Raw genomic sequence first — 144,179 nt, 5'->3', positions numbered from 1 at the left:
ACGGTCCAGCAGGGCGTCTCGTTGAACTCGACACAGGCTAGAGAATATGGAAATCCCATTGCAGGCTCTGTGTGTCTTTAAGCACGACACTTTGTCACTCCATCCTTGCTGTGTGTGTGTGTGTGTGTGTGTGTGTGTGTGTGTGTGTGTGTGTGTGTGTGTGTGTGTGTGTGTGTGTGTGTGTGTGTGTGTGTGTGTGTGAGAGCTTTTCTTTGACATCTGTTGGAGAAATGACTGACTTACTGTTCATGGGGGGTTGCCTAATCACACATATGAAGTTTTGAAAAGATCCGACTTTTTTAACCCTTGGAAACAGCACCTATGACACCATTTTAAGGCTTTTCCGGTTTACACAGGAAGCTGAAAGTGAACACATATCCTCCTTGGGGTAGGCAATTATATAATTCTGAGTTTTAAGACTTTATGTTAAGAACTGACTTATTTACGGAGGGTTTAGTGAGTGTGTGTTATTTCAGAATATCACAGAAAATCACAGAAATCTCGCAGAGCTCCGAAGCACACTTTAAAAAGATTTGTATGAACACGCTGCAACTGGATCTGTAACTGTTTTTTTAAAACTATTTTTGAACATCACCAATTTGACATTGTACGATTTCTCTTAAATGACGATAGATAAATGGCTGGTTCTTTTTTTATTGACACCGGAGGCTCCTTGACTTTGACGTGAAGCAGAAAAATTATTGCTCTATTTTCATTTTGGACCTTTAATCCCAGAAAAATGGCCATAACTCAAAAACCGTTGAGGCCTAGACGCCATCTTGTTCGGGGCCAACTGCCCATTATGCCAAACCTACGCTCACCAAGTTTTGTCTGCGAAGTCTTTTCCGTTTTGGAGATAAGGCCACGTCGTGATTCGTGATGTTTTGTACATTTGCAATATGATACCATTCGCCCTCTTGTGGGATTTATCGGGACAGCGGAAAAATGACCAAAATTTGATTATTTTATAAAACGGAAACCGAATGTCCGAGAGAGTTCGTGACTTCCCGGTAGATCCGGCCCTGCCGCACGGCCCGACGCCGTCTGCAAATTTTTCAAACGTTTTCGGACGTCTGGTAAGGGACTGTACATTTGCAATATGGACTTTCTCACTAACCATATGGCGATTGTCAAAATGTTCCCTTAAGGTATGCTAATGACATGTATGTGACCAATAACATTTGATTTGATGAGACCTTTCAGCCTTTACACAAAGCAAGTAAAAGTCTAAACAAAGATGTCAAGCAATAGTGACATTGAGATTTAACCTATTATACTCAGTGGTGTACTGCTATTTTTTGAGATGCCCGAAAATGATGTCATGAATTCTCAATCAACGTTTGCACACTAGCCTGTTGAATAATATTATTTTATGTGCATAAAACGCATCATCCAAATGCAATGTCTGCCCATGCTTAAACACCAAATTAGGCCTACCTAATTTCAAAATAGTGCCAATTGCAAATTACAATTATTCTCGTTTTATGAAACGTCCAAGCTGCATCTGAATGCCAATCATAACCATTTGATCTCACTCAGTTTCATGAGAATATGCATTTAGATCTTCTTGAGTGATGTGAGTAATGTGAGTTATGTCTCTACTTTGTTGAAGAACCACACACAAATCCAACTTTACCATGTCCAACCACAAGTCCTCAATAAATATGTGAACTTTGACACTGTCTCTGTTATCTTCTTACTCTCTGACTGGAGAAAAGTACCCCTGGTGACATTTATCCAACCAGTTACCTAGCTTGGGTTTCTTAACCTATGCTTAAAATGCTTCTTAACCTATGCTTAAAAACCTCAATATGAACCTTATTAAGGTCTTAAGAGTACTTTATGGTCAGAATTGTCTATATTGTCTGTGGGTTTTTTTAGTGGGTAGATAACATTACAAACTCTTTTTTTATTGTTTGGAATGATTTTACCCAATTTTCGTCTAACAGGAAATTTGGATGACCTGGTTGACTGGGAGGCTTCCTAGGCTGCCTCCAATCTTTAAAATGTTCCTTAAGGTACCTAGTATTAGTGTACCAAGTTTGATGCTTGTATCATAAACTGGAACAATTATTTCATCTATCTGCTGGACAATATCAGCACATTGGCTAAATTTCACACATTACGCCCCTGCTCCACACCTCATCTCACATTGGTTTGGTATGTTCTCCATTTCATTTAGAATAACTCACTTATAGTGTATGAATCATACATTAAAACCTAATTAGGTGCTGTTTAAACAGCTGCCACATCTATAGCTCCTAAATGTTAGCATAACCTAGGTTACTGTTCTGTCTTTCACACTTTGAGACAAGAGATGACCCAGGTGTATGTCTCTCTCTGGGATCGCAGCTGGACCCTACTCCCTCTTCTGGCCAAAGAAACTCACTACAAGACCCTAAAACAAAACACACACACACACAAAACTACCCAGCTAGTGTTTACTGAGCCAAGGGATGGTTGAGGTTGTGTTTTCTATTAAGTCCAATCAGGCGAAAATGTGCTGAATCGCAGTAAAAAACATTTTCTTTTAAGTGTATTCTCTCCTGTGAATTACTGTGACAGCAGCTGACTTGTGGTCGAGTGTTCTTAAGTTGTCTCTATGGTGCCTCGGCAGGAAGGACGTCCCTGTACTGTATTATTTTAAGCAGAGTAAACCTAAACAGACCATCACAATTCCAGGACCGTTCACCATAATGAAGGAGCCAGACCACAGCTTTTGAAATGTTTTGACATTTAAGCCGCGACACACTTCCTTGGCGGGAGGTGAGGATGAACATTGGAGTATAGAAGTGCTGGCTAATTTGCTTTGAAAACAGAGCCCAGTTTGGGGAGGTGCAAGAACCCTTCTAATGGGAGCCCCGCAGATGCCAGCTATTACACTCCAGGACCTCCCGCGAAGCAAACGAGACAGAGGCTCATTCTCCCTCCACAGCTCAGCGGCCCCAGCTGCCACCGCCATAGATGCTCTACTTAAAGTGACACACACACCAAAGCTAATGGGCCCCGCAGGCTTACACATTCATGAAGGGCATTGTTACACAAACATACTTACATATGCTCTACAGTATAGATTACAACACCACACAGACATAGATACATACTGTACATAAATAATACAGTAAATGGCAACTAGCCTACATAAAGGATACCATAAGCACTACATTGGAAACACATGGGAGGTTCACACACTGGGAACTCATGGAGTCTGGCTTAAGCCTTTCCCCGTCAGCAGGGCACATGGTACAGTATGTGTGTGTGTGTGTGTGTGTGTGTGTGTGTGTGTGTGTGTGTGTGTGTGTGTGTGTGTGTGTGATTCCCTCCTGCTTTCTGGCTGGCCTGGGACCTCAGCCGGGGAAACTGCTCAGCCAACCTTTCAGGACTCAGTCCCTGGGATCCGGCTCAGAGACACATGCTCATACAAGGTCAACACTCACTGCCTCTGTGCCGCGCTCTCTCACCCTCACCCCGCCCTGACTGGACCTTATGTGTCAGGCTCCCTCTCTGCCTTCCATCATACATTCCAAATGAAGACCATGAGCATGGTTGCTGTTAGGTTTGACATTATCAAACAGGATATCATTTAGAATAAATTAGTGGTTCAAGTTGTGGTACAGTAGTAGTGCAGTAGTAGAGGTATTAGTTTTACTAGTGCCAGTGCTAGGAGAGGTAGCTAGTACTTTTGTGTATACATGTTCTGTGTGATTTTGTCTCAGATTTGTGCCACATCTCCAAGGACATAAACCACTTTAGAGGAGGTGGTGAAATATTTTATATCTAAGCTATCACAGAGGGCAGGTGGAACTGATTGAAAAGAAATTATGAAACACCGTCTGCAGTGCTTCAGTCACAACATTTCCCAATAGATTGAATACAGGGTATCAGATCTGGACCAAAATAAATCACTTTCATCTCCCGGCCAGGACTCAAAGATAATTAAATAATGCTTTTAAATTAACCTCGGTTCCCCCCGTTTGAGTCACGATGTTGTGTTGTTGTGGTGGAGGTGGTGGCCAGTAAACTCCAAGTCTGAGCAGGCCTAACCATGTCTCATGATGAGATACCCTGCAGGCTCACACAATTAAGCCCACACCTCTTTCTGAAGGAGCAGGGATGGTAATTGTTGGAGCCATTTGACAGCCATCCTAATGAGATAACGAGAGACGGTGAGCAAATTAAAGCGCCACCCGTGATAGGAAGGGACAGACAAGGGAATGAACAGAGAGCAAGCTGCTGGGCATGTTTACCTCTGGGCGAGGAAGAGAGAGGCACGGGCTGCAAGACCCAGAACATGTGGAGATGATGTTTAGAGTTAGGTCCAGGATTGTGATTTCGTGGCCAAGAACCCCCTTTGTTCCGCTACAGTTCATGTCAAGCCTAACGTCAGATTATTCTATTGCATATCACATTTACTCACAGTGTATATTCAAATGTGGACTGATATACTACTGTGCTATGACCACTCACAATTAAAGAGTCATCCCAAATAACATGCTTATGACCTAAATGTGTTCTGGGCCAATGGCCAGCTCCACTGACAACATTGAGAGTTTAAGAGATCAGACTTTAGTTGACCAGGTGCTTGGAGCTCTCTTCTCTAAATAAGACTGTTAAGTAAAAGACTGGGCCAGGGGGCAGTCATTTTTGAAACGCGGCTACTACAGATGGAGCAGAGATGTTTTTTTCTTCCCATTTCATTTTGCCCTAAAACTCTTAGCGATGTAAAGGGGTGACATGGTGAAATGGTCCTGAAGTGAACTAGAACTCGCTGTACATTCACACTAAAACACAGATGGTGCTCTATGACCAAGGGACAACGACTGCCCTCTCTCATTGAAGCCACCGAAGTTCAAGGTCGACTGCTTTTGCAGAAAACAAAATAGAAATCAAAACTGGATGGTGTTCAGAGATAGATGGGTTGAGTGGAGCTGAAGGAAGGGACTAAAAACTAACAAAAAAAACTATTGTAAAACATAAAATGTATATAGTATGAAGAAGCTGGTAGTAGAAGCATAAGTGGTGTTGTCCATTAGTTTACTCCAATTCGGGGAGGGATGGTCAGTTTAGGGGAAATAATAAAGGAAATATATATTTAATATATACATATATTTTATGCATTTACTAAAAATATATATATGGGGATTGGAAATTAGCAGACAATATCATTGATGGCAGCCACAATCTATCTGCAATATTAAAGCTAATCTAACACCTAAAAAAATATAAAGAAAACAGGATGCCCCATTATAGTGAATGGAAATATTGCAATCTTCATGTAAGTACAAAAAACATTTAGAAGAAAATCATGGTACCATTAATACTCAACGTATGTCCTTGAATTGTTTTTTTTTTAATCACACACAGAAGAAGTGATAAGGATAGGATAATTTAGTTGCTAGTAGATTCCTGCAGTATACCGGTTGGCCTTCAATTTGAGTTACGCATGAAAGGGTGCAGCACTGAGCTAGCCTGCAATGTAACTTCCAGGAGTAGTTCAAACTCTGCACGTTACAATATTTTCTCCATGAGACGCCATCTTAACCGACTTAATTTGTCTTCCATGCACTATTGAGTCTTGAATGGTGTCACGTGACGGATGGTTTTGTCCATTCATATATAAAATTGTCTCTGACCAACAGCTATAGCAAAAGCTGGTCAGGTCTTTAGGTTTTAGTTTGTGTATCATCACTTCACCATTGAAATATTATTCATTTCAAAGTGCAGTTCACATTTTAATGACTCCAGTTCAAGGTCCAAGACATTTGTATCATAAAGACTTGAAAAGCATGAAAGTCAACAGAAACATGCTGCCAATATAATTATCCTAAGAATGTCCTTTACCCTGCACTAACCAACAAGGGAATTTGACAGAGATTAGACAGAGAATTAAGAAATATGTCAAATATGTAAGAAATAAATGTCTGTGCGCATATTACTCCATTCACCCAGAGATGAGACATACAATTATGACAATGTGAAAAAAGTATGATATATCCCCTTTGCCAGGAGTAGAGGCGATGGCCTTCCTACTACCGAGTCAGTCAGCCATTTTCTCATATCTTTCCCCTCCTCTGCTAACGTCCACTCACACAGCACAGGCCAAAACTACCGCAATCCATATTGATGGCTCGGCCAGGGCAGCAAATTCCTTGTTTCAGATTTCATCCTCGAACAGAAGCGAGATGGTGTATTACTTTAATCATAAAAATGTATATTCCGATAATTCAAAGAGGTTTCCAAAGCCTGATCCCACTTTTCCCCGGTGAGGAATAATGATGCTATTCGATCCCAGTCTCCCCCCCGTAGCCGAGGATTCTGTCAATAACACCAACCGGCCCTCACATTTATGGACACCAGCGGGAACTTAATATCATTAGCATATCTGTAGGGTTGCGGCTGATGCATTGTGTCCAATATTGCTGATTAGAGTCCCTGTCAGTCCAGCTCTGATCAAAGCACTCATAATGATTTATTATGGCCACCATATTCTTCATGGAGATGGATGCAGCACTCCTGGTATTTTAATTTATCCTCATTCCCCTCTGAGGCTGACCCACATATTAATAACCAGCAGTGAGAAACAGAGGAAGGAGGGAAGTGGAAAATAAAGAGAGAGAAGAGATGAAGCATGGTTAAGAAAGATAAATAATATTTTATAACCACTCCACATCAACTGACAAAGGGGGTGGTGTGCTAAAAATGAAACAATCATTTTTTCCTTATTCCTATTCATGCATATATGTGCATTTTTCATTCCTATTTCGATCTCCCAGGTGCACTTTTCGCCCTCTTTGCTCAGATGATATAACAAACAGTATATCAGTACTGTTGTGTTTTCAATAAGTGCTTTATTTTCTACCCCGAACAGAGATTGGATCTCATTGTTCATCATCTGGTGTTTTCACTGGTATTACAATCTCCAGTGACAACAGGCAGGTAAACAGTTTAGTGCTCCAATACAATAAAAGAGGTCTCCAGCCTACCACAGTCAAACTTCACTAATGTAAAAATGAATGACAATTTAAAGGGAAGATACATCATGTACTTAAAAAAAATGTAATTAAGCACCAAGGTGTTTTGGGACTAAATTAAAAACATTGGTTGACATCTGAAGTCGCAAGTATCACATATATGTACAGTGCCTTCAGGAAGTATTCACACCCCTTGACTTATTCTACATTTTGTTGTGTTACAAAGTGGGATTCAAATTGATTTAATTGTCATTTTTTGTCAAAGTAATATGTAATGTCAAAGTAAGTGAATAAACACTCACATCTTGATTAGATTATTCAACTCCCTGAATCAATCCATGTTAGAATCACCTTTGGCAGTGATTACAGCTGTCAGTGTTTCTGGGTAAGTCTTCAATACCTTGCCATACCTGGATTGTGCAACATTTACCCATATTTATTTTCCAATTTCTTCAAGCTCTGTCAAATTGGTTGTTGACCATTGCTAGACAACCATTTTCAGGTCTTGCCATAGATTTTCAAGTAGATTTAGGTTAAAACTGTCCACTCAGGAACATTCATTGTCTTCTTGGTAAGCAACTCCAGTGTATATTTGGCCTTGTATTTTAGGTTATAGTCCTGCTGAAAGGTCAATTATTCTCCCAATGTCTGGTGTAAAGCAAACAACCAGGTTTTCCCCTAGGATTTTGCCTGTGCTTGAAAAACTCCCCAGTCCTTAACGATTACAAGCATACACTTAACATGATGCAGCCACCACTATGCTTGAAAATATGGAGAGTGGTACTCAGTAATGAGTTTTGCCCCAAACATAATACTTTGTATTCACGACAAAAAGTGTCACAATTTGTCACAATTTTTGCAGTATTACAATAGCTCCTTTTTACAAACAGGATGCATGTTATGGAATATTTTTAGTCTGTAAAGGCTTCTTTCTTTTCACTCTATCAATTAGGTTAGTATTGTGGAGTAACTGCAATGTTGTTGATCCATCCTCAGTTTTCTCCTATCACAGCCATTCAACTCTATAACTGTTTTAAAGTCACCATTGCTCTCATGGTGAAATATCTGAGCGGTTTCCTTCCTCTTCGGCAACAGAGTTAGGAGAAATACCTGTATCTTTGTAGTGACTGGGTGTATTGATACACCATCCAAAGTGTAATTAATAACTTTAGCAGACTCAAACGGATATTTAATGTCTGCTTTTTTTTAAATTTTCACCCATCTTCCAATAGGTGCCCTGCTTTGTGAGACATGGAAAACCTCCCAGGTCTTTGCGGTTGAACCTGTGTTTGAAATTCGCTGCTCGACTGAGGGACCTTTGTAACGGCGTTCCTCGTTTGTTGAATGAGAGTCGGACCGAAATGCAGCGTGTTGGTTACTTATGTTTTAATGAAACAATCGTGGTACATGAAATAACTGAATATAAATACAAAAACAACAAAACGGAACGTGAAACCTAATTACAGCCTATCTGGTGAAACTACACAGAGACAGGAACAATCACCCACAAAATACACAGCGAAACCCAGGCTACCTAAATACGGTTCCCAATCAGAGACAACGAGAATCACCTGACTCTGATTGAGAATCGCCTCAGGCAGCCAAGCCTAAACAACACCCCTACTCAGCCGTAATGCCAATAATACAAAAACCCCAATACGAAATACAACAACATAAACCCATGTCACACCCTGGCCTGACCAAAATTATAACGAAAACACAAAATACAATGACCAAGGTGTGACAACCTTACAGATAATTGTATGTGTTAAGAACTAAACTCATCAAAAAAAGAAATGTCCTCTCACTGTCAACTGCATTATTTTCAGCAAACTTAACATGTGTAAATATTTGTATGAACATACAAATATTCAACAACTGAGACATAAACTGAACAAGTTCCACAGACATGTGACTAACAGAAATTGAATAATGTGTCCCTGAACAAAGGGGGGGTCAACAACAAAAGTAACAGTCAGTATCTGGTGTGGCTACCAGCTGCATTATGTACTGCAGTGCATCTCCTCCTCATGGATTGCACCAGATTTGCCAGTTATTGCTGTGAGATGTTACCCCACACTTTCACCAATGCACCTGCAAGCTCCCAGACATTTCTGGGGGGAATGGCCCTAGCCCTCACACTCCGATCCAACAGGTCCCAGACATGCTCAATGGGATTGAGATCCGGGCTCTTCGCTTCATTTTTTATTAATTTGTTTAAAAAAATGTAAAACATAATTCCACTTTTACATTACAGGATATTATTGTGTGTTGGCCAGTGACAAACAAATCTAACAACACAGTGTGGAAAATGTCAAGGGGTGTGAATAGTTTCTGAAGACACTAACTGTTTTTGATACCCAATTATAAACTTGGTGGTTCAAGCCCTAAATGACGGTTGGCTGAAGGCTGTGGTATTTCAGACCGTATTCCATAGGTATGACAAAACATTTATTTTTACTGTTCTAATTACATTGGTAACAAGTTTATAATAGCAATAAGGCACCTCGGGGGTTTGTGATATTTGGCCAATATACCACGGCTAAGGGCCGTGTCTCCTTGCACTCCGCGTTGCGTCGTGCGTAAGAACAGCCCTTAGTCAAATACCATACCACCTCAAGCCTTATTGACTAAGTATAAAACATCTTGAATCAACTTGCTGGCCTGTAACCATGTCATGCAATTGAAATTACCAGTAAAAATTCTGTAGGTTATCCAAAACAGACTGGACATTCAGTCATCTCGTAAGACTATGAGATAACTAAAGCAATAGTTGTTGCCAAGTTCACAAACTTTTACTCCTTTACACGCGAATTCCACAAAATGTGAGACACGTGCTTTCATGGACACAGATTAACGAGCTATTTCACAGCTAGTTTCTCAGCCCATTTTAACATTCTGGAGATAAAACAAAATCATCAAAAAGATGATGTCCAATATTCTTTGACAGTAGGGGTTCTCAATTTATGAGTCACTTCCCTGGACCGCCTCCCAGGTTGAGTAATTGATATGCCATTCAAAGAAGGGATCTTAATGTCAGCACCGAGGCAGGGATGAACCTCATTAAGAGATAGGAGGAATTGGCATAGGAGGAAGCGGAATTCTAAGAAAAAACAAAGGACAGTCCATTATTGTCCCCCCACAGTTCAAAAGATGAAAAGTAGCAATAAAGTCCTATGTCACAAAGATAACGTACAAAACTGGCTCAAAATACCAGCAGCAGTTAATTCAAGATATAGGGAGCTGGTTGGTTGGTTAGCCCTTGTATTTATGTCTATGAAGGGCAGCTGATTTTCTTTATCATTCTGATATGGATACCATCAAATAGTATATTATCATATTGATATGGAGATCATCAAATAGTATTTTATCATATTGATATGGATACCATCATATAGTATATTATCATATTGATATGGATACCATCAAATAGTATATTATCATACTGATATGGATACCATGAAAGCTTTCCATTGTTCTGTGAGGGATGCCTACTAAGCTACTCTGTGAATGAGGATTGTCTAATTGCTTTGTCAGAGTGATACTACCACTGATACGTACCGTGTAGCTCAGTTTGTAGAGCAAGGCGGCCATGTTTATGGGTTTGATTTCCACGGGGGACCAATACGAAAAAAAGTATTAAAATGTATGCACTCACTACTGTAAGTGGCTCTGGATAAGAGCGTCTGCTAAATGACTCAAATGTAAATGTAAAATAATAGGGTTAGGGTATTCCTACACCTTGGCTAGGTAGCAGTAACTCTGATCCACTCCAATCAGCTATGGTACAAGGCTGCAGTTGTAAATGTCATCCCCATCATATCTGAGACCCCAATCCCCACAGCGATTGTCTCTCTGCCTTTAAAAATAGTACTTAATGAATATGAAAATGTCTCTTGCTCATCCATATTGATTGGCTTCTTCTTTAAATCCATCGCGGTCGGAGTCAGATTTGTTTTACCAATTTTGCGTTAGATCACTTATTACCCCAATTAACGTTGCTGTGGCTCACAGCTCACACCTGTTCTGATCAGGGATAACCACTTGGCTAAGTGTGCTGTTATCCCCTGGTCCTAGAGAGACACTGAACCACAACCTCTCAGCATTATTAGCTTTTGAGTGAAAATCTTAATGGGCATATCCAGAGTTAATGTAGGGTTACCCCGAGCCATGTGTTCTACGAAATTGGAGAAGGTGCACGTCAGCCTTCATCTTGTTGTTAATCTATTTGGAGAAACTCTGCATTACCTTAGACCACTGGCATCCTTTAGCTTAAATGAACTGCGGTGTGAAGGCACTGCTGCTGGTGTAACTGGCAACAAATTATTGAAACTTCAGCTCATTGTAAGAAGCTCCCTTTGTGATTTCATTTCAGCAAAGCCATGGTCCCTCCATCCTCCCCTCCTCCCCCACGCCAGCCCCTTATCTTCAATATGTTTGGGGACAGCTTGTCTGGTAGCATTTAGCATGCTGATTTTGCATGGTGATATCAATGAAACCTTTTATTGTGACCCACCATCCAGCTTCCTGGACTTCATTTCCATTGAATATGATTAGGGCTTCTGTCACTCAGAGCCACAAAAGATGCCAGAGAGCCAATTTAGCCGTACGGAGCCCGGCTCCTTGTTTCTCTGCAGACAAAAGCGTTTGTCTCTTTGATAAGGGCCTATGTGCTAAACAGGTCTGAAATGAATTCTTAATTTCTTGTCCGTGTGTTTTTTTCTAGGTTTGAGTGAAATGTCACATGGCGTGGTGGAGTACACAGGCACACACCACCACCCTCCGCCGCCTAATTGGACAGGGTCCCTGACGAGTTGACCAATAAAACCCGGTTGATTTTCCTTTTGCTGGACTTTTAATGATACGAGGAAGCAACTAGACAAATGTCATCACAAAGGGATTCAGCAGAGGAAAATGCCAATTTCAAGACAATGGGTGGTTCTAAACAGCTACAGTAAAAGCTACAGTGTGGTGTCTCGTCTTTGAATTAATTTCCCTGACCATGACATTGAGGAATCTCATTAATTTATATAATTAAGGATCTCTAAAAGGGGACTCACAATAAAATGTTGACAGAAATAAATAAAAGCACCTAATTAATTAAGTAATGAACTATGTTTCCAAGGTCAACAACACTCCAGTCAGTGTATGCAGGCTTTTGCTAGATTCTGTGTGAGTACCAGAAGACTTGTACTGGTGCCATAGTAGCCAATCTACTTCTCCCCCATCATGGACTACAGGAAGAGTCACTCTCCTCTCCTCTCCCCTGTTGGGTTGGCAGTGCTGAGCAGAGCACGCCTTTCCTGAATGGACATGTAAAACTGATTAATGCTGGGCCAGTGTAAACCCAGATTACAGCTCCAGCTTAGGGTGCCTGTTATACAGCCTAACCCAATTAAAGCATCCTATTACATCCAGCATCCAGAGAAATTCACATGCCTCTCCTCTCCACCACGGAGTCTAACCACATCACCATAAACATGAAAAAGGATACTTCAAAGTGGTAATAAATTCAAGGATGACAGTTCTTTCCATATGTTATCCCTTGAAATGTATACTCTCTATGCTCAGGATGAGTGTTTGATTTGATATCAAGGGGTGGAAAATATTTATAGTGTGATTATCTGACACAAGGATAAGCTGTGCAGTAAAGGAGGATACATCATGGAATAATATACAGTTATGAGTGAGAGAGTGTGGTCTGTAGTCAACCACAATCAATTAAGCATGAACAAGTGTGGCCTCGCAGTGAACCTCAGAATGCATTGTGCTACAGTATATGAGTGTTCTAGTTTCTCAAGTGTCTGACTTTCAGCGGTAATGAAAATGAGTTTAAAATAGCTGCCCTACTTTCCGTTAAATAACTTGAACCTTTTAAATAACTTGGATCTTCAACTGCTATATTTCTGCTAAATGTGCTATATGAATGGATGTCTTTGACTATGGTAGGGTAAAGTTAGGCTAAATGTTGTTTGGTAAAGGAAATTGGTGATATGTTGACTTATGACCCCTAAATGACCCTCTCAATCCTCATCCCTATCACCAACGGATGTATTCAGGATATTTGAATTCATCAATGCATCTGGTCCTAGTAATTAGCCCATTTAATAATGTTCTTTGAAAATGAGCAAACAGAGGCAAGTCTAACATCAATCCAACCCAGAATGCCAAGTCAAACATAATGACATTGATAATGTAGTGCTTATCACTGCGATCATTAAGCATCAACAATGTTTGAGAGATTTCCTCTTAGAGAGCTTTTTGCTGTCCATATTCTCAAGAGCTCAACAAGTCTCTCTATCCTGCAGGCAAAGCCGATAAATAACACCACCACTACTGCTCAGAGTCTCATTTAGTCAAACCTAGAATGTAAACACCAAATGAATAATTCTCTTTGAGCCTCCTCCACACCCCATAGGAGTCTCTAAGCTTTTGAAGAAAGAGATAATTTGGACTATTCCATAAACTCCAGTCATGTTTAGCTTCACGTTAAAATGGGTTCCCAACTCATTACCTGGCACCAAGACAGAGATTGAAGTGAAAGTCTGAGTACATACTGGCACTCAGGGGGATGAATATTTGCTCTTAACATGTGCTCTAGTTCAATTTAGACCCAGTGGTACATTACTGTATGTATCTCTGTACTAAACTACCTATTTTATCCTCAAATTAATCCTAAGGTTTGTAGTAGGCCAATTTCGGGCTGCAGTGTAGCTGATTTGGCAATAGCATTAATGATCACGGCCAGTACCCACCGAAAGGAGAACAAACGCTGCTCACAAATACGACCATAATACCGCACAGTGAATGTGCACAGCAGCAGGAAGAGGAAGGCCAAAAGCAGACATTGGACAAATATTAGCCAGCAGTGACACTTCCCCCACCACCACCACCACCACAACCACCTCCCGACGCCAATGCCGCATGCCGCGATGAAGCCATTCTGTTATATAAGCCGGGCAAACTCAAAGCAAATGAGCTGAGACAATTGCATAAGGGCTTTCTGCTGTGTACCAGAGATCCTGCAGCAAAAATCTGCTGGAATTCTGGCTGCTGCCCCTGTTTTAAACTAACCCATGGATAGAGAGACAGAGCCCCTAAGCATGTGAGGGGCAATGAGCCAGTTTGTCACAAAGAGAAAGTGTTGCGCAGTGCCCAGTGCTGTGATTTAAATTAATCTGCTGCTGACACACAGACGTGCGCACACACACACACAACATGAGACTCCGTAAACACCACATACTTTTGAAATGTTCAATTAAGGAGAAGTGTGGGCATTTTCCAAAGCAATCAAAACAAATCTAAAGACAAAGATATGATCTCTTTTATTGCGACTGGCTTCACCCTCGTGTTTGGGAAAATGTCAGTCTTTCGTCCTCTTTTCCCCTCCTTGCTGGCAGAAACACAGGAGCCCCTCTCTTAAGAAGACAGTCACCCACTGCCTGGGATCACATGATTCCCAAGAACTCCCGTTGCCCTAGCAACGGGACTATGATAAACGAGGCTGTCGGTGCTAAGCATTCTGCTCACACAGTTGTCCTGCATGAAGCTTTTTCCCCCTCTTTTTCTACTTCAATATGTAACTTTTTGGGCGACCTGACCAAATTCACATAGAAATGATGTTATAGATCTGTAATTCTCATTGAAGCAAGTCTAAGAAGCTGTTATATCGGGTAGATCTGTTCTATTGAGAATGTGCTACTTTTTGCATCTTTTACTTTCTTCTTTTTTTACACCAGCTCAAACAGCTGAAAATACAATATTTTTTAAGGAAAATATATTTCACAGCAGTTTAGATGGTACAATGATTCTCTACCATATACTTGCTTGTTTTGTCACAAACGGAAATCAGGCTAACTATTAGAACTTGCAACCAGCAAATGGCTGGTGATTTCTGCATAGTGCATCTTTAATTAATGATTTTCTACTTGTCTGCAGGCATTTGTGGTTATTTCCAACAGGTTTCTAATTAGAGCAACACATTTGCCATTGACCAAAAGAGGAATTAGGTTCCTATTGTTATCACTATTAGTCACACCTGTCATTCGCTAAGAGGTCTCTCTCTCTCTCTCTCTCTCTCTTCACAGGGCTAATTCTGGGCTTCCGATTTGTCCTCTCAGCTAACTTCCATTCTCCCATTTTGTCAAATGATCGGTAGAGAAAAAGCTAATATTGGTCCAGGGGTCACGAGCCAGATGGCCAGCTTATAAACAAGTCAGATCCCTTGGTGGAACTGTGCTGACACAGGTGGATGATGCTTTTTATAAGTCATAACCATCTTATAGCTATATTATAGACAATATACTGCACACAGCAATATGCAGTGCTGAAGATGGAAAATGGAGAAGCGACAGCTTTAAATGATAAGAATACATGATGTCATGTTATTCTAATATATTGCACCCACACAATATACCATTGTTGGTACAACAATATTCATGTGGTCTGACAATGGCAGACAGGCAAATGATGAGGCAATATTATACTAAACAAAAATATAAACAAAGATTTGAATGAGTTACAGTTCATATAAGGAAATTAGTCAATTGAAATAAATGAATTAGGCCCTAATCTATGGATTTCACGACTGGGAATACAGATATGCATCTGATGGTGACAGAAACCTTAAGAAAAAGGGAGGGGCGTGGATCAGAAAACCAGTCAGTATCTGGTGTGACCACCATTTGCCTCATGCAGCACAACACATCTCCTTTGCATGGAGTTGATCAGGCTATTGATTGTGGCCTGTGGAGTGTTGTCCCATGCATCTTCAATGTCTGTGCGAAGTTGCTGGATATTGGAGGGAACTGGAGCACACTGTCACACATGTCGATCCAGAGCATCCCAAACATGCTCAATGGGTGACATGTCTGGTGAGAATGCAGGCCATGGAAGAACTGGGACATTTTCAGCTTCCAAGAATTGTGTACAGATCCTTGAGATGTGGGGCCGTGCATTATCATGCTGAGACATGAGGTGATGGAGGCGGATGAACGGCACAGCAATGGGCCTCAGGGTCTCGCCACGGTATCTCTGTGCATCAAATTGCCATCGATAAAACGCAATTGTGTTCGTTGTCCATAGGTTATGCCTGCCAATACCATAACCCCACCGCCACCATGGGGCACGCTGTTCACAAAGTTGACATCAGCAAACTGCTCGTCCACATGACGCCATACTCGTGGTCTGTGGTTGTGAGGCCAGTTGGATGTACTGCCAAATTCTCTTAAACAACGTTGTAGGTGGCTTATGGTAGAGAAATTAACATTAAATGATCTGGCCACAGCTCTGGTGGAAATTCCTGCAGTCAGCATTCCAATTGCGCTCTCCCTCAAAACTTGGGACATCTGTGTCATTGTGTTGTGTGACAAAACGGCACAATTTAGAGTGGCCTTTTATTGTCCCCAGCACAAGGTGCACCTGTGTAATGATCATGCTGTTTAAATCAGCTTCTTGATATGCCACACCTTACATGTTGCATATATATTTTTGTTTTGTGTAGATCTTATATCAGGAAAAAGTGAAATATGACAAGACAAGCTCGGTAAGTCTTTGGGAGATTTGAATGCTATACCAAATTATGTGTCTCTTCAATTCTCCTATAATGTCATGAGTTTTACCCAAATTCCTCAAATTTCACTGTGTAATGCTAATAACAACATCAGGCATAATATCTTGCTTGCAGTGTGTGTCCACCACATAAAAGGTGAAACGCTAAAACAAATAATGAATAATGACTAGTTAAAATTAATGTGCAAATATCAGCAGGTGCTTCTGATTAGGGTTCATTATTCCAGGCATGTTCCACTGACAAGGCTATGTCCAATAAATGCCAGCTCAATGCAGTGACTCATTGAAGTACAACAATAGCTCACCAGAGACAAAAACAATATGCTGCTGACACTCCAACTAAAAAGTATGCTCTAAAGACCAGTATCCTTGTATCATGTAAATTCACTTTTTTATAGAATTACTCACCTTTTGTCAAGTGTTATGACTGCACCGTTATAATGCTCACAGCACAGTAAGTGCATAACCTCAATTAACATACACAGCGAGTGCCTGGAACCACATGAGCCTCTCAGACTCTCTCTCTGTGTCTCTCTCCAGAGCCTCACCTCCATCCCCTCCTACCACAGCCCAAATCCCAGGCCTAACTGGGATCTATTTAAAAACAAAAGGCAACCCCATAAAGCCTCTCCCCCCAACCTCCCACGTCTCCTATCGATTACTGGGTGTTTATAACCCGAGCGGGGAGAACAAGCGACGGATGGAAAATAAAGAGGGCCTGCTTTTAATAAACAACGTGACGAGGTAAAGTCCTGCCTTATTAATTCCTGGAGCATGGAGTGCAGTGAAGCCGGGCGGGGCTCTAAATCCCGCCAGGCCCTGGGCTGCTCAGCCCCTTAAACCCTCCTATCTGTCTTGTGTCTCTCTAGCTGTTAACGCAGGTCCTGACAGCAACAATGCACCACAAGGACCCTCTTTAAACACCTTTAAATGCATTTAGAGGATCTGCTTGGATGGACTGGAGCTGGAAAGGAACCTTCTCCAAGGGAAGTTCAGAGGAGAAGAGAGAGAACGTGTCACTCATTTCAAATAGAAACACAACTCATTGGTGGTTATGGGATCAGGTTTTATGAACGTCTGAATAGGAATTTCAATTCCGACAATGTAATACATTTTGATTTGTTATGTGTTTTAATAGGAGGCAGCAGAGCGGTGTTGGATCAGCACCTAGCGTGTAGAATTGACCTTGAAGGGAAATTAAGCAAATGCTATACGATTATGCTAGGTCATGTTTTTGACCCAGAGCTCTGTCACTCATTCCTATGGCCTTAGGGAGAGCTCAGGTGTGTGTCTGCTCACGGCTACTGATCCATGGAGAAGGGTCACAGGACAAATATGGCTGCTTGGCTAGGTGAAGGACCTGAGCGATTCAAATGCTTTCCTTATCCACCATCCTGTGAATGCACCCACCCACACGGATGCCTGCGCATACACACCCAGTGTCTGAGTGAAAGTCCTTGGCACTGTAAATTACCAGGCCCATTATGTCCCTGTCTGCCCCACCCTCCCTGCTCTTCCCCTTGGCCTAGTTGTAGCCTATACTGGTAACTAATGACACACACAAGGAGGGAGGAAAACTATATTTTTCTTTCTTCTCCCTGTCTTCCTCTCTCATCCTTTCTCTCTCTCTCTCTCTCTCTCTCTCTCTCTCTCTCTCTCTTTCTCTCTCTCTCTCACTCTCTCTCTCACTTTCTCTCTCATGCAGCAGTGAAGAGATGAGTCATGAACAACTGCCCCCTGTTCTCCCAGCACTGCTTTGCTAATTCATCCCTAATCCTGGCGACACACATGTCAACACTGCAGATCTTTAGTCTGTGCCCACCAAGGGCCTCGGACGCCACGGCCACAGCAACCACGCTGCGGATGACAGAGGGAATTACACAATGACATTTGTGACATGCCAAATTCACACAGAGCCACTGTGGCACACTGAGTGAGAAATAAGAGCGGGAGCTAGCTCTCTGTAAAGAGTATCCAATGGTTACTCAACAGCCAGTGCACATACATCTGTAAAGAGCATTGAGGAGCACTGAGACTCCCTGCTGTGACCTCAGGCATTGCAAATTGTACTTTTTTCAAGCTTTCAAGTCAGAATTATGATTCTTCGCAGTTCTCTATTGCTATTATAGAATTTACAAGAATAATTAGAGCATTTGATTGTATTATAATAGGTCACGTGTCCTTGTCCTTCGCCCATGCCTCATCCGTAATGCTCAGGGGTGTTGTGTACAATTGTGTAAACTGTAGTATTGTGCTGCAGAGCAGGTTAACGCTGGGTTGTTAACTCATCTGCTGTCTCCATTCATCAACACAATGAGTCAATAACATTAATTGCAGCACGCAACTAGTGCATGATGGGATGGCAAGTGACGGGTCATAAACTGCAAATCTGTTTATTTCTCTCTCTTCCTTCTGCACAACAATAACACAGAGATGCCTGAGGGCACGGATTATCATATTGGTGGGCAGTCGGCCATGTATGTGTAAAACTGTTGAAGCATCTCCGGAACAATCAGCCAAAGTCCCTGAACTCGCCCTCCCTATCGTGTTTCATGGCCGTCGGGCTACATCTGATAACTCATGGTTGGAAAGATTTCCCCCTTTAAAGGGCTGGTCTCCTAAACAAGAACACCATGCAGGCAGGCAGAGCTCTTTATGCTGGATTCATTTAGCATATTCATTCACAAGGGGTTTTTCAAATGCTGATAAACAAGGAGGGTACAGATGGAGGGGGTTGTACTAATGGCCAAACGGACATAACTCTTCCTGGCAACACATGGAGGGTAAATGTTCCTACATGACTAGTAATGCCCTTGTATATTGAAATGATCGACATCCGGTCCCAAAAAACAGTCAGAGGTCTGCAATTCAATTAGTTCACCAAGGGCGACGTTGAAAATGCCTGCTGGAATGCTGGCCATACACAGGGCGAATGTGTTCTTTGTTATAATTCCAGAGTTAATGACGGCGTACGAGCTGTGGGTGTATTAACACAGGGGCCTATCTAATTGTACGATAATGGCAGGGCACACTAATGGCATTAAAAACACATTTGAGAAGAGGAAGGATACCTATTATAGTTGTTCTGTGGCCCTGCAGGGAGCCCGGCCATACCTGTGGGGTTAGGTCTTATTCAGAGCTGCTTTTACCTTCCACACTGCTGGGAGTACAATTCATTCCCAAATGACCATATCCCAATAAAATAGACTGTGATGCAGTTTGGAGAGGGTGGGTTATTATGAAAGGGGGGGGGGGTTCATTCTCTCAGACTGACTAGAATTCAAATGGTGGTTATAGGGTGGTGTCACAGTGAGGGTTGGATTGTCTTTCTCCTTTACAAAGCCTGGAGGCCATGAGGAGTGACTGTGCAGGTGACTATTGAACACCATGACAATAGCTAAAGGCTTCCTGTCAGAATTGAAAGGTAACATACAAATCACTAGGGGTTGAAGTTGATTGTTTAACCCATTCAGACTGCAAATGCCCCTCCATCAGTCCACCACAAAAATGTTCATAGCACACCGCGATGCCACCAATTTCCTCAATGATTCATATTTCAACAGTGTGTTTGAAACAATTTTCTTTTTTGGCTTGTTTCTGAGCCCATACAGAAAGCAAGATAAAAAAAGAGCATCTGTCCACAATGTGTACAACTTGTAACATTATTTACTGTAAGAGCTTGAAATACAATTGTGGCTATGAAAAAGAATACCATGGCATTGAAACTGTGGGTGCATACAAAGAAGGTCAGCGTGGGTTAAAAACAAAAGTGTGACTTAATGAAGATGGATACTGCTGCTTCCCTGTGGCTGAAGGCACTTTCATTAGCAGCTTGGCTTAAACACCCAGCACCTCCCCACAGGGATAGGGCTGAGCCTGGGTAGAAAACTCACACAAACACTCATGTGCTATCTCTGGGTCTATCTGAGATCACCCTGATAATATCCCCTTAAGGCGATTATCAGGGATATGTTTAGAAAGAGCCTGTTTAAGGCATCGCTGGCCCTCGGCCAAATAACCTACATAATGTGAGGGTACAGTCCATTCGCTACAAGCTTGGCACACCTGTATTTGGAGAGTTTCTCCCATTCTTCTCTGCAAATACAGGTCTGCCAAGCGTGTAACATCATAACCAAGTAGACTATAAGCTGTAATCGTTGCCAAAGGTGCTTCAATAAAGTACTGAGTAAATGGTCTGAATACTTATATAAATGTCATATTTCAGTTATTTTTCTTTTTATAAATTAGCAAGAATTTCTAAAAAAACTGTTTTAGCTTTGTCATTATGGGGTATTGTGTGTAGATTGGTGAGGGGAAAAAACGATTTAATACATTTTAGTATAAGGCTATAACGTGACAAAATGTGAAAAAGTCAAGGGGTCTGAATACTTCCCTGGATGCACTGTAAATGTCACGCCCTGACCTTAGAGATCCTTTTAATTCCCTATTTGGTCAGCTCAGGGTGTGACTAGGGTGGGCAATCCATGTTTTCTATTTCTTTGTTGGCCTGGTATAGTTCCAAATCAGAGGCAGCTGTCTGTCGTTGTCTCTGATTGGGGATCATATTTAGGCAGCCTTTTGCCACCTGTTGTTTGTGGGATCTTGTTTTTGTGTAGCTGCCTGTGAGCAGCCCAAAACATCACATTTCGTTTTCTTCTGTATTGTTTTTGGTGAGTTTCATATTTATTAAACATGTGTAACTCTAAGTATGCTGTGCCTTGGTCCATTCATTCAGACGATCGTGACAGTAAATGCACGTATTCATAAACAAATCAGCAGCTTCAAACATATGGAAGCATTGTGCCAAATTTGAGCATCTACTCTAAATGTTTATGTTTCACACATTTCTCAGAACAATCCGGTTTACATGGTGTCTTGTGAATTGCATGCAGCTACAGAACAGCAAACGTTGATTCACTGCAGTACCACCATGTGCATTTCATCGTTCATGTGGACATAATCAAGAAGCTATCAAGCACACAGATAGTGACATGACAAAACGTAACCACATTAAACTGCTAGCATGATAATTACATCAACAGGAACAGCAACCACCTTGGAGGAAAGCAGGATGTGGTATCATGAAAACAACTACAGAAGGCCAATTGATTTCCATTGCAGCTAAAAACAGCCTTGAAGATCTGTTTAAGATCCGTCATTTGAAATCATGCTGATGTACTGTACATGGGTGCATCATACTGTGTGTGTGCGTGTATGTGTACACACAACGGGTCTCACAGAACCCCAAACATACAGTATACTGTGCTAATGAAGACCGTGCTAATGAAAACTGTATCCTCCTAGTCCAATGAAACAAACTGCTCTCCAGGGACTAAATCAGTATCTTCCCAGACCCTAAGGTATATCAATAATTCAAGATGAAATCATTATTACGACAAAGTACATATTAGAAAAAGGACATTTTCAGTATACTTTTCAGTATAGTCCCCCCCCCCCCCCCCAAAAAAACCGGACACTTTCAACCCGACAAACGGGCAGCCCATTCCGTGTCACACCTCTGTCCTCAACTCCATCCCTTTGGTTCTGTCAGCTGACACATGCATGCGTTGATTATTAAAGGAGTGTTATCTCCACACTGATAGGGTAATCTAACTACAGTCATAATGCCAAAAGCTTTGTGTTTCAGCAGTTAATTCCAGGTGGATAGAGGGAGCCAGGCCTGAGAGAGCCATCAGCAATGATTTCGGTGAGTGAGGAGCGACGATCCCCAGCCGACTCGGGGGAAATCAAAAGCCCTTCATTATTTTGAGCAGATCAATCTGCAAGTAAATCCAATCCACGTAAACGATGCTGTGTACCACACAAGGGAACTGGGAGTGATGTGGAGGGATTCTCTGTGACAGGTAACATAGGAGATAAAAGAAATGTTCTCATGCAGCCATGTTGCTGTGCATAACCTGCTTTACCACAACATTGGACTGGGAGACAGATTGTGATCGCTATATTGAACTTGTTTTACGACGACATAAAATGTGTCCCTTTTTCATCACACTAAGGGTCACATTTACTAAGCTGTTGTACAAGGGCAAATGTTTAGCTGGAGCTAGCCAATTCAATACAACTATTCATGGCTCTGGAATAATAAAATAATAAATGGCTTTTATTCGCTAATTATTATTGATTTGACACCAAGTGTTGTACTAATGTTTCAGCATTACACTGTGCTGATAACAGCCTGCTGAGCTACTTTAGAAGTTATTAGGATCAAAGCGTGCCAATATGAATAATTGAAACATGACCAAACATGAATTTGTGTTAGCGCTGTTTAAAATGGAGTGCCATGAGTTGCAATGATTGTCTGCCAATAAATTGCCATGCAGCGTATTACAGTAATAACATCAAATAACAGAGCCCACTAATGACAGGAAATAAATAAAGTGTTGTACTTTCATGGTCAAGTCTAAATCTTTGGACTAAAGGGGCTGAATATGTCTTGCCTAATAAAAACTCAACAACATTGTGGACTACTTCACTTCGGAAAGGAAAGGGCATTGTGCATCATGATGGGTTTCAAACAGTTTTCCAACAAGGCCCATTTCAGACAATACATCTTCTGTAAAGGTCAAATAGAATCAGTTTAATATTCTAAGTGTTATTCTGATGTACGTTGCAAAAATGTCAGTAACTCACAATGAAGGAGAACAAATGCAACAATCTCATTATATCAAATGCTTACATGTGATTTTGCACACAATTTGACCATTATCATATGGAACAAGGAGGAGAACAAGCCTAAATTCCCACTATTGAGGCTGGACATCATTTCCCAAAACCACTCACTCAGGCTCTTGAGGACTGAGTACTCCAGCAAACAGGATTGGCACATTAAACTAGGGCTTTCAGTTATGCACATCTGTGTTGCCAGCTGCAAATTTCCATTACAATTTGCTCACAGTTTGGACAATCGGAGTGTTGGACTCCCCCCCCCCCCTCTGTTCTACTATAAAAGATTTGGTTTGGGTGGCAGAAGCACAACGATGGGAGCAAGAGCTTATCTGACCCACACCAACGCTACTATGTTAGATGACAGCATGGACTTTAGGGCAGATCCCTTAAAGGATTCCACACGGCAGCAATCCCCCAGTCAGGATTAACCATCATAACGTGTTGTTAACCCCAAAAAATAAAGTATAAACATTGTGGCTTCTTTTTTATTCAACATGATAACTCGCCTTCAGAACGATAGCCTAATCTGTTTCAGAAAATAATTCTACTGCTTTCACAGAACACAAAAAGGGGATTTGTCACCGAAGCCACAGTCTGATAGTGTCTGGGGGAAGAGAGAGATAGAGGGTCCCGTTCCTCGTCTCGGTTAGTAAGGCTTAGTGAGCACTAGCACCATCCCCCAGGTGACTCTATCCAGCAGACAACCTAACTGATCCCTTCTTGTTAAGATGGATCCAGGCACAGGGACTATTAGAGCCTATTACCCAGAAAGGTCTCTTCACAGGCTATAGCGGCACAGGGATCTAGCATGACAACCATTTATTTGTCATAGGGAATTGATGTCCACATGTCGGGTGCAGGAGGTTACACTGAGAAGCAGACCCTGAGAAGAGCACACAGGCTCATGCAACAAAGCAGATAAAGGCACAGGAAAGGTCATGTGCTGTGAAAAGCTTGTGTATCAGAGCCTAAAAAAAACAGAACAATAAATCTTGCTATAGTAGCTTAATTTACTGTAACATTTTAGAAATAGAGCAAGCTCACTGACTGGAGTGTTCTCATCATAGCAGCAATCCTGTTTCACTGGAAACAAAGGGGATGTAAATGCCTTGTCTTCTACTGTATCATTTAGCACAGAGTCATGTTTTCACACTAAAAGGGGATTTGAGACACTGTCTTGTTTAGTGAACAGCATGAAGAGAGATCTGAGCGCTGGTCTTAAAATGGGGATGGTTTCCCTGAGAGGCGGCTATATATTTAGCAGTTGTCTGAAGTCCTCTCTGTTGCAGTTGAATGAGAATAAGCGGTCGCAAGGCAGGCCAAGGGACATACAGGCAGTGCAAACACACAACTGTGCCCCTACCCACCCAGAACCTAGACAGACCGCCCAATGGGTCTGTGGTCAGAGCTCTCTCTCTCTCTCTCTCTCTCTCTCTGAATTAGCTCATATTTAGCTGTTAATACAACTCTATTTTTGGCATTGGAAATTACATTTTAGACCAAGACATTTTCAAACAACCTATTAATGCATTGGAGACACCACTATGTCATACAAGTACAGAATGACTCTTCTGGCTGCAGAACAGAAGAACAGAGAGGGTGACGTGGTTGAGTGTAAACAAGAGTGGTGACTGTGCACTGGGATGAGAGGGAAGGAGGGATGAGATGATTGGCAGGAATGCAATGCTTGCTTGCTTGCTAATACAATGGGTTATTAAAAAAACAATATCCTCGACGGCCCGTAAGGAATGAGTGACCGTTGGGTGGCTGGCTAGCAGAACATTACAAAAAAGCAGCAATCAATCTGATGTGAAAAAAATACAACTAGCCCACCAACATACTAGCCTATACTTCCAGGCTTGTGTTTTTATAGATTGTCATAAATATGGTCCTGCCTTGTGAACTTCGATTGACCTCCAGGCGCATTCCAGTCAATATTCCCCCAGTGTGGAATCATTGGAGCTGTTACAACAGGACCAATCTCTGTCCCCTCTGCCTCTCCTTTCTCCTCTCACTTTAATCCACGGGCTTTACTACACAAAGGTGATGGTTTACATCCTGCCTGATGCCTATAGGATGGCAAGGTTTCCCAGCTCCATGGGACTAATGTTTGGAGTTGAGAAGGTGATGGATGCTTTGAGATAGGGGGGTCGTAGAGGGTCGGTCAATGGCCAAAACGATTGGAGTCAGAGAAGAGAGGAGTTAAGGAAGATGAGAGTGCATGGTGGCCCTATAGATGGATTGTATTCAGACAGTGGTAGGGAACAAACACAGGAGTCTTAATCAAAGTGAGTGCCCCTGTCATGGACGTGCTCTCCCATGCTCAAGCCCCCTCTGAAGTAGAGTCCAGGGTGATAAAATAGCACATCTGACATCACTCTCCAGAGAATGGAGTGATCGTCACTCCAACGCCCACAGAGTCTGTGATACAGCAGAGACAGGTAGGTAGGAACCACCACCTCAACTCTGGCCAGATACTAGCCAGGTCTCTCAACATCCTGCTGTGTGTACCAGTGAGTCGTTATATGCATACACTCAACGATGCTGTGGAAGAAGAGCTCTTGTGGATGATTTGTTCTTCACTAATGATAGTTGACAGTCTATATATATATATATAGACACACATAAGCACACACACACACCCTCGCACACACACAAACATTTAGATATACATTTATGCAGCAAGTCTTTGAGATGGTGGACAGCTCTACTGCAGCTTTGGCCTTGAGACCTTGTTGTGATGCCTCCCAAGAGCCAGGAAGTTGAAAGACCCCTGGATGCATGCACATACAGGTGCTGCTCTCAACGCCAGCACAATGGCAATTAGCATGCGCTTGGATCAATGTCATTCACCAGTACGCCCAAAGCCTTCAAACCCACTTGTCTGACCAAAGCACTCACAGAGAATACTATTATGTTACTGCATCATCCACCCGAATCAAGCAAATATTTTCGCTACACTGTAGAATGCATTTTACACCGGTAGAGAACATCATTTTTCCCAAATGCTTTTTTGTTCTGGTTTTGTGTTTTCCATAGTGAAATGATTCCTCTGTGGAATAACAACCCACCAGAGTACAGCTGCCCCAGCGGACGAGAATACACAGTGATTTAGCGGAGCCTTTTCTCTTCAATCCATACACAACCAGATTCCCTCTCGCACACAGAGGGCCGCTGTGAATGCTAAACAGACAGACAATTAAGAGGTATCTATCTGCTTGTTTGCCGTTTTGGGGGTCTGGATCGGCGGGGTTAACAGAGGGGTCCTCTCTACCCATCTAATGAGCAATCCTAGCCTGCCGCCTCCTCCATCTCCACTCCACTCTCCCTCATGTAAACATTTCATTTGCAGGCCGGAGAGATGAATGCTAAGGGTCACCCATCACTGTTGCCATCTGTTGCTGCTGCAGCTTCTTCTTCTTTATGTGATTGGCTTATGCTTGTCATCTCCGAAATGCTAATAAATCTGCAATCCATTTTCCTTTGGTTCACAACTTATTTTCATTTTACCTCCAGGTTATTACCATTCAGGGCCACAGGAGGCCCTATAACAGTCCAGTGCTGCGTGACGCTACGAGATGTCACAATATGAGGCTGTTTCTATGACTTGCAGAGTAAAGCCCCATGTTTAAAGAAACAACATGTGAAGTGAGGAAACGTGAACTGGAATCATAAAGCAGGCATGCTGGAATAGCTTGTAATAAACATCAGTCCAGCTCACTCTAATCGCTGGGTACTGGGAGCCGTGCAGGAGCCAGGAACAGCCAGGGGCTCATATCAGCAGAACAGTGATTGGGTTAGAGGGCACAGCCAAGAGACTGTTACTACATTAACGGTAGTGTGTGGGCACACTTCAATCAATGTAATGCACCCTAGTCCATCCATGACCTCTGCTGGATCTGGGCTCCAGCTGGAAATTGTATATCAGCCTGTTCAGAATTCAGCAGGCACCCCCTCGTTTTTTGTCAACCTCACCGATGACGACGAGCTGGAGCAAAAAAGGGAGTTAAAACTCTACCCATCAAGATAACAGTGTGTGTATTCTGTACTTTAACCGAGATGTATGCAGTGCCTAACAGGCCCTGGGATGGATCATCTGTATGATGATCAAATGTTATTTGTCACATGCTTCTTAACCAACAGGTGTAGACTAACAGTGAAATGTTTACTTACAGGCCCTTACCAACAATGCAGAGAGAGAAAAATATATAAATTATAGAATAATTATTTAATGACGAGAAAATACAGAATGAGTAACGATAACTTGGCTATATACACTGGGTACCCGTACAGAGTCGATGTGCAGGGGTACGAGTACTAGGGAAGCACCATGGTAGAGTACACAGCATAACGACACAATTGGATTTACCAGTGGCTGTGGTAGGAACCTGGGAGCCTTGTGCAAACTGTGTGATCCGTCTCATAGTGAGAATTATGTCTGGGAGAAAGGGCCATGCATGCATTCTCTCCACTACCACCCCCCCCCCATCCCAGGGCCCTGTCGCACTATAACAGGATTCACCCAGCCACAATGAGGAAACTCGGTGGTTACGAGAAAGGGTGGGAATGAGAGAGATGAGAGAGGGAGAGGGGGGAGAGATGGAGGGAGACAGAGAGTAAAGAGAGGAAGAGGGGGAGAGATGCAGGGAGAGAGAGTAGAGGGGAGGAGAGATGGAGGGAGAGAGAGAGTAAAGAGGGGGAGAGATGCAGGGAGAGAGATTAGAGGGGAGGAGAGATGGAGGGAGAGAGAGTAAAGAGAGGAAGAGGGGGAGAGATGCAGGGAGAGAGTAAAGAGAGGAAGAGGGGGAGAGATGCAGGGAGAGAGATTAGAGGGGAGGAGAGATGGAGGGAGAGAGAGAGTAAAGAGAGGAAGAGGGGGAGAGATGCAGGGAGAGAGTAAAGAGAGGAAGAGGGGAGAGATGCAGGGAGAGAGATTAGAGGGGAGGAGAGATGGAGGGAGAGGGAGAGATGGAGGGCGTGAGAAAGAGAGAGGGGGAGATGGAAGGACAGAGATGGAGGGAGAGAGAGAGATGGAGGGCGAGAGAGAGAGAGAGGGGGGAGATGGAAGGACAGAGATGGAGGGAGCGAGAGAGATGGAGGGCGAGAGAGAGAGAGAGGGGGGAGATGGAAGGACAGAGATGGAGGAAGAGAGAGAGATGGAGGGCGAGAGAGAGAGAGGGGGGAGATGGAAGGACAGAGACGGAGGGAGAGAGAAAGTAGAGAGTGTGGGAGACACGGAAGGAGAGAGAGTGGAGAGAAGGGGAGGGAGGGAGAGATGGAGAGAGAGAGATCAGAGAGAAGGGCAGGGAGCGAGAGATGTAGAGAGAGAGAGTAGATAGAAGGGGAAGGAGGAAGAGTGAGAAAGAGAGAGAAAGAGAGAGGAAGAGGGAAATTGAAGGGAGACAGGGAGGGAGGAAGTGAGGGAGAGAGAAAGAGAAGGAGAAGGTGCTATCTGAGACAGGGCTCTTCTAATCCCCGGGCACATTTGTCACCATCACAGAAGAAGTCTGGATTCAGGAAAGAAAATTACATTTTATAGGCAACTTTGAAAGATACATTTTTTGATAAATTGCAGCACACTGTGTAATCATAATGGGAAAATAATTAGCACGCACAATTACGCTAAGTAATGGAAAATATACAGCGCTAAGCTTCAATGGGAGATGGGGAGGGCTATTGGTTTACAGTGCAGACACTCAACATGCATATGTGACGGAAAATGTTATGTTTGTGCTCTTCTATTTACCAATTTCTATGTTCTATGTTGGTGCATTTCTATAAACCAATTTCTGTGTTCATGCAAGTGACTGATTGAAAAAATCCTCCCTATCAGTGTCTGCAATTTGGCAGTATGCCCAGAATCTTGTTTAGAGAAAGGGATATCTCAGTTTCAAGGTCTCAGCTTAGAGAAAAGAAGCCTCGTGAGGTATTGGTCTGTCACATGTTATGAACCAGTATTGGTCGGTCACATGAATGAAGCAAACTTTAATGATTAATTAATTATGAATAAGCTTAATCATGCAAATATGACTTGTCTGCAGTATATACTGGAACTAATGGGACTGCCCCGTTAGAGCTCCTGACAGAAATTCACTATGGTGCATCAAGTTTATTGGAACCTTTCCAGCGCGCTGACAATAAACAATGAGTCATTTAAGATTGACTTCGAGTGTCCCTGAGCAAGAATTTCCACAACACATATTAAGATAGATAATCTATATTCATTTGGAGGATAGGTTGGAGAAGCTTATCTTGACTCTGATTTGGTACCGTGTCCTCACCACGTTGTTGTCGGTCTGCTATGAGAAAGGAACAATATTTACCCTCCATTGGGCTGGAGTCAGATATGAACATAAAGCAAACACAGTAGTGACAGGCACTGAGTAAAATAAAGAAATCCTGACTGATTTAGAAGGAAGCTCCACATCCAGAAAGCACTGAGGAGACTCCAGCCCATCTAATGGTGTCCTATAAAAACAGGCCTAGGCTCAGTGAAATCAAGCACAGCACTTTCACGTTCAGTAAATCCACGGCTTATAAAAACATCGGGAGGATAGTGAACTAGGGTCCATTTTAGGTGAGTATCCATGCCATGTGGTTCCCCATAAACAATTCCATTACAAATTGGAAATATATGATCACTCATAAGGGTAGTGGGCGTTTTACCTAGTGGATCTACGCCAGAGAACTGGGCATGTCTGTTCATAAGCAGGAGAGAGAGGAGAGAAAGAGAAATACATACATAAACTCAGCAAAATAAGAAACTTCCTCTCACTGTCAACTGCGTTTATTTTCAGCAAATTTAAGATGTGTAAATATTTGTATGAAGATAACAAGATTCAACAACTGAGACATAAACGGAACAAGTTCCACAGACATGTGACTAACAGAAATGGAATAATGTGTCCTGAACAGAGGGGGGGTCAAAATCAAAAGTAACAGCCAGTATCTGGTGTGGTCACCAGCTGCATTAAGTACTGCAGTGCATCTCCTCCTCATGGACTGCACCAGATTTGCCAGTTCTTGCTGTGAGATGTTACCCCACTCTTCCACCAAGGCATCTGCAAGTTCCCAGACATTTCTGGGGGGGAATGGCCCTAGCCCTCACCCTCCGATCCAACAGGTCCCATATGTGCTCAATGGGATTGAGATCCGGGCTCTTTGCTGGCCATGGCAGAACACTGACATTCCTGTCTTGGAGGAAATCACTCACAGAATGGGCAGTATGGCTGGTGGCATTGTCATGCTGGAGGGTCATGTCAGGATGAGCCTGCAGGAAGGGTACCACTTCAGGGCATAGGATGTCTTCCCTGTAATACACAGCATTGAGAATGTCTTGAATGACAACAAGCTGACTCTGATGATGCTGTGACACACCACCCCAGACCATGACGGACCCTCCACCTCCAAATCGATCTTGCTCCAAAGTACAGGCCTCGGTGTAACGCTCATTCCTTCGACGATAAAAGCGAATCCGACCGTCACCCCTGGTGAGACAAAACCGTGATGCGACGTGGTTGCTGGTGATGTCTGGTGAGGGCCTGCCTTACAACAGGCCTACAAGCCCTCAGTCCAGCCTCTCTCAGCCTGTTGCGGACAGTCTGAGCACTGATGGAGGGATTGTGCGTTCCTGGTGTAACTTGGGCAGTTGCTGTTGCCATTCTGTACCTGTCCCGCAGGTGTGATGTTCGAATGTACCGATCCTGTGCAGGTGTTGTTACAGGTGGTCTACCACTGCGAGGACGATCAGCTGTTCGTCTTGTCTCCCTGTAGCGCTGTCTTACGCGTCTCACAGTACTGACATTGCAATGTATTGCCCTGGCCACATCTGCAGTCCTCATGCCTCCTTGCAGCATGCCTAAGGCACGTTCACGCAGATGAGCAGGGATCCTGGGCATCTTTCTTTTGGTGTTTTTCAGAGTCAGTAGAAAGGCCTCTTCTGTGTCCTAAGTCTTCATAACTGTGACCTTAATTGCCTACCGTCTGTAAGCTGTTAGTGTCTTAACGACCGTTCCACACAGGTGCATGTTCATTAATCGTTTATGGTTCATTGAACAAGCATGGGAATCAGTGTTTAAACCCTTTACAACGAAGATCTGTCTAGTTATATGGATTTTTATGAATTATCTTTGAAAGACAGGGTCCTGAAAAAGAGACGTTTCTTTTTTTGCTGAGTTTATATAAAAAGAGAGCTAGATAGAGAGAGGGAGAGAAGAAATAAAGAGAGAGAAAAGAAATAGACTAGAGCCATCAGTCAAGTAGTGTCAAGCAATCTAAGATTGTTACATTGTATTGATTTACTCAGGGAAAGATCCTCAAATAATTGCAAGAACAATCTCTTCAAGTCAAGAGGACAAATGTAGTGTCCTCCCTCCCCTTCCTCCATGCTCGGCGCACTACAGCCAACTTAGGGAGACATTAATGGGCATGCTGGCGTCATGGGCAGAGAGGCAGCCCAATAAAGACTGTAGAGCAAGCAGTACAACAGCCATTGTGACATTATAGAAACCAAATGAACTAAGATAGGGGAGTGTGGGGTAAGTTGAGCCATTTTTATATTCAGCATCACTCCATCAAGGGAAATAAAGTATTCTTTCTAACAAAGATGTCTACATCAGTGGCGATCGGTGCCGTTTCAGATGAGGGAGGACAATTATTTTATGAACATGGCCTTATTTCTATTACAGCATATTGGATGACTGTCATTCATATTCTATTCACCCAGCTCAATGCAACATCGATAGCTTGTTAAAAAAAATGTGGTCTCTTGGCAGAATTTACAGTATAAGTTAAGCTGCCTAAAACTGTTCGTACTGAATGAAATATTGCCACTATCTTTTTAAAACCATGTCAATCTTTAGTTCCCAAACAATTCAACCCAATAGCTTTTTTGCATTTGAATAATTTTAAGCATAATTTATAACACAATACACACTTTGTACTGTTACCTATATCTATCTAAACTTACCCCATGTACATTGGCTCAATTTACCCAACGGCAAACATTTTGACTATATTAGCCCAGACAGTTACAAGGATGCATTTTCATGTTAGGTTTAGGACCTCATATTGTAGCTTATAGAGGCCTGATGTATAGAACAATCTTAGAATGATCTACTTTGGTTTAGACGCAAGCTTGAATTAGCAACAATTCATTTTAATTGGACCTAACTTGCTTAACACTTTTTTCATGTGGTTTCTTCCTTCACAGACTTCCTTTATGAAATGATTACCTCTTATTAAACATTTGGTAAAATTACAAACTTTATGTATGGTTTCCTAGAAACAAGGGTGGCTCAACTTACCCCACTCTCCTCTACTGGATGAAAAGCCATGTGTACGTATCTGTGTCTGGCCCTGTGCAATACTAACCAGCTCGATGTACACACTAATCAAATTAGTGGATGTGATTTCACAATAAAAAGACAAGACAACTATCTATCAGTCGTATAAGTCCAGCTCATTCACCCAAATCAGATCAGTTTGGTTTAAGACGGAGAGAGGGGGGAAGGCTGGAAGCTTTCTGTCTCCAGTGGATTTCTCCATTGAGAGTCTGGCTGGCTGCTGGTGCCAGTGAGAGGGTAAAACATCTCCCCACTCCCTGCTCTGCCAGATGTCCGGTCGGCCGGTCGGCCGGTTGAACGGTGAGCCCAGCAGTTATAGGGGAGAGGAGAGAGAGGTCTGCTCTGCTGTGCCCTGCCTGCCTCTGAATCGTATGATCCACTTCCTGAAACCAGACAGCTTGCCCTCTTCTGCAAAAACATTTAAGCAACAATATGGCGCAGGCTGAACTGACGAGAGATTATGGAGCACAGAAGCCGGTGGGCTCTGCCTCCACCGCTCAACTGCTCCAGCCCCTCAAATGCAGCACGCTGTTCACTCAGGCTCTAGAGATTCCCCCGGAATTAAGCTCCGCCACTCACCTATCACTCACACTGCCGTACTCACCACACCCCACCACTTTTATCCCAGGCCTTAAACTCTGTGATGTGATGCTGCTACCTCTGGAATGACACAGCCACTCCTCAGATAGACAGAGAGCATGTGAGCACAGTCACTCCCACCCCCTTCCCCTCCCATCATCCCCTTGTGTAGGACAAGAGACCCTTCTTCAGGATTCAGGATGTTCCTGTACTGTCCCTCCCCCTCCATCCAGCCCAATCTCCCCCTGACGCTGACTCATGCCAAATATGATGGATGCGTGCAGCCCAAACTGAGGGGGAAATGACTACCTCTTCATAATAGACCAGTCTTGTCATGTCTCTATCAGCCCAACGCTCACAGCTTACAGTACATCTCCACAAAGTTACCATCCAACATATCAATTTCCTGTATTTTTCTCATTGGTACATGCCTCCTGCTAGTGTGTGCTCGTTGCGTTAGAGTTATGTTAGCGTTATGTTGGCGCTGGTCACACAGCACAGGGTGAGTCACTCAATATGGGGTGATTAATGGCCACTTGGGCTGGCGTTGCCTTCACATGGTGGGAGGTATGAAAATTGGATGTACCTGTTAATATTGGTTTTGACTAATGGTCTCTGGTGTTAGTCATGCACACAGCGGGCTATGATGAGGGTGACGTCTATATATTAACAACGCAGCACAGTGTTGATCATACCCCCTGTTCCCAGCAAATGAATGCGTGTGAAATTCAATCTATTTGGGAATAATTGTAGCACATCTATCCTTAGAGATCCTCTTCTCAAGATGGAGCATGTTGCGAGCGCCAGGCAGTGCTGGGAATTGTCCTGAACAGATTCTGCTGGAACATGACAGTGAAGGCCATGCTTTCAATTAGCCATGCACTCATGATGCATTTTCTCCTGCTTAGCCTCTATATATTAGGTGGAATATGCATGGGACACCAAACCTAGATTCAAGAGGTTTTATCAATGTCTTCCAGGCCTCAGGTGTTTAAATATCAAAAACTTCTGAAACAATACTGTGTGTTTATTTTCTATGTGTTGACATTTTGTGAAATTTCATGGAAAAGGGAAAGAGTTAGCCTGCTCTCTGCCCACAAACTGTCTGTTTTAATCCGTCCAAATACCCTAATCCTTCAGACTGACCATGAGAACCACAACCCGACAGTCATCTCATCAGAAATATTCCTGCTCATCGACTAATCCCATTTATGGCTAACAGTGAATGCATTCTGATGCTATGCCATGATTCCTGGACATGTGTTTTACTTTAACTGGTGCATACATTCTCCAGGAGAGTTTCCTGACTAATGTCAGGTTAAAAGCCTGTGAGGAGTCTCCATGCTACTGTTCCTGGCTAAGAGGCAAATAAATAGTGCTAATACTGATGATGAAACAGATTAAACACGTTGTCAGAAGAAAATGCTTAAATTACATCTCTGACTAATATGCATTAGCGGTGGAAAAACATGTTTTGCTCTCTTTCGGTCCTTTTGTGGCGGGGCGGCAGTAAAACACGGCACATCCGTGACAGGAAGCTGAAATTGAAAGCCACTCATCTGTTTAAATATCCACATTATTGTCAGTTGCTAATGAAAACAATCTTTTACTGTTAAATTTGAATGGGCAAAATTGCATTTAAAAATACATAAACCAAGAGAGCCTGACTGATGTGACAGGAGCGAGGGAGAGGAAGAGAGAGAATAGACAGAGTGGGAGAGGGAGTGGAGAGGAGGGGGTTGAGGGAGATACTGCTTGATGTCCCCCTCTACCATCTTATTACCACAATGCTGCTGAGCTCTTGGAAATTCCCAGATTGGAATATATTTTCTGCTCATTGAAAAGCAATTTATCATGTTGTGGTATATGGCTTCATCTTTTCTGTCTTAGTTTTAACTATGCAAATAAATAAGGGAATGCATTGTCCTTCCACATCAGGCATCAGCTGTAAGCTAGAATGTTCCCATTCTAGTTGTTTTACTATTGATTGTGCATATTCTCACCAATGCGTCTCAAGACAGAATTTCTTTAACACACCTGCTCACACATTAAACAACACATGATGGAATCTCGACAACAACGGTGTCAGATTTCAAAATCCTATAAGCTAAGCAACCAGCCATCCGGTTTAAGAGACTCTTTGTACCATGGTGTAACAATCCCACTCCAAAGCTAGACATAAGTGTAAAATGAATCATCACCTGGTCCTGTCAATAACTTGACAGGTACAGCAGTAGTTCAATCCTTAGTTTGTTTACTGTATCTGTGGCAACGTCATAATAACTACTAGCTGCCATCAGTGCCTTTCAGTCTGTCAGTCTGTCTGTCCTCTATATGGTGGCTGCAGGGACATGATGAATCAGTGGATGAGGGGAGCAGCAGGACAGAAGGACCAGTGGCTAAAGGGTAGTTTAGTATGGAGTACTATAGAGACCTGTAGTGTAACTGGACTGTCTGCAGCAACACCACATGTGAAAGGTAGCAAGGTTTGTCTAGGAAGCTGTGACTGACACCCACTGTGTAAAGGGTCTGACAAAAAAAGGCAGCAACATCTTACCTACTGGGATTTGGTAGAGAAGTTACAAAACATGTGGATGGATGGCCCTGACCTTCTCTCATGGATATAAACACAGCCGTGCATTCAGCAGTAGCTAGTGAAAGTGAGGACGGTGAACAAGCAGAGTAAATCTGGTGACTGAAACCTCCTGATTTAGGTGAACGGATGACTTACGAGCCTTCTGAGGATAAAAGCTAATTAACTTGCCAGCGGCGGGTGGATTTGCCTCATGACATTAAGCACAGAGACATATGGTAAAGTTACAGGTAATTGGATTAGTGTGATTAATACAACTCATCAGTTATAACGTGTTAAAGAGTATGAATCACTACGATAAACGTCCGTCTCAGTATTGTCTGTTTGACTAAGGGACCAACTGTGGCAGCTGCTAGTCACCCACATGCACAGGCATCGACACAGACACACAATCTGCTTCTAAGAAGGAGTTTTTGGAGTAGCACTCCTACATCCTGCAGTACACTCTGAGATCATTGGTGTGACAGAACATCAGATCAGTGACAGTGGTGGAAACTAAATATATTAAAACATTTTCTCTATATTCAAATCTAGGTTGGATGACAGCCAATCCTAAATGAGTCAAAGAGTGCTGTGCCACTGCCTGTAGGAGATCTCGATAGCAGCTCTTCACTGAGAGGATAAATCCAAACCAGTGCCTTACCTACAGATGGTCAACCTTCAATCTTAATGCACATTCCATCACACCCATGCCATCAACTATACTGAACAAAAATAGAAACTCAACATGTAAAGTGTTGGTCCCATGTTTCATGAGCTGAAATAAAAGATCCCAGAAATGTTCCATATGCACAAAAAGTTTATTTCTCTCAAATTTTGTGCACATATTTGTTTACATCCTTGCTAGTGTGTATTTATCCTTTGCCAAGATAATCCATCCACCTGACAGTTGTGGCATATCAAGTAGCTGATTAAACAGCATGATCATTACACAGGTGCAACTTGTGCTAGGGGCAATAAACGGCCACTCAAAATTTGCAGCTTTGTCACACAACACAATAACACAGGTTATTTAGGGAGTGTGCAATTGGCATGCTAACTGCAGGAATGTCCACCAGAGCTGTTGCCAGCTGTTCTTCTGAGACCAGCCACCCGGACAGCTGTCTGTAATAAAGCCCTTTTGTGGGGAAACACTCATTCTGATTGACTGGGCCTGGTTTCCCAGTGGGTGGGCCTATGCCCTCACAGGCTCACCCATGGCTGCGCACCTGCCCAGTCCTGTGAAATCCATAGATTAGGGCCTAATGAATTCATTTTAATTAACTGATTTCCTTATATGAACTGTAACTCAGTAAAATTGCTGAAATTGTTGCATGTTGCGTTCATATTTTTGTTCAGTATAGTTTGAAAAGAAAAATCTAATTTTCAGTCCCTTATATTATTGGTTTAGAAAACCTCACAGCAACCTGCGAAAACGATCTCCACCAACCAACCAGCCGGTATGCTGACAGTTTCCAGCTAAATGTGAGATTCCTCTTTTTACCATAGTTAAGCAACATCGCTGGCCTGGAGCAATGCTCTCCCCCTGTGCTGGGAAGTTGCCTGGGAGCACCACTCTAATCTGTAGAGGGCTTCTGGAGACAACTAAACATCTGTCCCCCCTCCAGGCCTGTGGCATCGCACCCACCACAGTGCTCACACACACTTACAAACACACACACCACACAGATACACTTAAGCAGACACACACACACACAGATGCATGTACACAGACACGCACACTAACAGACACATCCACTGAGCACATGCACACACGCAGACACACTCTCTCACACACAGAGAAACACGTGCCGCATATCACTTACGTATACGCAAACACCAGAAACCGCTACTACTGAGTCGAGTAAAGGTGGATGTAGGGCTCCCACTCTAAATGTCCCTAGCAGCATGCTGTATGTTTCTATGTCTGTCTAGCTAGCCCACCTCCACAATGTCTGGAGCAGAGGCTGTTATCTGTCTATGGGACAAGGAACTCATTACAGCTGGTCTGCTCAAACACCTTGTGACACTGCCTCACTGCACACACTCCCCTCTCCTTAAAAAAACAACAACACATGGCACAAACAGTCTGCACACACACCAGGCAATTTTCCTCCACTAGTAAACTATGGTGCTTCGGTAAATGGTGAGAAGTACATGGTGTGTACGTAAACTAGAAATATCTTCCCAGTTTGTGCATGCTTCACTATGGGGACCAAATCATATTGGAGTGAGCAGCATAGAGGGGAAAGCCATCTCCTATGTCAGAAGCTGTGATAGGGTGTTAGTAAACATATGATCTCTGGATAGTTGTAAAGCATCCTCTCGGTTTTCCCGAACTGGCAACCTCAGCCACCTCACAGCTCTCTGAGGACCTGTTATGAACCTGTAAGGGCAGCGCTGATAAATTCACCTTTCCCCTGCCTCCTCTTCATCACAACTCTGGTGCTGGGGCTGCACCACGGAGCAACGGGCAGTAACTCCGAAACCCAGCCCGCCATCCCTCCATCTCCCTCCTGCTTCTGTTCCTCATCGTCCTGCCCAGTACAGTACAGACAGATCCCTCTGTGCACTGTGTGCAGGGCCAGGCATTGAGAGAGGAGAACGCTATCTATTCTGTCGATGGCAGACACAGAGAACAAGCAGATTAGAGATCAGCAGACAGTGTGCGCTAAATCTAAGCCTTCTGCCTGGGATTGGGCATATGAGAGGGTCCCCTATAAATGACTACACCCCCACCATGTCGGAGTTAAACCACAGCCCCATGGGCTATCACATAGACACACAGATTTTGGAGGATCAAGAAGAAAGAAAGTGATATCAGGTACCTCACAATAAACATATACCTGAATGGAACAGTAAGGGTTCAAGGGAGTGAAGCTGCTCTCCACACCTATGTAGCCAGCTTTTTACACTCAAATCACTGGTGAAAGCAGAGGGGGAAAATGACCAGTCCCTGATCAACACTAAAACATCACAAGCTAGTTCCACCCCAACGAACAAAGACAGAGAGGACATGGCCAAAGAAATGCCCAAATCACTAAAGCCCAATTCCATTGTGGTGCAGATGAGACTCTCCCAGATAGAGTCAGAATTAGTAGAGTTAAAAGAACAAGTCCTGGACCAGTTCTCCACCAGCACTGATGTAAAGATGGAGTAGCTGCGTGACCAACTCTGCCAGGTGAAGAATAAACACAGACGGTCGATAGAAAACCTAACATCTGAAGTCAGAGAACTCCAGAGAGAAAGAAAGGAAGAAATGAAATGAAGACAGTGACAAAAGTAGAGGAGATCAAGGAGGAGATGAGAAGTAGGTTTTAGAAGCAAAAAAGGAGCTGAAGAACAGAGAGGACACCATACAGGCTCTGAACGAGCAGCTACCCAGGGTCACTAACCCCAGCCCACCCCCCACCGTGCTCCACTCACTCACCCCCAACAGCTCTCCAGGAGATCACTCTCCACCCAGCACCAACCTGTTTCCTCCAGAAGATCCCTCTCCAACCAACACCAACTTGTCTACCTCAGATCCCTGTCCAACAAATAATCTCCTTACCACCTCTGCTAGCTCAACCAACACTCCCACTATTTGAACTCCAACAGCAAACATCTACAGGAAAGAGAACTGTTATCTGGCATGGAGGTGAGAAAAATATGGTGCCCCATGACCAAGTACCCTCAAAATAATTTCAAAGGACACCCTCACAGGGGCGAAGACAGTAATAATCCTCACTGGAACAAACAACCTAAATAACATGAGGATGTGTGGCCCCAGCTATGGCAAAAGTAGCCATTATGACCACAGAGAGATACCCATCTGCAAGAATTTGAATTGAATCTCTTCTCCCGAGCTGCAATGTGCCATTCAATATTATTTTTGAAAACAATGCAGAGCTCTCAAGAAAGTGTGCACTAAGGCCTAATGTCTTTTTGGCACAACAGAAAGACATCCACCCTCACCAGATGCAAGACCACAACCCCCTGAACATGTGCGGTATAAAGGTCTTTGCAAGGGTGCTAATGTACACAGCCAATAAGAGAAGAAAGACCAGGAGCGTACGGCCTATGGAAAGCCAGCAAATAAGAGGCCAGCACTCCGCCCAGAGGCCAGCACTCCGCCCAGAGAGACCAGCACTCCGCCCAGAGAGGCCAGCACTCCGCCCAGAGAGGCCAGCACTCCGCCCAGAGAGGCCAGCACTCCGCCCAGAGAGGCCAGCACTCCGCCCAGAGAGACCAGCACTCCGCCCAGAGAGGCCAGCACTCCGCCCAGAGAGGCCAGCACTCCGCTCAGAGAGATCTTCACCTCACCCAGAGAGACCATCCCATCCTTCCCAGAGAGGGCAACACTTCCCCAGAGGCCAGTACTTCGCCCAGAGAGCTCAACTCTCCACCCAGAAAGTTCAGATCTCCACCCAGAGGGGCCAGCAACCTCCCACTCCGTTGGCCCCCACTCAAAACCCGACCCCACTACCCATCATGCTGACAGGACAGCACCGACCCCCCCACCCCATTACCTCCCATGCTGACAGGACAGCACCCCCTGCACCATTGAGACCAAAAGTCCAGCAAGACAGCTATTCTGAAGTGGCACGAAGAATATACCACTCTGCTGTAGCCAAGCTAAACCAGATAAAGCATCTGCTGAACATAATCCAAAAATCTATTCATTCTTTCTTGTTATTATCAGAAATAGAATTTGTAGAAATACAACATATTATAATTGTGTTCCGTTTTAGATTAGGTACCTAGGAAATGGTTCAAATGAGCTCATATGTAGCATCGGAAGCAAAATTCATGAGATTAGTCATTTGCTAATCTTAGATAATATTTAAATGTTAGCCTTTTCTGAGACTCGCTTAGACACACCTTTGATGATACAGCAGTAGGAATACATGGATCTAACAAATATAGAAGACAGGAATGTCTATGAGGGAGGTGTTGCTGTGAATACAGTACCAGTCAAAAGTTGGACACACCTACTCATTCAAAAGTTTTTATTTATGTTTAATTTATACATTGTAGAATAATAGTGAAGATATCAAAACTATGAAATAACTCTATGGAATCATGTAGTAACCAAAAAAGTGTTAAACAAATCTAAATGTATTTTAGATTTCAGATTCCTCAAAATAGCCATCCTTTGCCTTGATGACAGCTTTGAACATTCTTGGCATTCTCTCAACCAGCTTCACCTGGAATGTTTTGCCAACAGTCTTGAAGGAGTTCCCACATATGAGCACTTGTTGGCTGCTTTTCCTTCACTCTGTGGTCCAACTCATCCCAAACCATCTCTATTGGGTTGAGGTCGGGTGATTGTGGAGGCCAGGTCATCTGATGCAGCATTCCATCACTCTCCTTCTTGGTCAAATAGCCCTTACACAGCCTGGAGGTGTGTTGGGTCATTGTCCTGTTGGAAACAAATGATAGTCCCGCTAAGCACAAACTAGACGGGAGGGCGTATCGCTAGGAAAGGGCAGTGTGGAGTGCAATAGAGATTGCATCATCTGTGGATCTGCAAGGGCTGTATCTGGGGACATTGCAAAGGTGGGACACAGTCGTCCGGAACAGCTGATGCTCTCTTGCATGCCTCAGTGTTGCTTGCCTCGAAGCAAGCATAGAAGTGATTTAGCTCGTCTGGTAGACTTGTGTCACTGGGCAGCTCGCGGCTGTGCTTCCCTTTGTAGTCTGTAATAGTTTGCAAGCCCTGCCACGTAAGACGATCGTCCGAGCCGGTTTAGTACAATTCAATCTTAGCCCTGTTTTGAAGCTTTTCTGTTTGATGGTTCATCGGAGGGCATAGCAGGATTTATTATATGCTTCCAGGTTAGAGTCCCGCACCTTGAAAGCGGCAGCTCTACCCTTTAGCTCAGTGTGAATGTTGCCATGGCTTTTAGTTGGGTATGTACTTACAGTTACTGTGGGCATGACGTCCTTGATGCACTTATTGACAGTGACTGATGTGGTGTACTCCTCAATGCCATCGGAAGAATCCCAGAACATGTTCCAGCCTGTGATAGCAAAACAGTCCTGTAGTTTAGCATCTGCTTCACCTGACCACTTTTTATAGATCGAGTAACTGGTGCTTCATGCTTACATTTTTCCTTGTAAGCAGGAATCACGAGGATAGAATTGTGGTTGGATTTACCAAATGGAGGGCGAGGGAGAACTTTGTACCCATCTCTGTGTGTGGAGTACAGGGGATCTAGAATTGTTTTCCCTCTGGTTGCACATTTAACATGTTGATAGAAATAAGGTAGAACTGATTTAAGTTTCCCTGCAGTAAAGTCTCTGGCCACTAGGAGCGCCGCCTCTGTGTGAGCGGTTTCCTGTTTGCTTATTTCCTTATAGAGCTGACTGAGTGCGGTCTTAGTGCCAGCATCGGTCTGTGGTGGTAAATAAACAGCCACGAAAAGTATAGCTGAAAACTCTCTAGGCAAATAGTGTAGTCTGCATTTTATCACAATATACTCTACTTCAGGTGAGCAAAATCTAGAGACTTCCTTAGATTTCGTGCACCAGCTGTAGTTTACAAATATGCACAGACAGCCCCCACTCGTCTTAGCGGAGTGTGCAGTTCTAGCTTGCCGGTGCAGCGCATATCCCGCTAGCTGAATATCCATGCCATCATTCAGCTACGATTCCGTGAAACATAAGATATTTCCGTTTTTTATGTCCCATTGGTAGGATATTCGTGATCATACCTCGTCTAATTTATTGTCCAATGATTGTACGTTGGCGAGTAATATTGATGTTAATGGCAGCTTCCCACTCGCCTTCCGCGGATCCTTACAAGGCACCCCACTCTGTGTCCTCTTTACCTGCGTCTCTTTCTCTTGCAAATAACTGGCGGGTGTTCGGAGAATGTTCTGTGCGTCCTGCTTGTTGAAGAAAAAAATCTTTGTCTAATCCGAGGTGAGTGATCGCTGTCCTGATATCCAGAAGCTCTTTTTTGCCGTAAAATATGGTTGCAGAAACATTATGTACAAAAATAAGTTACAAAAAAATACATAATAGCACAATTGGTTGGGCGCCCGTAAAATTGCTGCCATTTCTTCCGGTGCCATTTTATTAGAAGAAACTTTTTATTAAAAGAAACTTTCAAAGCTCTTGAAATTCTCCGGATTGAATGACCTTCATGTCTTAAAGTATTGATGGGCTGCTGATTCTCTTTGCTTATTTGAGCTGTTCTTGCCATAATATCAAATAGGGCTATCTTCTGTATACCACCTCCACCTTGTCACAACACAACTGATTGGCTCAAACGCATTAAGAAGGAAAAAAATTCCACAAATGAACTTTTAACAAGGCACACCTGTTAATTGAAAAGCATTGCAGGTGACTACCTCATGAAGCTGGTTGAGAGAATACCAAGCGTGTGCAAAGCTGTCAACAAGCCAAAGGGTGGCTACTTAGAAGAATCTCAAATATGTAATATATTTTGATTTGTTTCATATACGTTTTTGGTTACTACATGATTCCATATGTGTTATTTCATTGTTTTGATGTCTTCACTATTATTCTACAATGTAGAAAATAATACAAATACAGAAAAATCCTGGAATGAGTAGGTGTGTCCAAACTTATGACTGGTACTGTATATATATGTATATATTATTATAAATATATGCATTTTTCGTTTTGTGTTTTGTATTGTTACAGTAATGTCATTGTCTATAACTGTTCTGTACTTTGTCATGTATTTGTACATTTTATGTGGACCCCTGGAAGAGTAGCTGCTGCATGTGCAGTAGCTAATAGGGATCCTAATAAACTAAACTAAACTAGAAGGACAGGGAGACAGACAGCGTTACAACCAATCTCCCTTGTGCTCATCCGTCAATCCTAAACTATGGTAGTGAGAGAGACGTGTATTGAAAATAAGAATGTGGAATGTTTATGCTGTCCCCACGATATCGTAACAGGCAGAGAGGGAGAGAGAGGGAGAGAGAGAAACACCCACAGACAGTACACACTAACTAAAAACACAACCAAGCTGCAACATCGAAGCATACTGTTTGGGAGGGGGTCAGGGGAAGAAAAGACAAATACATTAGAGAGAAAGTGAGAGAGAGAAAAAGGGAGGGAGAGAAAGAAAGAGAGAAACAGAGAGAAAGCAAGAGAGAGTGAAGGAAAGAGAGAAAATGAGAGAGATAACCAAGGTAATGAAGAGGTTGATATGCATGCACTGCTGTGACACTTCCTAGTTGTGTTTTAAAGGGACAGAATTAATAATAATTACAGAGATTAATATCAATGATTAAATGTTCCTATTAATGATTATTCCAGTAATTAGAATCAGCAGGATGCAATATGTGGCAGTATTAATTTTTACATGCAAATCAAGTTGTGATCACACTATGTTCTCTCCTCTATAATGAGACATACAGCTTTCAGTCTACCCAGGCGGCCTGGTTTACACCATTTCGGTATGAGGAGAGAACATGGGATGCCTCACTGTTCACGCAACGTGATTAGAGAGATGGATCCCTACTCCTTTAATCCTCCATATTGTGTTGATTTTTCCACAAGGAAAGAATGAACACGCCCTGTTGCAGGGGAAAAAGACTGACCTTCAAGGGGATTTGCGATGATATTAGACAGAGAGACGTTGGCAGATGTATTTACTAAAATACCACATTACTAAAAGACTGCAGTCAAAACATGGTTGTAGCAGGGCCGGTTCCAGGCATAAGCAACATATGCAGTCGCTTAGGGCCCCCTCTCAACTCTCAACTTACTATTGAGAGTAAGCACAGTATAAATTTTTGAAACTTGGTTGTGCATCAGTGTTTTTTCTCTTGTTATGTCAGTCACTGACAGTCACTCAATTTGCAATGTCAGTTAACAGTTTTTAGATTGGTAGCCAACAATCTAAACTTGTAGTAATCCTGGCCGAATACAGACCGGGCAGGGCACGTGCCCAGGGGTCCTGACTTCCAGGGGTCCCCAAATGATTTAGTTAGTCATTCTCACTCAGATACCATATTAACCATATTATTAAGTCATTACAAAATGTGTAGAATTGCAGAAAATGTATTTAAAACGGCAAAAACGTCTCTCCATCCCATGTATTTTTTGGGGGGAATTACAGGAAATTAGCTGTAAAATGAAAAATTCTCACCGTCCCATGGCCAAAATGTGTAGAATTGCAGAAAACTTGCTTTAACACACTAACATTTTCTCTGTGCCCCATGGCAAAATGTGTAGAACTGCAGAAAATAAACTAACCAACCAAATCTCACTTAGGGCCCCCAAAAGACTAGAGCCAGCCCTAGTTGTAGGAAATTAAATAAAATATAAAACTATTAACAATCTCATGTAAACCCCAGTGAACAGACAGTGCATGTCTGATGTCTGCTAGTAAGAACTAGTGAAATCTCATCATCATCATAAATTAATTTGTCATTTGTAACCATATGGTTGTTGATCTCAACATGTAACTTAGAGAGATCACAAATTAGTTTATGATGAATATGTCTATCTGCTCATGTCCTTTGGAAAGCATGGTCTATTGTAAAGGACATGACAGTGTTTTGTCCACATTGGCTGAAGCATAGCAGGTTTAACCAAACCATAGTAAGTAGCTACGCTAGCTCCTGCCCCAGCCTCACGCTTGTGGTTGAAGATATAAATCTTCTGGGGCACAGATTCACCTCTAAGTAACCACATTTTTGGACAATTTACAGTGGTGGATCTCGGTTAAAACCTACCAATAAATGAAACTAGGAGGTGTGGGGCTGGATGCCTGCAGGTCACCAGGCCCAAGATAAATTCCTGCGAGGTTCTGGTAATCTTAATCCTCAATAATCAAGGCCAGCAGAGTCAAGGCAAAGAGTTAGAGCACAGACAAATCGGTCCTGGGGCTAAAGAAAAATCCTCTGACCGATATTTCTCCACCTCTGTGAGCTTACTCTAGTCTCATTTCTAACTCTCTGTTTATGAACTCAGTGTATAGCTAGGATGAGTCTAAGGGGTAGTTACAAGCACAGAATCTTACCTGTTTTTTTTCAAGGAGCTTGGCGCACAAAGATGAAAAAGAAAAAGTATCTTGGTTATGAACAGGTTAGGTAATGTATAAGATTCATGAAACTGACAGAACCAGAGGGAATATGACTTTACCTGCACTCATGAGATTAAACTGTGAGATGCCACCATTGGTCAAACCTCCCCTGAGCATCTTCACAGATAAGTGTCCATTTCACAAGCAGGGGGGGAGAGCATCATGGCATGATTACGACACGGTAAATGTCAGATATTCTTCATCCTCACTTATTATCTGCTGTAAGAGAGGACCAAATGGAAAACGCTGACCTGCATCAGCAGCAGCCCTCTCACTCGCATCTAAAAATATGACACAAGTTACAGCACCCAGCCAACCAATCAGCATCCCGGGCCATGGCAGCTGGGGCAGACAGACGCTTTTCCTCGAGCCAAGAGTTGACAGGAGAGTGGGGTTTATTCAAGCAAGGCAGAATAAAAGAATAGCTTTGCTATAACAAAGAGAAAGACACCTCTGGGCTGTGTTAAATTACTGCAGGAGATATGAATAATTCAACTGCAAAATACACTGGATCAAATGTTGAGGAGGGATTACAGCTAGGGAGGATGGTTAGTGCCTATAAAAAAAACGACACTGGCACAGAGAAAGGTTTGCTTTCCCACTTTCCTTCTACATGTGTACGTGTGAACAGGGTGCCGTCTTGAGCTACAAGGTCCTCCAATACGCCTCGTTTCCAAGTTGTTAAACATATCCATCTGTTTTCCCGGAGCCCAGACTGCAGCCCCGCACCATGCTGCCCTGCTCCCCGCACTCAGCCCAGCATGCACCTTGATCATCCACACTGGTTGGTTTCCACAGAAATGCCCAGGAGCAAGGCAAGCTTATCCTTCACGCTGTGGTAAAGATAGATGTGTCAGTCCGCATCGATCCATCTGTTGTTGCCCTCCTGCACGTCAGCTCCTCACAGTATCTCCTATCTGCAAGCAAAATAAATGCCACGGCTGGACCGGATGAGGGTGGTCAGCTTGACAGAAACCCCCGCAGCCATCGGCAAAATAACTTCAGGGGCTTTGGCCGTAAATTGTGGCAGCTTCACATGAGATGGAGTCACAATGCAATTTCCCCAGGAGTCGAGACACAGTAAATAAAAGTGGTAGGGGGGCAGTACAGTTAGCTGGGAGCCTTCAGTCAGATAACCTCCTAGTGAAATCAGACCAATACAAACATCAGGCCCGGTGAGATCCACAGAGGATTACGACAGTGGAGTGACAAAGAGGAACAAAGCCACACTCATCCCTGTGTGTCATCCCCGTGTACGAGGAAACATCACATCCTGAGTGGTTTCCTGGTTCTGGCTATGTCTTCCTGAGGCAGACCTTGTGCCAAACTATGTACATATATTAGGAGAACATGGTTCTAAGAGGGTCTGGCTAGTGAGCCTGTGGGGCGAGGGGGGGGGGGGGGGTCGAGGACAGAAAGACCAGCCACTAAGCATGCTTACATTGACATCTGCTGCGCTCTACCAGACACCACTAATATCCACTGTGTCACCAGAACACTGAGGCCACAGCCCCCACAGCCCTGGTGGCACATGCCCGTGTGCTTCAGCCACAGCCTCTCTTTCCCTCCACCAAAGCGTCAAGTCACCTGGGAACAATTCGCAGACCACAACTGGGATTACCTAACATGACCAGTTCAGATGTGTGTGTAGGTTACTTATCTAGCAGGTTAGCGTTTTTCATCATGAATCTTGTTCTGGAAACAGCTCTGCAGAGTTGTCTCTAGTTGGCACGGCCACAAAGTCATAAGATCAGATATTAAACCTAACGCTAACCACACTGCTAACCCTAAGGTCAAACCCTAACCTTAAATTAAGACCAAAAATCACATTTTTGTTTTCATTAACTTTTACAATATACCCAATTTTGACTTTGCAGCTGTCCTATCTAGGGGGGAAATAGCTCAGTTCCAACCTCCAGGACAAGCCTCATGACAATAAACATCAATCTGCACTTTTACATGTTATACAATCAGTGGAGGCTCCTCAGAGGAGGAAGGGGAGGACCATCCTCCTCAGTGAATTTCATTTTTTTTTAAAGGTAAAATGCTTAAAACGTTATCCTTTTTAGATTAAACTATACTAAATATAATCATGTCACCAAATAATTGATTAAAACACACTATTTTGCAAAGAAGGTCTACAGCACAAGGGTGTAGCCGGAGGACACCTAGCTTCCATACTCCTCTGGGTACATTGACCTCAATAAAAGACCTAGGAGGCTAATGGTTCTCACCCCCTTCCATAGACTTACACAGTAATTATGACACCTTCCAGGGGACGTTCTCCAACCTATCAGAGCTCTTGCAGCATGAAGTGAAATGTTGTCCACACGATCAAAGGATCAGATAAGTAATCTAGTACTAAAAGCATAAGCTTGGTGAGTAAGAGAGAGAAAGAGAGAGAAAGAAAGACAATCGTTGAACAGTTGTGAACAAATTCATTTATTCCAAAATGAAGAAGCAAGAGAGAAATTTATATAGAGAGAAATTGTCATTTTTTTCTCACTTTCAGTTTCACTTACTTAGCTAGCAAATACAGCTACATAGTTTAGCCTACTGAAACACCCTGCCCAAACAGGCGGATGCTATGTTAGCTACCTGGCTATGATTATCCAACACAACACTGGAACTCTCCAAGTCAAGGTAAGCTTTTGGTTTCATTAATTTATTGTCACCGGGGCTGACAGTGTAACTGCTTACTGACTGTACACTGTAACATTACTGCATGATTGTAGTGGGTTTACCAACTCACTAGTTCTAAACTCAGCAAAAAAAGAAATGTCCCTTTGTCAGGAACCTGTCTTTCAAAGATAATTCATAAAAATCCAAATAACTTCACAGATCTTCATTGTAAAGGGTTTAAACACTGTTTCCCATGCTTGTTCATTGAACCATAAACAATTAATGAACATGCACCTTGTGGAACGGTCGTTAAGACACTAACAGCTTACAGACGGTAGGCAATTAAGGTCACAGTTATGAAAAATTAGGACACTAAAGAGGCCTTTCTACTGACTCTGAAACGCACTAAAAGAAAGATGCCCAGGGTCCCTGCTCATCTGTGTGAACGTTCCTTAGGCATGCTGCAAGGAGGCATAAGGACTGCAGATGTGGCCAGGGCAATACATTGCAATGTCCGTACTGTGAGACGCGTAAGACAGGACGGACAGCTGATTGTCCTCGTAGTGGCAGACCACGTGTAACAACACCTGCACAGGATCAGTACATTCGAACGTCACACATACGGGACAGGTACAGGATGGCAACAACAACTGCCCGAGTTATACCAGGAACGCACAATCCCTCCATCAGTGCTCAGACTGACCGCAATAGGCTTAGAGAGTCTGGACTAATGGCTTGTAGGCCTGTTGTAAGGCAGGTCCTCACCAGACATCACCGGCAACCACGTTGCCTATGGGCACAAACCTGTTGGATCGGAGGGTGAGGGCTAGGGCCATTCTCCCCAAGAAATGTCCGGGAACTTGCAGGTGCCTTGGTGGGAGAGTGGGGTAACATCTCACAGCAAGAGCGGCAGTGTAGCCTAGTGGTTAGAGCATTGGATTAGTAACCAAAAGGTTGCAAGTTCAAATCCCCGAGCTGACAAGGTAAATCTGTCGTTCTGCCCCTGAACAGGCAGTTAACCCACGGTTCCTAGGCCGTCATTGAAAATAAGAATTTCTTCTTAACTGACTTGCCTAGTAAAATAAAGGTAAAATAAAAAAAGAACGGGCAAATCTGGTGCAGTCCATGAGTAGGAGATGCGCTGCAGTTCTTAATGCAGCTGGTGGCCACACCAGATACTGACTGTTACTTTTGATTTTGACCCCCACATTGTCCAGGGACACATTATTCCATTTCTGTTAGTCACATGTCTTGTTCATACAAATATTTACACATGTTAAGTTTGTTGAAAATAAACACAGTTTTTTAGTTTATTAGCTATGTTGACTAATGTTACTTTAGCTGATGTTACTTTAGCTAATATGGTGATAACGATGTAGGCTGTGTGTAGCGGTTTGGCTTGGAAAGGTTTTTCTACCTAGTCATATACAGTACAACGGATTAATTTTGCATTGAAGTCCATAAGCGATGGGACGAGGTGAGAGGAGTAGAGCATATAGATGTGAGAAGGAATATAACATGGCTGTGTGTTTACGTGTGATCAGCGGTGTATTCATTCCACCGATACTGTTGTAAAATGTTTCGCAAACGGAACAAAACGTGGATAAACATACTTGAATTTGTCCAATAGAAATTCTTGTTTGCAACTGTTGGACTAATGATTACATTCTATATAAGCTAGATGCAGGCAAGAGCGTGCAAGGCGGTATTGAATGTCACTGCCTGGCCATTTGTCACTGTCTGTCACCTCAGATTTGTCTCTCAACCTGTGTGCACCTACGTTATAAACTTTCATTCATTGGCTAGTGTCATGACTGTCCTGTGAGGATCCAAATAGGTCAGATCAGCATGGCAATGGATGATTTCAACCAGACCCTCTCTCACCCACAGGAAAGTATAACAACTATATGTACGAAGTTTCCATGCTTTACATTGTGTATGAAATATCAAACATTATTAAAGTGTTTTTGTTAAGAGCGGGATGTGAAACTATAAGAGTAAATTGTTCCTATAACTTTGTACAAGTAACGTTTCACCGCCCCCTTGAGTGAGGTCAGAGAGTGTGTCAGCCTTACAAACCGCAACTTTTGAAGAACTGTATAAAATGATGGGTTAAGAATTACCATATCAGACCAGAGAGTAGTTGAGCTGCGGCTCACGTCCAAAGTGGTTCGAACTCTGAAATCTCAACACAAGGTAGAGACAATAACGTCACCTCCCGGACAATCACTGGTACGGCTGATTAGCTGTCTTAAGTAAAGTATCTAGAAAAGGTAATTTAAGTCGAACCATTCTACTACTCTTCAAACCATCCTATTCTACTACTCTTCTCAAATCACTGTATTCTACTACTCTCATCACCAATGGGAACTGTCGACACGGCTGGCTAGCCTATCTTCCAAGGAGCATCTTCCAGGGTGAACAAAAGTAGAAGATTGGGGCGGGACCCTTTGGGACCATTAGAGCCTTACAAGCGTGCTGCGGAAAGGCCTACCACCCTTCCTAAGAAGGCCTGGTTCCGACAGAGATAAACTGCGAACGAAAGCATTCACACGTAAATAAATGTATGACTTCTTACTCCAAACGGGTGGCGGTTCATGTGCAAAGTATATGATCACTGTGAGAGTAGTTCCTAAAATGTACCAACGATAAGTGTCTCTTTCTCTCTCTCTCTCTTCATCTCCTTTGTAACAAGCCACCATATTGTGTCAGTCCGCTAGGGACCTGTTTCTAATGTATTAAGTGTGTATGTTTATCCTGTGTTATCATTTAGTTAGCTAGTAAATAAATAATTAAAGCAATTTGTGTAGTACTGAATCATAAGTAAGGCTGGGGTTTTTGCAGATGCAAGGAGGTTACTACGGTTCAGAATGATGATATGATAAGAGGTTATGATTCATACGTTAACTGTCACCCAATATGCTGTAATAGAAATATGGCCATGCTCATGAAAACAAATCGTCCTCCCTCATCTTAAAAAGCACTAACTGCCACTGTGCAATAGTATATAATATCCACTCAAGATACAAGACACTGTATACATGTAGCATTTGTTAGAGAGAGGGAAATCCTGAAGAACCGCTAAACGCACATTAATAAACATCTCCCAAGACGCATTGTTAATAGAAATGGGGTCAGACACTTTCCATGTCCCTCTTAAAGATCCTCAGGCAAGCCCAGCAGCTAACATGTTAGTCGGGCCAATGGGCAGGCCAGCCGTGAAGCAACAGAAAGGAAAGAGACGCAGACTAATGAAACTAATTATCTGCGGTATTTGTTTCAGGGAGAATAAATAAATAAGCATGAAAAACAATAATCCTCAACACTGGGCCACATGCAATGATTAAATTAAAAAAACTGCAGAACCAATTATTTCAGCAAGAACAAAAGGCAGCGGTGAAGATGGTTGAAAGGGTAAACAATGGGAAGAACATGGCTGGCTGCATCTGCTCCCGAAGCCCTGCCTGGTGCAATATCACGCTGACATGCTGCGTGCTCAGGCCTAGCATAGGAGGAGCAGTGGAACCTGGGCTGTTTACCTGGCTAATGCCCAGACAGCGGTGGTAGATCACTTTCCTCTGTTGCTCTACCTACTGTTGGGAGATCAACAGATGCTTTCAAGGCCAGCTGGGTTCTGATACAGGGAGTCATTAAGCACAATAAAAGCCATCCTGATTTAGACATGTTATTAACTCCTTTATTAGCCTTGGCTTTGACTACTAAAAGGTCATATTTGTGAGCTTCTACAATTCTGGAATTCAAAGGATGCTAAACAATGGATTGGACCAGAGAATGTGTTGAGGCCATAAGGTTCATGCCAACACTACAGTGTGCAGGGCTGTGTTTTAAATAGGTCTTATGTGAGTTGAAGCGTGGCCAGACTGTGGTCTTATACAGGAGTCCATGATGAGTATGATTCAGCCCATAAATTCAGAGCAATTCTGATAATGATGCGCTGACAGCAGAGTTCCATTATTCCATTAAGGCGTCTTACAAAACCCTGACACATCTGCACACACACACACACACAGAGGCAGGCCGAGAAACGGCCCCTGGCCAAATCCATCCCGCGCTACACTCAAACCGATAAATAAAGCTCACGTCAGCCACTCTGCATATTTCGGGCTCCTTATGACTCTGCATGCCTTCCCTGACAAAGAAAAACAAATCATCAGGTGGCAAGAAAAAAAATATACCAAGAACCCAAAAGGTGCAATAATGTTGGCAGGATCATTAGTGGGAGAGAAAAGCACCACTAGCATTCTCTCTCCCAGTCTTTCTCTCTCTCGCTCTCTTTCTCCCGTTCTCTCTCGTCCTCTTTTCTGCTCTCCTCTAATTGTCAGGTTAATTAGGAGGAGTAGCAGCATTGGTTAAATAGCCTTTCCTCGCCCCCCCCCCCCCACACACACATACACACACACACACACACACACACACACATACACACACACACACACACACACACACACACACACACACACACACACACACACACACACACACACACACACACACACACACACAAGATGAAGGAGCCTGCCTTGGCACCTCTGTTACTTCCTATTGCACATTCACACACAGTCCTGACTACAAAAGGGCCACAGAGGCCAAGGCACTTCTGGGCCTTGTTAGACAGGCCCTTGATTGGCTGGTCAGATGAGCAGAGAGCAGGCTTGTCACACATCACACAGCGTCTGCTTTGCTCCTGTAACGTTACTCTGCTCATCTCATTCAACAGAGCTGAGTGGTTTGATCCGCTTACCCCACCGCCACAGGGGTAAATACAAACACTGAGGAAAATGTCAACAAGACTCTTTGTGATGCTAAAAAGATACATCTGATTAAATATGCTCCCATTTTTCCTGTAGCACCAAACCACAGCCTCTTAGCTTGACAGGAGAACCAGCATTAGTGAAAACACAGCCACACCACTTACCTGATCATCACCAAAACTGGTGCTTTTAAATCTTCACATGAACACTATCAACATGAAACCAGTCCAGAGGAATCAGGCCTAATGTTTTAAAATTCCAATTATTATCGTTGCTAGTTTAAATTCAGGAGGCATTCAAGTTGTTGCCAAATTGTGCACAATAAAAACATCTGACATACCACGTTTTCTAATATTCATAATTTGTACAAATAAAGACTTGTTATGGAGAGAAATCAATTTGGAAATAGTTGCTTTATGGGGACAAAAGCTGGGGCTCATGCTAGGGGCTGGTCATAAAGTATTCATGGTTATAATTATACCCCATATTTACTATCATCTTAAATCTTGTGCCTCCAAGCTCGGTTTCCTTTGACACATATTGCTGCTGGTGTGAGTGAAAGGAGGATATTGCCACAGAGTTGTGTGCATTAAAGCCTTGATGCTTTTCAGGAGGGGTAAATCACCATATGAAGCGAGAATAAGGATATTCATGAAAACAAATGGCAGCATAATCTCATTGAGGGTGAAAACATAGCACCTCCGTTTCACTCTGTTTTGCACTGTCCCCCCAAGGCAAAGAAAAAGCATTGATGGGCACCTACTGTCCGGTATATATATATAGGTAGCTAGTGTGGGGGATTAGTGATAAGGACAAAATCTGGAAAACCTTACCTAATACTCCAAGCCGGTAGTTCACTGTGATGACGATAACATTGCCGTAACTTGCCAAGATGCTGCCGTCAAACATATTCCCAGTGCCCTCCATGTAGGATCCCCCATGGATAAATACCATCACAGGCTTGGGGCTGCCGCTTTCACGGATGTCTGCAAGGGGAAGGAAATGATTCAAGGACAAATTAAAATGGCAGCTGGAGATGCAATCTAAATTGTGGACGCTTTAGTTTTCTCATAATTTCGGACACATTGACTTAAGCTTTGAGACTATTTCTGCTTTGCACGTGATACCGTTCATTTCATACGTGACAAGTATGACATGTTCCTGGTGATTGAAGATTCCATATTAATCTTGTTTTTTGTTTCAGGAAATTTTATGGGCTCTTATTTTTGGGGGGCCAATAAACTGTCAGCATTAAGGAAGCGTAGAGATTAAAACTGACATTTCAATTTAAGCGGCACAGGTGGCTAGTTTTATCAGTAACGTAGAATCTAATAAACACGATTGAACCTAAATGTTTTAATGATTAACATTCTTCAAGAAAAGTTTTTAATTCAATTTCAGACATCCAACGTTTCCCTTTAACAAAGTGTTACGCTTACTGAACTTTCTTTGAGGGAGGACATCTAGTTTGGCCGCTGGGTTTGAATTAAATGGGGGATAGAGAGGGATACAAAAAAATAGGCTTCTGATTACTTTTATATTCCACAAAGGAGACAGACGTTTCATCTTGGGTGCAAAATATCCACATTCATGTTCAATATCTTATCGATGTTTGGTGTTGGGGGACACTTGCAGGAGGTCTCAGAGCTAAGGAAAGTAATTAAATAGTAAAGAAAGTAGGATGGCATCTTCCACAATGCCTTTATGGCAAAACATGAGGCTGTATTTGCAAAATGCAAGCCCATCTCTGTTCTTTTAGTTGATTTTCTTCCTCCCACTCTGTCTTTCTCTTTCCTTCGCTCTCTTTCTTACATTTCCAGTGAAAGCGTGAAGAAAATGCCAGGGCACCTCTAATCCTCACGTCTTCAGTAGGCAATCCATAACTTCTATAATATTGATTAGGACTGAGCAGTTGCTGAGTGCATGTGCATGTGCATGTGCATGTGCGTGTGTGTGTGTGTGTGTGTGTGTGTGTGTGTGTGTGTGTGTGTGTGTGTGTGTGTGTGTGTGTGTGTGTGTGTGCGCAAAAGCTTTTTTTTGTTGAAAGAAAGAGAGTACAAGAGAGGGGGAAGAGAAATAGGGAAAGAGTGGGAGATACTGTAAAGAGAGAGATCCGGAGGGCAAATCTAAATTATTTTCATAAATTGCGCATCAGAATCCTAACATCTTCCATTCACTTTGATTAATTAATTGAATCACAGAAGAGCAGCTGGATTCACGCAAGTGTGTAAACGAGAGCAGCATTGAGACAGGAGAGTAATACCTGATATCTCCATATAGTTACAAACATAACAGCAAGGTAAATGATTAAATATGTCAAATAAAACTAGGACTGAAGACTAACTGGAAAGATTGCGTGTCTGTTTGTCTGTCTATGTCAATGCATGCATTCATGCGTACATGTGAAAGTGAAATATTCATACAGTGCATATGTTGCCCCCCTCTGCCTCTTGTGTGGGTGCCAACAGCAGATTAAAGTGACACACGTCTGGTCACAGAGGGTTATGACTACAGTGTCTGTCAGGATGTCCATTACATCATTCATGTCATTCACAGTCCTTTATGCTGTTTGTTCTTGTGTTCACTTCATCTTTGTGAGTGGCAAAAGCAAGTGCACATTCGAAATCTTTGGAGGGATTCCAGGCTTCTCTGACAGAGGTCAAATCATTTTAAACCTCCATCAATGAGGAATAGATGCCAGGGAATTGTGTGTGCTGGATTTTGAGAATAGATGGCAATTCAGCCATTTGTTCTAAACTGGGCCTACTAATCATAGGGTTCGGTCATGCATCCTACGTGGACCCCATGGCATGCTAGGCTAATCCTAGTTGTAGGTAAGGTACAGAGGTAAGTGAGGACAGGTGCATTCCTATACAGGCGCTCACATCACAGAAGACTAGCTGTAAAAGCTCTGCACTGGATCTCCATCCAATGCCAAATCTGGATGGCCTTGCTAATAAGCTACAGTATAAAGAGAATGTCCCTGTCACAATCCTCTTGAGGACGAAAGTTTCCATCCATTACAAATCCACAGGTGGAGTGGCCCCTACAGAGAACTGCACATCTTACATTCTTTGACATTGAGGTTCCATGGCAGTGTGTTGTTGTTGTTATTTGATTACATATCTCTGTTGTGGCAATAGGTTAAATGTCAAAAGAGCACCGCCAGTGAGATATCAAGCCGATTGATCCTAGGGCCATTTCATTCACACATCTCAATGCGTTGGTTTTAACAGCATATTGTCTTCTGTTTTAGAGAGGATTATTAGTCTGGCCTGGATTCTTTATCAAGTGAATACTTGAGAGGCTGGCTGGGATTTCACTGTATATTTGTGTCTCTAATCTTTTGATGTGCGTACTCAGGAAATCGCAAGTTGCTGCAGATCAAAGATAGCTGCCGCATTCCTAGTTTAGTTTTCTGTAATTGGTGCTTATTTCACCAGATTATACAGGAGATGTGCATTATTAAGACTGTGTTCTGTCATTAAGTAGGAAGTTAACTTTCTCACTTTCTCTTTGAATAACTTAATTTGGGGTTATTTGAATATTTTCTTCAGTCTGTTACTTTTCAGTGAGAAGCCCGTTTTAGATTTGTTGATTTAAACATTTGGCCTTGATTCCTAGGTTTACATAACTGTGCCATAATGTACTTGGATTTGTGTAAAATAGTGATGAAGATGCCTTGTTAGGAAGAGATTTGTGATCAATATGTTACAGGTCTTTGCCCATAACAATCCAGGAACATCCATACATGTTGCATAGGAAACTTACAGTTTTTTTATAACACAACTGAAGGTGACTTATGTGTTAGGTTTGATCAGGGTATCAAATTCCCCAGGAATAGTATATTTTATTTTGGAAAAGGAAAAGAGTTGTGAAAAATCATGCAAAAAGGTGTTACGGTTTAATTGAAGGGTTAAATAGTTACTCTCTTTTAGATGGGATGCAACATGTATTTATTTGTTTACAAAATGTAAAAAGAATTCAAGCAAAAACCTATGTTAGATTATTACCAATTAAGTACTCTGGAATGATGTGCGACATTAAACATACTCTTAAAACATCAAGCAAAAAAGACAAAACACATCCAGCAAAAATTACGGAGAAAAAAAATCTTCACTTTCAAAAAAGGACAAGAAATGTAAAAAAAAAAATCAAAGAGGAAAAATTGGAGGGTTCCTTGTCATGCAAATCAGTTTGGCATCAAAAAATACCTTCATCCTCCGCCCCGTCATTATCACCTAAATCATCATTGTGTTTCTTTGTAAGGGGACCTAGGATCAAGAATGGAGAAGATGGAGGAAACAGATAATACAAGAACACACAAACCTTAAAAACGCTCAAAAGAGAAAGAATTCTTATGGATTTTCCCTGTGAAAACTTTTACTGAAAGACAAAGAATGTAAACAATTTCATACACATTTGTGGAGCTTGGTAACTATGAGATTGTAAGACTTTTGTTTCAAAGTACTGTAACAAAACAAGAAGGATCTTCAAAATAGGACCCTTTCTTTCAAAAAGATTCAAGAATGTAAGATAAGTCGTTCCCAGTAAAACAGAACACAGCTTTACCTCATGTCATTCTCACCCCTCTTTCCCAATTTCAAGTAAACAGACAAAAGCATAATTGTTATGGATGTTTGTGAGGGTGTCTTCTAACATTATGTTCCAATAAGTAGCCCACGTCTGTGAATGTTAATGTGCTAAAAGAGAATACTCCAAATTGAATCATTAGTGGACTCATACTATGTAAATATGTAAAATAGAACCTAAATGAAGTAATTTCATTGTAGGATCACAGAGTGCCAAAATGCAAATGGGAAAAGTTAATGTATTAAGTGGCTCCAAACACACAGAGGTTAATTGCTTAATTCCCCCTCATTGGCAAAATAATAAAGCAGGAAATAGGTCAGAATGCAGCAGAATAAACCAAGACAGGATTCATTTAGTGAGTAACAGCACAAAGACCGCAGCAATGGACTGTACTATAAACACGACACAGATGGACAAACAGATAGACAGGCACACAGAAAGACAGACGGGGGCACAGAAAGACACACAGGCACACAGAAAGACAGACGGGGGGCACAGAAAGACAGACGGGGGCACACACAGACACACAAGGTTGACAAAGCGTTAGTCTAGACATATGCGAGCTAGATCAAGCATGTGTAAGCAGAGAGCAGCACATGAAAGAGTGAGATACACAGTATGACCAATGAAAGATGCCTTCCCACACATCACTCAAACTCATCCTGCTTATGATCATGCTCCTTCATGACAATACAGTACAGGAAAACCAAAACAGGGAAGCAATGAGAGGCAGGGATGGGAGGGGGAAATGGAAATGGAAATGCTATTCTATTAAAATAGTCCAGTCATTTATTTTCCTCATGTCTTGTAGCCAGAACACTAGAGCAGTAGGCAATGGCATGACATCTCTATAATTTGTAGCAACATTCTGGAGAAGAAAACAGAGGTTATTCAACACTGGAGAGAACATTTGGCGTAAACATCCCGTTTCACCCAGCAGCCATGCTGAGATTGATTTTGTGAGATACATGACAAAAACTGAAAACAGTTAAGAGTAAAGTACACTGTAGCCTCCCTTATCGGAACACATCATTAAACCATCACATTCTCATAAGCTAAGGTAAGGCTTATAAAGCAACTGAACGGAGATGCTGGAGCAAGTTTGTGACATGACTGTGCATGGCTGTCCCCTAACTGAGGGGATGGTTGGATCATACCAGTCAGGACGGCAACATGACAGCATGCTGTCAGCATCACGTCACTCCTAAACTCCAAGTGACTGAGGGCCAGGCCCTGCACACTGACTTTTCAACCCCTCTGACCCCCTTGGAGTACTGAGCGCCTCAACACTTTTGTGTCGCACCTGGCTCCACTGCACTGATTAGGGAGACTCTGTTTTTCTGTATTTCCCAGTATTTATTTTCTCTTTCTCCCTTTACCTTGGTCTACCTCTCTCCCTCTATTTACTCTGCCTCTCCGTCTGTCTAACTGCCAAACTGTTTTCCTGTGCCGTTGTCTTTGTCGCCCCCCCCCCACACACACACACACTGTCTGTCTCACCAGTAATGCTGTCTCCCAGTCAGATGATAAATTGATTTATTACTGCAGCCTAGCTCTTACACACCCCTTCCAAATGAATTTCCATATCCCTCGTTGTGCCGATATTGATTTGTGTTCATCTCTGACTGATAAAGTGCAACTTCACGCTTGAGTACTCTGTAATGCAGAAAAAGAGGTGGGCTGGTGAGGTGTGCAGCAGGCGGCCGACTCCGGGGCTCCTGGCCCTTAACACTTTAATGCACTATGAACCCTGAGGCTCCAACCAGATTAGGTCATTAATGCTTTGAGCTCAATTGATCTCACATTGTGCACATGGGCATCCATACGACACATTCGTCAAGGATCTTAGGCCTATCCAAATGGAAACAAACCAACTCAATCAATCATTGATTTGACCATAAAAACAATGGGCTCTCTAACATACAAAAGCCAATGAATCTGGGGATTAAGTACTGACCTTCGACAGTACTGGCTATAAAACATTTGTTGCATGAACAAATATTTCACATCCTTTGATAAATTACTGAATGTCTATGGTGAAATATAGCCTGTATGGTGAAATATTTCATACAATGCAGTTTGTGCCATAACATTTTGATCAAGAGCAGAATACACAAGAACTTACCTTTCAAATCAAGTCCAACAGCACAACTCATTCCCAGGGGCCGAGTGAGTCATGAGCCTGGTCCCCATGGGACACATGTAGTGCAGTGTACATGGCTATACAGCCAATTACAGGGCTCACAGCTCTGTGGATCTCTTTGATCAATGACTCAGGACCAGGTGGTACTCAGGAACAGAACACTACTGAATACATCCACCCATGTGTTGTGCACTTGATGCAATGCCATCCTACTCTATTCAAATGTTAGAGGCACATAACAGAGAGAGGCTGGCTCTTTGACTGACTGACTCACACTCTCAAAGCAGAAATAATAACACAGATGAAAAACAAATGCTCACAGGTGTGGCTGGGGAGGATTTGACTGCACTAACATTCTAAAACAAGATAGTAACCTTAACCTGCACTCATTATTAAAGGGGCAATCAGCAGTTGGTGCATACATTTTTTGACTTATACATTATTGATATGGACCCATTGATTCTTGAAGAATATAACTTGTTAATGCCCCATGAGCTTAGTTCAACTATCGTACCCCATCAGAACCCAAAATATTAGCTTGTTTTACTCCAATGTTTGTAAACAAAGTAAATGTAAACACTGTATTGCCTCAAACCATGGTTAAAACTATCATTTTGATATCTGGAGGGTCAGTCCTTGCTCTACACTCTACAAATTAGGGGTTCAATAAGGGTTTTTCTAAGATCCTCAAAGTTCTTCGAAGAACCTTAAGGTTCTAAGCACTGAAAATTGCCCCCAATAGATTCATTGATGAACCTCGTTAGTTGGTCGGCGTTCTTGCAGGAACCTAACTGCCCAACTGAAACGTTTGGATTTGAATTTCAAAGGACAGCAGGTGCAGGCACTTAACTGAAAAATGTAAAGGTCTCAATTTAAAGGGAAGGTTTGTCCCTTGTATGATGAAAATTGATATTGTTTTATGGTGATACCATCTATCTTTTCATATTTGTGCAAATTAAAATTCAATGGATATAAAATCAACAGAAGTAAGAATGTGTAGGCTATAAGAACATGTTGAAGGCAAGATGTATTGGGTGCAGACGACTGAACTGCTCACTTTCGCATCCTTTTCTGCAAGTATACAAAGACGAGGAGGCATACAAAAAGGTATGTCAATTGGTATGTTATGCAGATCACATGTATCATCCTCCTCCCTTACCTCTTCAATGAATATCCCATCGGCCTCTACATTATGGACAAGGTATGTGCGTGAAAACCATTATCAAAACAGTTCATTCACATTTTCCACAAAAACCAAGGTATGAATACTGTCGTGCATGTTTTGTTAATCATCTGTATAATTTAAAAAAATGTGGATTCACAGACTTCATCTCTGATGAATTTAACAGGAAACCTGTTCGATCACCATGCACTGAAAAATCATTCTGGATATGGATACAGAAAACATCAACACATTAACATCAACACCCCAGAGGATATACCCATTGAACTTGGGGCTCTGCTGGGAGTTTACCTCATCTTTAGATTGGTTTTATTCTGCTTTGCCACTAAAATAACAATAAACACTGAAAAATAAATATGGTGTTATTGTTGTTATTGTTATGTATATTATTATTATTAATAATAATAATAATAATAGGGGAGGGGGGGCAGTTCATCAAATTAACCCCAAAAGGTTCTTCAAGGATCCATTAAAAAGGTTATTTGAAGAACCCTTTTAAATGGTTATTCGAAGAACTTATAGGTGTTCCCCCACAGTTTCAACTTGAAGAACCTCTAAAGGATACTCCAGGAACATTTTGTTTTTAGCGTGCATACAGTACTCATTGACTTTTTCCACATTTTGTTACGTTACAGCCTTATTCTAAAATGGATTAAATAAATACAAATCCTCAGCAATCTACGCACACTACCCCATAATGACAAAGCAAAAACAGGTTTTTAGAAATACCTTATTTACATAAGTATTCAGCCTTTGCAATCAGACTCGAAAATTGAGCTCAGGTGAATCCTGTTTCCATTGATCCTCCTTGAGATGTTTCTACAACTTGATTGGAGTCCACCTGTGGTAAATTCAATTGATTGGACATGATTTAGAAAGGCACACACCTGTCTATATAAGATCCCACAGTTGACGGTGCATGTCGGAGCAAAAACAATGCCATGAGGTCGAAGGAATTGTCCAATGGTCCCTCAGACAGAGCTCTAGAGTTCCTCTGTGGAGATGGGAGAAACTTCCAGAAGGACAACCATTTCTGCAGCAGTCCACCAATCAGGCCTTTATGGTAGAGTGGCCCGACAGAAGCCACTTCTCCATAAAAGGCACATGACAGCCCAATTGGATTTTGCCAAAAGGCACCTAAAGACTCTCAGACCATGAGAAACAAGATGCTCTGGTCTGATGAAACCAAGATTTAACAGGATGTTTTTCAGCGGCAGGGACTGGGATACTAGTCAGGATTGAGAAAAAGATGAACAGAGCAAAGTACAGAGATCCTTGATGAAAACCTGCTCCAGAGGGCTCAGGACCTCAGACTGGGGCAAAGGTTCACCTTCCAACAGGACAACAACCCTAAGCACACAGCCAAGATAACGCAGGAGTGGCATCGGGACAAGTCTCTGAATGTCCTTGAGTGGCCCAGCGAGAGCCCGGATGTGAACCTGATCGAATATCTCTGGAGTGATCTGAAAATAGGCATGCAGCAACGCTCCCCATTCAACCTGACAGAGCTTGAGAGGATCTGCAGAGAAGAATGGGTAAAAACTCCCCAAATACAGGTGTGCCAAGCTTGTAGCGTCATGCCCAAGAAGACTCGAGGCTATAATCGCTGCCAAAGGTGCTAAAGGGTGCTAAAGGGTCTGAATAATTATGTAAGGTCAGGTCTCACTGTGCCGATACAGTACCCTTTTCATACTGTACCTGCAGCTTTTCAAACTGCACCCACAGGTTTTCTGTCCAACTCCAACTGCAAGAACTGGTCCCAACCAGCCATGGTCTCAGCAATTTTGTGCCCTATAGGCGATATCAAAATGCGCAAAAATAACCTAAGAAATAGCCTGGGTTCAATTGAGATTTTCACGTGGCCCATTATTGCTAGGCTATATGATAATATACTTGACGGATTTGGAAGAAAAGCAGAGTTGGAGAGACTTGCACTTTTGCAAGCTATTTTTATAGCCTACCTTTTAGGAGTGCGACGATTTTCAGACATTTCCTTGGAAAGATAACTGCCAGTGATTCTACAACCATGCATAGGCAGCCTACTCTATTTCAATGAGACCACATATACAGTATACGCATTTTTCATTATTCTATGCGTAAATCCGAGACACTTAATTTAGTATGATATATGACATTTCGTATGGTATGTATTCATTTGTGGATGTCCATCATCCATTACTTATCAAATGTTATGTATTACAATGTGTATGATATGTTAGGAATTGCCATTAGTCCAATAGTTTACATTTGCAAAATGCATGATATGTTACAAATTCCAATTTATATTTGCTAACGTTAGCTAGGTGACTAGGTGGTTACCGTTAGCAAGCTGGCTAATGTTAGCTGGATTAGGGTTTAGGGTTAAGGTTAGGAGATAGGTTAAAAGTTAGTGTTAGGGGAAGAGTTCGCTAAAAATATTAAGGTTAGAGTTAGGGGAGGGTTATCTAACATGCTAAGTAGTAAAAAAAGTTGGTAATTAGCTCAAATGCTAATGCTAGTTTGCAGTAATGAGATTGGACACAACCTTTGGGTTGCTAGTCATTTGCATTGTACTTGTCATATGTAAAACCACTAAATGTAACATATCATCATTTCAGTGTCACGTATTTCCTATGTTATGTCTAGTCTGAGACCAGGCTGAATAGGAAAGGTAGGCTACTGAAGGTGAAGCAGCGACAAAGATTAATAATGTGACAAAGATGTGCTTTTACAAAGCAGAAAGATGATGTTTCCAAATAATCTGTGAGACAAAAAATATATTTTCATCCCAAAATAATATGTCTGACCGCCCGCAACATGAAAAATGCTGACCGTGCGGCAATGATCTCTGTCTGGACCCGCAGCCCTCTACTGTGTGTTTTCTCCCCTAATGAATCAATACACATACAGTGCCATGTGAAAGTATTCGGCCCCCTTGAACTTTGCGACCTTTTGCCACATTTCAGGCTTCAAACATAAAGATATAAAACTGTATTTTTTTGTGAAGAATCAACAACAAGTGGGACACAATCATGAAGTGGAACGACATTTATTGGATATTTCAAACTTTTTTAACAAATCAAAAACTGAAAAATTGGGCGTGCAAAATTATTCAGCCCCTTTACTTTCAGTGCAGCAAACTCTCTCCAGAAGTTCAGTGAGGATCTCTGAATGATCCAATGTTGACCTAAATGACTAATGATGATAAATACAATCCACCTGTGTGTAATCAAGTCTCCGTATAAATGCACCTGCACTGTGATAGTCTCAGAGGTCCGTTAAAAGCGCAGAGAGCATCATGAAGAACAAGGAATACACCAGGCAGGTCCGAGATACTGTTGTGAAGAAGTTTAAAGCCGGATTTGGATACAAAAAGATTTCCCAAGCTTTAAACATCCCAAGGAGCACTGTGCAAGCGATAATATTGAAATGGAAGGAGTATCAGACCACTGCAAATCTACCAAGACCTGGCCGTCCCTCTAAACTTTCAGCTCATACAAGGAGAAGACTGATCAGAGATGCAGCCAAGAGGCCCATGATCACTCTGGATGAACTGCAGAGATCTACAGACTCTGGGAGACTCTGTCCATAGGACAACAATCAGTCGTATATTGCACAAATCTGGCCTTTATGGAAGAGTGGCAAGAAGAAAGCCATTTCTTAAAGATATCCATAAAAAGTGTCGTTTAAAGTTTGCCACAAGCCACCTGGGAGACACACCAAACATGTGGAAGAAGGTGCTCTGGTCAGATGAAACCAAAATTGAACTTTTTGGCAACAATGCAAAACGTTATGTTTGGCGTAAAAGCAACACAGCTCATCACCCTGAACACACCATCTCCACTGTCAAACATGGTGGTGGCAGCATCATGGTTTGGGCCTGCTTTTCTTCAGCAGTGACAGGAAGATGGATGGAGCCAAATACAGGACCATTCTGGAAGAGAACCTGATGGAGTCTGCAAAAGACCTGAGACTGGGACGGAGATTTGTCTTCCAACAAGACAATGATCCAAAACATAAAGCAAAATCTACAATGGACTGGTTCAAAAATAAACATATCCAGGTGTTAGAATGGCCAAGTCAAAGTCCAGACCTGAATCCAATCGAGAATCTGTGGAAAGAACTGAAAACTGCTGTTCACAAATGCTCTCCATCCAACCTCACTGAGCTCGAGCGGTTTTGAAAGGAGGAATGGGAAAAAATTTCAGTCTCTCGATGTGAAAAACTGATAGAGACATACCCCAAGCGACTTACAGCTGTAATCGCAGCAAAAGGTGGCGCTACAAAGTATTAACTTAAGGGGGCTGAATAATTTTGCACGGCCAATTTTTCAGTTTTTGATTTGTTAAAAAAGTTTGAAATATCCAATAAATGTCGTTCCACTTCATGATTGTGTCCCACTTGTTGTTGATTCTTCACAAAAAAATACAGTTTTATATCTTTATGTTTGAAGCCTGAAATGTGGCAAAAGGTCGCAAAGTTCAAGGGGGCCGAATACTTTCGCAAGGCACTGTACCTATGTTTTTATATACCTATATATTCTGATATATTTGACATGTACTGCACACTCAGTCACTGTGTAATACTGTGTAACATCAGTCAGAAATGGTAACAACTGGAGATTCATAAATATTTGATTTCCGTAACATGGCTGACATTCTAACAACTGATGACAAGGGTCTCTGGACCCAGCGAAAAAGGGTCTGATGCTGGGTTTCAAATATCAGTAGTAAATGCCAGCAAAAAAATGTATTTTCTTAGAATCCCCCCTGGGGAGAGCAGAGAGGACCTGGGGACCCAAATGTCACAGCGCCTTTGGATTGTAAAGGTGCTGCTGCTCATTAGAGCCAGCCACTGACAGGATTTAAAGGCAGGTAACATCGATGTGTGTGTGTGTGTGTGCACGCAGGGGGGATTTCATTAGGAGCTGTCAGAATGAGAACAGGGACATAGGAAATGACACACCTCGTAATAAGCACCCTTCCTGTTGAGGGGAAGTTGCCTGGAGAGGGGGTCAGCGACACCGCATCCTGCGAGGAGCACATAGCAAGATCAGTGTTTCCCCTATATAAAGTATGTAGAAAATATAATGTATATATGTTTTATAGATGTTTTAATAAGATCATTTTTGAGAACTGACAATCCCCAACATAAAAACCAGATTGTCAGGGATATTCTAAAATCATAGAGCCCCCATTGATTTTGTTATTATGCTTGAGTCACTCAGATAGCATAAGAACAAGGTATAAGCCATGTGGGAAAGTGTATCACTGCAGAAAATTAGCTTTTAAACTGCAAATTGTCTCTCAGTCCTATGGCAATTGAAGAAAGGATTGAAGGAAATTAGCTTAAAATTGTTTTTTAAAATTTGCTGCGGAGAAGAGGACGACCTTTGAAATGTGCCATTGGTCACACCCACTTTGCCACTGCTGCTGCTGAAAAAAGTCCTAGGGGAAACACTGAAAATAAATAATCTCACAGGAACATGTGCTATAGCAGCTCTGTTATTGGCCAGCCGAGTGTGGGCATAATCATTCAGGCTTTGCCCATTTGATCATGAAGAGTGGCATCTCCATTCAATATAAAGTTAAGTAAGCACAAGGAGAGGATAGACTTGAGTGTGACCAATTTCCCAGCAGAGCAAAATATTGATCCAATTAAAAGTGCAGATACAGATAGTGCTAATTGTACTGGAATCACAAGATGTAGTATTGGCAATGCATGATGATTTTTGATCAATGCTTCACATGTTCCTATAATCATTGATTAGTATGCCCCATTGCGCATAAATTATGTTCTTTCTTGTCAATTTATATGTTCGCTCATTACACATTCACACCTTTTTTTGATTTGGAAGCAAGTCAGACCATGTTTTTTTAGGGTGAAATTATATGCATCCATTCACTATAAAGTACTTTTTATCCTAAATTGCTTGAGGTGTCCTGACTCAACATCTTGTAAAGTTTTAAAATAATATACAGTACCAGTCAAACGTTTGGACACACCTACTTATTCAAGAGTTTTTCTTTATTTTTACTATTTTCTACATTGTAGAATAATAGTGAAGATACCAAAACTAGAAAATAACAAATATGGAATCAAGGAGTAACCAAAAAAGTGTTAAACATATCAAAATATATTTTAGATTTTAGATTCTTCAAAGTAGCCACCCTTTGCCTTGGTGACAGCTTTGCACACTCTTGGCATCATCTTAACCAGATTCACCTGGAATATTTGGCCAACAATCTTGAAGGAGTTCCCACATATGCTGAGCACTTGTTGGCTGCTTTTCCTTCACTCGGTGGTCCAACTCATCCCAAACCATCTCAAATGGGTTGAGGTCGGGTGATTGTGGAGGCCAGGTCATCTGATGCAGTACTCCATCACTCTCCTTCTTGGTCAAACAGCACTTGCACAGCCTGGAGGTGTGTTGGGTCATTGTCCTGTTGAAAAACAAATGATAGTCCCACTAAGCGCAAACCAGATGGGATGGCGTATTGCTGCAGAATGCTGTGGTAGTAATGCTGGTTAAGTGTGCCTTGAATTATAAATAAATCACTGACAGTGTCAACAGCAAAGCACCCCCACACCCTTTCACAAAGACATGGTGGATGGATCCAAAAATCTCAAATTTGGACTCATCAGACCAAAGAACAGATTTCCACTGGTCTAATGTCAATTGCTCTTGTTGGTTGGCCCAATCAAATCTCTTCTTCTTATTAGTGTCTTTTAATAGTGTTTTCTTTGCATCAATTGAACCATGAAGCCCTGATTCGCACAGTCTCCTCTGAACAGTTGATGTTGAGATGTTTCTGTTACTTGAACTCTGTGAAACACTTATTTGGGCTGCAATTTCTGAGGCTGGTAACTCTAATGAACGTATCCTCTGCAGCAGAGGTAACTTGGGTTTTCATTTCCTGTGGTGATCCTCATGTGAGCCAGTTCAATCATAGGGCTTGATGGTTTTTGCGACTGCACTTGAAAAAACTTTCAAAGTTCTTGAAATGTTCCGTATTTAATGACCTTCATGTCTTAAAGTACTGATGGACTGTTGTTTCTCTTTGCTTATTTGAGCTGTTCTTGCCATAATATGGACTTGGTCTTTTACCAAATAGGGCTGTATTCTGTATACCACCCCTACCTTATCACAACACAACTGATTGGCTCAAATGCATTAAAAAGGAAAGAAATTACACAAATTAACTTTTAACAAGGCTTGCCTTTTAATTGAAATGATTTCCAGGGGACTACCTCATGAAGCTGGTTGAGAGAATGCCACAAGTGTGCAAAGCTGTCATCAAGGCAAAGGGTGGCTACTTTCAGGATCTCAAATATAAAATGTATTTTGATTAGTTTAACACTTTTTTGGTTAGTACGTGATTTCATATATGTTATTTCATAGTTTTGATGTCATCACTGTTATTCTACAATGTAGAAAATAGTAAAAATAAAGAAAAACCTTTGAATGTGTGCAAACTTTTGACTGGTACTGAATGTATATATTCTTTTCACAAATTGTATCGGTATGCATCTGTTTGTCTCACTTTGATACATCAAAAGGACTTGAGAAAATCAAGCGTGGAGATGGCTGTGGTTGAGTTAGATGTCGCCCTGAGGTTGAGCATGTGAAATCTACCATAGATAACGACCAAACAAGGAATATTGCAGACACTGGGCTAAACAACCTTACGAGGTGCTGCCACACATAAAACAACCCTCATGAGTCAAATAATTTATTAAACATAAATATTACTTTCTGGATGATCTGCTTATGTATTCATTTTGTATCCGTCATTGCCAGGGATGCAGACTGATCAAATTGGTTTGGTTCCTTTTCTCTCAACTGGGCTTTTATGTCGCAGCTAAATGGAGATTCTGAGACCGTTCTCTCCTTCTCTCTCTTGCTATCGTTCTGTCCGTCAGTCTCTCCCCCTCGGTATTTCAGTTTAGGTCTGTCTGTGTCTGTTTATCTGTCTTGGTTTCTTTCACTTTCTCATTCCAGTTTAAGTCTCTGTGGATGCTCAGAGTGATTCAGGAGGGTCTTGTCTTCAAACAACTCCTATCTACCCACATCCTGACACCTGTAGACTACCCCACTCACGAGCCGCACCCCATGGCCCTGACTAGAGGCCAAACCCAACCTGCAGCTAAACAATGCACCTACTCCTAAACAACATGTTATGATGTTAAGCTAGCTGGATGCTCGGTCTCTAGACTCCAGATGAGTTATACTCTGACAGGAGCTGGACAGCCAATGTTCATCAGGGTTCTAGCCAAGGCTCCCAACACGACACAGAGCACGGAGCATGCTTCTGAGGCCAGGCCTCAGCGAGGGGAGGTGAGATGATGAGGAAAGAGAGATGTTCAAAGAGGCCCAGGCACCAGCGGGACAGCAAACAGGCTAATTTGCCAGTGTATTCTATTTTCAAATCATTTCAATTTCAAAGCACTGCATTACCATGCGGTGGGGATGAAAGAGAGGACTGCAGTGCGTTGCTCAGCTCTGCCATCAACATCCCTCAACCCCAGCCCTCCTCTCCTCTCAAACAGCACGTCAGCAGAATTAGGCATCATTTACCAGCTCCAAAATGAATTCAAACACGTGCTCTTTCTCTCATTTTGCAGTGTGTGCACTGATGCCTTTGATTTGGACCTACAAATTACAAATTTAGCTTTTAATCAATATTTCATCTGTCCCATCTGAGAACCTGCATATATCCCACTCTAACTCACAAAATGCCGATCCTAATGGTTGCAAAGGGAAAACATTTTTGAGTTTGGATATGCCGTATCCTATGAACTGTATACAGTACTTGGAAAACAATCACAAAAGTAATGCAAAGTTGTTTTTAAAGTTCTGAACGTAACAGTGTGTGATAGGTTATGTAAAAATGATAATCAGTATTGTCACTGATAGGAACTAAAGCTGTGCCCATTACCGTTTGAGAGAGAGGCTTAAAAAGCAGGCAACACAATGACAGAGAGAAGAACAGGTCCACAACATGGAAACTGCCTTGCCTTCGCTATTACTGAAAGGCTGAATAATGGATGGCTCCAACTCCCCTTAATGTTCTCCAGGAGAGGTTTTGTATCTATCATCCCAAGCACCAAGTTCAATCCCGTCTCATCAAAGCTAAATTTAAACTTCGTCATCCACTTAAAAAGAACGGCACTTTTCGGAGGGTGAGAAGATGAATAACAGTGGAACGAAGGTTAAAAGTGAACAATGCATCTTGCCAGGGAGACAAGAGCATTAGTAAACCAAAGCAACAACACCCCAAGGTACATTTTATATCAATATCTCCTGCTTGTTTAGAACCCCTCCCCCCCAAATAAAAAAGATTTTAAAAATGAACATGCAAAAATTGAAATAGAGCAGCAATATCTAAAGAGTGATAAGATGAAGAGATTTTCCTTATGACAAAAAATAATCATGTTGATTTTGGATTTCCTCCAATGTTCTTCTTATCTCCGCTCTCTGTTACTGTTTGTGTTTCTCTGTGAAATGTAGTACAAAACCACAACAACAACAATCCCCTGACGGTCTACTATACAACAATAGATTGGCACAGAGGAGAAGCATTCGCTGTCAAAGCTCACTTGCAAAGAATGGAACACAATTGAGAAATAAAGCAGTATGCTAATTAATCATCAAAGCATTGTTTTCCTGCAGTTTTACCCTCACAAGGATGATGCCGATTTCCATTAACAATCCCCCATCTACTAACTACTCTATGAGTCTACCCATTAAACTGCAAACCTTCTCTTTCATCTAACCAAGACCAAGTTGATTCAGTTAAGAAAAGTTTAAAAAGTGGGAAGGAATCTTTGCCGAACTCTATCACTGTTACAACTAGTCTTAAGCCTATTTCTCTGTATCTCCTAGTGTAGACCTGTGGTAAGGTATCAGAAGAATGTTACTGCAAGGCAATAATCTTTGCCAAACTACCACTGTCACAACTCTCTCTGAGTATCCCCTGGTGTCCACCTATGGTCAGAATGTTAGTGCACGGCATAATGCTGAATCAATATCCTCCATTTTCAGATCACTCTATTACATCAGCAACACCCAAGCCTGGCTAATTGATCTCCTCCTTCCCTGTTTTCAAGTTAATGAGCACATCTCAGCAGCATTGCATCCGGACTGAACAACAAGGCCACTCATTTGGCCAGCCTGGTACACTATTGGCTGGCTCCACCGATCGGCTGAATGGGGAAACATTGCAAAACTACATCACAATTAATCATCTTCGATTTCTAATTAAATGCACGAAAAGGGAACAGTCTGATTATATAGGGGCAACCAATTACACTGAACAACAAATGCAACATGTAAAGTGTTGGTCCCATGTTTCATGAGCTGAAATACAAGAACCCAGAAATGTTCCACACGCACAAAAAGCTTATTTCACTCAAATTTTGTGCACACGTTTGTTTACATCCCCGTTAGTGAGCCTTTCTTCTTTACCAGGATAATCCATCTACCTGAAAAGTGTGGCATATCAAGAAGCTGATTAAACAGCATGATCATTACACAAGTGCACCTTGTGCTGGGTACAATAAAGGCCACAAGTTTTGAAGGAGCGTGCAATTGGCGTGTTGACTGCAGGAATGTCGACTGTTGACAGAGATTTGAATGTTCATTTCTCTACCAAAAGCCATCTCCAAGGTTGTTTTTTAGAATTTGGCAGTATGTCCAACCGGCCTCACAACCGTAGACCACGTGTATGGTGTTGTGTGGGCTAGTGGTTTGCTGATTGGCCATTTATAATAGCCTAGTTCTCTTTACCGGTCGGCCATATTGGCACTCCCCAGTAGGAGTAGTCCTCCATAGGAGTGAATGGAGTTCTACACTATTTCAATTAAATGTTTCAAGGACAGAATTACATGTATTTAAGTATTTTGGGTTTTTGTAGTGGACACAGTAACATTATTAATCTCCCAGAAATTATACTTTAAGGAATCATGTTTTAATGTTTTTTTTAAATATTTTATCTGTATGTTTATCTCACATAATATAATTTAAAGTATGCATTAAGATGTCCGTAATATAATACATATGGTAAGTAAAAACAAATGTAGACATGAATAAATGCATTTCTATAGCATCCAAAATATGTTTTACATGGTGGGGGAGTGCCAAGATTGAGGCACAGTAGCTTCAACAACAACACTTCAAAGTAGCATCAGGTTACGTTGATACCCCCAATGAAACCCCACCTCTTTAGCACCCCCCTTAAATGATTTAGATGCAGAAGATGTAATGTAAATGATTTGGAAATCATCTCTTAGATTGAGCCATGGTTGTATAGTATCAGTTTTGGCAGATCACCTTAGTAACATGTATCTGACAGTTCAACGTGACTCACAGTTGATGATGCTACAACACTGCAACGGTCATGTCTGGCTGTAGAACACGCATCAAAGTGCATTCCGTATACTGTACGTGTATCTAGGAAATCAAAGCCTGGAATGATATAATAAGTTATCGCCATAGGGAGTCTTTTCAGAAGTTTGGGGTTATATTTTACTCAGGATTAATGGACGGGGTTTGTAGAGTTCTTCATGCTAGCAATGACATCTGCATAGAAATACTGCACGGTGAATCAAGATCTTTTCAGCTGCAGGAAGAGTGTGTCCTTCTTATCAGATCTCCACATGGAGGGCACACTGGTAAAAATAGCTATGACACGGAGCCGCTTAACAGCTCCAAATTCATTTAAAATCCATTTATTGTTTGCCATTAAACTGTACAAATATGTACCAGGGCAACCCTGCACAGACAAACCTTACTCTGTGGAGAGTGATAAAGGAGTTGGCATGAAAACAGACGAGGGGGGGGGGGGTGAAAGAGATACAGGAACACAGAGGCAGAGCTACACTGGGATAGCGGATCAAAATGTGAACAAGCGAGAAAGAGAGATAGAGACAGAGACAGTGAGGCAGAGGAGTGGTGAAAGGGGTAAAAATGCAAGGTGGGTCCTGCCATAAATGTTATTTTAAACGCTGAGAACCCTGTGTACTCTTTGGAGAATTATCAGGGTAAATGCCCACATATCACTAATCCAGGGAGGGGTAATGAACTAGAAAATTAGTCTCAGAAAGCTTTAATTAGTATCAAAGTATGAAACCGTGTACCTGACCCATTAATCCGCTATCCCCCTCTCCCTTTCTGATGACTTGAAAAGCACAGGTCAATAAAAGACAAAAGGAAAATGGATATGGATTTTCTGACGCAAGTGACCAACTGAGATGATTAAGTAGTTCATCACACAAAAATATAGAATTCTTCCCACGGAGGCATCGACCTGTCCTATAGATACATTAAAAAGCTGGCAGGAAATCGTTGAGCATACGGTCGGCTATGGATCGCACAGAAGACGGCAGCCAATGATCACCTCTCTGTGTGCGTTGCAATGCGCTGGAGAACAACCCACTTCCAGTCCCACCCAGCACAGAACAAGTGCGGGTTAGGAAAGCACAAGAACATTGCAGTGACATAAACCAAATGAAAAGGATGACCTACAGTATCTATCATAGCTGGGACAATAAACAGAAGATTATCGACACTGACCATACCGATCACTTATCGCAGGCATTTTGCTGATATCGTTCATTACGATAAGTAGCCTATACTAGAGAAATGTGAAGTTTGAAATGAAATGCGTTTGCTAATTTGGGTGATAGTTGATGGCGACAACCGTTAAACTAATAGTTTAAAGGATACTTTTTTTAAACTATGTTGCACATTTATGTGATAAACTTATCATTCTATTTATCATTATCGCCTCAATTCAGGCAACTTATTGAGATATGGATTGTTGTCTATATGGCCCAGCTCTACTATCTATGATCACAATAGCTGTGTAAACTAAAAGCTATATTTCACAATAAAATAATAATGTAATGTATTAAATAGTTTTTTTTCCCTTCATCAATCTACACACAATACCCCATAATGACAAATCCAAAACAGGATTTTAGAATTTTTGCAAATGTATAAAAAATAAAAAACTGAAATAATAAAACATTTATATAAGTATTCAGACCCTTTACTCAGTACTTTGTTGAAGCACCTTTGGCAGCACCTTTGGCAGCACCTTTGGCAGCGATTACAGAGTCTTCTTGGGTATGACTCTACAAGCTTGGCACACCTGTTATGGGGAGGTTCTCCCATTCTTCTTGGCAGATCCTCTCAAGCTCTGTAAGATTGGATGGGGAGCATTGCTGAACAGCTATTTTCACGTCTCTCCAGAGATGTTTGATCAGGTTCAAGTCCGGGCTCTGGCTGGGCCACTCAAGGACATTCAGAGTCTTGTCTGTGTGCTTAGGGTCGGTTTCCTGTTGGAAGATGAACCTTCGCCCCAGTCTGAGGTCCTGAGCGCTAGGGAGTAGGTTTTCATCAAGGATCTCTCTGTACGTTGCTCTGTTCATTTTTCCCTAGTTTTTGACTAGTCTCCCAGTCCCTGCCACTGAAAAACATCCCCACAGCATGATGCTGCCACCACCATGCTTCTCCAAAGGGATAATGCCAGGTTTCCTCTCGAAGTGACGATTGGCATTCCGGCCAAAGAGTTCAATCTTGGTTTTCCTCAGACCAGATAATCTTGTTTCTCATCATCTGAGAGTCTTTAGGTGCCTTTTGGCTAACTCCAAGAGGGCCGTCATGTGCCTTTTCCTGAGGAGTGGTTTCTGTCTGGCCACTCTACCATAAAGGCCTGATTGGTGGAGCGCTGTTGTACTTATGGAAGGTTCTCCCATCTCCACAGAGGAACTCTGGAACTCTGTCTGAGTTGCCATCGGCTTCTTGGTCACCTCCCTGACCAAGGCCCTTCTACCCCGATTACTCAGTTTGGCTGGGCGGCCAGCTCTAGAAAAAGTCTTGGTGGTTCCAAACTTCTTCCATTTAAGAATGATGGAGACCACTGTGTTCTTGACGACCTTCAATGCTGCAGAATTTTTTTGGTACCCTTTCCCAGATCTGTGCCCCGATACAAACCTGTCTCAGAGCTCCACAGACAGTTCCTTTGACTTCATGGCTTGGTTTTTGCTCTGACATGCACTGTCAACTGTGGGAACTTATATTGACAGGTGTGTGTTCCAAATCATGTCCAATTAATTGAATTTACCACATGTGGACTCCAATCAAGTTGCAGAAACATCTCAAGGATGATCAATGGAAATAGGATGCACCTAAGCTCAATTTCAAGTTTCATAGCAAAGGGTCTGAATACTTATGTAAATCAAGTATTTCTGTTTCTATTTTTGTTTTACATTTGCAAAACATTCTAAAAACCTGTTTTTGCTTTTTCATTATGGGTTATTGTGTGTATACTGCTGAGTTTTTGTTTTGTTTAAAAAAAATCAATTTTAGAATCCGGCTGTAACGTAACAAAATATGGAAAAAGTCAAAAGTCAAGGGGTCTGAATACTTTCCGAATGCACAGTATAGTGTACCCAGTAGGACTGGACGGCACCATGCTTAGTAGACTTATACACTTATCTCATCTCAGTCCATTAAAGGTGTCATTGGGCAGAAAGTGTCAGATAAAGATGGAGCAAATCTCCACAGAATATCTGGAGACTTGTTGCATGGCTGTTGTATACGGGCAGACTGGGACAAGAACTCTGCAATGCCATTTTATCCACTCCAGCCCACACCACTGCGAGTGCTGCCAACCCCCCCCACCCCCCACCCCCACCCCCGGCAGGCCACCAGCCATACACACACACACCATATACCCTGACCCTACACACACTACTTCAACACAGGCAATATTGCTGACACATAATATTAGTATAGCTTTTCTCAACCATTTCTGTACCAGTGATTGTCGAGACATGGTCCTCCTCTTTTTTAACCAGTTCATGTTCAAAAGAAAGACATTCTGTAAAAACACCACAAGAGATCCAACTCACCACTATAACCTTGCAACAGATCTAGCCATTTTGTTTGTCTCACTGTTGTGCTGTCTATCTGTCTCAGCACCTTCTCTGCTGTCACTGTGCTTCTTTTTGTTCTCTTGTCTATCTGCCTTTCTGTCTCAGCCCCTTCTCTGCTGTCACTGTGCTTCTTTTTGTTCTCTTGTTTATCTGCCTGTCTATCTGTCTCAGCCCCTTCTCTGCTGTCACTGTGTTTCTTCTTGTTCTCTTGTTTATCTGCCTGTCTATCTGTCTCAGCCCCTTCTCTGCTGTCACTGTGTTTCTTCTTGTTCTCTTGTTTATCTGCCTGTCTATCTGTCTCAGCCCCTTCTCTGCTGTCACTGTGTTTCTTCTTGTTCTCTTGTTTATCTGCCTATCTATCTCAGCCCCTTCTCTGCTGTCACTGTGTTTCTTCTTGTTCTCTTGTTTATCTGCCTGTCTATCTGTCTCAGCCCCTTCTCTGCTGTCACTGTGCTTCTTCTTGTTCTCTTGTTTATCTGCCTGTCTATCTGTCTCAGCCCCTTCTCTGCTGTCACTGTGCTTCTTCTTGTTCTCTTGTTTATCTGCCTGTCTATCTGTCTCAGCCCCTTCTCTGCTGTCACTGTGTTTCTTCTTGTTCTCTTGTTTATCTGCCTGTCTATCTGTCTCAGCCCCTTCTCTGCTGTCACTGTGCTTCTTCTTGTTCTCTTGTCTATCTGCCTTTCTGTCTCAGCACCTTCTCTGCTGTCACTGTGCTTCTTCTTGTTCTCTTGTCTCTCTGCCTTATACAGTACATTATAAAGTCCATGCTACTGACTTAGGCTATATTGCAAATGAGTGTCTGTCATATGTGTTCCCTTGCAACACCTACAATTAAGTGTTAATTACTATTACAAGGCTGCAGACTAACATTTTCCTCTGGTATCACTAACCTTTACATTTGGTGGCATCAGCCCATGATTTGGTCAGACCTAAATCATGAGTAATCATCTTATAAAGTAATGAATAGTGCTTTATTAAGAAGTATAATACAAATACTATTGAGGTATTCAATAAATAAGTTGTTTGATCCAAGCAGGAATGCATGTTTCAAGATATATTTATGTGCAACCTAATCCCGTGATTGTCATGAATTATGGGTTGACAAATATACTATAGTTGCTATTATTTACTGTCAAAATAGAACTCCAGAATTATTATAATTTTTTAATAGAGATTAATTACATCTCTATGTGCACTAGGGCTGGCCTCATTTAGTTGACTGGTTGATTGTTTTGGTCATTGTTGATCGACGGAGATTTTATTTAAGTCAAGCAGTCGCTAATAGTAAAAAAATAAATTATGGCACAAGAAACACCGGTCTGATTCACGCCTGGACTAATCCATTGCTGAGGCCGTGGGATGGCACAGTCCATCACTCTGTAAGACAGGCATCGACAACGTAAGACACGCGCACCGCAAGGGTATTTGTCTTGGCACACCAAGCAATATAATACAATTTATAAAATAAGTGAAATTGCATTAGTTTGAAATTGCATTGGTTTTCGATAAATGGGTACTACTTTAGACCTGACACCATTTGTGAGAGTATTCCTTAGGCCTACAGTATGTGTGAAGATGAAGTGTCTTGGCTCTTGAGTTTAATTTAAATGTTGAGTCAAGAAGAATGGGAGTCTGGCTAAAACACACAAGGCCCGTCTCTCTCCAGAATGCGTTCTCTCACGCCACATTTTGTGCATGCACAAGTATCATAACTTAATTGTGTGAATTGTTTGCCCTTTGACTGTTAGTGTCTATCAATTCCCCATTACATATTGTATATCACCAGTAGTACATTTACCGCTAATCCTCATTATTTCTCATCTATAATATTTGTTTGGTTACAGCAATTTCGGTTTATGCATTCAATATTTTATTATTATTACAGTCGTTACAGAGTGGACACATTGTTGGCAGAGCTTACAATCTATGCTACATGTGGTAGCAATAAGTTTTGGTTTTGTCACGACTTCCGCCGAAGTTGGCTCTCCTGCCCGTTCGGGCGGTGCTCGGCGGTCGTCGTCACCGTCCTATTAGCCACTACCGATCCCTTTTTTGTGTATCTGTTGGTTTTGTCTAATTGGTTTCACCTGTGTGTTGTTTAGTTAATTAGTGTCTGTATTTAATGTAGGTTGTCCCGCCCTTGTTTTGTGCGGGATTGTTTATTTTGTCATTTCGTTTTGTCTGTCGGTGTTTGCTGTTTTTTATTCTCCGGTTAGTCTTTATCCTGTGTTGGATATATTCACCCTGTCTGTATTTGGGTTGACCGTTGTTTGTTTTTGTTCACCGGAGAATAAACTTTATATCGCTATCTGCTCTCTGCGCCTGATTCCACCCACCTTGATTAGACGTGACAGAATCCCGCACCACCCATGGAATCAGCAGGAGCAGCAGCGTCACCTCTCCCATCGATGGAAGAGAGGGTCCTCCATCATACCAGCGTGCTTCACCGGATTGGTTCTGCTATGGACCAAATGATGGAGAGAATGGATCGATGGGAGAGGAGTGGCCTCCCCACATCATCTCTACCAACCCCTTCTCCAGCACCTCCTGTTTCTGCGACCACATCTGGCTCTGGGGCTCTTCGGCTGACACTCCCACGGGAGTTTGACAGATCGGCGGCTGGGTGCCAGGGTTTCCTCCTTCAGCTGGAACTATACCTGGCTACCGTGCGTCCTGCTCCCTCTGGAGAGGAGAGCGTGTGCGCCCTCGTCTCCTGCTTGACTGGGCGAGCCCTCGAGTGGGCTAACGCAGTATGGAATGGTCCGGACTCGGCTAAGGATAATTACCCAGAGTTCACCCGCCGATTTCGAGCTGTTTTTGACCATCCACCCGAGGGTCGGGCGGCGGGTGAACGGCTGTTCCACCTGCGTCAGGAGACGAGGAGCGTACAGGATTTTGCCCTTGAGTTTAGGACTTTGGCAGCAGGAGCAGGATGGAACGACAGGGCCTTGATTGATCATTTTAGATGTAGTCTCAGGTAGGACGTCCGCAGGGAGATGGCATGTCGGGACACCACATTCACACTGGATGGACTTATCGATCTGGCTATCCGTCTCGACAACCTGCTGGCTGCTCGCGGGCGTTCGGATCAGGTCCTGTCGTTTCCAATCCCCAGCCCCCCTGTTCCTATCCCTATGGAATTAGGAGGTACGGCTTCAAGGGGGACCGGAGGAGGAGTGTCCTCCTGCACCAGTTGTGGTCGACGAGGGCACACGTCCGACCGGTGCTGGAGGAACTCGTCTAGGAGTCGGGAGGACAGGCGGAACACTGCTCGATCACCCCAGGTGAGTAAGCACCAAACTCATTCAGAGCTTCCTGTCGGTCATGTGTTGTATTGATTTCTTTCCCTGGTTTTTCCCCATCTCTACAGCATAAGGCGCTAGTCGATTCAGGCGCAGCTGGGAATTTTATGGATCGTGGGCTTGCGTTAAGGCTAGGGATTCCCCTGGTGTCGTTAGATCGACCTTTCCCCGTGCACTCCTTAGATAGCCGACCATTAGGGTCAGGAGTAATTAGGGAGGCTACGGTGCTGCTGGACATGGTAACGCAGGGAGATCATAAGGAGCAGATTAGCCTGTTCCTTATAGATTCACCTGCGTTTCCAGTGGTGTTGGGGGTTCCCTGGTTAGCTCAACACAACCCGGTGATTTTCTGGCGACAGGGGGCTCTTAAGGGGTGGTCAGAGGAGTGTTCAGGTAGGTGCATAGGAGTTGCCGTTGGTGCGACTACGGTGGAGAGTCCAGACCAAGTTTCCACCGAGCGCATTCCCTCTGATTATGCCGATTTGGCTATCGCTTTCAGTAAAGGGAAGGCGACCCAATTACCACCTCATCGTCGAGAGGACTGTGCGATAAACCTTCTGGAAAACGCTGCACATCCTAGGAGTCACGTGTATCCATTGTCCCAGGAGGAGACAGTTGCGATGGAAACATATGTTTCCGAATCGCTGGGACAGGGGTACATTCAGCCCTCCATATCACCCGTCTCCTCAAGCTTCTTTTTTGTGAAGAAGAAGGATGGAGGTCTGCGTCCGTGTATTGATTATAGAGGTCTAAATTCCATCACAGTGGGGTTTAGTTACCCACTACCTCTCATCGCTACGGCAATGGAATCATTTCACGGGGCGCGATTCTTCACAAAACTGGACCTGAGGAGCGCGTATAATCTGGTACGTATCCGGGAAGGAGATGAGTGGAAAACCGCATTTAGTACTACTTCTGGTCATTATGAGTACTGCGTCATGCCATACGGGTTGAAGAATGCTCCAGCCGTTTTTCAATCTTTCGTAGATGAGATTCTCCGAGACCTGCTCGGGGAGGGAGTGGTAGTGTACATTGATGACATTTTGATCTATTCTGCCACACGCGCGGAGCATGTGTCTCTGGTGCGTAAGGTACTTGGGCGACTACTGGAGCATGACCTGTATTGCAAGGCGGAGAAATGTGAGTTTTTCAAACAGTCCGTTTCCTTCCTGGGGTATCGTATTTCCACCTCCGGGGTGGTGATGGAGGATGATCGCGTTACAGCCGTGCGTAATTGGCCGACTCCGACCACGGTGAAAGAAGTGCAGCAGTTTTTAGGGTTTGCCAATTACTACCGGAGGTTTATCCGGGGTTTTGGTCAGGTGGCTGCTCCCATCACCTCACTGCTGTAGGGAGGACCGGTGCACTTGCGCTGGTCAGCAGAGGCGGGCAGGCAGAGCTTTCAGTCGTCTGAAGGAGCTGTTCACCAATGCGCCCGTGTTGGCGCATCCGGATCCCTCTTTAGCGTTCATAGTGGAGGTGGATGCGTCCGAGGCTGGGGTTGGAGCCGTGCTGTCCCAACGCTCGGGCGTGCCATCCAAACTCTGCCCGTGTGCTTTCTTTTCGAGCAAGCTCAGCCCAGCGGAGCGAAACTATGATGTGGGGGACCGGGAGTTGTTAGCTGTAGTCAAGGCTCTGAAGGTGTGGAGACATTGGCTTGAGGGGGCTAAATACCCTTTTCTCATCTGGACTGACCATCATAATCTTGAGTACATCCGGGCAGCTAAGAGACTAAATCCACATCAGGCTAGAAGGGACATGTTTTTTACTAGGTTCCAGTGTACCCTCACATATCGGCCAGGCTCCCAAAACACTAAAGCTGACGCACTGTCTCGCCTCTATGATACCGAGGAACGGTCAGTAGAGCCAACTCCCATCATTCCACCGTCACGTCTCGTGGCACCGCTGATATGGGAGGTGGACGCTGAGATAGAGAGGGCCTCACGGTCAGAGCCGGCTCCTCCTAACTGTCCAGTTGGGACCAAGTACGTGCCGAGGGTGGTCCGGGACAAGCTGATTAGGTGGGCTCATACTCTTCCCTCCTCGGGTCATCCTGGTATCAAGAGGACAGTGCAGAGTCTGAGAGGGAGATACTGGTGGCCCACACTGGCTAAAGACGTGAGATTTTATGTCTGCTCCTGCTCAGTGTGTGCTCAGAGCAAGGCTCCTCGGCACCTGCCTAGAGGGAAATTACAACTCTCCCCTTTCCACAACGGCCGTGGACACATTTATCGTGGATTTTCTTACCGACCTTCCCCCGTCCCAGGGAAGTACTACGATTGTTGTGGATCGGTTTTCTAAGTCCTGTCGTCTCATTCCGTTGCCCGGTCTTCCTACGGCCCTGCAGACTGCTGAGGCTTTGTTTACCCATGTCTTCCGGCACTATGGGGTGCCTGAGGATATCGTCTCTGATCGGGGTCCCCAATTCACGTCAAGAGTGTGGAGGGCGTTTATGGAGAGACTGGGGGTCTCGGTTAGCTTAACCTCAGGTTTTCACCCCAAGAGTAATGGGCAGGTGGAGCGCGTTAACCAGGATGTGGGCAGGTTTCTGCGGTCCTATTGTCGGGACCGGCCTGGTGAATGGGCAAGATATGTTCCATGGGCCGAACTAGCCCAGAACTCCTTACGCCACTCCTCTACTAACTTGTCTCCTTTTGAGTGTGTGTTAGGTTACCAGCCGGTCCTGGCTCCATGGCATCAGAGTCAGACCGAGGCTCCTGCGGTGGAGGAATGGGTACAGCGCTCCAAGGACACCTGGAAAGCCGTTCAGGACTCATTACGATTAATGGGAGAACGGCAGAAGAGGAGCGCTGACCAGCACCGCAGTGAGACCCTCGTGTTTGCACCGGGGGACAGGGTCTGGCTCTCGACCCGAAACCTGTCTCTCCGCCTGCCCTGTCGGAAGCTGGGGCCGCAGTGTGTAGGGCCGTTCAAAGTCCTGAGGAGAATAAACGAGGTGTGTTATAGGTTACAACTTCCTAGGTATTACCGTATTAACCCCTCGTTTCATGTGTCTCTCCTTAGGCCGGTGGTGGCTTGTCCCCTGCAAGAAGGTGAGGTGCCTGAGGTCCCTCCGCCCCCTCTGGACATCGAGGGGTCCCCGGCGTATACAGTTCGAAGCATTCTAGATTCGAGACGCCGGGTGGGGGCCTACAGTACCTCGTGGACTGGGAGGGGTACGGTCCGGAGGAGAGATGCTGGGTTCCGGTGAGGGATATTTTGGACCCTTCCCTCCTGAGAGATTTCCACCGCCTCCATCCGGATCGCCCAGCACCTCGTCCTCCGGGTCGTCCTCGAGGACGGTGGCAGCGCTGCGGGAGCCACGCGTCAAGGGGGGGTACTGTCACGACTTCCGCCGAAGTTGGCTCTCCTGCCCGTTCGGGCGGTGCTCGCGGTCGTCGTCACCGTCCTATTAGCCACTACCGATCCCTTTTTCGTGTATCTGTTGGTTTTGTCTAATTGGTTTCACCTGTGTGTTGTTTAGTTAATTAGTGTCTGTATTTAATGTAGGTTGTCCCGCCCTTGTTTTGTGCGGGATTGTTTATTTTGTCATTTTGTTTTGTCTGTCAGTGTTTGCTGTTTGTTATTCTCCAGTTAGTCTTTATCCTGTGTTGGATATATTCACCCTGTCTGTATTTGGGTTGACCGTTGTTTGTTTTTGTTCACCGGAGAATAAACTTTATATCGCTATCTGCTCTCTGTGCCTGATTCCACCCACCTTGATTAGACGTGACAGGTTTATTTAATTCCTTTTTTGTGTTTTGTCCTTTTATTCATTGTCTTTTATAAGGACACAAACCTGATTACGCATAGAAGTATGCCTAGGCTGGCCTCCCGAGTGGCGCAGCGGTATAAGGCACTGCATCGCAGTGCTAGAGGCGTCACTACAGACCCGGGTTGATCTCAGGATGGTTTGCAGCTGGCCACGACCGGGAGACCCATGAGGCGGAGCACAATTGGACCAGCATCATCTGGGTTAGAGGAGGGTTTGGTTGGCCGGGATGTCCTTGTCCCATCGCGCTCTAGCGACTCCCTGTGGCGGGCCGGGCGCATGCACGCTGACTTCGGTCACCAGCTTCCGGGCTAAGTGAGCAGGGTGTCAAGAAGCAGTACAGCTTGACGAGGTCACGTTTCGGAGGACCCATGGCTCTCGACCTTTGCCTCTCCCGAGTCCATACGGGAGTGGGACAAAATACAAAAAAATAATAACAATAAAAATAAACAAATAAAAAAGGTAGGTCTAGGGTACCTGGCCTGCGCACAAATGTCTAAATGGGCCAATTCGGGGATGTCTGATAGTATTTCTGATTGTCTTAGCTCTCCACTACTAATGATCAGTGGAGCTTTTAATGGGATCGGTGTACCCCCACGGGATGGTTGAGCTAACGTGCGCTAATGTGATTAGCATAATGTTGTAAGTAACAAGAACATTTCCCAGGACATAGACATCTCTTATATGGGCAGAAAGCTTAATTTATTGTTAATATAACTGCACTGTGCAATTTACAGTAGCTATTACAGTGAAAGAATGCCATGCTATTGTTTGAGGAGAGTGCACAACAACAAAAAACTTTTATCACTGCAACTGGTTTGATACATTCACCTTTGAAGGTAAATAATGTACTTACATTCAGTAATCTTGCTCTGATTTGTTATTCTGAGGGTCCCAGAGATAAAATGTAGCATAGTTTTATTTGATAAAATCAATTTGTATATTCAAATGTAGGAACTGGGTTCTACAGTTTGAACCCCTGCTGTGTCTTTTCTGTGGGGAAACTAAATATCCATCATTTATGACATTCCTGGGAGTATGTAAATCATTTTTTTTATTACCATATATTTTTTGTATTTTCTCTATAGTTATGTACTTGAAAATGTATCAATTTACCAATTTGGTACACTTGGGAAGACTTGATTCAACATTTTGAACAGTAATGCAATGGTTCATTGGATAAGTCTAAAATGTTGTACATACACTGTTGCCATCTAGTAGCCAAATTTTAAATTGAGCCTATACTCCTAGGTGATATAATGGCCTTTTTCCTGCATAATACAAATTAATGAATACATTTCTATATAGAAAATGCATGTTTTTTTCTTTGTATTCTCTTTTACCAGATCTAAAAATTTTAATAAGGATTTGATCCATAATTGTTTCTGTTTTTACATGTTTTTAATGACAATAGTTCCTCAATTCATTTGAAAATTATTTCCAGCTCTCTCCCTTTTGTTAACCACAAGCCTCGGTGTGAAAGCAAAAAATGTAATTCTCTGATCCAGTGGAAACATTGTAAAATAACGGATTACTTCTTATCCCTTACAGCTGTGTGCTGTGTCTGTCCGGAGCACTGGCGTGAGGGCCAGGAACATTTGATACAATATTGCAAGTTTGCTACTGCAAGCTTCTGCTGCTAGCCTGACCCAGTTAATAGTTGATACAATGTTTCAATTTTGTTGCAGACAGGCGGAGTAGCGAGATGAATGCGATTGAAGAATTAACAAACTGCCACTTGTATGTCCTAATTATTTCATCAAACAGGGAGCTTAGAAGTTCAGTGCATAGTCAATTTTATTAAAACACATAGGGTGGGTCTATACAGTATATGGAAAAATACATGTTTAAAAATGTTGACCAATCGATTAGGGGAAAGAACAGACGACTCTTGGGTCGACCAATTTTTATATTATATATATATTTTTTTTCGAGACAGCCCTAATTTTATAGCCTAATTACTTTAGGGTTCAACACCTTAGGAAGTGGAAGCTCAAAACGCATGAACTAGATTGCTAACGGCAGGTAGCAGGTACCCTCGTGGTTAGAGCATTGGGTCAGTAACCGCAAGGTTGCTGGATCCAATCCTGAGCTGACAAGGTAAAAATATTTAGTTCTGCAGTCAATCCACTGTTCCCCGGGCGCCGAAGACGTGGATGTCGATTATGGCAGCTCCCCGCACCTCTCTGATTCAGAGGGGTTGGGTTAAATGCAGAAGACACATTTCAGTTGAATGCATTCAGTTCTACAACTGACTAGGTATCCCCCTTTCCCTAAATATAATACCCACTGTGAGCCATGTATTCATCCAACCGTACATTTCATGTTCTAAAAAACATTGTAGTTGTAGGTCAGGCTACTACCCCATGAGGCCTGAAGGCCAATGGCTGGTGCGCATTTCCCGTGCGCACCTCTCCATATCTCAAAGCTATATCAAATATCTTGGTTGTAAACCTTGCTGCTATTGAGCTGAATATTTTGAGTTGAGACTAAAACGTACACCTACAGAAAGCTGCTACCCTCAGTTCGACAAAGACAAGGGGACGAAGTTTCCAAAGCTGTGTTTTTCCTGCAATTGCATTTTTAAAAGTTATATGATCAGAATGCATTTTTCTCTTGAACGCATGGGGGGAGAGTGGTTTGCTCATCACAGCAGCAGGACCCAGCGAGGGCACAGGGGCAGGGCAGACACTTTTATTACAGGAATCATGAGGATAATGCACTTTACTGTTTGACCAAATCATGGTTTTAGCCATACAAAAAAAGTATGTTTTGAGTGATGTGACAATGTAGAATTTGCTCGTTCTACATCTATAGGCACACATTCCATTTTTTACGAGCCATGATCTTGGCTGTCTATCTGATGACAGAGTTGGAGCAGGTATCTTCGCTGATGACGCATTTCACTTTGAATGTGAGTTTCCGTGAGCTCAGCCTATCAGAAAACCGGGCTGGCCATTGCCCACTGATCAGCCAAAGGCTCATTATAGATTAGTATAACAGAGAAACAGCATAAAAATCATCACCTTTTCCATTGTTTTATTTTATATAAAAATGTATTTTTTTGTGTGTCAATTTCTACCATCCCACTCAACCAAAAAATGGTCCAGCCCATCTGGCATTTGCCAGAATTGCCAGATGGCCAATCCGCCCCTGCTGGTGTATTTTATCCCCCTGCGATTTCAAACGTTCATTATTTTCATACCTCCTACTCAGTGCTACAGGTAAGTGCTGAGTTGCCAAGGCATCCTCTTGCTTCAGCCCCCACACTTGTTCTCATTATGTTTCTACACCAGGACAGAGAAGAACCAGCAGATGGACAGTTCTTTCACTGATCTGCCCATCTGTTGTGGGTTCGTGGACAAGTGTATGGGTGGACAAGGATCTCCTTCATAGTAAAAGCATTTAATGAATCTATCATCGTGTTTACAGGTCCGCAAAAAAATAGCCTTTTATCAACATTTCATGCAATTCTATGTAATTTGACATATTAGCCAAATGTTTTTTTATACCACACACATTACCAACATTACAGGCTAAGAATGGACAGAGAGATAGGCCTGTGTTCAGCTTATCATTATTATTTCTCTAATGCCAAATCAGTGTGTCTTATTTGCAATGAAACTTTCCCTGTTTGCTAATAATACATTCTAAGACGTCATTAGGAATCTGAGCATGGTACTTTTAAAAGTTAGGGCTGCTTTCCAACCCAGACAGAGTAGGCCTACCAACGTAGAAAAATGTCAGCTTTAACTGCTGGCAACTTTTCTTCCATTGCTTAACCCAACGAGAAGGTCACAAGTGTTTCCCCAAAAGAAGTCTGGGTTTAACATCTTCTATTGTACAGAAAGTGAATAGCTTAATCAATCGATAGTGACAGAATTAGATTACTTCCCAAGCAAAGTACATTTTTTGTCTCCTCGGCTATAGAAGATTGTAGCTCAGTTTCTGAATGTCAATGAAACCAAACAATAGCCAGTACATTCGGAAAGTATTCAGACCCCTCGACTTTTTCCACATTTTGTTACATTACAGTCTTATTCTAAAATGGATTAAATAAATACAAAACTCTTCATCAATCTACACACAATACCCCATAATGACAAAGTGAAAACAGGTTTTGAGAAATTTTTGCTAATTTATTTAAATAAAAAACAGAAATGCCTTAGTTACATAAGAGTCCCTTTGCTATGAGACTCGAAACTGTGCTCAGGTGCATCCTGGTTGCATCCGGTTTCCATTGATCATCCTTGAGAATATTTTACAACTTGATTGGAGTCCACCTGCGGTAAATTCAATTGATTAGACGTGATTTGGAAAGGCGCACACCTGCCTATATAAAATATCCCACAGTTGACAGTGCATGTCAGAGCAAAAACCAAGCCATGAGGTCTACATCATTTTCAGACAGAATTGTGTCGAGGCACGGATCTGGGGAAGGGTACCAAAACTGCAGCATTGAAGGTGTCCCAACAACCACAGGAGGCTGCTAAGGAGATAATGGTTCATAATAATGGTTGGAATGGCGCACATGGAAACCATGTGCTTGATGTATTTGATGCCATTCCACCTATTCCTCTCCTGTCATTAATACGAGCCAGTTCTCCCCAATTCAGGTACCACCAACCTCCTGTGCCAACAACACAGTGGCCTCCATCATTCGAAATGGAAGAAGCTTGTAACCACCAATACTCTTTCTAGAGCTGGCCACCCGGCCAAACTGAGCAATCAGGGGAGAAGGGCCTTGGTCAGGGAGGTGACCAAGAACCCGATGGTCACTCTGACAGAGCTCCAGAGTTCCTCTGTGGAGATGGAAGATCCTTCCAGAAGGACAACAGCACCAATCAGGCCTTTATGGTGGAGTGGCCAGACAGACACCACTCCTCAGTAAAAGGCACATTGAGTTTGGAGTTTGCCAAAAGGCACCTAAGGACTCTCAGACCATGAGAAACAAGATTATCTGGTCTGATGAAATCAAAATTGAAATCTTTGGCCAGAATGCCAAGCGTCACGTCTGGAGGAAACCTGGCACCATCCCTACAGTGATGCATGGTGGTGCCAGCATTCTGCTGTGTGGATGTTTTTCAGCGGCAGAGACTGGGAGACTAGTCAGGTTTGAGGGAAAGATGAACGGAGCAAACTATAGGGAGATCCTTGATGAAAACCTGCTTCAGAGCGCTCAGGACATAAGACTCGAGTGAAGGTTCCCCTTCCAACAGGAAAACAACCACAAATACTTATGTAAATGGGATATTTAAGTTTATTCTAACAGATTTGCACAATATTCTAAAAACCTGTTTTGACTTTGTCATTATGGGGTTTTGTGTGTAGTTTGATGAGGGAAAAAATTATTTAATCATTTTTTGAATAAGGATAGAATGTAACAAAATGTAGAAGAACTCAAGGGGTCTGAATACTTTCCGAATGCAATGTATCTCCCAATATGCATCAGAGTCATGTCTTTCCCAGGTATTTCACAGCTTGATTCTAGCATAAAGCATTGCGGACAAAAGCGCTGTTAAAGATCACTTTACATAATCGGACACATTTTATTTTCTTCAAAGTCTTAAGCTAACAAGGGATAGGCCTGTGCTTTTTGCAATTGTCTTTAATAAAATATAGCCTACCTTTATGTCAGTGAAGGCCTATTTAAACAGTACATAGTGGGTGGAGGAATTGACTTACAAATCTATGGATATTTTCTTTTGTCAAACAGATTTAACTCCCAATCGTGACCGGTTATGATACAGCCTGGAATCGAATCAGGGTGTCTGTAGTGACGACTCAAGCACTGAGATGCAGTGCCTTAAACCGCTGTGCCACTCGGGAGCCCAAATGTATTATTTCATAAATAGGAAGAATTAGGCTCCAACACAAAGCCCTCTTGTTGTTAGTAAAGTCTAATTCAAATGAAGATGGTTTTGGGCTCCCGAGTGGCACAGCGGTCTAAGGCACTGCATCTAAGCACCAACTGTCAGAGCAGCTCACAGATTACTGCACCTGTACATAGCCCACCTATAATTTAGCCCAAACAACTACCTCTTTCCCTACTGTATTTAATTTATTTATTTATTTTGCTCCTTTGTACCCCATTATTTGTATTTCTACTTTGCACATTCTTCCACTGCAAATCTACCATTCTAGTGTTTTACTTGCTATATTGTATTTACTTTGCCACCATGGCCTTTTTTTGCCTTTACCTCCCTTATCTCACCTCATTTGCTCACATCGTATATAGACTTGTTTATACTGTATTATTGACTGTATGTTTGTTTTGTTTTACTCCATGTGTAACTCCGTGTCGTTGTATGTGTCGAACTGCTTTGCTTTATCTTGGCCAGGTCGCAATTGTAAATGAGAACTTGTTCTCAACTTGCCTACCTGGTTAAATAAAGGTGAAATAAATAAAATAAATAAAAATCTCAGTGCTTGAGTCGTCACTACAGACACCCTGATTCGATTCCAGGCTGTATCATAACCGGCCATGATTGGGAGTTCCATAGGGCGGCTCACAATTGGCCCAGCGTCGTCCGGGTTTGGCCGGTGTAGGCAGTCATTGTAAATAATAATTTGTTCTTAACTGACTTACTTGTTAAATAAAAATAGAAATAATTACGCCTACTCGAATTTGCCTACTTTCAATAGCATGAGTGTTCTATTCCCAATCGATGTGCCGCTGCTGCTTCAAGTTTCAGCACCACGATGTACATTACACGAATACGGCTTATTGTGAGGTCAATAACGCTGATAAATAAATCATGGGAAAGAAACATTATTTTTAATCAAATCAATTATAGTAGTAGCAAGCTATCAAAGTTGACCTCCGGTCTTCCTTCTCATCTTCGGGCTATCCTCCTTAAACTGAATAGAACATAGGCTATAGGCTAGTCCGCATGCACCATTTTTTGGACTAGGCCCAATAAAACAAATAATCGAAAGAAGCCTTTGACTCTCCTCCTGAATTGCCACCATAGGCCTACACAGCACAGTGATTGGTTAGACAGCACACAAAAACGTTTTGATTAGGAAGAGCAGAGCAGGCCGAGGCTCAGGGTGAGAATATCCACTGCAGTGTGTAATGCAGCTTAGTTTTATTTACACCATCCCAGTAGCTATCTTCGAAATATAACTTTGCTCTGTGCTTCTCCAAGAATGCAATTTGTAGCCTATAGGCCATAGGCTATAGATTACACTAAATAGCCTGTAGGCGCACTTGATACTGCACGCCCAACGGAGAATCAGAGATGAGGGGCAGCATCGGGCACATCGATATACAGCCTAATAAGTAACTAATTCTAAAACACTGAGAAATATTTACATTTTGTCAATTACAAATTACATGACCCTCACCTGTTCTAGATTGACTGAAATTGAAAAAGCATGACACTCCCCCATTTTCATCCAGGTAACTATTCTGCAAATTTCAATCCATCCCTAAAGAGATAGCTGGGAATAAGAGCCGGCAGAGAGGAGAAAATGAGAGGAGAGAAATTAGAGGAAGAGGAGTGTGAAGGCAGAAGGGACAAAAGGAATAAGGAGAAGAGAAGGAAAAAGGGTTATTCCTTTCCTGCATTAGGAGGGGAAGGGGGGTTTCCTGTAAGAGCCTGTCCCGTCCCGTCCTGCCAGCTTGCCAGCCAGCTCACATGTCTATCCATGCATCAAGCAAACCACTGCTGACAGCCTACAATCCCTTTGCATTCCCAAACAGACTGGAAAGAGACCCGCACTGCATCACAACCCAAATCAACAGGCCCAGATATGGGACTCCAAACCTCCTATGTCAAAGCAGAAACAGCAATTCTATACAGTGTACAAGACAAGCTGACAAACTGGCCCCTGGCAGTTGAGGTGTAACCTCATACAACCACCCGAACGTCTTGCAAGCTTACATTCTGTTTCGCTACATGGATTGCGATAATCAGTCTAGTAATTCGGAGGCAGGTTGAGGTGACCACCTAGCTAAAACTATAGCATGGCAGCCAGGGTAGAAAATATTACCTGTCTCACAAACCTGAGACATACAGAACAAATGAAAGAAACCCTCAACATGCCACAGCCAATGCTGGAGAACCCTGAGATGACATATTTCTCTAGCTGTATTGATCTTTTTATCACAGTAATTCGTTAAACAAATCTAAATGAAGGCTAACAAGGCTCTTCTTTCTGACAGACTATTCTGACAAAATTGAGCAATTTGGATGAGCAAGTCTCCTCTGAGTAGGCTTCATGGTACTCCGTGACCTCCCCTCAAATTGAACCGCTGAATCTTAAGCAACCTTATTTAGATGGTCTCCCATCGGACCTGAAGGGCCGTGTCGAACGTATTTAACGTCTGCATCGCATTCACTGGAGTCTTGCTTTTACATCCCATTTCCATTCCCCTCTGTAGGCAGAATAAAAAGCAGCTACAATAGCAGTTCAGTATGCTGCCCCTGCAACACAACTACAGTACAGACAGAAGGTAAGAGGTTTGTTTTCTTGTTACATAACAATTATAAAAGAACACTGAAAAAGGTGGCTCAAAACTTTGAACTGAGCGATTTGACCTTAGATAGGCCAGCTGCAAAATCAAAATTGGCTATATTGTAAACACAAAATTTTTCTTTTAGTGTGGTTACGGTTAGGTTTAAAATCAGATTTTAGGACTTTTTGGTTGTGCTAGCTAATGACCACTCTGCAGAGCTGCTTCCAGAACAAGATTCATGACAAAAAACAATAACCTGCCAAAATTATCTAAAATAATCTGCTACTTTTAGTTCCTTTGTGAAATAAATGACACATATTGACCAACGAAAAAACAGAAAATCACACAACCTAATCAAATTGCATAGTGCATAGTCATCATGGTTTTTGACTGGTGCCTGCCACATCTGGCTTCCCAGTGATATACAGTTGATGTCGGAAGTTTACATACACCTTAGCCAAATACATTTAAACTCAGTTTTTCACAATTCCTGATTTTTAATCCTAGTAAAAATTCCCTGTCTTAAGTCAGTTAGGATCACCACTTTATTTTAAGAATGTGAATGTCAGAATAATAGTAGAGATAATTATTTCTTTCAGCTTTTATTTCTTTCATCACATTCCCAGTGGGTAAGAAGTTTACATACACTCAATTAGAATTTGGTAGCATTGCCTTTAAATTGTTTAACTTGGGTCAAACGTTTCAGGTAGCCTTCCACAGGCTTCCCACAATAAGTTAGGTGAATTTTGGCCCATTCCTCCTGACAGAGCTGGTGTAACTGAGTCAGGTACTACTTGCTCACACACACTTTTTCAGTTCTGCCCACAAATGTTCTATAGGATTGAGGTCAGGGCTTTGTGATGGCCACTCCAATACCTTAACTTTGTTGTCCTTAAGCCATTTTGCCACAACTTTGGAAATATGCTTGGGATTTTTGGGGTGGCAGGGCAGCCTAGTGGTTAGAGTGTTGGACTCATAACTGAAAGTTTGGAAGTTCATATCCCTGAGCTGACAAGGTACAAATCTGTCATTCTGCCCTTGAACAGGCTGTTCCTAAGCCATCATTGAAAATAAGAAAATTACCTTAACTGACTTGCCTAGTTACATAAAGGTAAAATTGTCCATTTGGAAGACTCATTTACAACCTAACTTTAACTGATGTCTTGAGATGTTGCTTCAATATATACATACATACGTTTCCTCCCTAATGATTCCATATCTTTTGTGAAGTGCACCAGTCCCTCCTGCAACAAAGCACCCCCATAACATGATGCTGCCACCCCCGTGCTTCACGGTTGAGATGGTGTTCTTCGGCTTGCAAGCCTCCTCCTTTATCATCTGTCAGGACCCGGTTACGAACCTGGGTCTCCGGAGTGAGAAACAGTCACTTAACCAACTTGACACAGCAGTACTTAAGACAGTGTATTTAATAAAGTAAAAAGGAGAAGTCAAGCCTCCATACAAACACAGAGCACAGAACTGAGGGAAACTAAGGGTTTAAATACAATCCTTTATCCTCCAAACATAATGATGGTCATTATGGCCAAACAGTTCCATTTTTGTTTTATCAGACCAGAGGACATTCCTCCAAAATGTACAATCTTTTTCACCGTAATCCGTCTTTTTTATAGAGGTTTTGGAGCAGTGGCTTCTTCCTTGCTGAGCGGCCTTTCAGGTTATGTCGTTATAGGACTCATTTTACTGTGAATATAGATTATTTTGTACCTGTTTCCTCCAGCATCTGCACAAGGTCCTTTGCTGTTGTTCTGGGATTGATTTGCACATTTTGCACCAAAGTACGTTCATCACTAGGAGACAGAACTCCTTCCTGAGCGGTATGATGACTGCATGGTCCCATGGTGTTTATACTTGTGTACTATTGTTTGTACAGATGAATGTGGTACCTTCAGGCATTTGGAAATTGCTCCCAATGATGAACCAGACTTGTGGAGGTCTACAATTTTTCTTCTGAGGTCTTGGCTGATTTCTTTTGATTTTGCCATGATGTCAAGCAGAGGCACTGAGTTTGAAGGTAGGCCTTGAAAAACATCCACAGGTACACCTCCACTCGACTTAAATGATGTCAATTAGCCTCTCAGAAGCTTCTAAAGCCATGACATCATTTTCTGGAATTTTCCAAGCTGTTTAAAGGCACAATCAACCTAGTGCATGTAAACTTCCGACCCACTGGAATTGTAGTACAGTGAATTATAAGTGAAATTATATGTTTGTAAACAATGTGTCATGCACAAAGTAGGTGTCCTCACCAACTTGCCAAAACTATAGTTTGTTAGCTAGAAATGTGTGGAGTGGTTAAAAATGAGTTTTAATGACTCCAACCTAAGTGTATGTAAACTTCTACTTCGAAGTAGAACATGTAGTTCCATCTACACTCTTTAGTAAGCCCAGACAGACAGACAGGACTGTGTGTGCAGAACAGAAAAGCACCCCCCCCTCCCTTCTCTTATTAATGAAGATCTGATATGCACAGGAGGAACAGAGAGAACCGTCCATTCCATGCATCCAAATCGTCAGATTGTGTGCTCAAGCATCCATTACAGATGAGCTCAGCCTTGATTAATCCAATCCCCTCACGAGCAGGACCAAAGATGAGATATCAACTCAAAATGAGCCTAAGATTCCCATTAGCCTAAACTCTAATCTCCCAGCCCTCATCCTTGCCTTTTCAGCAGAGCAACTTCTCAAAGGCTCCCTCCTCGAATTATAATACATCGCAGCCCGCTCCAGCAGTAATTCAAAGTTATAAGTAATAAGAAGTATATTAAGGTCTCATCCTCACTATTAAGCATTCTAAGTAAGTGCCTAATGTTATTCAGCTTTCAAATTACAAGTCCGCCACCCAAAGTGGAAGTCTCTGCTAAAACAAATTATGCAAAATTATAAATCAATTAAATCAAATGTAAGCAACAAGACACAAGACAATAGTCCTTTGCACAGCCACAAGAAAAAGGGTTGGGAAAATATTCCCTCTGGTTCAGCTATGAATGACTACAAGTCAGGTGTTGAGCAATGCATCTTCTCAGGGAACAATTAACCCCCTGCAGAAAAATAATAAATGGACCGGATGTGAAATTGTAAAAAAATGTATAGAATGGGGAAATAAGAGATGTTGACGATGGGAACTCTGTGCCCTCTGTGTCTCTCTAGTATTAGATGTGATCTTGTCACTCAGGGAGGACGTGCATATGGTGAAAAACACTTAATAGGGGCCCCATCCTGACCCTCCCACTCAGTCGTCACGGCAACAGAGCGACCGGTAAATCGCTGTGGCGATTGCCCCAGGACGTGCTGTGCATGGGAATGCAGGGGTCCGCTGTGGCTGCCACCATCTGTGGAGGGCTGGCTCCATGGAGAGGCTGGCGTACAAACACACACACACACACACACAGCAGACCCAGAAATCAGGGGCTGAGAGCAGACTAGAAGCATAGACGTCATGCCCATAGGGGGCACGTGCCCCCTAAGAATTATACATTTGACTTATTTTTGAATTCTTCAGATGTTAAATTAACTACTAAACATCATGTATAAGCCCAAGTTTTATCATAAATATTTATAAAAATCTCTGTCAGCTATATTTTGTGGAGGGGGCACTGACTGGACCAGGCAAAGAGTACCCTTCCCCATTCTCCCTAGTAAGCGGTTCCTTCCCAGGTGCACCATGGACCAAAGATATGCTAGGCAGGACACTAGATACTTTAACATGTCCATCTCCAAAATCCGCGGACACGGTTGCGCTTCCGTTGTAGGTGTGGTAGCGAAGCAACCTTAATTTGCATGCAAATTAACATATGTTAATATTCATTCCCATTTCTCCCGATAGTGGAAGAACTGCTCTGGTGCACTGCATGAAACAGAGGTGTGTGTCACCCACACCGCAGCGAAAGAGTGACAGGGGCTGCTGAACTAATGTCAAAACTGACGAGGCGCACTGCGTGATTTCAGACAGAACTCTGTCCCCGCTCTTCCAAAGAGAAAGGTACATTTTTTAGAACCATCGGCTAGGGCTAACCCCACTAGGGCTAACCCCTCCTGGATGAGCATGGCCTGCTGGCCTTGACGTGTTGAACAAGTCCTCCAGAACCCCAAAGACTGTCTAACCACTTTTTGGCTTGGACATGACCTGTAAAAAGACATACTTGAACTTTGACGGTCTAGTTAACCATTTGATTCATTTCAAGGTCATATTGCTAAAAACAGTCAATCACCTCACAATCCTTCTTTTAATCTACAGTAATACATTTCCTTCCAATATACACCATTTAATTGAGCCTTTACCCTGCATTGCATTCTTTTATTTAGAATACTTGTGTGTACTAGTCCTTGAGACATTTCTAGAATACTACAGGTTCTTAGAGGTCATATTTTATTAGCTATATAACTCTGTGGGCAGGTTACACTAACAAAAGGCCTTTATTTGTGTATTGTTTAAATGAGGAACATGCAATAGTAACTAAACTTGGTCTTGTATGCAGTTTTTTTTAGGAAGCCTATGCCAACCTAACTGGAATGAATATCCCTCCCAAGTTGGTAATTAAATCCTTCACCCATAATTCAGAAACCACATTCACAAATTCACTAACACCTTAATTTTCTGATGAACAGCTATATGTTCTTGATCAGTATATGTTAGAACTGCAGCAGGCGCAGATTCCACATTCAGCTTCCCAAGAACTTGACAAGAGTTTTACCAGTTCTCCAATATGACAGCATACCTACGATCGTAGTTCCATGTTAATCAAATCACATAACCAATTGGAAGCCCTTAAGATCAAAGTAGAGTCTACATCATTGATCCATGACTACCCTCTGTGCACAGACGCAAATTTGATGTCTATTCCACGTTAGTTCAACGTGGTTTCATTGAAATTACATGGAAAAAATGTTGATTCAACCAGTGTGTGCCCAGGGGGTATTTTCCCCGCAAAACCAAAAATCAGTGCTTCACTTTGCTCACATCCTACCATGATGTCTCTCTTTGGATCTGTTTAACTCAGCAGAGAAAGGAAAGCTGATATGGCGAGATCTGTATTAGCTGGGGCAGAGCACCTCCATGTTAACACCTGGTTGTTCTCAGATTTTGCCACTGGATGAGTGTGAACGAATGAGGCGAAGGTCACCCGCTTTCATCCAATTACACCATACTCCCATACTGGCAGAAAGATCCTTATTCCATGTGGCAGCCTTTCATGTTTCTCTCTCTCATATTGTGGGATGGGAGGATGAAGGCAATGTGCATACTCTGCAAAAACGAGAGAAGAAAGGTGAAAAAAAGACGTTGCCCTTCCCTTGGGTTTATGGCGGCCTTTTGTTCTCCCACCCAATGGATCTATATCTCAGTTCTGCTTTGAGATGGAGGAGCATGACATGGTTTTAAAGTCTAAACCTGCAGATCAACATGCAACCCGCTAACCTTGGTACTGTGCTGATGTCAGCCCTCCCTTGGCTCCTCAACTCTGGAGAAAAGAGACCTCTTCCTTTACAGCTGTGAAATCCGTCATACACATGTACGCTGGCACATTTAAAAAAATATATATACGCCTCAATAGTGTGCTATAATATTCTCAGAAAGTAATATTCAGATTTGCTTTGGACCCTTTGGTCCTACATGTTTTCAAAGTCCAAGCAGAGAAGTGCTTGAGCCTTGAAAACATGTAGGCCTGTCACACAGATGTGTTTTGGATTGTGATGAATTTCCATGGATTACACCCAAGTCCTTGAGATGGCTCAGAGCACACAGTCAGTGTAGTAAGTTTGGAAAATATAACAGAAGTCCCATTAGAAGCTAAATCCACACTTAAAACTAAAACAGTTATTAATATATACACTGTACACATGGAACAACCTTAAAGGGACATTTCCTATTCATCTGACAGAGCATATGACTCAGTGCTTTTCCTTTACAGTAAACTGCTCTGAGTGGATTTTCTTTCTCTGTCACATCTCATTAAAAGTCTGCTTATTCAGGTTTGTTGGGGTCAATTAATTATAGCAGTCAAGTCATTAGTTTCACACAAACTACTTGTAAAGTATACACAATCATTCTCACGATTGCTTCATTAGTTGACTAAAATGTCCGATTAAAAAAAAAAAAAAGTTAAAACCATCAGGCAAGTGAGTCCCATCAATAAGCAAATTAATGACATCAATTAGTGGAGCCGACATGTGAAAAACGATGACAAAGAGAGACAATCTCCTGAGAATGGCTCAAGGCTCACAATCAATTTAGTTTAAGCAATGTAGTGTAGCCTAATGTGTCCAGGCCAGCTGAATCTACAAAGTCACCGACCTCTGAGTTAAAGAGTCCTTGCTAACTCTCACACAGGAAATAAACACAGGCGTAGCACGTATTAGCTCATAATAGGGTTTTCAACTAAATAAGCCTGATGTGCAGCGTAATCAAATCCACTGCAGGCTTGATGATAATCAAACCTACAAAGAAAGTGGTGTTACAGTTTTCTAAAGGATGTGCATTATCCAATTTCCAACGGGGTGTGCATTATCGTTTATACGTGTTGCCTTCAGCAATCCGTGTGAATCTTTCACCAACAATACCTTCAACTTCTCTGACTGACATCAAAACCACAAGCGACATTTTGATATTTGATAAGTCTTGCATCAACATCGGATTGCATCAACATCTATGTACATCTATCGACATTGTTCCACCACCTTAAAAAACCATCCAGCTTTTTGGGTTCAGATGGCAGTGTGGAAGGGACATGAAAGGCTACTCTGATGTGTAACCGATAAGCCCTTAGGAGATCCACTTCATGGGCTGCGGATGGAGATGAAAATGCTGTGTGCTAAGCCTCCCACTGACATGGTTTAAAGGGCTCAGCTCAGGACGCCCAGCTCCAGCTGTATGTCCAGGCTAGGACGACTCTGTCATTAAAGAGGATACCTGGACCAGGGCACACAGGGCTGGGGGACTCATACTTTCACTCACACAATTCAGCAGGTGAATTTAACAAAGGGAGAAAAGACAAAACATTTGGTGTCATTTGACTGAACCCAATCCACTTGTATTCGCACTGAGCTCAGTGTGTAGATGAAATGGTGTGTTTGGACTAATTGGATAGCTGGGGATCAATGTATCTGCTAACTGGTGGGATGCAATAGCCTGCAGCCCACAGACATAAACAGTACTAACTCTCCTACTGTTGGAGAAATGGGAAAGACTACATATGGTTTCACAACTGGGAGACAATATGAATCATCTCCATGACTCCCTCTAATTGCTGTTTTCTCAGTAGTCGCTTCGCTTGCCAGGATTATAGAGAAAACACACTTCTTGGAGTGAGACCGTACAAGTAGAGACACAATGAAGAAGAAGTTTGTTTTTGTTTGGTTTGTTAAATATCCTTTACAAATTTGGAAACGGGTCAAAGAACACAGTAGTGTGTGGGGGTATAGGCCTACATCTAATGGGCTGGAGTTAAAGTGAAATATATGAGCAGGCAAAACATAGCGGAATTGAAAAACCATGGAAAGCGTCAAATTAGTAGAGAGCAACGCCAAATTACAAATGAGGAGGAATCCCATCTCCTAATGCCTGGCATTTCACACTTCAGTCCATAGATCTGGTTAAGAATTTCTTTATTCAGAACCAAGACTCTCTAGAAATCAGCAAGGCTCCACCCACAATCTAAACTACTGGATAATTGCTTAGAAGCAGTGCTTCTAACACAGTAATACTAATCTATTGGTTTAAGCAGAAAGGGACGGAAGAACTACAAATGCTGTAGTCGTACTAATTGCTCTCTAGAATAGTGGCTGATAAAACCATGTGGACTGTCTGCCACCACAAAAAAGGCTGGTTTGAGTAACACTATAAAACCTAATTATGCCTCACAAAAGCAGCCCGCTCCATTTGGAATCAAAAAAAGAACCCAGAGCATTAATGGCAGTGCCATTAACAATTAGTCTCTTCCGCAGCTAATTAGACAGGTGAGATAAAAAAAACGGTTCTAAATTTAAACAGGGGGCCACATATATTCTCTAAAGCTCAATACCCACCACTAATAACATCAATAACACACACCCCCAGCATCAAAGGGCAACTCATTGCTGAACACAGAGGGAGAACATTTCAGGGATTTTGACTCGACACTACAGAGTGGAGAATTATTTCCCTGTGATTCAGGTGCAGAACAGCAGGGTGAACACACGGCCCAGGGATATCCATTTACAGTGATCAAACAGCGGATTGGGCTGGGTTGGGCTATGTTTTTTTATAAAGCCACATAGAACTGGCATGGGATTATGACTGGGTACTGAGTTTGATATGTTCTACTCTGGGAACTTTTGCTTTGCTGTTGTTAACCATTATCAGCATTTGTTAGAGAACAGAAAAGCTATTTCAAAAACATTTGTTCAAAACATACAAAATGACAAGATAATGATCAGTAGACAAACAATAAAAAAGTTCAGGAGAACATAAAAATTGCCTGTTGAAAGCACCTCCTCCTGTGTACTCTCTGCAGATATGGATGATGACTAAATGTAAAGTGCATCAGTCACCATGGTATTACAGTAATCAAACCAATAACAAAACAGCCACTGAAGGTGAGAGGAGAGCTCTCCATGGTGTCACTTAATCAATATTGCGCAAATACCAATAAAGCCTCTCGCCAGCAATCCACCCTGCTTAGCAAATAATAAAACCCAAACCCTGCAGTACTGGTAAAGGCCAACAAATTAGACAAAAAGCATTCTAAAAAGCACTCTATATACCAATCAAAATACAGATCCCAATAAATGTTGGAATATTTGGTAAACACAGTCCAATCAGAGGCTGTCATCAGTTACAGTATAAACAGTGGTGTATTCATTAGACCAATCCGTTCCGTTTCGTCAAGGTAACCCGCCTACTTTAGGAACCAAACGAAACGGAAAAAAACAAACGGGGAGGGGCCTACATGAATTTGTCCAATAGAAACTCTAGTTTTTGTTGCAAAACGATTTCCATTTGGAGAATCTGACTAATGAATACACCCCAGGACTGCTCCTCACTAGCGCTCTCACCTCACTACCTTCTATCTAGCCCTCTACTTGGCACTGATTTTGGTAGCCAGATTTGTTTCCTCCAACTCCTCCAGATTGTTTTCACCTAATTTATTTCAGAGGGCACGAGGGGTTGCTTCAGCTTCTGGCAATAAAGCATGTGCTGATGCAATTTTTCTATGTAGGCGCCTGTGATGATGAATGTGCATGTGAACTCCTCAAATCTGACATTTCTCTCCGTTTCTCCCCCCACATGAACGTTCGCTTTACACATTGCTTACTAACTAACCTATCCTAATGCTGGTCCCATCAAACATTTTGTTTTGCATTATAAAACAACACATGCCAGAGACTGGTAATTGTATCATTTATACAAATGTTTAGATTTTTTTCAAATTTGTTGTTTGGTATCGCCAACCTTTTTTGTAGGCAACTCAGAGAACTGGCTCCGATGTCAATGTGAGCGGGTGAAGTACCCTGATTTAGCCACAGGTTTATGACAATTTCTTTTACATTTATTTCTACCGTTTAGGTGGTGTCTACATTTTTACTGGACAAAAATATGAACGCCACATGCAACAATTTTACTGAGTTAAAGTTCATATAAGGAAATCAGTCAATTTAAATAAATAAATTAGGCCCTAATCTATGGATTTCACATGACTGTGCAGGAGCACAGCCATGGGTGGTCCTGGGGAGCCCACCCACTGGGGAGCCAGACCAGCCAATCAGAATGAGTTTTTGCCCACAAAAGGGCTTTATTACAGACAGAAATACTCCTCAATTGCATCAGCTGTCCGGGTTGCTGGTCTCAGACTATTCCTCAGGCGAAGAAGCTGGATGTGGAGGTCCTGGGCTGGTGTGAGGCTGGGCTGGTGTGACGTACTGCCAAATTCTCTAAAACGATGTTGGAGGCAGTTTTTGGAAGAGAAATTAACATTAAATTATCTGGCGACAGCTCTGTTGGACATTCCTGCAGTCAGCATGCCAATTGCACGCTCCATCAAAACGTGAGACATCTGTGGCATTGTGTTGTGTGACAAAACTGCACATTTTAGAGTGGCCTTTCATTGTCCCCAGCACAAGTTGCACCTGTGTAATGATCATGCTGTTTAACCAGCTTCTTGATATGACAAAGGATACATGCTCACAAGAATTTAAATGAATTTGTGCCAAAAAAAATAGAGAAATAAAAAATAAAAAAATGTCTGGGATATTTCATTTCAGCTCATGAAACATGTGACCAACACTTTACATGTTGCGTTTATATTTTTTGTTCAGTATTATTAGAAACATTAATGCTTGTGCAAATTATGTCGTGTATTGCCTTAAACACATAGTATTGCCTTAAACCAAACTTTTAACATGGTTTCATTTGTCAGCTTTTCTCTTGAAAATTTCTTAAGTAATTTTTGCCATTTTGTAGCCTTCATTTTTGTAAAAATAACTCCACGTTTTCTCCACGACCTGCACTGTAAATAAATACCACCTACGTATATCAAAACAAATATCTGGAGTTCTTTGCGCCCATCTTTCTCTGCTCAAATCCAATTTCCCCTCCCTCATCTGGGTCCATGTGTGTTGGTGAGGGTAATGCAGGACTAGCCTCGTACAAACCAACCTGATGTTCACGAAAACAGAATGGTTTATAATGAGGCTACAACAGGACAAATTATTCTTTACTTTCACAGTATTATTCAGCACAAAGAGCATATAGGGCATATAATGTGCATATAATTATAGGGCATATAATGTGTGAACATGCTATGAGTAGAGAGGCTTAGACACAAAGGCAAATATCAAGCCCTTAATTAACAGCACAAGATACAGGGGTGATATGATGGTAGGAATGTGGTAAAAATATACACTACCAGTCAAAAGTTTGGACACACGTACTCATTCAAGGGTTTTTCTTTATTTGTACATTTTTCTTTATTTGTACATTTTTTTTGTAGAATAATAGTGAACATATCAAAACTATAAAATAACACATGGAATCATTTAGTAACTAAAAAAGTGTTTTAAAAAAGAGTTCTTCAAAGTAAACACCCTTTGCCTTGATGACAGCTTTGCACACTCTTGGCATTCTCTCAACCAGCTTCACTTGGAATGTTTTTCCAACAGTCTTGAAGGAGTTCCCACATATGCTGAGCACTTGTTGGCAGCTTTTCCTTCACTCTGCAGTCCAACTCATCCCAAACCATCTCAATTGGGTTGAGGTTGGGTGATTCAGGAGGCCAGGTCTTCTGATGAAGCACTCTCCATTTTGGTCAAATAGCCCTGACACAGCCTGGAGGTGTCATTGTCCTGCTGAAAAACAAATGACAGTCCCACTAAGCTCAAACCAGATGGGATGGCATGTCGCTGCAGAACTGTGGTAGCCATGCTGGTTAAGTGTGCCTTGAATTCTAAATAAATCACCAACATTGTCACCAGCAAAGAACCCCCAAACCATCACACCTCCTCATCCATGCTTCACGGTGGGAACCATACATGTGGAGATCATCCGTTCACCTACTCTGCGTCACGCCGGTTGGAACCAGAAATCTCACATTTGGATTCTTAAGACCAAAATGTCCACCTGTCTAATGTCCATTGCTCATTTCTTGGCCCAAGCAAGTCTCTTCTTCTTATTGGTGTTCTTTAGTCATGGTTTCTTTGCAGCAATTCGACCATGAAGGTCTGATTCACGCAGTCTCCTCTGAACAGTTGATGTTGAGATGTGTCTGTTACATGAACTCTGTGAAGCATTAATTTGGGCGGCAATCTGAGGTGCAGTTAACTCTAATGAACTTATCCTCTGCAGTAGAGGTTACTCTGGGTCTTCCTTTCCTGTGGCGGTCCTCATGAGAGCCAGTTTCATCATAGCGCTTGATGGTTTTTGTGACTGCACTTGAAGAAACTTTCAAAGTTCTTGAAATGTTTCGCATTGACTGACCTTCATATCTTAAAGTAATGATGGACTGTCATTTCTCTTTGCTTATTTGAGCTGGTCTTGCCATAATATGGAGTTGGTATAATAAATAAGGCTATCTTCTGTATACCACCCTTACCATGACACAACGCAACTGACTGGCTCAAACTCATTAAGAAGAAATAAATTCCACAAATTAACTTTGAACAGGGCACAAATGTTAATTGAAATGCATTCCAGGTGATTAACTCATGAAGCTGGTTGAGAGAATGGCAAGAGTGTGCCAAGCTGTCATCAAGGCAAAGGGCAGCTACATTGAAGGATCTCAAATATAAACACTTTTACTTACTACATGATTCTATATGTGTTATTTCATAGTTCTACAATGTAGAAAATAGTACAAATAAAGAAAAAACATTGAATGAGTAGGTGTGTCCAAACTTTTGACTGGTACAGTATTTATTGTCTTTTCAACATATTTTACATATAGGAGAACCTTTATCCTTCACAAAAAAAATTACAATGAAGCTTGAATTAGAATAACTCTTTAAAATAACTCTATACAGTACATGGGTGACTAGGTGTAATCGTTCTACTCTAAAGCCTATGAGGACCTGATCACTAAAACCCTCATAGAGATTGTAAGGGTTCTTTTCCACAGATGCGCCAATGGATAACACATTGAGGGTGACATTCCGTACAGTGAAATAGTCCCATCAGGACGAGTGGTAATGAAGGGCAATGAGGTCTGAGGATCCTCATTACCCACACCTAGGCACAGTCCAACTAAGAATGGCAGGACAGGAGGAGGCATAGATAAGCCCAGTGAAAGGAACAAATGGCTCCCAGAATAGAATAGCACCAGAGGAGAGAGGGTGTTCAGTCAGCCTGTACAGTATGTCAAATATCTTAAATTCTCCATTGTTTGGGGCTATGGCTGGCATGTCAGACAGTTTACCCTGGTCTCTGAGTCTGGGTTTCTCTATAGAGAGCGCCTGACAAACTGAGGTAATTAATAACTGTCACCTCTCTATCTCTGGAACCTTTGTCACGTTAACAAAAAAACCTACTAATTGACTCTTGACTGAGATTATCACCACAGATCAGCTAATTATTTTTTAATATATTCATATCCCAAAGTCATTAAAAGTGTCTCGACCTAGCAACAAGGACCTAGCGACTGGGATCGAGCATCACGACACCCTTAATTACAGGCACCTAGTCTGGACTACCTGGAAACCCATGAAGCAAAATGCAACCTGGTTTCAATTGGAACACTGAACTAAGTGACAGTATATCACACAGAATAAATAATTTGTTGGTACTCAAAACATGAACAATGGTATGAGTACTACTAAAAATGGTTCAGTCTTCATAATTAAAGCTGACATTAGGTTCTCAATGTCCATTATAACTAATTGATTATGTGTTCTTTTTATGAACACACAGCAGCTCGTATGGAGCACAAGGCTTTACCCTCGCTGACAGCATCATGTTTTCAGATAGACCGAAAGATGAAGTTCGCAACAGTGACTCAGTCTGCATGGGGAAAGATTACCGCAGGCATGCTAATGACGTCAGATTAGCATAAGAAAGAGATCATCCCTGCTCAGAAAGTCTAACTTCTGATTCAATTAATATCCCCGCCATTGGTTTATTTGAGGTGTTTTAATTCCTTACGAACAGGCAGAGTAGGGCTTAATAACGTGGCCTCCTACATCCTTGAATTCAATTATGCTCCTTTCATCACACAAATGCAGTTTTTGCGAATCCACAGCTGTTGCAAACGCTGCTGCTGCTTCCACCAGGCAATCAAAAACAATATGATGAAGCCTCCCTCAGTTTGAAGTCCCTTTTGGGGATGTTTTTAATTTTCGAAACAGAATTGAAATCTCCTCAACTAATAAATCTCTGCGGTAGTAAAAAAAAAATGCATTTGAACTTGTCTCTCAAAGCGTATCAAAATCCATCCACAAAGAAATATCTGAATAGGAAAAAAAGAGGACTATAGAAGCCAGGCCTGCATGGTGTGAATAATGCGGGGGCACCCATTCTCCCACCCCTCCCTACCCTCAGACTCAGAGCCAGGCTGGAGCAAACTAAATATGAAGCAGGAATATAATAGATAATTTGGCCAGTAAATGGCAGGTATTATGGGAGCCATCTCCACTCAGAGGCATATGATTTACCTTAGACACTAAGGTAATAGCTTTGCAAATTCCCTCTGCCATTTGACAACGGCTCGCCGTACTGAAATGTGGGGGAAAAGGTCATAAGTCAATGACAATCCATCACAACATCAATCTCTTTTTATTCTCCTCCCAAGTCTTAAATACCAAACATTGGCGGAAATCGCTGTTTCGCTTCCACTCCCCAGAAGCTCCAATCTGGCAGGTCAGGCTGCAGGGCCCGATGCTGGGCCCGATGTGTCAGACGGCGCCCCTGAGTTCACACATTTCTTCAAGCTTGTTTTCGCTCAACAAAAGGGAAGTGCTTTCCCTTATGGTCTCCTGTGTGTCTCCGACCCAGCGGAGGGAAGGAAAAGGGGAAGGGGATGTCAGAGGGGCTTTCTGGCAGACTCAGCCTGCCCCTAGAGGCTGCTGCTTTGCCATCGTATGTTTTTGAGGGATATGAATGCAGAATACATTTCTGAAAACTTAATCTGCTAAATGTAAGCCTCATGGACCTCATGGTCCCAATATAATCTACTGTACTGAATGTATAGATGACAACTGCAAAGCTTGGTGCCCTTCTGTCATTTAAGATGAATCTATGCTATGTTACAGACACAGCGTTTCTTATCAATCAATTATACACATCAATCATTATAGCTAGGTTCTAAGGGCTCAGACACACCAATAGAGTTTGCTGTTGAACGTAATTTGCTGACCGATGTCAGTCAGACGTCTACAGCGGTTGGTCCCTAAAACACAGCTCGCTGAACAATCGACAGAGGAACGCTAGATCCACATTTGGTGTGATGTGTGCAAGGCTTAAAGGAAAACTCCACCCCAAAATTATCTTTTGGTCGTCCATTGTTGACATAGTCCAAAATGTTTTGCTTGTCTGCAATCAAGTTTTCAAGATATGTAACTTTCAAAATACAGAAATTGCCCCCATATGATGCCCCGTTTTGTATCATATTGGGATGATTTCTGTATTTTGAAAGTTACATATCTTGAAAACTTGATTTCTGACAAGCAAAGCATTTTGGGACTATGTCAACAATTAACTAATTAATTCAAATACTAAAAGAGAGTTTTTGGGTGGTATTTTCCTTTAACTTGTCCATTAGACGCCTGAACCAACCCTTGGACAGTTAGTGCTCTGTCTCTGCTTTAAGAGGGACCCTCACAGCAGGTGCGCTTCTATGCTAAACAGTAGGCATGTCAAAGAGCTGAGGGGGGCGAGAGAGGGAACATTCTATCTGACACGTCATTGCCTGTCTCCTCTCACCTCTCCTGCTGGGCTGGCAGCCTGTCTGTCTGTCTGTCTGTCTGTCTGTCCTTCAAAAGGTCCCTGCTCCAATTAATCACCAGCTCCTCATCTCCCATGGGATAATTAAAGAGACCACAGTGAATGCTCAGCCCTCCTTTTATTGTGTCAAAAACATATTTCCTCTAAACGCTTGAAGATGGCGCCGAGGAACATGGCTGACGTTTTACATTCTCCCAACCAATTTTGCTATTTTGTTAGGTTTTTTTGCATTTTGTGTAACTTATTGTGTCCATAATGTTGCTGCTACCGTCTCTTCTCTGACGAGAAGGATATCCTGCTTTCACTGGAGCAGGCACAGATCCCCGCCTTTTGCGTGAAGAAAAGACGCAGGAAAAGGGGCCGCAGATCGGGCAGCCTTCTGAAAATCTGTAGGCGAGCGAGTAAACTCACACTGCCATCTGTTCTTCTTGTTAATTTGCAATCATTGGAACATAAGATTGAGGACCAACGATTAAGATTATCCTACCAAGGGGACATCAAAAACTGTAACATCTTATGTTTCACCAAGACGTGGTTGAACGACGATACGGACAATATAGAGGTAGCAGGATTTTACATGCACTGGCAGAACAAAGATGCTACCTCTGGTAATATGAGGGGTGGGGGTGTGTATCTATTTGTCAAAAACAGCTGGTGCGCGATGTCTAATATTAAAGAAGTCTTGAGCTATTGCTCGCCTGATGTAGAGTACCTTATGATAAGCTGTAGACCACACTATCTACCAAGAGAGTTCTCATCTATATTATTCGTAGCCGTCTTTTTGCCACAGAGCGAAGCTGGCATTAAAAGGGCTCTCAACCAACTCTATAAAGCCATAAGCAAAGAAGAAAATTCTCACCCAGAAAGCGGTGCTCCTAGTGGCCTGAGACTTTAATGCAGGCAAACTTAAATCAGTTTTACCACATTTTTACCAGCATGTCACATGTGCAACCAGAAAAAAAAATCCTAGACCACCTTTACTCCATACACAGAGATGCATAAAAAGCTCTCCCCCGCCCTCCATTTGGCAAATCTGACCATAATTATATCCTCCTGATTCCTGCTTACAAGCAAAAACTCAAGCAGGAAGTACCAGTGACTCGCTCAATACAGAAGTGGTCAGATGACGCGGATGCTACACTACAGGACTGTTTTGCTAGCACAGACTGGAATTTGTTCCGGGATTCCTCCAATGGCATTGAGGACTACACCACCTCAGTCATCGGCTTCATCAATAAGTGCATCAATGACGTCGTCCCCACAGTGACTGTACGTATATATCCCAACCAGAAGCCATGGATTACAGGCAACATCTGCATAAAGCTAAAGGCTGGAGCTGCTGCTTTCAAGGAGCGGGAGACTAATCCGGACACTTGTAAGAAATCCCACTATGCCCTCAGACGAACCATTAAACAAGCAAAGCATCAATACAGGATTAAGATTGAATCCTGCTACACTGGCTCTGACGCTTGTCGGATGTGGCAGGCTTGAAAACTATTACGGATTACAAAGGGAAACCCAGACGTGAGCTGCCCAGTGACGCGAGCCTACCAGATGAGCTAAATGCCTTTAATGCAAGCTTTGAGGCAAGCAACACTGAAGCATGCACCAGAGCACCAGCTGTTCTGGATGACTGTGTGATAACGCTCTCGGTAGCCGATGTGAACAAAACCTTTAAAAAGGTCAACATTCACAAAGCTCCTGGGCCAGACGGATTACCAGGACATGTACTCAAAGCATGCGTGGACCAACTGTCAAGTGTCTTCACTGACATTTTCAACCTCTCCCTAACCGAACCTGTAATACCTACATGTTTCAAGCAGACCACCATTGTCCCTGTGCCCAAGGAACCGAAGGTAACCTGCCTAAATGATTACCGCCCTGTGGCACTCACATCAGTAGGCATGAAGTGCATCCTCCCGGACACTCTAGACCCACTCCAATTCGCATCCCGCCCCAACAGATCCACAGATGACGCAAGCTCAATCGCACTCCACACGGCCCTTTTTCACCTGGACAAAAGAAATACCTATGTGAGAATGCTATTCATTGACTACAGCTCAGCATTCAACACCATAGCGCCCACAAAGCTCATCACTAAGCTAAGGACACCTCCCTCCTGCACTTCCTGACGGGCCGCACCCAGGTGGTAAGAGTAGGCAACAATACGTCTGCCATGCTGATCCTTAACACTGGGGTCCCTTAGGGGTGTGTATTTAATCCCCTCCTGTGTTCCCTGTTCACCCATGACTGCGTGGCCAAACACGACTTCAACACCATCATTAAGTTTGCTGACGACACAACAGTGGTAGTGCTGATCACCGATAATTATGAGACGGCCTATAGGGAGGAAGCCAGAGAACTGGCAGTGTGGTGCCAGAACAACAACCTCTCCCTCAATGTGAGCAAGACAAAGGAGATGATTGTGGACTACGGGAAAAGGCGGGCCGAACAGGCCCCCATTAACATCGACGGGGCTGTAGTGGAGCGGGTTGTGAGTTTCAAGTTCCTTGGTGTCCACATTACCAATGAACTATCATGGTCCAAACATACCAAGACAGTAGTGAAGAGGGCACGACAAAACCTTTTCCCCCTCAGGAGACTGAAAATATTTGGTATGGGTCCCCAGATCCTCAAAATGTTCTATATCTGCACCATTGAGAGCATCCTGACCAGGTGCATTACCGCCTGGTATAACAACTGCTCGGCATCTGACAGTAAGGCGCTACAAAGGGTAGTGCGTACAGCCCAGTACATCACTGGGACCAAGTTTTCTGTCATCCAGGACCTATACAATAGGCAGTGTCAGAGGAAAGCCCTTAAAATTGCCAGAGACTCCAGTCACCCAAATTATAGACTGTTTTCTCTGCTACCGCACGGCAAGCGGTACCGGAGTGCCAAGTCTAGGACCAAAATGCTCCTCAACAGCTTCAACCCCCAAGCCATTAGACTGCTGAACAATTAATAAAATCGCCACCGGACAATTTACATGGACTCTCCCTCCCTTTTCTACACTGTTGCTACTCGCTGTTTATTAATTATGCATAGTCACTTCACCCCCACCTCCATGTACAAATGACCTCAACTAACCTGCACCCCCGCTCACTGACTCAGTACCGGTGTCCCCTGTATATAGCCTCATTATTGTTATTTTTGTGTTACTTTTTATTATTACTTTTTATTTTAGTCTACTTAAATATAAGTAAATATATATACAAAAATAAAAAATATATGTACATATTTTCTTAACTCTTCTTGAACTGAACTGTTGGGTTAAAGGCTTGTAAGTAAGCATTTCACGGTAAAGTCTACACTTGTTGTACTCGGCGCATGTGACAATTTCTTTTATTTAATTTGATTTGATTTGCACTGCCTGTTTGCTGAGACTGAGGACAAGGCATATCGATGACTGGCTGAAGGAAGATGACAGTGGCAGATATCAGAGAGCAGGATCTTAGGGTTGGGGGGCCACTCTAATGTGGAGAGCCTCTGCTTCATCATCTAAGCACTGCAGGCAACAAGCAGGTGACCATAAATTCTAAGGCCTTAAGAGAAACACCAGAAACATAATGATTTGAAAAGAAACAGCATTTCACACCCTATTCCTTTGGCACACTTTTATCTCCCTGACAAACTTTGAAATGCCTTTGGAAATAAAAAGCAAGTTATCAGTCAGGTGCAAATCTCCTTTGATATATGGGAACGTTTGGCAAACACAATTTGTGAGTAGTTAAGGTTTCCTTCTTTCCTATTATTGAGACATCAGGAGCTGAGTGCACTGAGACAGGTGTCACGAGAGCAAATGATAACAAGTCGCTGTTCCGATATCCTGTGATATACAGTACAGTGGGAACTGTTGCTCCACACTGCCTCAGTGAATCTAGCATCCTGTTACTGATCTGCTATAGCAGTGGCTTGAGAGGCATTGAGCAATATCTGGCCAGAGATGTCAAACTCAGTTTGAGCTGTTTAAAGGTCCTTCCTATCAGCAGAAACACCAATTAACCCGACTTCCTGGCATAATGGCGCTCCAAAATCCCAAACAAAGAGACCTGAATACAATTAAACACAGGCCTCTGTGTCAGCAGCTAGATAGAACATTTAAACAGCGGAACAAAGAGGGCCAAGTCACAGTGGACTACCATCAAGCACATTAAAAGCCAAAGCCAGGCTGTCTTCCTGCGATTATTCAAACGTCAGGGACCAGCAAAAGACCAGTGTGATTTAACAAACTTGATATTTCAAATCTGTGGACTGGGCTAACCTGATTTTCAGCCTGAGTTTTATTCTCTTCTTCTTTTATGAGGAAAGAGGTAGAGAATTAGCCAAGCTTGTCATGTGGCTTCCTAAATGCCACTACACTGGTTAATAAGGACCAACCGTTGGAGTCTTGACAGCTTTAGTGGCTAAATCGCTGCTAGCTATTTGAGTATAGCGTGCCGTTTTATATCAGTCATAAATCCTCCTGAAAAAAACACAGAAAATATGCTCTTTGCATTTGTTACAATCTCCAACAAAAATGATTTGGCCCTACAGGAATGTAATGTTTCTAGAGTCTGAATGTTGTTGCAGTTTTTCTCTGTGGTTCTGGTCTGTGTTGACCTTTGGTCTAAGTGCTAAGGCTTCCGATTAAGCTCTTTATGGAGTAGCGCTGGAGGGAGATGGCAAACGTGACCCTGACCATTGCCTGTCCAATACTATTGGAATTCTTCACTGTGACCCTGAGCAGAACTGAATTTAGTGATCCCACAAAATGAACTCTGATGGCATGAATGCAGTTCCTGGGTCCTGTGCTGCCTGCAACAGTCAGACATTATTCGAGCATAATTCATAGAGAAGATCCTGCTATTTTAAAGGTTATGCTAAAATTACTGTAGCTAGAGGGTGTCAAAAAGTGGCATATAGTACAGATGTAGGTGTAGGATCTTAATTTGACTTTAATTTCACAGCGAAATAATCCTGCAGAAACTGGATTAGAATGCGTAGTCAATAATGTTGCTTAATCCATGGTTAGGCTATTAAACTGGCCAAAAATAGGCTACAATACTGTTAATATAACCCTGTTACTGTGGGTTTTCAGTAAATGTATGTAAATCACAACGCTCATCTGCATTTCCTGCAATGGAACATTCTCAGCAACAAAAGAGTGGTCAAATTAAGATCCTACAATCTGTATACCACAGGCAAGAGCATACAAATGTATGATTTACTAACACTGACGGGGTCAACTGAAAAATTCCTAAATCGTATGACAATAATGTAACTACAGCAGATGATGCTATATACTGTCATATTCTTCGGTCTGGATTCAACCCGGAACGCGGAAGATAAAATATAAAGGTAATTGCCACTTGAGACATTGCCTTTAATTGTCAATCGCACTATGAACCGGATCTTCAGCGCTACTGATTGAATAGAGCTCTTCTTGTCACAATGTGACAGCACAAAAGGAGTCTGGAACGCATTCCCAATGCACTGTTTTTTATAATGTTATCCTCTGACTCAACATGAAATTCTGCTTTATGGAATTATTGATGTCTAACATTAACTTCTTTGGGCTTAGATCTCTTACACAGAGACACTGATACACTCAGCTCTGGCGAACACCCACAAACATAAAATAGACAACAAAGCATCACATCCTAGCTCGGGGTGCGGTTTGAATGGGATGATCCAAAGTTAGACGCAAAAAGGAGTGTGACTCAGACTTGAAATGGTGCACATTCTATATAGAGTCGACTACTGACTCAAAGTGAGGCATGTGATTGGTGCAGCCGGACTCTGATGTCTGCTTTTAACTCTGCACTGACATCCTTTAACACCTCAGGGGAGTATGCTCAGCTCAAACAAGTCTCCACTCTGCAGACTGTCGGAATTAAACATATACGAATAAGATTCTGTGTGATTGTTTTGGCTGAATAGATCTGTAGTTGTTTTGGTTTCATGCACTGTAGTGTACTAATTATTGGTTATTTTTGAGTTACCACACTGTAAAACAATATACATTTAGTTTTTTCCCCTTCTGCCCATTTTTCCTACGAATGTCTACTTGTTGAATCAATATTAATGGGGATACTGTTTCTTAGCCAGTGGGTCCAGCAGCCCCAATCAAACTCTCTGGTGACTTCAAATGGCTGCTTTCATCATAGGTGAATCTTTTGGAATCCTTTATTGACACTGGAGGGCAGAAAGGTATATCTAATGTAGGATTATGCCACCATTCCTGTTCTTCAATTTTAAAACTGAGTAAGAAAGGGATTTGACCTGTACAGTATCCTCATTGAATATCTATCTAATGAAAAGAAATAGATACAAATTGTCTGGCCAGGATTTACTTTAGTTGACTTATAGGACATCTTGATATTTCTTGTTTACGCACTTAGAAAAAAGGTTTCCAAACGGTTTCTTCGGCTGTCCCCACAGGAGAACCTTTGAAGAACCCTTTTTGGTTACAGGTAGAACCATTTTTGTTTGCAAGCAGAACTCCAGGCAGAAAGGGTTCTACATGGAACCCAATAGGGTTCTACCTGGAACCAAAAAGGGTTCTTCAAAGGTTCTCCCATGGGGACAGCCGAAGAACCCTTTTAGGTTCTAGATAGCACCTTTTTGTCTTAGAATGTAGTTGCAGTTGGATTGAAAATCTTTTGCTTTGACTTGACTATCATGTCCACATACAATTCTGCTGTAAGCAGGCTGCACAGTTGACACAGAATAACCACAGCGGTCTGATACTGAAGCTCCCGTCTCTCCCTCTCTCCCTCTCTCCCTCTCTCCCTCTCTCCCTCTCTCCCGTCTCTCCCTCTCTCCCTCTCTCTCCCTCTCTCCCTCTCTCTCCCTCTCTCCCTCTCTCCCTCTCTCCCTCTCTCCCTCTCTCCCTCTCTCTCCCTCTCTCCCTCTCTCCCTCTCCCTCTCCCTCTCTCTCTCCCCTCTCTCCCTCTCCCCTCTCTCTCCCCCTCTCTCCCTCTCTCTCTCCCCTCTCTCCCTCCCCTCTCTCTCCCTCTCTCCCTCTCTCCCCCTCTCTCTCCCCCTCTCCCTCTCTCCCTCTCTCTCCCTCTCTCCCTCTCTCCCTCTCTCTCCCTCTCTCCCTCTCTCCCGTCTCTCCCTCTCTCCCTCTCTCCCTCTCTCCCTCTCTCTCCCTCTCTCCCTCTCTCCCTCTCTCCCTCTCTCCCGTCTCTCCCTCTCTCCCTCTCTCCCGTCTCTCCCTCTCTCCCTCTCTCCCTCTCTCTCCCCCCTCTCTCCCTCTCCCCTCTCTCCCTCTCTCCCTCTCTCCCCGTCTCTCCTCCCTCTCTCCCTCTCTCCCTCTCTCCCTCTCTCCCTCTCTCCCTCTCTCCCCTCTCTCCTCCCTCTCTCTCCCTCTCTCCCTCTCCCTCCCTCTCTCCCCCTCTCTCCCTCTCTCCCCTCTCCCCTCTCTCCCTCTCTCCCTCTCCCCCGTCTCCCTCCCTCTCTCCCTCTCCCCTCCCCCTCTCTCCCTCCCCGTCCCTCTCTCCCTCTCCCCTCTCTCCCTCTCCTCCCTCTCTCTCTCCCCGTCTCCCTCCCTCTCTCCCTCTCTCCCTCTGCCTGGCTGCCACAGGGATTGATGGCTCTGCCCAGCCATTAATATTCAAGGTGAACTCCTCATAGTTTCAACTGCTTGTGGAACCTGCTCGGCGCGGCCGGACCTCAAGGCTGATTTCTCCCAGTCTGCCTGTTTTCTGATCGTCACTTAATGTACTCCTCCACCCCTCCATTAATCATCACCTTTGCCTTTACCTGTCAGACCAGAGCGTCGCCTGGTTGCAAGATGAGTGGAGAGGCCACCCACCAGAATACATGTTACTTTTCTAGCTGCGTGCACACATTATGAACTCTGTGATTAAATGACCCCCGCTATAACGACAATGTGCACTGTCACAGATGGGAGACGGACGGTGTGGCGAGCCGCTGAACCAGTGAAAAAAACTGACTGCGGCCCATTTCCTGGTTGCCAATATACTTAATGACAGGAGTGATGAGTTATTGACAGCTCTCGTCTAATTAGAGGCACTGAGGTGTCTATTGCAGCCTTTGTGCAGACACAAAGAGGACCATTGATTTTGCTGTGGTGGACTGTATCTGAATACTTCAGGGAGTGTGTGTGTGTGTGTGTGTGTGTGTGTGTGTGTGTGTGTGTGTGTGTGTGTGTGTGTGTGTGTGTGTGTGTGTGTGTGTGTGTGTGTGTGTACTGTATATGAGTGTGTAAGAGATTGCCGGGCTGGGGAGCAAGTTATCTGCTGTCCCTTTGACCGACAGAAGCCTTAAATTCCAATTAGTCACACTTCCGTGGATTGGTGAAACTAATTACTGGCTTTAACTCCAGGCCAATAATGAAATGTTTGGTGGAAAGTGGGAGCATGGGAGACCTGGGTAATTTGTGGCTTAGTCCCCGAAGTATTCAAGTCCCACATGTACCATTCTCGGCCACTCCTGATTTTTGTTTGAAATTAAACATTAAAACAAGTGAACACAGGGTGAAGGTACTTAATGGTTTCAAATCCTCATGGATTTATCTTTAATATGCATCTGAAAGCCGCCACGACAACTGCTGCGGTTAAACATTTATTAATGACACCCTCTGATATGGAGCACCTCAGTAGAACGTGGCTCCTGGCTAAGTGATTTATGGACTACTGTATGTGCAAATTACAGTTTATTACTTCTTATTCCAAGACTAACCTCTGTCATTTAAACATATTTGTTACGGGGGCCAAAAGTATTAAAAATGAGTTTCTACATGGGAATGAAAATGTGCCAATGACCTTTCTACAGTAAACAGGCAGACTGTAGATGAGGTAGCAGCTGTGAGGTAAACTTAAACCCATTGATTAACACACTCTGGGTCAGGTGCTTTGTTCCCATTATCAAGTCAAGGTGAAACCTGCATTTACTTAGATTCCCCTGCACGGTGGCCATCTGCAACAGCTTGTCACTCCAACCCGCTCTCTTTCTCTCTCTCTTCCCCCCTCTTCTTCAGGTTCAATAGTTGTCACTTACTGAGAAAACGCACTGTGCTCAACCGGGAACAGGGCCAAGTGCAGCACGGAATCTGTTTCATCCGACACTCCCTAATTTAGCATAAACCATAATTAAAGTGACTTGGCAGTCGGCTAAAACCAAATTTCATACTCCTTGATCACAAGAATGGGTGTGCAGTTGGTAGCCAGAAATGAGCCTGATGATGTGGACTTGTTATTTAAATACCCACCCTGACAATTATTAAATACGTTCAAACTGATGTACAACTATCAATGGCAATTGGTTAATGTACTATATATTGACACTTTTGGACTACAGTGCAAATAGAAAAAACAGGTATAGTACAAGGCATCCTGAGTATACAGTCCCAGGTATCCATGATGTAAGGCCTATATAAAACCTATGGGGTTTTACTCATCACAGAACCAACAGACAAGCCACTTTCCAATACTGCATCATCCTGAAATCAAGGTTCCAGTACCATCACATTTCATCACAGGTTGTCATTGGCATTACTATTCTGTTTGAGTTATACCTCACAGTCTTCTGACACATAGCAAACATGTCCTTGGGCAATTAGCAGATTGTATGTCAAGGAAGATGATGTTTAACAGTTTCCCACTGTAGTTCAAATGGGGCACACAGCAACTCTGCACTAAAGTGTGGCCTGGCCCTTTAAAATGGGCCGCAGTGAATTGGCGTTTCAGAATTTATCACAGCTGCCACCGACCAAGTCGGTCCAAACATTATATCACCCACTGGCTCTCTCTCTCTCTCTCTCTCTCTCTCTCTCTCTCTCTCGTTCTCTCCCTCTTTCTATCCCTTGCTTTCTCTTTCTCCTTCACTGCAGCATTGCACATCCGGGCCTGTGTTTTCTTAAAGAGCCTCTATTCAACCCTGCTCTGAATTCCGAGGAATAGGCCATGAGATCACAAAAAAAATGAAGTGATAGAATCAAACCCTACTGCGATGAACATATGTTAGCATGTGTAAAAGTGCAAAGATGTGCATACTGTACAGTGCTTGTACGTCTGTGCATCAACACTAGGGCTATAGTACATGGTATTGACACTGATTGTTAGAAAGAAATCTAACTCTAAATGTGGGAACATTTCCCTCTCTACTCATTGCATTGTCATTGTTGAATGTTCTCCATCATTGCAGCCTCATGCATTACATAGTATAAGGACATTTTGGAAAGGCCCATAAAGAATGTCTGCGAATATGAAATTGAAACTATGGTAAAAAGCTGTTACTTCTCGGCAGCAATATCTATGTTGATTCGACAGTATATTTTAAATATGCATGAGAGCTTGCAATGCCTTTCACACAGCATCAAAATACAATTTCTTAGAAATGAACAGCACAGAAAGCCATATTAGGTCTGTAGTTTTCAATTGTTTCTCTACTACTAGATCTATAATAAGTGCAATGCCTGGACTGTTATCTTCAGTTTAATGCCATTTATTAAAGATTCAAAAATGAAGATACTCATTTATTTATCATAATACAGTCGTCATTAATATTTAACTGAAGCTATCAACACTGGAACCTTGGAATCCCATTTGTACCTTCCCAGAAACATCTTAGTATGACAACAATAGTAAATGTTCAGCCACCATTCTTCCTGCTACAGCATAAAAGATCAGGGGAGACTTTCCCAATCAACATTTTCATACCTCATTTGATGGAAACTCACGGTGAGAGCACGGAGCTATCAAAACCAGGTGAGGTATTACTTTTTCAGAATGAAAATACACTTGAAGTGTGGCTCTCAGTAGTGGAATCAGCATTGATCAATTGAAAATTAACAGATTAGATTTGCCACGAATTCTGGAAGCACCTCGTACAGAGCAGTCCCACGACTCACACATACTTACTACACACCACAGCAGTTAAATCCCTCTGTATGTGCATGCACAATCCGCAGAGACTCTCCAATCCACCACCAATAACATATAGGGCCTTTCCCAACTCTACCAAACTCGAATGCCTTCACTCTCAGCCTGATTCTTATGAATGCTGAGCCCACTATTGTACACTTCTGCTCAAATTGAATACACTTAGCACAAACTACGGGTGATGTTCACAGTCACCATTGGAACAATTCATCTCTGATTTCCTGATAGAGAACAAGTCCATTTGTATATGTACAGAAAAGTCTACAAATGCACACCCACGTTTGCCCGCACAAACACAAACACACAGGTTTGCCTCTTTTGATCTCTCTTACAGAGAAAGACTGAAACACATGGAACATACAATCATATACACATTCACCCACCCACCCACAGTGCTTCAGCCCACATAAAGAAAGCTACAGCACACCTTTAAAACTAAAACTTTAGCCCAGGTTTTACAGACAGCTTCTCTCCGGGGACACAGTGGGGAGAAGGCTGGAAACTTATTGGAGCTGTAAAAATCTATTCCTGAGGCCCTGCACCTCCCCCAGGAGCCCCCTTCAACCATTACAAAACTGGGACGAGACCTCATAAATGGAAAGGGGGGGGGGGTGCTAAGGGCAACTATATATCACTCTATGTGTAAAACAGCCTTCATCATAACACTAACTACACTGGGTTCCAGTTATTTGGAGTACTGCAGAACTACTATAACAACTGAACAGCAGCTCATAGAAACCATCCCCAAATTGATTAAAGAGCTTTATTTAAGCTTCACTGACTTTCCCCAACCACACAGATCTATTCTAAATCAGCTCTGTAATACCCTCAATGTGGATGCAAATTTGGAGAAAAACCTAACTAATATCTTACTAGATGGGGAGTATTTTAAAAAATGCACGGAACTCAGTCCGGCTTTAAACTTACTCTTGAAAGTTGTAATAGTAGAATGCACATTGGGTAGTGCATCATCAGTTCCTCTTGTCATGTTAGTCATTTATTTCAATTTTTTAACCTATAGATTTTGTTGTCATTTTTTAGTCACTCAAAAATCACATGAATACACATTAGACATGGCAAAATATAGAGAATTGCAAGAAAATTTGCTTTAAAAATGCAACATTTTATTTGCACCCCATGACGAAATGTGTAGAATTGCAAGAAATAAGCTTTAAACCTGCAAAATTCTCTCCGCCAACAAGAGGAGTGTGAAAAGTGCACAGTGTTTGTGCCCATAGAAATAGACGTGGTGGGGGGGGGGGGGGGGGGTTCCTAAAAGCTGGCTCGAGTGAAACCCGGATGTGGAATAGAAGTACCACACTATCACAGTTCAACCTGACATTCTGATCTGTAAATTTGAAATCCTATTATCAACGTGGTCTGGAATGATGAAAAAATAGCCTACTAATAAACGTATAAAAAGAGAGGCACAAAACATGACTCTTTACTGCATTACTGATGTCCCTGAGCTCTACTCATTGCCTGAATTGTGTGTGCTTCCACAGTGACCCGAGATAGAGTGAGTAAATGCTGAGTGATCAGTGCCAAACAAATGAATTAGACATACATCAGTGTGTTGCAGCTTATGATGACTAAAACATCATTCCATCTCATCACACTGCTTTACCCATGAAGCACTGCAATCAATAAATTATATCCCTAACTTAGAGGAAGCTGTGTCATTTTTTTAGGCAGTAAGAACACATGAAAATAGACAATGTAGCAAAACACAGTAACATAGTTGTTGCAGTTTTGCCATCATCAAGTGAACATTTAAGAGAAACATTAAAATGTGTGATCAGCCACTTCATTGGCTTGCACTCGGCAGCAGCAGAGTCATGTGACATCTGTCATACTCCAATTTCCGTGTTAAGTGGGGGGGTCAACATGGTGGCTCTGACTGGCAGGAAAGGAGGTCAAATGATTAAGCAAAGAGGAACAGGGAGAGAGGGGACAAGTTATGATATGATTAGTTAGTAAAGGTATATTGGGTATATACAGTTGAAGTCTGAAGTTTACATACACTTAGGTTGGAGTCATTGAAACTCGTTTTTCAACCACTCCACACGTCTTGTTAACAAACTATAATTTTGGCAAGTCGGTTAGGACATCTACTTTGTGCATGACACAAGTCATTATTACAACGATTGTTTACAGACATATTATTTCACTTATAATTCACTGTATCACAATTCCAGTGGGTCAGAAGTTTACATACACTAAGTTGACTGTGCCTTTATGCAACTTGGAAAATTCCCGAAAATTATGTCATGGCTTTAGAAGCTTCTGATAGGCTAATTGACATCATTTGAGTCAATTGGAGGTGTACCTGTGGGTGTATTTCAAAGCCTACCTTCAAACTCAGTGCCTCTTTGCTTGACATCATGGGTAAATCAAAAGAAATCAGCCAAGACCAAAGACAAAAAATCTGTAGACCTCCACAAGTCTGATTCATCCTTGGGAACAATTTCCAAATACCTGAAGGTACCACATTCATCTGTACAAACAATAGTATGCAAGTACAAACACCATGGGACCATGCAGCCGTCATACCGCTCAGGAAGGAGATGCGTTCTGTCTCCTAGAGATGAACGTACTTTGGTGTGAAAAATGCAAATCAATCCCAGAACAACAGCAAAGGACCTTGTGCAGATGCTGGAGGAAACAGGTACAAAATTATATATATCCACAGTAAAACAAGTCCTATATCGACATACCCTGAAAGGCCGCTCAGCAAGGAAGAAGCCACTGCTCCAAAACCGTCATAAAAAGCCAGACTACAGTTTGCAACTGCACATGGGGACAAAGATTGTACTTTTTGGAGAAATGTCCTCTGGACTGATGAAACAAAAATAGAACTGTTTGGCCATAATGACCATCGTTATGTTTGGGTGAAAAAGGGGGAGGCTTGCAAGCCAACCATGACGCATGGGGGTGGCAGCATCATGTTTTGGGGGTGCTTTGCTGCAGGAGGGACTGGTGCACTTCACAAAATAGATGGCTTCATGAGGGAGGACAATCATGTGGATATATTGAAGCAACAACTCAAGACATCAGTCAGGAAGTTAAAGCTTGGGTCTTCCAAATGTGTCTTCCAAATGGACAATGACCCCAAGCATACTTCCAAAGTTGTGGCAAAATGGCTTAAGGACAACAAAGTCAAGGTATTGGAGTGGCCTTCACAAAGCCCGAACCTCATTTCTGTAGAACATTTGTTTGGCAGAACTGAAAAAGCATGTGCGAGCAAGGAGGCTTACAAACCTGTTTCAGTTACACCAGCTCTGTCAGGAGGAATGGGCCAAAATTCACCCAACTTATTGTGGGAAGCTTGTGGAAGGCTACCCGAAACGTTTGACTCAAGTTAAACAATTTAAAGGCAATGCTACCAAAAACTAATTGAGTGTATGTAAACTTCTTACCCACTGGGAATGTGATGAAAGAAATAAAAGCTGAAATAAATCACTCTCTCTACTATTATTCTGACATTTCACATTCTTAAAATAAAGTGGTGATCCTAACTGACCTAAGACAGGGAATTTTTACTTGGATTAAATATCAGGAATTGTGAAAAACTGAGTTTAAATGTGTTTGGCTAAGGTGTATGTAAACTTCTGATTTCAACTGTACATTGGAGCTACTGTATATGTCTACGAAATACTATATGTGTGACTACCTCTGGGTATATATGTTTAATTAAGGGACTTGGAGGACTGCTAGTGGGATGGAATATCTGAGGTAATGTGGGAATATGTTGGCAATGCTATAACAGTGTCGGAGCCTGATATGCCAGAACCCAAATCTTCGGAGGGGAGGAGGGTTGGCGAGGGGTTGCCCTGCCTGGTGTGTGTAGCTTAGCAGAGAGGAGAGAGGGCGCAGAGAGAGGATGTTTAATGAGCGCCCCCCCAGCCTCCTGCCTGCCAGAGTGGCTGCATTAACACCACACGCCTTATCAAGGGCGCTGTCACCGGCCCTGAGAGGCACAATGCACTGCCACTCTGCCAGCCAGCAGAAGAGAGGGAGAGAAGGAAGGAGAGAGAAAGAAAGAAAGAAAGAGGGTGGAGTGGGGAGGGAAGGAGCCTAGAGAACATTATCTTGATGAAGCCATGATCGATAAAGCCAGAGCAAGCCAATGGAACAGCGATACCATCCCTTTTAATTGAGATTAGACTCTGCAAGTTCACCGTGCGCCCATCTAATTTAAGAGTGGCCGACGTCTCACCACAGTTAACTCCTCACACACGTCATCAATTACAGGATACTCTCTGACCTGGGACCTGGCAGCCAATCAGAGGGCCCCACTTCCTCTCCTCACCTCTCGGTGGATCGCTGAGTGGGGAGGGGAGACGCCTCTCTCTGGGGCCCCATGCCACCGGCCCTCCCTTCTCTGTTTTCTCTGTTATTTATTCCAGTGCATACATACCTCCTTGTCTACATATTTTCTTGCCCGGTTTCCTGGCACATTCCTTGGATATTCTTTTTACTGTAAAATGAATAGAAGACTAAAAAATAACATGGAGCTCCATTAAGGACAGTTGGAGCATGCAACACCACTATCTGACTGCTGAGGAAGGAGAGAATGTGGTAGCAAAGAGAGTTCCCACTGGGCACACACCGGTTGAATCAACGTTTTTTCCACGTCATTTCAATGAAATTACATTGAACCAATGTGGAATAGGCGTTGAATTGACATCTGTGCCCAGTGAGTTGCTCTTACTGGCTTAGTTCATTAATCAATCAGTCAGTAAATCAATCAATAATCATTATTTACATGAGCTTCCTCCTTGATGAGCCCTATTCATTGTGCCTACACACAATGGACAGATGATGACCTGCTATCAGTCAGGAGTGAGGAGTGAGGAGTGAGGAGGAGGAGAAGCAGGAGGAGGAGGGGAAAGGAGGAACCAGTCTCACCTGAATGGACGTGCTGAGGTAAACAGGAGGATGTGCGTGAGGAAGGGATCAGGAGACTGATGAACAGCCGCACACTCACAGATAGACACACACACACACAGACACACACACACATAGAGGCGCACACACACATACATACTCACACACACATAAATGCAGTGTCATGCACGTAAACATGCAGAGGTCATGCTTTTCTCACTCTTGTCAGTACAAAACACACAGGAAAATATTTTAAAAGGGGTTGTTGGTTTAGGTCTGTTTTTCCTGTTGGTCCTGCTGTTAACTCACCATCCTCAGTGGGAACATATATGTTTAAGAAAAGGCAGTCCTCGCTCTGGTCCTGTACGTAAGAAGACACTATCTCCAGGTTGTTAGTGAACCATACAGGCAGCATGACGTCTGGCAGACGCCCCTCCACGATGGTCTGAGGGCAGACCGGGCCGAACTGCGTGGCGTTACGGACCTCTGGCCACGAGATGGGCGGCTCCGGGGGCTGGAAGCGCCTCTCGCCCGTGGGGGGTGCGGCATAAGGTACCCCCTGGAACTGAATAACGGGTCCCAGGATCTCGTTGTTGAGCTCCTTCTTGACGCCCCTCAATTTGCCGTAGACGGTGGTGACCACGGGGTCCGTCTCGTCCAGTTTCTGAGAGGCCGTGACCAGGGCCTGCTGTGCTAGGCTCAGTATCCATAGCAGGAAGGTGAGGTCCAGGCCCAGACCCAGGCCTACGCCCAGCCGGGGCTGCATGACCCTCCAGGCAGGGTGCAGCCTCAGACGGCCAGGCCTCTGCAGGGGCATGCTCCCTCTGCCACACCAGTAGATACACACACACACCAACTAGGGCTCACCACTCCGCAGCGCTAGCAGCAAAAATCCACTTTAGGTCCGCCCACAGAAAGGGGTACAATCAAAGGAAAAGTATGAGGCCTCCCAAACGTGCGGCTGTCAAAACTTTCAAAGGCTCTTTGCATGGCAAGTATTCCCCACTGATTTCACACTGGCGGAGGCAACATCTTCACTCGCTGCTATTCGTCAGGCCGCATCCTATTGACAGTCCTGTTTTCCATCCTGGCGACGCAGGCAGGGCAGCCATTTGCAGCAGGTCTTCCACAGATAAATCAACCCCAGTCGAGGCGTGGGTCTATATCCTGCAGGAAATAAAAAATAATGAATTAGTGCTGAGGTGGAGAGAAGAAATATGAACAGAGCAGGGCTTTACTGGCTGTTACATTCGGGCTATGTTGCCATCAAGCAGAGCACAGGGGAATCACAGTCTGCCTAGTGACACCTCATCAATCATGTGCAAGTAGCAGACTGACTGAGTGACTGGGCATTAGTTAAGGGAGCCCTCCTCTTCTTCCAGACCAGGGACGGAGAATTAAGAAGATCATGTTCATAGAGAGAAGGAAATCCTATTTTGTTTACAATGCGATGACACCTGTCATAGACACATAGTGGGGGACATAGAGAAACTTCAATTATGACAGTGTTAGCATGGAAATGGGAAAAGAGATCCAAACATTCTCTAAAAGCATCCATATTCTTATGACTAGAGCACCCTTTTGAACATGTTTACTCAACAAGGAGATTGACGTTAATTAGGGAAATATGCTCAGAAGAATAACGTAATAAAGTTGCAAACCGAGCCTTGAGGTAATGTGACATGTTGACTTGCTTCTCCTTACACATTAACTGGCTACTTCCAAATCTTAGGAGAGTAACCTTTCCACCTTGCATACAGTACGGCACAAAAAAAACAAATATTTGAAAGCTATATTTGGATCATTCTCTATAGACGGGTTCGCTGATGTCACGAAAACGTCGCGCATGATTTAATGAGGCAGAAGTTTGTGTGATTCTGGATAAACAGATAGCTAGTAACAATGACAAGAAGCTGCCATGTGGGGAATCATAGGTGGCTCGTTTAAGGTAGTTTCATCTTGTTCTTAATACCATGTCTTGTTTTGAGGTGTTTTGACTGATCACAGCAAGCACAGAGGATCTGGGCCGATTCGGCTGAGAGTCGGGACACTCGGCTGAGAGTCATGTGGCCCGAGTCTGTGCTGCCTTCGGCAGTATTACTTATGGCTACGATGCGGGGATTGAGTTCGGGCTGATTCCAGTGTGAGTTATCTGGCCCAAATGTATTATTTGGGGCTTGGACCGATTCCAGTGACATGTATCTGTCCCAAATGTATTTCATGGGGCTCTGGGATACTCTCTGGCAGATGACTACACGGGCTGATTTATACATTACATTTCATAATTTATTTTTCCATATTTTCTCATTGTTTCTGTGATAATTTAAATGGACATTTAAATTTACATTTTTAAGAGTCTAGTATTTTAGTAGTATTTTAGTATTTTGATACTTTGTGCAACGCAATTGATAAGCATTAAAACTTTGCGGATGGAGCCTCCAAAGTGGCGTGGTGGTCTAAGAAACTGCATCGCATTTCAGTGCAAACTGCAATGCTACAGATGCATTTTCGACACCCGAGCTGACGCGTGCCGGCCGCGACCGGGGGACCCATGAGGCGAGACAATTGATCCAGCATCGCCCGAGTTAGGCGAGCGTTTGGCTGGCTGGGATGTCCTTGTCTAAAATTCGCTAGCTAGCTAACCAACAAATCATTGTGTAAATGTATTTATGTTTTCAATAAACATTGGAGATGAAATATAGTTTGCATGTTGTCCACGATCTAAGCCAACCCTTTTGTATTGCCCCATAGTTGCACACATCGGTTTTGTTGCTAAACAACCAACCCGTCTTTAGAAAACAAGTATTAAGGAGGAATGGGAGGTTAGTTTGTAACTAGAAGCGACTCGCTCTAGCTCTCCAAGGGAATCAGTTACGGGAGGATTCAGATCAGCCATTCATTTAGACCAGACATGAAAACAGCGCCAGATGGGTTTATGTCCTCAATATTACTGTACTGGGTCCGCCACCCATAGAGTCAATGACACAGAGTCACGGACACAGAGACAGCAGCAGAACAGGAACATCATTCAAAGTTCAGACCATTCTCCCCAGAAATCTGAGGGGGCACAAAGTACCTGAAGATGGCGGGGAGGTGGTCCGGAGGGGGGATAAGGTTGAAGAATTTAGCATTTTTCAAACACGTGAAACAGCTTTTTCCTGCAATCTAGAGTCATAATCATTCCACTTAATTCTATGTACAAAAAAAATAGATATGTCTATTTTTCTGCATATCTAAGCATACCTCTTGAGCTGTCTGTATCTTCCTAACTGGAATATGCTGCTCGGTATCTATAATGCTATAATCTGGGTACAGTACATTTAGTTATTGCTTGCTTTTCTAAAGTCTACCAACCTTGCCAGCAGGCATGCCAGCTAAGATAGTTAGACAAACTAGCTACTCTAACTTGATTGCTAGGCTGAAATGGCTTCTTAGTAGCTAGTTATAAGATTTGGAGATTGGGAACATAACTGGGCTAGCTAAAGCCAACTTCAGAAAATGTCTAGATGGCTAGTAGTATTACAGAGAAACAACAACAAAAATGTATACAAAATATGTATCTATATATATTTTAAACAGGACAGATCTGAGGAGTCAAGTGTTCCAAGCTCCCCCTATGGGCATGATGCCTCTGCATGTAGTAAGCTACTTTAAAATGAGTGTCCCAGTGGTGAAGTAGGTTGACACCATGGGGAGATGAAGTGATCCTAACAACCCACAACCCCAAGACATTAAGCACACCCTAAGGTTGGACATTTTTAGACAGCAGTTCTAAAAATACACTGTAACTGTGAGCATGTTGAAAGAAACACTTAGGTTGGTCAAGCAGATCTGTCCGTTTATTGGTCTTCCTGTAGACCTAAGTACACTTATGTGTGTGTGAATATACAAGGATACAGGGTTGGAACAGAGCTTTATATCACCCATAGTAAATGTAAATTAAGTGCTCTGGGTTGGAGGAGTTTTGCAGTGGTCTGATAGTTTTAAACCATCCCAGACACAGCAGATGAGATGTCCAGGTGTACCCAATGGTAATATTTGCAATCACTTATTTTTTGTATATAGCCAAACACATTCATTACTGGTACCACTCTCACTTGAACCCTTGCAACAAAACCATATTTCAAAACAAATCGCATCTATTGACAGAGGCATACAAATGATATGCATCCAAACAAATGCATAGCAAGCAGTCTGCGCCCTGGAATAATTAGGCAAACAGATAAACAGAGGAATGAAATGAAAACCTCTGGCATTGATTGTGTACTGTATTGTTAATGAGGCTATAAAACTACTGTGAGGTTTTTACAATGGGGGAGGCTAAGAAAAACTGCACATGGACCTCACCGCAAGCCTTTGTCATCTCTGACACACCAGACAAATATTTAGACTGCAGACAGGCAAATAAAAACCAAGGCTTTGGCTCTAATCTTTTTTCAGAATCCAGGAGGGGCGAGGTTTGGCTGGAGGGATGATAGCTGGCTGGTTGGAGCAAAGCAGGATTTGGTAACAATGTTGTGCTACACTGTGTGAGGGAGATGAAGTAAATGAGTGTGTGCACAGAGGATGAGATCAGATTGTGTCCTTTAATCCTTATGACAATCTAACTCAAACAGGCCTATGGTGAGAGGAGTTTAGTGAGGTCTCTCCCAAAGCTAAATCTCTCTGGGGTGGTAATGTACTGTACACATCCCAGCAACACTGGGCCACAAACCTATGGTAGCTACCTTAACACTCTGTAATATCTACATCATACCTGCAACATAACAATAGTGTCACCCTGATGTAATTTGAATCAAAAGGTAAATCAATTAAATTCTGTACTATATGCTCATGTTTTCCTTCTAGAAAATTATTTCTCATTCCATTCCATTTTCCTCACTTTCCCTAAATGGGGACAGAAAATGGTTGCCACTTTGCCTCCAATTTCCATACTTTCTGTGTGTGATTAAACCCTCCCAGGTGTTGAGAACAAATTTCACACGTGGCCAAGATATCCATTTAACAAATCCTTTGAAAATCCCCTGCTTAAGAACCCCAAAATAATAAGCTCAAGCAAAAAGAGGGGATCTATGAAATCAACCTTGCCATTTATTTTGCATGTGGCGTAACTCATGTATCATCCTGTTTTCCAGGTTTTTTTCCATGTTGTTAGTATGTTGTTGGTTCCCAGAGTACATGGAGGAGCATGCATCGTGCAGATCCAGTGCAGGAACTTGTCCCAGTGTGAATCGAATCCCTAACCTGCTCAGGGACACTGCAGCCAAGTGTCAATGCTGAAATGGGAAGCTTTGAAATGGGACGCAATGTTATGACTGTATGTTATGTCAAAAATATGTCATTGTTCACTTATAGACAATCTATACCTGATGCATCACAATACGTCATCACCACTTCATTTATTACCCTATTAATAAACTGACGGGTATACGGAGTGGAAAGATACCACAGAAAAGGCATGGCTATGCAGTACATAGACTGAGAGACGATGGTAGATGAACAGCGTTTAATGAGGTTCAGCACATTTTTCCCCATAGGAGCCACTGGAAGGTCCCCGATTATATAGAGGTGTACTCTGGAAAACAAATGGCCTATTATTTCAGCCCAAGCTGTAAAGCATAGAGAACATAGAGGCACAAAGCAGAGTTATGGTGTCAGTCAATCAACAGACTAAACCTTCCATCACTGTGTGGTTTACATCCATGCGAGCTCCCGCTGACCTTAATGATCTCATTTCACCTCCAATAAAAGCTTTTGGGGAATTTATAGATGACTGCTTATGACTATTTCAGTGGATGCTTAGCCAGCAGGTTCGCCATGGACAGAGTGTGATTTGGGGATTTTGCGGTGTGACAGTGAGATGTCGCTGTGAATTAAGAACAGGAGTCAGAAGCCTCCTCTGTGCTCATAACAAATTGAGCACCATTTGTGACAATGTCCATTGTATCACCATCCTTCAGTAAAACATGTCAGTCACATTGTGAGGAAGTGAGTAACTAGACTTGACTGCAGCAGCTCCACTGAGGCCTGTCTCCAAACTGGGGGAAATCCCAGGGCTGGGGTTATTAAAGACTGATGAATACATCCAGCATCCATACATTAATAAGAAGAAATCTACAATCTATAGTAAATCCATTAGGAAATGATGATTAAGAAACAATAATGATCATATGACAAATGACCACCACCACTATGTGTGCTACTAATAAAAAATGATAGAGCACTGATACCAATAATATCATCAATTACATTTGGTAGCAGCGGTAGTAGTAGAATCACTAATACAAGTAGTAGTATCCACCATTTTGGTTTTCCAACATTACTACCATCTTAATTATGGCTAATGACACTTAACAAATTCCATGATTTACTCAATTACTGCTTAAGTCCCTCTGACTGTAGCAGGTTTTCTTGTGCTGTCATGTCACATCAACTCTGATGGCCCCTCAGTGCTCTGGAGTACTGGGAACATGGAGAAGTTAAAACTGTAATGGCAAGCCGTGAGCGCTTCACACTGCACACACACACACTGCACACACACACACAGAAAAACACACAGCGTATGGTGCCCAGCATACGCCTGCAGCTCGTGGTGGAGCACTGAAGTGCATGACGACAGGGGTGACGTGGCTGCGCATTATTCAGCCTGCTCTACTCCCAGTGTCTGCAGCAGCTCTGGTGAAGTCCTGCATCACACTGCACACTATAGCCTACACGACTCCTTACTTTACCCCCTTATCCTTAATTAGCCACCTTAAGAAAGCCTCCTCCTCTGGTCTCACATCCCCATATTACACTGTTTACCAAGATGATAAACAGCATCATAACTGGACAGCTTCTCTCAAATCAAGTTTATATTTAACTGCATTTCACGTGGGTGTCAAGACACTGAACAAAATGAAGGAAGAACTGCCAAACAAAACAATGCAAGAAAAGGGAATACAAGTTGAATAAACATTGATAACACAATCAATGGATAAATGAATGGACCGGAACAGGTAACGAGTAGAGGTGAGAGAGGCAGTGATCAGCTGATCACAGTCCTTGTTAGAGCCTGTATTTAGAAAACATGTTTTCATAATTTGACTACATTTATGCAGCATGGATGGATTGGTTGTGTGGGAGGGCATCTGTTTTTTTCCCTCCACTTGGTTCACCTGGCTGCCATCTTCGTGCCTTCTTGCCAGGGGTCACAGCTGAAGCACTCGGCTGCCGTGAATTTTTTTTCAATGGAAAAGCTTCCTGCCTTCTCTCCGAGTGTCCCTGTGCTCAGTGAGAAACAATACCTCCCACTCTCTCACTTCAGGGCACAGGGAATAGGCCTGGTCAGGAGGAGGTGTGGGAAAGTTATTATCATACTTAGAAATGATCAACTCCACTATTAGATAATATTTTCCACTAATACAAATGTTGCGGGCTCTCCCCAGCCCAGCTCTCCTGGGGCAGACAGGTCTTACAGCTCCACTTTAGCCCACCCCTAGGATCCAGGGGGCCCCCTAAAATTGGTTTACATCAAAGCAATAATTAGTCAGTTAGTTACTGCGAGCTCATAAGGGACTGGGATGCCCTCAAGGGCCAAGCCTGTGAGCTGGAGAGAGTAAACACAGAACCTACACTCAGCTAGTTTCCCCTGGTGGGACTCAAACTTGGGTTTGGTTTCTTAATGGGCACAAATAGAGGGCAAAACACAGAGCCTACTGAATTGGAAAGTGTGAGAGCGCTGCTGTGGCCCAGCTCTCTCTCACCTTTAGAGCTACAGGACTCTGATCGATAGGCTGAGACGTCCTTTCACTCCAGCAGCTGTGGATAGGTGAGAAGTGGAGTACAGATGAGAGGAAGCGAGCAGCAAGCAGAAACTGCACTCCTCACAGGGACACAGAGATAAAAGTCCATTAAGGCCGTTTAGTTTTGTCTTGCACTTTGTCCCTGGCACATACTGTGCTTCACATTATGTGTTTTGGTTTTCTTCAGGAAATGGACAAAAGAAGTGTAAAAGGACTGGATGCCCTCAGGTGAGAACCTGAGCCATCAGACCAGAGGGTTGGTCAGGTCCCACAGCAGAGCTCTGTGCCTCTGTCCACTCATTAGATTGGGTGCTCCAATGTCCCTCCATGGGTACACACACACCCCATTTCCCAGAGCCTGCTGTGCTCCCTGTCAGAGCTGATGCTCTCACTGCACCCATTTCCCACCTCAGATCAGTCAGACATAATGAACTGACCAAAAACACAGCAAATAACCATTAAGCTCAGCTCTCATGTTGACAGGAGAAGACCATCAGTCCACTTGAGTTGAAGAAAGACTGTAGGGCTAAATAAGCAGCAAATGGCTAGTTACCATGCAAAACCACCTACCATGGCAAATCCCAAACACCATCCATGACACAGGATACTCACAAAGCCTTCTTTAGAGGGGCCATTTGGAGCCCATGCTAGAACATTTGCAAAAAATGCAGACAGTTCCAAAATGGCCCCAAATTAAACAACACCATGTCAGAACTTGTAACAGAAAACTCCACAGCAATCATCTAGGGAGGAAAGGATAGCAGATATCTTCCATATTCTCCATCCCATAGCTAAAGCAGGTGTGCTTCCCACATGTCTATTAGCTTGTGGAATTATTATCTGAAACTAAAAGCCACACTGTCTGACTGTGATCATGTGCCAATACTGTCCATGCAATCTGTAAAGGGAAATATTTAGCTTTTAAAAATAAAAATAAATAATCTAAAATAGTAGTATAGAAAGAAAAAACTGGTGAAAGTCATCTTGCTATATAAATGCCCAGACAGAGAATGTTATGTACAAAGACATGCGACAGTTGGAGGCTCTCTGCCAATACTGTAATGAAAAGAGTATTATTCCAATGACAATTTGTCAATCAGACTTTTTTTTTGCAATACTTGTAAACAAGGGAAATTAGATGAATAATGCATTATGAGACCTGGAGTTGACTTTCTGTACTTGAACAATAGAATATGCCATCAATGGTCATTTTGTCATAGGCTGTTGATTTAGCACAACGGTAGGCACTGTGCATAATGCACTGAAAAAGAAAGTTTTCCAAAAATGTCCTAACCAACATTGAGGGTGAGTTCACTAAATCGGCCATATAATTCTAAAGTAACGCACCTGAAACAACAGGAACACAGAAGTCAACACTTCCATTATTTATGAACTAGCTCCCTCCCATGTACAGAGTGGGTAGCTGAGTTAGAGACTGCCAGGGGCTAAAGGAAAGAAGGTAGATTATTGTAAGAAGCTCTAACCTTTCAGGCTACTGGCTTGACAATAGATCAATGGTTTGAGACTATTGAAGGTATGAACTACTGATGACACAGATGTTAAAAATATAAATAAACATAAATAAATGTTTTAAAAAATAACAGTAGCCTAAGCATTAGCAACATTGCATCCCATTGTTTCAAATCAATTTGGCTCCTTCCATACATTCTAGTTGAGTGAGTCAAAATCATATCTTTATTTAGCTAGCCATTTAAATTAACATTTATATGAACAATTTTGAATGTTACTTTCAATGTTAAAGATGTTAACTTAAATGGCTACGGGAAAAAGCTAATATTTTACTCGTTGCTCTCACAAATCAGTAGACATAATTGATCATTTTTTGTGCTTGCGTTACAATATCAAATGTTATTGGTCACATACACATGGTTAGCAGATGTTAATGCGAGAGTAGCGAAATGCTTGAGAGCAACTAATCATATCGCTCTCTATTTCAAATCACATTCAACTGTGTCCTTGACTCTAATATTGTGTACGATTTGATTGGTTAGGCCTACCTACTACCTCATTTTATGAGCTTTTACAGGAGCAAAATCCAATGTGGCTAAACCGACACAACATGCAGTGTTCATGTCAATAAAACAGTAATTAACAGCACCACGCCAGAGCGCACTGTATAGGAGCTTATCTGAAAAATGCCCACTTATGCATATAGCAATCGATGTAAGTCAATGACCAATAGCTTGAAGATCATATAATGATAACTGGTGAGTTTATCCCCCATATCAAACATGCCTTAAACATCCATATTGTAGATAATATCAATAACGACTATTTGCCAAAGCCAAATAAACTAATCCAGTCTTTTACTGCTATGAGTAGCTTGTCCTGTCTGTGGGCTATGATTTGAGCGCACATAAATACCGCATTTATCCAGTTTTCTGGTGCCCGGTGCCTATAGCCAATAGTGTTGAACTTGCCCATCAAACGTTGCCTGCTCGATTTACTGTATAATACATTCAGTTCTTCATAGCATAAAATGTTTATCCACCAGCTGAGTGTTTTAATTGTTTACTCAGTCGTCTCTGAACATACCCATTGACATTAATTAATGAAGGCTAAGACATTCCCGACTCAACGTGAGGTATATATCCTTAATTATGGGTCAATTCATATCAAGTCATTTGGCTGATTAATTTCAATTAAGGGTGGAAATTGATTTTCCTTCATCAAGTGAGGATGGTGTTCTATCTTTATTGCACTGAATAGGGTTAAATCTCTTCTCAGGACTGCAACTGACGTTAAAATGGACAGTGCATTTTGGACCTAAGCACCTGTGCAACTGGCATCAGCACAACTGACCCTTATGAAAGTAGATGTATCACATTTTCATATTCAACATACAGGCACGTGAGTGTGTGAGCTTCCAACAGAGAGATTTCACCAGGGAGCTGAACAGGAGCATATTGTCAAGCATCTATAGCAACATATGCTCCATCGTTTAATGTAGCCACAATTCCATCATCCCCAATAGAAATTCGTCATAACTATAGGATAATTATATAGGCTATGCAATATACACATTATGCATGAAATTAAATACATTTAGGCAGTCTAAACTTGTTTATCACCTCCTTTCCAATATATTACAATTATCCTCGGCACAAAGGCTCGCGTTTAAAATCCCCATTTGATAAAAGTACACAAAAGCTGGGACCGAGTAACATGTTTAAACAGTCATATTTGTGTACATGTATATTTACCATAAGGCTTGATCTTCACCACTCGTCGTCACCTCAGACAATTTTCCTTAGTGCCATGTTCCGTTATTTCAGAGTGCATTGCTCTTTAAAATCAGGGACACAAACCTTGCCAGAAAAAATAGGACTTTTCACTTCAAAGGTTAAAAACTTGCTTTTTCATACTTCGTCATAATTCGGTCCAATTTCGCAGAATAAAGACAAACTAAAGGGTCCCCCTCAGCCGGAATAAGTGTTTTTAATCCAAAATGTTTTCCTTCATCAGACGACCATTTGCTCTGCGTCTTGCGAAACCCTCCTTGTCTTAACAACATGAAAACTAAAGAACTGAAATATTTTTTATCTGCTCCTCACGATTCAGGGTGCACCTGCTTGATAAAATGCCGAGGTCTCTTCTCATCCCTGTTGGAGAGAGGATGCGCCGATCGAAAAATGGAACAGAGATACACCTAGTGGCCCTGGAAAGAACTTCAATAAAGCTGCTAAATATTTTTTAAAGAGACAAGGAATATTTGTTTCCGTTTGTCTGCAATTTAACTTCCTCTTTTCAAGTCACGATTTTACTCCAGCCCATTATAGGTTACCTATTGTGTTGTATCTCTATGTGTGGGCATTTCTGAAGTAGCTATTACTCCCAGAATGAATCACTTCCCTGAACGTACTGCTGTTGCATCACATTCACAGGTACTTTTTGACTGCATTTTATTTGCCAGAATGTTTGTTGTTTTTTAGTACAGAATGATCACCAGTGCATATGAGCATATACCACCTGAGAGGGATAATTATTTAAACCCTGGATTGGATTTAGCCACCATATAGAGCCATTGTTCTGCAAGCACTTCACAATTGATAGGCTACTTGCAGCACATGGAGAATGCTATGAGTATTGCTGTTTGCTACAAGCATTGTGGGACTGCCACTATATATGATTTCACCTAAAGGATATTTTCAGCAACACGGACAGCCTTTCCAAGTAGAGAAAGATAGAGAGTACAAACAACCATTGAAGTTGTACCCTATTAATGTTAAAATAATAGGGCAGAGGAGTCAGAGAAGGCGAGGTTTAATAGATTTCTACACTTCAAAGGGAGTTTCAGTTGTGATTCTATTGTGTAGACATGGTCACAAAATAAGAATCTCAATTTATACTGAAAAAAATATAAACGCAACATGTAAAGTATTGGTCCCATGGTTCATGAGCTGAAATAAAAGATTGCAGACATTTTCCATATGCACAAAAAGCTTATTTCTCTCAACTTTTGGGAACAATTTTTTTTATATCCCTGTTATTGAGCATTTCTCCTCTGCCAAGATAATCCATCCACCTGACAGGTGTGGCATATCAAGAAGTTGATTAAACAGCATGATCATTACACACGTGCACCTTGTGCTGGGAACAATAAAAGGCACCTCTAAAATGTGCAGTTTTGTCACAAAACACAATGCCACAGATGTCTCAAGTTTTGAGGGAGCAAGCAATTGGCATGCTGACTGCAGGAATGTCCACCAGAGATATTGCCAGTGAATTTCATGTTAATTTTTTACCATAAGCTGCCTGCAACATCATTTTAGAGAATTTTGCCGTATGTCCAACCGGCCTCAAAACTGCAGACCAAGTTCATGGCGTTGTCTGGGTGCTCGGTTTGCTGATGTCAATGTTGTGAATAAAGTACCCCATTGTAGCGGTGGGGTTATGGTACGGGCAGGCAAACTACGGACAATGAACACAATTGCATTTTAACAATGGCAAAGAGATACCGTGATGAGATCCTGAGACCCATTGTTGTGCCATTCATCCACCGCCATCACCTCATGTTTCAGCATGATCATGCACGGCCCCATGTCTCAAGGATCTGTAATTCTTGGAAGCTGAAAATGTCTCAGTTCTTCCATGGCCTTCATACTCAGACATGTCACCCACTAAGCATGTTTGAGATGCTCTGGGTCGATGTGTACGACAGCATGTCCCAATTCCCACCAATATCCAGCAACTTTGAACAGCCATTGAAGAGAAGTGAGACAACATTCCACAGGCCACAATCAACAGCCTGAACAACTCTAAGCGAAGGAGATGTGCTGCATGAGGCAAATGGTCACACTAGATACTGAATGGTTTTTGGATCCACGCATCTACCTTTTTTTAAGGTATAAGGTAAGGTAAGGTCATTTTGTTTCTGGTGTCCTTTGACAGCTCTTTGGTCTTGGCCATAGTGGAGTTTGGAGTGTGACTGTTTGAGGTTGTGGACGTGTATTTTATACTTATAACAAGTTCAAAACAGGTGCCATTAATACAGGTAACGAGTGGAGGACAGAGGAACCTCAAAGAAGAAGTTACAGGTCTGTGAGAGCCAGAAATCTTGCTTGTTTGTAGGTGACCAAATACTTATTTTCCACCATAATTTACAAATAAATTCATTAAAAATCCTACAATGTGATTTTCTGGATTTTTTTTCTCATTTTGGCTGTCATAGTTGAAGTGTACGTATGATGAAAATTACAGGCCTCACTCATCTTTTTAAGTGGGAGAACTTGCACAATTGGTGGCTGACTAAATACTTTTTTGCCCCACTGTATCTGTGTTCCCAGTCATGTGAAAGCCATAGATTAGGGCCCAATGAATGTATTTCAATTGAATGATTTCCTTATATGAACTGTAACTCAGTAAAATCGTTGAAATTGTTGCATGCTGAGTTTATATTTTTGTTCAGTATACATTGAGTTGCTCTTAAACATGTAAAAATGCTGTAATTACACTAATAACAATATTGTATTAATGTGGTAACACAGAACATAGTACAATGTTGTGACCGTAGTAATTCAGCTGGTATAACTAGACGGATATAATAGAGCAACTTAATGTCCGTGTTATCTTAAACAGTGCTGTCCTGTTGACAGTCATCAGATAACTTAGGAATCAGTAGCCTAGGCAGCCAATAGTGCATGGGCTTTAGATCTGCACAAACGCCTAGGCTTGATGTGCATCCTCCATTCAGACTGCAAAGGCATAATTTTCCTCCTTAAGTAGCTTCAATTACGAGAAGGTGGGAATAATGGGAAATATGTGTACTTTCTTTATGAAACACCCTTTTCCACCCACATTTTCAGATTTCCAGCCAATTTAGGATGTTGCACACTGTGTTCAGCCAAGGGTGTGCAATGTCCTGTCTGAAAATACAAAAATGGTGGTGGACAATGGTGTTTCATCAACAAAAAAACAACAAAAATCTAAATAAAATTTATTTGTCACATACACATGGTTAGCAGATGTTAATGAGAGTGTAGCGAAATGCTTGTGCTTCTAGTTCCGACAATGCAATAATAACCATAATCTAACCTAACAATTCCAAAACTACTACCTTATACACACAAGTGTAAAGGGATAAAGAAAATGTACATAAAGTTATATGAATGAGTGATGGTACAGAACGGCATAGGCAAGATGCAGTAGATGGTATCGAGTACAGTATATACATATGAGATGAGTAATGTAGGGTATGTAAACAAAGTGGCATAGTTTAAAGTGGCTAGTGATACATGTATTACATAAAGATGCAGTAGATGATAGAGTACAGTATATATATATACACATATGATATGAATAATGTAGGGTATGTAAACATTATATTAAGTAGCATTGTTTAAAGTGGCTAGTGATATATTTTACATCAACTTCCATCAATTCCCATTATTAAAGTGGCTGGAGTTGAGTCAGTGTGTTGGCAGCAGCCACTCAATGTTAGTGGTGGCCGTTTAAGAGTCTGATGGCTTTGAGATAGAAGCTGTTTTTCTGTCTCTCGGTCCCAGATTTGATGCACCTATACTGACCTCGCCTTCTGGATGATAGCGGGGTGAACAGGCAGTGGCTCGGGTGGTTGTTGTCCTTTATGATCTTTATGGCATTCCTGTGACATCGGGTGGTGTAGGTGTCCTGGAGGGCAGGTAGTTTGCCCCCGGTGATGCGTTGTGCAGACCTCACTACCCTCTGGAGAGCCTTACGGTTGTGGGCGGAGCAGTTGCCGTACCAGGCGGTGATACAGCCCCACAGGATGCTCTCGATTGTGCATCTGTAGGAGTTTGTGAGTGTTTTTGGTGACAATCCAAATTTCTTCAGCCTCCTGAGGTTGAAGAGGCGCCGCTGCTTATTCTTCACAATGCTGTCTGTGTGGATGGACCAATTCAGTTTGTCTGCGATGTGTACGCCGAGGAACTTAAAACTTACTCCCCTCTCCACTACTGTCCCATCGATGTGGATAGGGGGGTGCTCCCTCTGCTGTTTCATGAAGTCCACAATCATCTCCTTAGTTTTGTTGACGTTGAGTGTGAGGTTATTTTCCTGACACCACACTCCGAGGGCCCTCACCTTCTCCCTATAGGCCGTCTCGTCATTGTTGGTAAACAAGCCTACCACTGTAGTGTCGTCCGCAAACTTGATGATTGAGTTGGAGGCGTGCGTGGCCACGCAGTCGTGGTTGAACAGGGAGTACAGGAGAGGGCTCAGAACGCACCCTTGTGGGGCCCCAGTGTTGAGGATCAGCGGGGTGGAGATGTTACCTAACCTCACCACCTGGGGGCGGCCTGTCAGGAAGTCCAGTACCCAGCTGCACAGGGCGGGGTCGAGACCCAGGCTCTCGAGCTTAATGGTGAGTTTGGAGGGTACTATGGTGTCAAATGCTGAGCTGTAGTCGATGAACAGCATTCTCACATAGGTATTCCTCCTGTCCAGATGGGTTAGGGCAGTGTGCAGTGTGCAGTGTGGTTGAGATTGCATCGTCTGTGGACCTATTTGGGTGGTAAGCAAATTGGAGTGGGTCTAGGGTGTCAGGTAGGGTGGAGGTGATATGGTCCTTGACTAGTCTCTCAAAGCACTTCATGATGACGGAAGTGAGTGCTACGGGGCGGTAGTCGTTTAGCTCAGTTACCTTAGCTTTCTTGGGAACAGGAACAATGGTGGCCCTCTTGAAGCATGTGGGAACAGCAGACTGGGATAAGGATTGATTGAATATATCCGTAAACACACCAGCCAGCTAGTCTGCGCATGCTCTGAGGGCGCGGCTGGGGATGCCGTCTGGGCCTGCAGCCTTGCGAGGGTTAACACGTTTAAATGTTTTACTCACGCCGGCTGCAGTGAAGGAGAGTCCGCATGTTTTGGTAGCGGGCCGTGTCAGTGGCACTGTATTGTCTTCAAAGCGGGCAAAAAAGTTATTTAGTCTGCCTGGGAGCAAGACATCCTGGTCTGTGACGGGGCTGGTTTTCTTTTTATAATCCGTGATTGACTGTAGACCCTGCCACATACCTCTTGTGTCTGAGCCGTTGAATTGCGACTCTACTTTGTCTCTATACTGACGCTTAGCTTGTTTGATTGCCTTGCGGAGGGAATAGTTACACTGTTCGTATTCGGTCATGTTTCCGGTCACCTTGCCCTGATTAAAAGCAGTGGTTCGCGCTTTCAGTTTCACGCGAATGCTGCCATAAATCCACGGTTTCTGGTTTGGGAATGTTTTAATCGTTGCTATGGGAACGACATCTTCAATGCACATTCTAATGAACTCGCACACCAAATCAGCGTATTCGTCAATGCTGTTGTTCGCTGCAATGCGGAGCATTTTTTTTCTACTGTGTTATTGACTTGTTAATTGTTTACTTCATGTGTAACTCTGTGTTGTCTGTTCACACTGCTATGCTTTATCTTGGCCAGGTCGCAGTTGTAAATGAGAACTTGTTCTCAACTAGCCTACCTGGTTAAATAAAGGTGAAATAAAAAAAATAAAAAAAATATCCCAGTCCACGTGATGGAAGCAGTAAGTATAAATATTTTCAATGTTTTTTTCAGCTGCCTATTCAAGGGAACCAAAGACTGAATAAGCACTTGAACATAACTTTAGATTGTGAAACTGCACTGATAGATATCAAGCAACTCAGCTGCTACAGTTGATATGGCGACTTGGAAAAGGGTTCTTTTTAAGAATAAGGGGAAACTTAGCCACTCTTCGTCCACTGTCCAGGGGCGCAACTGTGGTTTTAGAAGTGGGTGGGACATCATCTGGCAGGGGTTCCTCCTTCAGATTTTTTTGTGGCATCTAAAGGTAATTTCCTGCATTTCTACTAAGGCTGTCCACAACAACAACAAAAATCTAGGTCCACCAATATTAGTCTTTTTTTTCGACCAATCAATAGATCAACATTTTTTAAAATGTGTATTATTACATAGGCCTATATAGACACACCCTATGTGTTTTAATAAAATCAACTAGGCTATATGTACTGAACTTCTCTGATGCTTAAACAAGCTGTTCAATTAAAAATCAATACACACAAATGACTCAAGAAGGAGCCAGAGATCAAGATAGCCTAACCAGAAGAAGAAAATCTGTTTCCTATCCCTCCTTCTCCTTCCTGCTGTTGTAACGGTTCTCTTGAGTTGAAGGAGAGGCAGACCAAAATGTAGCGTGGTTTCTATTCATGGTTCTTTAATAAAGAAAACTATATATGCATAGACTAACAAAACAATAAACGTGCGAAAACCTAAACAGCCCTATCTGGTGCAAACACAGAGACAGGAACAATCACCCACAAACACACAGTGAAACCCAGGCTACCTAAGTATGATTCTCAATCAGAGACAACTAATGACACCTGCCTCTGATTGAGAACCATACTAGGCCGAAACATAGAAATACCCAAATCATAGAAAAACAAACATAGACTGCCCATCCCAACTCACGCCCTGACCATACTAAATAATGACAAAACAAAGGAAATAAAGGTCAGAACGTGCCAGCTGTTATGCTCCTGAAGTTGCTGGTAATAGGCTACACCAGTGCTCGACAAGCTTTTCCATTTGGAGTGCAAATTTATCTTGCCATTTCTACCAATTTCCATGCCATTTATGATTTTCATATGCACATTTTTGTGGAACAGTTTAATTTCATTTATAAAAGTCATTGTATCTCAAAATCATTGTCTGTGGTTAATCCACATTCTATCTAAATCTAAATGAAAATTATACAAATCTAAAAGTAACTTTTCTTGCCATTCCCAACTATGTAATAATAACCTACATAAAGCCAACACAAAAACATTGAGGCATGCAGGTAGAAAAGATCATGATACAAATAAATAACCTGTAAATCACATTGGCTATGCACAGTCTGTCTGCAACGATCGTGAAACATTGTATCAACTATTAACAGGGTTGCCCCAAAACTCTCCCTAGCAAATTTGAAACATTGTATCAAATATTCTGGGCCGTGCCAGTGAGCCCATAAAAGACACAACTGTAGGCTATTTGTGCAAGAGATAAGAAGTAATCAGGTTTCCACCTTATCAGGGCATTACATTTTTCAGTTTCATGCCGAGTGGTTATCAAAAGGGATAGAGCTGGAAATATTGTGTAAATACTTTGATGAACTATTGTAATTATTAATTGATTCTAGAAACAGACTTTGTTTACTTGCTGTTTGAGGTGAAGAAAAATGACTTTGAGAAGCTCCACAGCTCATTAGTGGTGGTGAGTTAAGACAAGCAGAAATACTACCAGACACCCGCAGTACAGGTAGACTAGTCCTACTTCTATATGCGTAATCAGGTGTACATCCTTACTCAACATTGACAGGTGCGTTTCAAACAAAAGACGATTAATAAATTGACAAAACTTCTCAAGTGTAGCATAGGTTGTGAGTTCTGTAAAACACATGTCCACTCCAACAATGAGAACGCTAAATGACTAATAATAAATTGAATGCATCAACAGAAATAACCCTAACCAAACAAACATTACAGATTAGAAATGTGAATTAACTGTATTTTTTTATTTAACCAGGCAAGCCAGTTGAGAACAAGTTCTCATTTACAACTGCAACCTGGCCAAGATAAAGCAAAGCAGTGTGACACAAATAACAGAGTTACACATGGAATAAACAAACATACAGTCAATAACACAATTGTCACAAACGTCGTAGTGAGGAGACCAAAGCGCAGCGTGATGTGAATACATCCTTTTAATGATAGATGAAAACAAACACGAAGTACACTAAACAAACTATCAACACGACCGTGACCGCTATAAATACTGAGTGCAAACATGCAACATCACATAGACAATAACCCACGAAATACCCAAAGATGGCTGCCTAAATATGGTTCCCAATCAGAGACAACGATAAACAGCTGCCTCTAATTGAGAACCAATCTAGGCAACCATAGACATACATAAACACCTAGATGGTAAACAACCCCATAAACCTACAAAAACCCTAGACAGTACATAAACACATACATCACCCATGTCACACCCTGACCTAACCAAAACAATAAAGAAAACAAAGAATACTAAGGTCAGGGCGTGACAACAATAGAAAAGTCTATATACAGTGTGTGCAAATGAGGTAAGATGAGGGAGGTAAGGCAATAAATAGGCCATAGTGGCGAAATAATTACAATTTAATTTAGCAATTAAACAAATGTAGGCTACTACTTGTGATATATGTAATGGGGAATTGATAGACACAGAAAACAATGCACACAATGAAGTTATGAAACAATGTATACAAAATGGTGGGAGTGAGCACATTCTGGAGAGACGTTCTTTGTGCATCTGAGCCACACTGCCCTTATTCTTGGACCACGGCGTCCCCGCGGCCTCATCAATGGATTAGTCTACTGAGACAGGCGCAAATCAAATAGGTCACTCGTGTGCCATGACAACAACAAAAAAATCTATTTGTGACTGTTATGTTTTCAATACAGACTCTTTTGTCATACAGTAGGTTCGTCCATATAAGGCAGCCAGACTTGATGAAAGTTGCACAGTATACCCTTAATCTTGTAATAAATCTAATCTAGTAGTGATACATAACTTGACATATCTGCCATCCATTGTGACATTGTGGGAGTATAACCAACCTTCCAATTAATGGCAATACATTTCCTAACCTCTATCAATAATAGGTTACACCGTTTCTTTTGATAACAGTCTCCAGTATCAATATTTCCAAGCAAACAAAAACAGAGAGAAGGGAGAATCCGTAGACATGCTGAGATAGCAGATCATACTCTTTGCCAGAATTCAGCCAGCCTTCACAAGACAATAACATGCAAATATGTCCCCTCTTGGTTTTACATTTTCAGCAGAGGAATTGCATTTCTGAGTGCATGATATTCAGTTTCACTAGCATATAGGATGTTCTACGGATGGTCTTAAACTGCAGTAATTTATGTCTGAGATTATATGAACATGACTGGGCATTCAAACATGCAGTATCTGTATTCATTCATCATCACTATTGTGTTGTGTACTGAGTTTGCACCATGACGGTGTTGTCTGTAGAGCTGTTTATATCATGTCAGTATGAAAAGTAGGGAAGTCGCTAGAGAAACTGACAGATCAATAATGTTACATTGCTATACTGACATTAATAAAAACTCACATTGCTATGTCAAAAAACATCAGAATATCGAGCGTTTGGACGCTGGTTTCATCGTTTGATTCAGATCTAGTGTGATTGAGTTTAAAAATAATACCGAAAGTTTGTGAGCTAGCTAGCTAACGTTAGCCAAGTTTTGGATAGCTCTAATGGTACATCAACTGATGATAACTAGCCAAATTAATTTACTTCTGTTGAAACGGGATAAAAAGGCTACAAAACATTTCCATACACACAACAGTTGTTAGATACTGCACTCTGACATATAGCTAGAGGCTACAGCTGAACTGGCTGTGTTAGCTACTCGCTAGCTAGCTAGCTAGATGATTCTCTTCAGACGGAACTTCAGTCGAGGAGGGATGAAACATTAGCTAACATTACATGTCAGTTACACTACTAGCTCAGCACTGCACTGGGAAAAAAAGTTAAACAGTAGTTACCTTACCAGCTACATCAGTCAAATAAAGAGTAGCCAGTTTCTGCTCTGTTTGCTTTTACAACTCTGAGAAAAAGCGCAACACACAGACTGCAGCTGCAGACCTCAACACCGTCAGAAGAATTTCCTGTGCGCATGCTCTGTGATGTCCAAGTGGTCCTAAATCCAACCTGCTGAAACCGCCAAACAGCCTACCCAACCGCTGAGGCGTCCACATGGTCCTAAAGCACACCGATTATGTTTTTTTGTATCACAGCGCAATGATAAAACTGTGGGGGACAAAAATGCAATTTTAGAATATGTGTGTGTGTGTTTCCACAGTGAAAGTTGTGCCACTGTCTATTGCCAAAGAGGTTGCTGTATTGTAAATCCTTGGTGATGTGGATGATGTTTGGCTCATGTGGGCATAGCTGTCCTTGAAGACAGTTGTGTCGTCACAAAAGGCCACTACTGGGCTAGCTACCCACATGCTGCGGTTGCTTGTTGCTTTCACTGAATGAAAGACAATGCACAGCCTGTTTCCCATTTGAGTGAGCTGAACCATTTGAAAATAAAAAATAGCC

The 144,179-nt window shown here is 42.6% G+C and overlaps 1 protein-coding gene across 1 annotated transcript; it reads right to left on the bottom strand.

Annotated features, from left to right (window-relative positions):
- Positions 1-39,783: 39,783 nt before the first annotated feature.
- LOC135511467 (neuroligin-1-like) lies at positions 39,784-123,519 on the bottom strand. Its single transcript, XM_064932967.1, has 5 exons — positions 123,063-123,519; positions 57,389-57,448; positions 54,008-54,160; positions 41,631-41,728; positions 39,784-40,047 (listed from the first exon to the last, which is right to left on the bottom strand). The coding sequence occupies exons 1-5, from the start codon at positions 123,517-123,519 to the stop codon at positions 39,784-39,786; spliced, it is 1,032 nt and encodes a 343-aa protein (XP_064789039.1).
- Positions 123,520-144,179: the final 20,660 nt, after the last annotated feature.

This window comes from Oncorhynchus masou, chromosome 24 (assembly GCF_036934945.1).
Source record: "Oncorhynchus masou masou isolate Uvic2021 chromosome 24, UVic_Omas_1.1, whole genome shotgun sequence".
In the NCBI taxonomy this organism is placed as follows: Eukaryota; Metazoa; Chordata; class Actinopteri; order Salmoniformes; family Salmonidae; genus Oncorhynchus; species Oncorhynchus masou.
The sequence above is the reverse complement of the archived record's forward strand: the minus strand, read 5'-3'. Positions and strand labels throughout refer to the sequence as shown.

Excerpts from the sequence above, each read along its gene's own strand:
- LOC135511467 (XM_064932967.1), bottom strand. The coding sequence starts at position 123,519 with ATGCAGCCCCGGCTGGGCGTAGGCCTGGGTCTGGGCCTGGACCTCACC. Across the intron at positions 57,449-123,062 it reads ATATGTTCCCACTGAGGATG|GTCCCCTTACAAAGAAACAC; the intron begins GTGAGTTAACAG and ends TCTTGATCCTAG. Across the intron at positions 41,729-54,007 it reads CTACCGGCTTGGAGTATTAG|GCTGGAACATGTTCTGGGAT; the intron begins GTAAGGTTTTCC and ends TTGCTATCACAG.